We start from the raw sequence: 127,720 nt of genomic DNA on the forward strand, positions 1-127,720 counted from the left end.
TTTTTTTTTTTTTTTTTTTTTTTTTTTTTTTTTTTTTTTTTTTTTTTGCTGTTATATTGAAACTTCTTTGGTGAACAACTTTCATCATGAGGAAAACTCAGCCCTTTTCAGCACCTCCTCAGCTGGTCAGAGTCCAATTCATCAGCCTAAGACAGAAGATGTTGCAAAAAGCTTAAAAGAGTTGCAAATGACGACTTTGGCGATACAGGCGGCTTTAACAACTTTGCAAGCATCTCAAGAGGTGATGTCAACACGGCTGGAAAGCTTAGCAAATGAGCAAAAAGAGCGACTTGACAAATTGGATAACTCTATTAAAGAGATGACAACTCAGTTATCTGATGTTCAACTTAAAGCGGAACAGAATACAAAAAAAATGCAACAAGTATGTGAAAAATTGGAGACAGTAGATAAAGAAATATATTTAATTAAGCAAACAAATAAGTCAACATGGGACTCAATGGCTGCATTAGAGATGGAGAAGGCATCTTACTATCTAAGATTTCAGAATATACCTGAAGAGAAAAATGAGGATCTGCGAGATCTTATAACTGACATGTTGGCGGAGCTTTTAGAAATCGAGAATGAGGTCATGGGTATGGGAATTGACCTTGTTTTTAGGATCAATTCCTCTTATACCAGAAAAAATAAACTTCCAAGAGAAGTTCATGTCAAATTTGCTCTAAGGTCTATAAGAGACAATGTTTTGAAGGCCACATGGGAGAAACCTTTAAAGAGAGATGATCGTCAGGAGGTGACGGTTCTGAAACAGATACCATGGAGGATTCGAGAGGCATGAAAGAAATATCTATTCCTTACTACAAAACTGATCAAGAAAGAGATTATCTTTAAGTGGCTAACACCAGAAGGAATATTTTTCACATGGAACTCTGTAAGATATAAACTGGATTCAATTCTTAAAGCACAAGAGTTTTATGAAAAATTTAGAGTCATGTTGGAAGAGGAGGACCCTGTCATCTCTAAAGAAGGAGAAAAAGGTGCCAAAGCAATGGAAATAACAGCGTACCATTCTGAAGAAGGAGAAATACTGAAGGTTAATTCACAACAAGAAGTACAGACTTTGGACTCAAAGGAGAAAAAAAAAAGGTAGAACTGTAAAGGCAAAGAATAAGTAGATAATTTTATTAAATATGGCTCTTAAAAAGGAAGGGAAAATTGAATTGTTCTCCTTAAATGTTAATGGACTAAATGGACCATCTAAGAGAAGAAGGATTTTTGCTCAACTTCAAAAATGAAAGTTAGATATAATTTGTCTTCAAGAAACACATATTAAGAAACAATGCGTTAAACTTCTGGAATGTTTAAAACTGGGAAAATTGTTCGTATCTTCTGCATCGCAAAAGAAAAGAGGTTTAGCACGATATGTTAAAGAAAAATTGGACCCTAAATATATTCTTGCTGATGAGGATGGTAGGATCTTGATGGTAGAAATTACAATTAAACTTAAAAAGGTGCTCTTAGTGGCAATATATGCACCAAATGACCATCAGGAAACAATTTACCAAAAACTACATACGTTACTCTTACAAGTCGACTATCAGACTGTGTGTGTAATGGGTGATTTTAATGCAATTGTGAATAAGGGAATCGATCACAAGAGTGAAAGTAAGGGAAAAACGGGTAGGAGGATGCTTCCAAAGTCTTGTTCCAACATGATTGAAGAACTCAGATTGATAGATGCCTGGAGGCATAAAAACCCAACTTCTGCCAATTATTCTTTTTATTCAAACAGACATAGGTCATGGTCTAGAATTGATATGGATAACTCCAGATTTAGTTCCAGATCTGATAGAAGCTGAAATGGAGACAAATGTCTGGGCAGATCATAATCCTGTATTTATATCACTGAAAGGACCTGCAAGGACGCCCAGATGGAGTCTAGATAAAGCGTCACTAAAAGATAAAAAATTTACAGAAGAGATAAGCAAAGAAATGCAAATATTCTTTCAAATAAACAAAGCGGAAGAAACTTCTTTACAGAATGTCTGGGATACAGCTAAAGCCTATGTCAGGGGACTCATAATAACCTACTCAGCAAAAATAAATAAAAAGAAAAAGCAAGAGCAAGCAACATTAGTAGAAGAACTGAAGAAACGGGAACAAGAACTGCAGGAGGATCCAACAAAAAGAAATCTTAGGGTCCAAATGAATACTTTAAAGCACAAATTGAATCTCTTGGATACAAATGAACTTACTAAAGCAAATGAAACTGGCTAAACAGATTTTTTTTGAAATGCTAATAAACTGGGGAGATGGCTAGCATATAAAAAGAAAGAGAGAAGAGACTGATTTCGAAACTGAAAGACGGAGAAAGACGACTACAGGTACAAAATACACAAATTAAGAAAATAGCTGAAGATTTTTTTGCAAGGTTATACTGGAAGGAGGAGATTTTGATTGAGAAGGTAAAAGAATACATTCAAAAGGGAGACTTACCAAAACTACCAGAAAAGTATCAAAAATTATTGAATCAAGAAGTAACAACTATGGAAATAACAGAGGCAATCATGCGACAAAAGAACGCTGAAACCCCTGGTCCGGATGGGCTACCAGCTGAATTTTACAAATCTTTTGAGGGAGTTTTTGCTACATCTCTTAAAGATATATGTAATGAAGCATTGTTAAATGCTAAAATACCAGATACCTGGACAGAGGCAAATATCACATTAATACCGAAAGAAGATATGGACTTAACACAGATTCAAACTTACAGACCTATATCATTACTAAATGTGGACTATAAAATTTTTGCCTCTATATTGGCAGAAAGGTTGAAGAAGTTTTTAATAGACTTTAGTCATCCAGACCAAAATGGTTTCCTGCCTAAAAGACAAATGAAGAACAATCTGAGGACTATCTTGGATATCCTAGAATACTATGAGACACACACGGAAAAATCAATGGCTCTACTGTTTTTGGATGCCCAGAAAGCCTTTGATAATGTTAATTGGCAATTCATGAAGCAACAGATGGCTCAGATGGAGTTTGGGGGAAAATTCATGAATGCAATACGAAGCATCTATCAAAGACAATCGGCCAGGATTTTAATTAATGGAGAACTTACAAGGGCTATAGAGATACAAAAGGGTACAAGGCAAGGATGCCCTTTGTCACCCCTATTGTTCATTCTGACTTTAGAGGTCTTGAAAAGAAATGTCAGGGATGACAAAAACATTAAAGGTACTAAAATTAGGGATGAAAATTATAAATTGCAAGCATTCGCAGATGATTTGGTCTTTATAATGGAAGAACCTTTTGTAACAATCCCTAAACTTTTACAACAGATTGAAGAATATGGTGAGGTTACGGGGATGAAAATAAATAAAACCAAAACTTTTAGTTAAAAATCTTACACAAGATCAGAAAAAAAGACTCCAAGAACAAGTGGACTTGCAGATTGTTAAAAAGGTTAAATACTTGGGAATCTATCTTACAGCTAAATGCACAACTTTGAAAGAACACAATTATGATAAATTATTGAAGGATATTAAAGGTGATCTGGAAAAATGGGCCAATTTACAATTGTCTTTGATGGGAAGAATAGCACTTGTTAAAATGAATATACTTCCAAAACTTTTGTTTTTGTTCCAAATGATTCTCGTAAAAATTGATTAATTTTTTTTTGAGGATTTAAATTTTCAAATCTCGAGATTTATTTGGAGAAAAAAGAAAGCAAGGATTTAACTAAAAATGCTTCAGGAAACCAAAAAGAACAGGGGTTTTGGTCTTCCTGATTGGATGTTGTACTATCAAGCGTCTATTTTAACTTGGCTAAAAAGAATGGATAACCTTGTGAAATAAGAGAATTTTGTATCTTGAAGGTCATGATTTGCAAATGCTATGGCATGCTTATATGTGGTATGAGAAGGTTAAGTCTCATGGGACTTTTTAAAGTCACTTTATTAGAAGATCATTAATGTCAGTATGGGAAAAGTTAAAGTCAAAATTGTATAATAAATTACCAAGATGGCTTTCACCTATGGAAGCTTTTGTGTATCCAAATGTATTGAATTTTGAAGGGATCATAAGATATGATGATATTTTGGATAAGGATGGAGGCCTGAAACTGGATCAAGAAATACAAGAAAAGGGACTCAGTATCTCTTGGTGGTATAAGGTGCAGTTGCAATCAAGATATGCTAAAGATTGTAAAATATGGGGGTTTTATAAAGACCTAACAGCCTTTGATCTTGTGATGCTAAAAACAGATGAGAAAATGAATAAAAGAATTTATGAGTTCTTACTTGACAGGAAAATGGAAGGGGAACAGTTTAAGGAAAGTATGACATGGGCACAAAATTTTGGATATAATACTGAATTAGAAAAGTGGCAAAAGCTATGGGAGAGAAATATTAAGGTAACTTTAGCAACTTCGTATAAAGAAAATTTATATAAAATGTTTTATAGATGGTATTTGTCGCCAAGTCGATTAGCTAAGATGTTTCCAAATATGTCAAACGGATGTTGGAAATGTAAACATGATGTGGGTACTTTTTACCATTTGTGGTGGACCTGTGAATATGTGAAAAAGTTTTGGATTAAAATACATAAATGGCTTGAGGAAATGCTACAAAAACCCTTAGCTTTTAAACCTGAAATTTTCTTGTTAGGCATTATACTGGAAAATATTAGCAAACAAGAAATGTATTTGATGCTACATTTAATCACAGCGGCAAGGATTGCACTTGCTCAATACTGGAAGAGTGAGGAACTACCCACGGAGGAACTGATTTTAAAAAAGATTCTGGACTGTGCAGAAATGGACAGATTGACTCTATTACTGAAGGAGAAAGAAGATACTGACTTCTATCAAACTTGGGACCTTTTTTATGATTGGCTGGAGAAACGGGACTTGGCTTAGATTTAAAGATGTCTTTAAATTTTTATAAATTGAGTTGAATATGATTATAGAATGTTAAAAAGATATGTTATAGGGGCTGACCCAGTATGTCTGATGTATTTGATGATTGATGTTTTTTAGTTTTTAGTTTAAAATCTTAATAAAAATCTTTATTAAAAAAAAAGGAAGTCCCCAACCAGTCTAGAAGTAAGTGGTCTTGGTCCCGTCCTTACTGGTATCAACTGTAGATGCAATTCTCTGGCCAGCAGCAGTTTCAGCCTCATCAGCAGCGCCGAAAGCAACCACCGCAGCACTATCAACAGAGCCTTTGCTTCCCAGATTCAGATAAGTGCCAGCGATGACAGGCTGAGTGAACCTTTCCTCCTCTCCTGAACCCACCCTCCCCTCTTCCTTTTGGGGATCGACTGCAAAGTTGACTTCCCATTTGGGAGTCCATCAGATCTGATCAGTGGGTTCTATCCATCATGGAGCACGGTTATAGAATCAAGTTCGATACCATACCCCCATCGGGACCAATCCGATATACGTCTCCATCACCGGTTCTCAAAGTTCAGCAGCTTCTTCATAAAGGAGCGATCCGACAACTCTCGCACTCTGAGGGGTTACAGAGTTTCTACTTGAGATATTTCATGATTCCTAAACATGACGGTGGTCTTCGTCCAATATTGGATTTACATGACGTCAACAAATTCATCAAAACTAAGAAATTTCAGATGACCACCCTTCAACACATCCTTCTGTTGCTCAGGAGAGAGGATTGGTTTGCTTCTTTGGACTTAAAGGATGCTTATTTCCATATTAGCATCCACCCGTCTCACAGGTGTCTTCTTCGGTTTACGGTCGGTTCCGACCTGTTTGAATACAACATTTTACCATTTGAACTGGCTACTGCTCCATGGGTCTTTACTAAATGCATGACCCCGGTGTGTGCACACCTCCGGCTCCAGGGAATTCAAGTTTACCCTTACCTGGACGACTGGTTGATCATCTCCTCGTCTAGAGAAGGCCTTCGATCGTCAATTTGGACTACATGCACCCTCTTAGACGATTTGGGACTGTGTATTACAAAAAATCATGCCTTGTTCCTTCACATATCATCGATTTCATCGGAGCCGATCTCGATTCTATGATCGTGAGAGCCTTCCTTCCTCAAGGACGACGAGAGTCTTCGTGCATCCATTAGACAAATCCACATGGACAGAACTGGTACAGAAGCTCCTTGGACACATGGCTTCCATGGTCTCTGTGGTCCCACATGCCAGATTACAGATGAGGCCCCTCCAACTCTGGTTCAACAGCCTCTTCCAGCCTGAATGAGATTCACCTCACCAGCTTCTTCGTCCTCCGGCCTCCGTTCTCCAGACTCTGCCATGGTGGACTATACAAAGCAATCTGTCCATCGGCATTCCATTCTGCCCACCTCATCCAGCACTGACTTTGTTCACCGATGCCTCCCTCACCAGCTGGGGAGCTCTGTGTGCCGGCCTTCACACTCAAGGCACCTGGGACTATCACGAGGCTGCCAAACACATCAATTATCTAGAACTACTGGCAGTCTTCAAAGCCCTTCGGTCATTTGAGAATACTCTTCAGGGGCAAGTTATTCAAGTAGCCTCCAACAACATTGCGACTGTTCTATATCAACAAACAGGGCGGAACAAAGTCTGCCTCCCTAGCTCATCTAGCTATGAAACTGTGGGACTGGTGCATTCCAAGGGAAATCACTCTCCTTGCCGTTCACCTAGCCGGTACCGACAACGAGGAGACAGATGCCCTCAGCAGACAGATGTCGATGACCCACGAATGGGAGTTGGATTGTCAGGTCTGTCATCACCTTTTTCAGACCTGGGGCCCTCTGGACATAGACCTGTTTGCCACTCATGCGAATATGGTATGCAAGATCTACTGCTCCTGAGCGGGCATCGGTCTGGGTTTGAGAGGGGACACTGTAATATTCCCATGGACGAACACATTGTTTTATGCATTCCCTCCGATAGCACTCATCATGAGAACTCTTGCCAAGATCACCTTCGACGAGGCTCAGGGAATTCTTGTCACTCCCTGGTGGCCTCGCCAACCATGGTTTCCTACTGTTCTCCATCTGTCCAGCAACACCTTTCAGCGACTGCCTCTCATACCTCATCTCATAACTCAACAGAACGGGGCAGTACGCCACCTGGTCCTTCATTCGCTCAATCTAACAGCCTGGCTCATTCGATAAATCACACTGTTCCCTCGGTACCGATGGCTTCCTCAATCCTGACACTGACCTGGTGGTATCCGGACACTACTGCATGCCCTTCCTCAATACCGACAAATGCTCCATCAGATTCGAGTGCTCTGCATCCTGATATTCAGTTCATTCTCCGGTCTGAGCTAAGACCTATGGCTTGCCGCTCTTATGCAGCTAAATGGAAACACTTCACATCTTTTGCTGAAACCAACCACTTCATTGCTTATTCAGCCTCTATTGAAAATATTCTCCAATTTCTTTTATCATTACTGAAACCTTCATCCATCAAAGTTTACATTGCAGCAATCTCTCACTACTGTGACCATGTGGCAGGCTCATCGGTATTCTCTAACATCCTTATTTGTCGATTCCTTAGAGGATTGCAGAATCTCCAGCCACTGATTAGGTCAATTGTTTTGACATGGAGCCTTTCTGTTGTTCTGCAAGCGCTCACCAAACCTCCTTTCGAGCCCTTGGAGACTACTGACTTACGTCTCTTGTCATGGAAGACTGCCTTTCTCGTTGCTATCACATCAGCTAGAAGGGCCAGTGAACTATGTGCGCTCTGTATAGACCCTCCTTATCTCAATTTCCAGAAGAAGACAGTCGTTCTGTGTACTGACTTGGCATTCCTTCTGAAAGTCGTGTCACCCTTTCATGTCAATCAGGACATTCTCTTACCAGCCTTTTTTCCTACTCCGTCTATGCCTATAGAGTGCTCACTACACTTCCTTGATCAGGGGTTGGCAACCCATGGCTCCGGAGTCGCACGTGGCTCTTGAATTCTTCTGCTGTGGCTCCTTCACTCAAAACACACCCGCCGATCTGCGACCGAGGTTCCGAGTTACAAAATACCAATAGGTGATGAGGCATCCACTCGGGACCGCCGTGCTAGCGGATTAAGTAAATTGCGACATTTCTCTGCTAGTGTGCAGGGAAAGAGTGGAACAAGCTTCCTGCAGCCTCTCATGTTACACGAAATGCTGCTGAAAAGATTCTCTTTGTCCAAATGTAATCTCCTTCCTCTGAATGTTAAAAGCTGCGCTTGGGACCTGTCACAATTTACATCACTTGACTGTTTAAATGCTGATCAGTCACTAAACAAACCTATATCTGCAACCCACACTGATTTACTGAGCTCCCCGCCCTCCCTGTAGGCCAACCATGGATAAATCGAAGAAAAGTTTCTGAAGAAAACAAAATGTTTAATGGTACGTGGGTAGATTCATTTGCTTTTACTGCTGACGAACTTATGGGGTTTGCTGTTTAATGCATGCAGCCCTTTAGCACTGACTTTGACTCTGCAGGAAGCTGTTCTCCTATTCAAAATATATGAAAAGAGTCCTACTAGTTTCTAATGTAAGATTAAAAATAACAGTTTTTAGTGACTGAACAAGAGCTGCAGCTGAAGATATAGATCTACTTCCTTGTTTTAAGAAGATTCTTATAAAAATTCCAGCAACATTATTACATTGGGAGAGGGATGTTTATTCAATATTTCACCAGACTATTATTTATATTTGTTGCATTGCAGAAACTCTACTTACTGTATAAAAGTATCAATTAGCCCTTTTTTAATTCAGGTTGACAGCTGACTGCACCCTCCAGTACACGTGATAAAAGGATGAGGGCATACAGAAGCAGGTGGCATTTTTGGTTTGCTGCAGGTGGATAATTTAAGTTTGGCTTTTTATTTCATAAATACGAGGACTCAAATAGACATTGAATATTTTATTTGAAAGTAACCTTCAACCCAGCATCTTGTTTTTTGGAGTTCAAAATGTTTTTGTTGCATGCAGAAATGAAAATTTGTTTTCCCTGTAGCAGTTCAGAACTGCTATCAATAAATCAGAAATTTATTGATTTCATAAATGCAACAAACTATAGTTTTTTTATACATAGCATAAAGGTAAAAAATGATACATGCAGTGTTATCTTCATTTTAGATGTCAAAAGGGTTTTGCGGCTCCTGGTGTTTTCTTTTTTGTGGGAAACGGGTCCAAATGGCTCTATGAGTATTAAAGGTTGCCGACCCCTGCCCTTGATGTTCATCGCTGCCTCGCCTTCTGCAGGTCTCGCACAGAACCTTTTCGCAATACCAGACGTCTTTTCATCAAGTATTCTGAACATGACAAAGGGTCTCCAATCGGATCCCAAAGACTCTCGAAATGGATTGTCCAGGCCATTCAGCTGGCCTATCAACTTTCTAAGCTGGACTTACCTGACATGCCCAGAGGCCATTCCACGAGGGCTGTTGCGGCTTCTTCTGCTTTTTCCACTGGCATTCCACTCCATGACATTTGCAAGGCGGCCACTTGGACTACCCCTTGCACATTTGCCAGACATTATCGCCTTGATGTGTGTTCCAGACAGGATTGCTCCTTTGGTCGTGCAGTTCTTTCTTCTGTTCTTCAGTGATAACACCGCCCTGCCTCTGGTAAGCTTGCTAATCACCTATATGTGTGGTGCACAGACGCCACGAGGAAGAAAGGCAGGTTGCTCACCTGTAACTGTCGTTCTTCAAGTGGCCATCTGGGCATTCACACAACCCACCCACTGGCCCCACTCAGTGTCGGTGAGTGGGTTTCTACGGTACTGTGTTTCACTTGGTTACGGATCTGTAGAAGGGTGTATTTGTACGTATGCATGTACGTATATGCTAGCCTTAGTGTTTTCAACATGTGCTCTGTAATATTTTGCACTCCTGCTTGGGGGCGAACGGTTGGTCTTCAGTAGACTGAGGAAATGGTGGGCACTCCGCCTTCTTATACTGTAGCAGGGGAGGGGTGTGGAGTTCCTGCCAAAACTGTTAAGCTTTTAAATCTTTCCAGCTACAGGCACTGTGCAGGCGCAGCACCCATATGTGTGAATGCACAGATGGCCACTTGAAGAATGACAGTTACAGGTGAGCAACCTGCCTTTATCAAACAAGCAAAAATTGTTGCTACTCTGAGAATGGCAAACTTAGAAGGAACAAAATGGCTGTTATACTGCAGCAAGATGTAGCACAGAAAGTCAGAGGCTGTCATGGTCCACAATGGCAGCAGGAAACTAGACAGATGCACTAAGACCCAAGCAACACAGCAGTCCCTAGTACAATAGCAAATCCAAATCATGGTCACAGAGCAGCCCAAAGTCAGATACCAGGAGTGCAAGCATAGTCACAACAAGCAAGAGGTCAAGAACGAACAAGGCATTAGAACAAGGAGTAGGCACCTTGGGACAGGATACCAGGCAGAGTTCAGAAACAACAAAGCATAGCAAGCAAGGGATCCAGCACTGAAAAAAACTTAAGTTACTGAGGCAGTTTCTGGAAGTAAGAGCCAGCTCTTATATAGTCGTTCCCCAGGGCTCCCAGGTGATGCTCATCATGGTCCTGGCAGGTGCAACGGAGTTTTGTGACTTAATCCTGCAACTATTCTGGTGCTTGCCTAGCAGATAGTGCCCTTGGCACTGCCAGATCCTTACAGAGGCTGTAATGCAGTCCCACTGAATCATAGCAATCTGAATTTTTGAAAAACCTATCAACATAATTCAAGTCTTCTCTCCAACAACAGATGCTGAATATGAAGAAATTTCTATATGAAGAAGAAAAACTTATATGCAAACATCCCAGAAGAAATTGATAACACACCTAAACAAGACATACTAATAATCATAGATAACAAACTCAAATATAGAAAACAAAGCAGCATCAAATATTGTGGAAGAATTTGGCATAGTGGTCAGAAACAATCTCAGAATTTTGTGAAGCCAGCCATCTGTTTATTACAAATGCATACTTCAGGCAACTGTTCACATAAGTGTATGTGTAGCCATCACCAAATGGCCAATATAGGAATCAAATAGACTATGGAATTAGAAGCAGGAGATGTTGAAGCTGCATTCTTGCTACAAAACAAGACCAAGAGCAGTTTGTGGTAGTTGCTGTGAATTTCAAATATCAACAATCATAATCAAGATGAAAAGGATCACAAACAGAACTGGCGATCACACCATTACTAGACAGCAGACAAAAAAATCTGAAATTCTGCTGTCTTCACCAAGGCAAGGAGAGAGGGACTTAAGGAGATATACTGTACTGGAAAAGGAAGTGGAGAGTCTTTCTTTTTCCAGTGCTAAGAGTAAGAGAGCTCAGTGCAGGCACCAGAGGAGATTACACAGGAGTGCCAAGTGTGCCTGTTTCCAAGATGCTGGAGATGGTGCTGTGCAATGCCCTGCTGCACTGCTATTCCAGAGCTGTGCCTAGGCATTGGGAAGGCAGGATGCAGACAGAGGGAAAAAGCAGAGCAAGGCAGCCAATCAGAGTGTGGCTACAACTGCCTTAGCTGTTGCTATGCTGAATAAGGTAGTGAAGAGAGAGAGACTGCGACTGGAGTGTCTGCTGCTGTAGCAGCCACTCATGTCACTTTTAGTGCCAACCTGGATGGCATAAATGGGAACCATGGAAAAACATTGTAACTGAATTCACACATAACAACAAGTGATGCTGACATGTGGAAAGCTTAGAATGGACCATTGATTCTCCATGGGGATTCAGAGTAACTAAACATGCCACACTTCATCAGGGTTACTAAATTTATTACATGTTGACAAGCCATTCATACCATGGCTTGTCCTTATGAGAGAACGCAGCCTGAGGGTCTTTCTCTCTTGGCATGGGGGCTAAGAGCATCTCTCTCAGGAAGTGGAACAGCTTGATGGAAGCGCCAGAAGAGGTTGCACCAAGGCTTTTCTCTGGTACAGGTGTCCAGTTGCAGGTTTTCCCCAAAGCCTAACCCCAAAGACCTGACACAGGCAGCAGCAGAGCTTCACTACAGAAATTGTGGGTTTTCAAAAGACCAAGTAGGCAGCTTGCACAGGGCTGTGCTAGCCAGACTGTTATTTATATTTTACTTATCATTTGCTGCTGAATTTACACTTTTAAAATGCATGTTGCTTTTTATGGGATAAATCTTTTACCCTGTTTTTATGAAATCCCAGATGTGTGCTTTGGTGGTGAAAGGAATGAGGCTGACAAAGGGGTGCACCATGTTATTAGTCCCACACATACTAATTTAACAACTAGGTTGCATGCAACATGCTGAGCAAAACCCGTAACCCAGCTGTGCTCTGCTGAGGACACAAGGGGGCTGCAAAGAAGCACAACACTGGAGACCCCAATGGGATCCTTGGCTAGTTGTTCCCAAGGAATCAAGAGTTCTTGGGGGACTGAGAAGACTAGGTTTATTTTACTCTGAGTGGTAGCTGCCAGTACCAGTTTTGGCACTGCTGCACCAGGGTTTGAATCTGTAGTCAAGGTGCTTGCAGCTGCTAGGGTAAGAGGGATTTATGCATGCATGCATGCATGCTTGTATATAGAGTTCAGCAGGCTCCCAGAATGGTTTGCAGAAAAGCAGTTCTAAAAAGTATAGGTGTTCATAATTACAATACAAAACATCCTACAGCAATTACAACATTAAAAACAATAAAATAAACATTGCAAAAGGCCATTTTAAGTAAATCTATAAATCTTATCAGCCACCAACCTACCCCCTCTTCTCCTTACTTCACCTGCATATTAACAGTGGCCACATAATCATAACTCAACTTTCCACAACAATAAATATAAATAGTTCCATCATATACATAGGCCCTAACCCATTTAAGGGCTTTATAGACCATCATAAACACCTTAAAGCAGGCCCAGAACGCAACCAGAAGCCAATGGAGCTTATAAAGTATGGGCATGGACCCAACCTTCCTCCCAAAGCAGCGACAGCATTCCATCTCAACCAAGATATTGTGCTACCAGCATACTTCTCAGCACCATTGGCACTGATCGAATGGCCACTCCACAACCTCGATGTCCGCAGGTCACTCGCCTTTTACCCATCCCGAACCAAACCATTCTGGAAAACCAAGTAATTGTTATAAAGTAATAAAGAAATGCTTATAGGACCCCAACACTTGTTGAAATGGATCGTCAAAACCATACAGCTTTCATACCAACTCACTAAATTGGACTTGCCAATCCTTCCAAGAGGTCATTTGACTAGAGTAGATCATGTGGCCACTTCGTCAGTCTTACGTGCAGGCATACCTGTACAAGACTTATGCAAAGCTGCCACATGGTCCACTCCATGCACCTTTATCAGGCATTACCATCTTGACGTAAAGGCTAGAATGGACTGCTCCTTTGGCCATGTCATCTTTTCAGCTGTCCTTCAGTAAAGACACCATCCCGCCTCCAAGTTCAGTAAGATTGCTAGTCACACATATGGGTGCTGTGCCTGCACAGTGCCTATATTTGGGAAGATTCTCTCAGCTAGTAACATTTTTGGCGGAAACTCTGCTCCCCCATCCCCTCATATAAATGGACAGAGTCCCTGCCCCTTTGCCAGTCCAGCTGGAGACTGCCCATTCTCCCCCAGCTGGTACTGCCATGATAGGTAGAGCTTGATGGAAATTACATTATACCATATGAACCCAGTCACCGACACCAATGTGAGGCCAATGAGTGGGTTGTGTGAATGCACAGATGACCACTTGAAGAATGACAGTTACAGGTAAGCAACCTGCCTTTCTTTGTTGTGCTCACTGTACAGCACACATAAGGATGCTGCATGTGTGTTGGCCCTTTTATTCTGTAATAAAACGGCCTCTTCCTGAAGATGCTGTCTAGTTCCTTTGTTTTTTGTCAGGCGCAGCAGGAAAACACCCCCATTACGAGGCATCCCAGATTTGGGCAACAATACAAAGTGGGCATGAAGAAGCTATTTCAGCTTATGCTCCCCGGTCACCATCTTCAGCAGTTGCAGCAGGCTGTATGGTGTGGGGAATGAGAGGGTGGGTAGCAGGACAATCCTCCCAGCCCTGCCCAGGGAATTAATTTCTTCTCTTCCCTCCCCATTCCTTTTCCTTGTGTGTTGTGTCTTTTTCTGTTGTAAGCCTGCAGGTAGAGACTGACTTGTTTTACTGCCATAAGCAGCTTCGGGAGCCTTTTTCTCTGAGGAGCACGACAACCATATTCCAAGGTCGTAATTCTGTACCCACTTAGGCTGAAAAAAGCTCTGCTGGTTTGGGGAACGCTGGGAGCTGTGGGACTTTTTCCGGTCTAAACTGGCATGGGATCGCGCCTAATTAAAAAATGCAAGCCTGCAAGGTACCAACCCCCACCTGTCTTGCCTTTTGCTTTAACCTCCATGAATTTTAGCATTCTTGACAGGGCGAGACCTCGCTCAACAGCAGTTTTTCCTAATTAGCTCTTAAAGGCTGGGAAGGAAAGGACTGTGGAAAAGCTGAACGGTAGCGGAGGCAACCAGAAAGGCAGCCGGCGCTGGCGGTGGGGACCGTTACGTTTTCTCTCAGCGGCTGCGTCGCCAACCTCGCGCGCCTCCCAGTGGCAGTTGGCGGTTTTCCCTCTTTCGAAAACTGACCTATTACGGAGCGCAGCCCCCCCCCACACACACACACACACCGGCGGGAGGGGAGGATTCCCCCCACACACGTCCGCACGGGGAAGTGAGAGCGAGCGAGCGAGCGCGCGCATTCTGGTGCAGCTTGTGCGGTGCACGCATTCAAGGCGCAGTCCCTCTCGCGCGCCCGTTTCTCGCTTCCCCCTCCCCGCGTTCTGTGACGACGGTTGCCCCAGCAACGGCAGCAGAATTCCCCCGCTCCGCCAACCGACGCCGCGAGTTTCTCGCCTCCTCGGCCTCGCGCTTCCGCGCATGCTCGGCGGGCCGCTGGCTCGTGCCTCGCCCCCTCTGCCTCTGGCCGGAGCGGAGCGCGCCGCCGCCGCTTCAGAGGCAGCGAAGAAAGGGAGGGGAGATGAGATGGCGGCCGAGGGGGAGGCGGAGGCGGAGGTGGAGTGGGTGGTAGACAGCATTGCCGGCTTCCTGCGTAGCCCCGTCTGGTCCACCCCCATCCTGGAGTTCGTGGAGCAGAAGTGCGAGGGTGAGAGAGGGGAACTGGGCGGGGGGCGGGCGAAGACCCTCTCCCCGCCGCCTAGCGCCAACGTAGCTCCCCTCATTGTCCTTACCCCGCTCGTCGTCCCCCTCCCCCTTCTCTGCTTCCTCTTTAAATGGTATTTGTCGGTACATGCAAGTCAGAGGCCCGAGGGGCAGGTGAGGGAAAGGGGCGAGCTGCGCAAATGAAATTCATTAACCGGCGTGGCTCCGCCAGGGGGGAGCGCTCAGACGTGCCCCCGATTAGAGGAGGGAGGGACCGATGTGCAGCGGGATGCTGCGCGCGCGACCCTCCGCGTCCGTATGCGGAGGGCTGGGGCCGCCAAACGAGCGCTTCCCGTGGAAATTAATGGAACATCAAAGTGGGCTCTGGGCTGAAGCACACCGAGCGATACCTTTTGATTATTTAATGTGCAGCGATCGTGTTTCCTTATTGTTCACTGCTCTGAAATCTCTGTAGTGGAATAGGGGGTGGTAGATAAATCCTACAAAAAAATAGAGTTCTGTCGCTCTTCGGTGGATGGAGATCCAGAGCTCTGTTTTGGTTATGGAAAATGTAGTACTGTCTCCAACGTTTATTCTCTTTGACATAGCGGGTTCAGCAAAAATGTGAAGTGCTAACTTTTACAGTGATTATTGCTATGATTAAAATCGTCCCCATCAGTCCACCATCTTGTATTATTTAAAAATCTTGCAGACATGTAACCCTTCTGTGCAACTGCTTAGTTGTTGCAGAATATTCAGAGGTGTATTCACAGAATAGCAATAGCTTGTAGCTGGGAAGTGTGATTCTCCACTTTTCTCTTGCAGTTGTTAATGCTATGTGGGATGTGGCTGTACCAGTATCACAGTTACCTATTCAGTAGTGTTCATGACAGCAGTAAGAAGTGATGTCTGACCATAATTAGATTGCGCGCGTGTGTGTTCTTTTAAACTTGATGTTCAGAACACCACCTGAAATTTAGAAATGCTAATTTAAATCTTCAGAAGTTGTTTCTTCCTGTTCATCCCAATTCATGGATCTTTTCTTTTTTCTTTTGTAATTTATATTGTCCTGATGTTTTTGTACTATAATGCAAGAATGTCAGCATGGAGAATTGAGAAAGCCCCTGCTTTGTAAGTGGGAACTCTCAGGTTCAGTCTTTTGCTTCTCTGTTCACAAAGCTCTGAGGCAGGAGAGCTAAGAAAGGCCTCACCCTGCCTCAGACCTTAGAGAATTGCTGGCTGCGGCAGGCAGAACGTTGTCCAAATTGGCATCTTCTGTATATTTGCACTGCAGCTCTCACCATCTTGACCTCTGGTCCATGCTGGATGTGGCTGATGACAGTTACAGTCTAGTGCCTCTGGAGGGCATAGGGCTAGTTGGAGCAGTGGTCTGTGTAAAAAATATATTTGACCACTCCACTGTCACTTGGTAACATTGACCTATGTAGCATGGGATTTGCTCTGGGGACTCTAGCGAATTTGGCAGATGAATTTGGTAAATGACTACAATAATGATTGGGATCTGCTTTGCATGATTTTGTAGCTTAAGACCTACCACATAAGCTGTATTGATTCAGAAATAAACTATTATTTCTTGCTACATAAATCAGCTGTGGTGAACCTTGGCTTTACACATTCTATCCTCTTTTGTGTACAGAGGGAGATCAGGAACATCTGCTTACAGCAATAAACAATTCCCTGTGATATTTCACCTGTAATTTGTTTAATTTCTACTTATTGAACAAACCAAAATCTGAAATCATGGTCAGACCCTAGTTTGACCTCATTAAGTTTCATGTAAATGAGCCCCATTTCCTTGAATGTGAACATCAGAGGGCTTACAGGATTCAGGACTGGACATGGACCGACAACCAATGCAGACAGTAAAACATTGGCTTAATATGATCACATTGGCCAATTCCTATTACAGTCTCTCTGCCCTGTCATCATTATACCAACATGTAAATGAAGATAAATACAAGAAGGATAAATCATTCAGGCAGCCTATATATTTTGCTCCGTTTTCCTGATTTTTACATAATATTTTGTAGATTAGGGTTTCAAAACAGAAAGACCTCTTCTTTAGCTCAGTACTTTGAAATGATTTTCCCTGCTGCATGTGTTTATATACCTCTCTTTATACTGGTAAGTAGACTGTTAGGCAGAATTGAGAAAAATGTCTGACACATGAATAGCAAGGAATAGTTTTTATTGCTGCTTGAGACTCAGTTTCTTTCTGACAATCCAAGAAATACCCACTGTACCTACCCATCAGACTACTTAAAATAGTTTCATAGAACTGAGGGAAGTTGCTTGGAAGCTTTTTAAGTGACATCGGAATTATGGAGTATCTTGGTTCATATAATCTCTCAAATCTACAGCATTTTCTTTTGAACTTTTCTATCCATATATCTTACAGAGTTTCATAGCTTTTTAACTGATTTACTCTTGCATCTTGCTCAGTGGGATAATTTGTATGCCATATATGTCTGGTTAAAAATAAAGCTATCTGTTGTTTCCAATCTTAATTTATTAAGATTAAAATCCAATTTTAATTTTATTTATATATTACATTTGTGTATCACCCAATAGGCAAAGCTCTCTAATTAGATCAATTATAGAAAGGTGGGGTTATAGAAAATAGTGCTTTATCAACACACACTTGTGCGCATGAACACACTCTGGTTGAAGGGGTGTTTGACTGGGTTTGGATGACACTGGTTTCTTGTGGGTTATTTGAACTGATGAGCTAAAGTACTTGTGGGCACTAGGTTGTAAATACAACTCCCCCTTGAGCATTGTTGTGTAAACCAGGCAAACATGGTTACATGAAGGTTAAGCCCAGAGATGTGAGGTGGAAAAATTTCCACATCATGTATGTCTACTTAACCCATAGTTGTTTGGGCTGTTGTACTGCAGTCAGTCAAGACAGATGGGCTAAATTAAGGATGTGAAATATTTTACTCTTCTAAGGCAAGCACTAATAAATCTTAGAGCTCAGTTGTTTCTGAGGGAACTACAAAAACAAGAGCCCCTCCCCGTGCACAGTGGATTAGGTCTCTAGGAGAATGTGGACCAGACTTATTCATAGTGCATTTGCCCTCTATTGGTAACCTTCCTTTATTATTTATTTATTAAATTTCCATTCCATCCATTAGCCAGAATGGCTGTCTGGGTAGGTTACAAAATTTAATAATAACAAAATATATAATAAAAACAGCAATAATAAAATCATTAATTTATTGTTATTAATGACAAACTATATTCTTTATCACGGAGCTGCTGAATGTTAAGAGACCTTGCCGTCCTCCACCTTCCATTTAAGGATGCCCCACAGATGCGCAATAGGGTTTAGGTCTGGAGACATGCTTGGCCAGTCCATCACCTTTACCCTCAGCTTCTTTAGCAAGGCAGTCGTCGTCTTGGAGTTGTGTTTGGAGTCGTGAATCATGTTGGAATACTGCCCTGTGGCCCAGTCTCCGAAGGGAGGGGATCATGCTCGGCTTCATATGTGATAGTACATGATAGCATTCATGGTTCCCTCAATGAACTGTAGCTGCCCAGTGCCGGCAGCACTCATGCAGCCCCAGACCATGACACTCCCACCACCATGCTTGACTGTAGGCAAGACACACTTGCCTTTGTACTCCTCACCTGGTTGTCGCCACACACGCTTGACACCATCTGAACCAAATAAGTTTATCTTGGTCTCATCAGACCACAGGACATGGTTCCACTAATCCATGTCCTTAATCTGCTTGTCTTCAGCAAACTGTTTGCGGGCTTTCGTGTGCATCATCTTTAGAAGAGGCTTCCTTTTGGCATGACAGCCCTGCAGACCAATTTGATGCAGTGTGCGGCGCATGGTCTGAGCACTGACAGGCTGACCCTCCACCCCTGCAACCTCTGCAGCAGTGCTGGCAGCACTCATACGTCTATTTCCCAAAGCCAGCCTCTGGATATGACGCTGAGCACGTGCACTCAACTTCTTTGGTTGACCATGGCGAGGCCTGTTCTGAGTGGAACCTGTTCTGTTAAACCGCTGTATGGCCTTGGCCACGGTGTTGCAGCTCAGTTTCAGGGTCTTGGCAATCTTCTTATAGCCTAGGCCATCTTTATATAGAGCAACAATTCTTTTTTTCAGATCCTCAGAGAGTTCTTTGCCTTGAGGTGCCATGTTGAACTTCCAGTGACCAGTATGAGATAGTGAGAGTGATAACACCAAATTTAACACACCTGCTCCCCATTCACACCTGAGACCTTGTAACACTAATGAGTCACATGACACTGGGGAGGGAAAATGGCTAATGATGCCCAATTTGGACAGTTTCACTTAGGGGTGTACTCATTTTTGTTGCCAGCAGTTTAGACATTAATGGCTGTGTGTTGAGTTATTTTGAGGGGACAGCAAATTTACACTGTTAAACAAGCTGTATACTCATTACTTTACATTGTAGCAAAGTGTCATTTCTTCAGGATTGTCACATGAAAAGATATAAAATATTTACAAAATGTGAGGGGTGTATTCACTTCTGTGATATCCTGTAAATGCTAAACAGCATGGGGACAGAACAGACCCCATACTGAAGAATCCATGAGGTGGAACAATTTTCCTCAAGCACCACCTCTGGGAAAAGGCCCTCCAAGTAGGATTTGAACCACTTTAATGCAATACCTGTCTTTTTTCACTCAAAGAGTTGCCCTGAGAGATACCATGGTTGATGGTATCAAAATCTGAAGGAAAACCAAAGCGAAGATTGTGCTTCCTACTTGCTTCACTGTAGAACTTAAGAAGAGCCATACTGGATCAGGCCAAGGATCCATTTAGTCTAATATTCTGTTCACACAGTGGCCAACCGGTGGGCCAACAAGTAGCCCATGGAATCTCACAAGTGGGACATGAGTACAATAGCACCTACCTGCCTATATTACCTGGCCTGTGCCCACAGACTCATATCTATTCTTTACTGAAACAGAAGGCTCAACTAGTTGTTCTGAATCAGATTTTTCTCAACTTGAAATAGATCCAATAAGCATTGCAGAGAACGAGTGAAGCTAAAGGAGTTACAGTTAATTTACCAAAAGAAAATTAAGTTGTTGATAAAAGGCATTTCAGCTCCCTTTAGATATACGTGCTAAAAGTAGTGTTTTCTTTCAGATTTAGTCTTTTTGTTAAATATTAACAAATTGTAAGGACATATCTGCTATTATCATTTTAAATATATTTCAGTAAAATAATTTCTACATCTTTGGTTTTGATTGTAATCATTATATGGTTTGCTTATTTACCTCCTAACAAATATTTAAGTTCAAATATTTTGTAGTTATTTGGGAAAAATGATATATTTATACTGCATATAAAATTGATGTGGATTGCAGTTTTAGTTCTGTCTACTAAATGTGGGATAGTATGTGTGCTTACTGGGGGAGTATGTATGTTGGGGAGTAAACATGAATCGAACAAACGTACTAAATTATTTAGAGGACTGGAAAATTTTCCACTTCTACTTTTTCTGGAAAGCCCACCTCACTGGTTAAATAACCCTTACATAACTCTAAAACAGAGCATGGGTTATGCAAGGATTGTTTAACCCTTTACACAATCCATGCTTGATGAGTTTGCACAATGTGACAATGATAGCCATGTGCACCATACTTTTACCAGGCTGTCCTTTTGTATGGTTATTCCCTTTATCTAAACAGTTTAAATATGCTTGCACCAATCCAGCACAGGATATCTGTAAGCAAGCTTCCAGGTCTGTATGACTTCCTGGATCTATAGTCATGTGTATGTGCTTTGGAATGTACACCTAGCTTTGGTTATTGGGTAGTATAGAAATAAAATTAGTAATAATAATAATAATGAGAAGGCACTTGAATGTTTTGCATCTGCACTGCATTGCTTTCCGGGTTCTGAAGCTATTAATATTTATTTTAAGCAGGGCAAGAAGTGGATTAGGGTAAAATTTTTAAATTGCAAATTGAAAAGTGTAAAATGATCTCAAAGATGTATAATCAGCTGTTTTAAGAAAAATATGGGTTGCTAGCTCCAGCTCCAGAAAAAGATCCTCAGATATTAAAATCTGAAACTACATTCATATAAGTTTTATATCAGGACTTAGTTGACAGCTGTGAACCATTGATCCACAAACAATAAGATGCATTTTGATTGTTATGTCTGGCATAGTAATATGCTATATCATTGTCACACCCTTTAGAAATTAATGGATTCAATCCCAGCAAAGTGATTTGATCATTAATAAGTCTTAAAGTTTAAATCTTTAAAGTTTTGATGGCGATTGCTGGTAGCAGAGCCTTCTCTGGAAAAATGGGAGCTCTGTAACCTAACAACTGTTTAGCAGATGGCTCACTGAAGTTCGGTAGGAAACAGGAGGAATCACTTATATTTGTTAGCTGGAAACATTTTGAACTGTTTAAAAACATTTCTCAGTTGTTCCATTTGAAGAATGTCCTTCCCACAGGCAAGAAGAAACTAAATCTGTATTAGTCCTTTGTCTTGTGAATGTTTATCTTATTCAGAGTGACTGAGCTGTTTAACAAAATTTTCATCATTGCGCTTCTAGGGTTGGTATGGATTTACATTGTTTGCAGTGACAGCTATCTTACATCAGATTTTTTAAGCTTCACTATGATGCTTGCCCAGGGCTCTTCCTAGAACATGTTCTGGTTCTTTTGAAGTGTGCAAAACTAGCAGCAGTTTGTGACAATCTGCAATGCTGTTGTGTATGTGTGAGTCCCTGTGCAGAATCTTTTGTATGATCCATTAGCTTTTTAAACATTCAGGTTCTGGGATTTCTCAAATTGTGCATCATGATTGTATTGGGATGAAAGAAAAATATAACTGGGTATGCAGGACACAGCAACCCAGCAAGGGTGACTAGCCACAGCTGTGTTGTGTAAACCCTGACTGTTTCTAGCAAAGTGGCATGTTTTGGGGCAATAAGCTACCCTACCAAGCTATAGTGTGTTCTAGAGGTTGATGGACCTATGATAGGTTGGTGAGTTGTCCAAACTGAGCACATCAGATCAAAGGAGGCAGCAACCCAGCTGCTTTCCTGAGCACCCAGGCCGCTACCAGTGGGCACTGCTCCATGTATTTGATGGTACATTGGACTGACCTTTATTGGTTTACTCTCCCTGCTATAATTATTCCCTCCCATTTTACGTAATCTCTGAAGTGACAGTTCCTCCATACTGCCCAAGAAGAACATTGGAGGGGCTATCAGAGGACCACAACCCCATATTTAATGAGCCAGAAATGTGTGCAAATGTGTGGGCTTTTATTAAAGTTTTGGTTTGGAGTTCAGAGTTATGCAAGTGCAGAACTCTCACTGTCCAGAATTAATTTTTGTGCCTGATGAATGCCCTGGTGAATACTTCCTTTCAAAGCAGTCACCATCCATGCACATTGACAAAGTCAGGCTGTCAGATGCTTAGCTGTCAAGTGAAAGTAAAGCTATGAGAAGTTACTTGTTTGTAAAAGGAGCTGGTGAGAAGATCATCCCTTTGCAGCAACATTTTCTAAGGTTTAAGTAAGGACGTTAACAGTTGTCAGTGTCTTTCACCTTTTCCACTCTTTCCTTAGACTCTAGGTGTTCCAGCTCATTAACGAAAGTATTTATTAGTGACAGCTGTCAAAAGTAATAGCTTTCTTGTAAAACAGGATTTTTGGCAGGATGAAACAGGGTGTTTTGACAGATTTCAGACTTGTGCAACTACAACTACTGACTCATAAATAAAATTGCTGGAAAAACTTGTATACTTTTCCAAAATGGTGCAAACATAATATAAAAATAGGTGGTGATAAAAAAATGATGGTGTTTGGGCTGCTTGGGCTGCCATTTCTGAGATTGTGAAAAGTGGTGGGGGCGGACAAGTGAGGGCAAGCAATAGAAACCACAAAAAGGGTCACAACAGTAGTAAGGAGCGTAGACAAGATGGGTTCTGCCATGTTGCTCCCTGGGATACTTGTCAGAGGATCAAAGGGAAAGATGAAAGGGGACAAACTACAATTGTAACTCATTCTGCACGGCTTATTCGTGAAGTAGGTTGCCCTGTAATGTGATATTCCCCAGAAACTGGATTCTCCTGACATGACAGTCCACCATAGGCAGCCAGCCATGGAAACTTACTGTGTTATCCAACTCCCATGGAATAGTATATCTTTCAGGAACAAGCTGCACATGGTCCACAATGTATAAATTAAAACCAATGTGTATAGTAAAAAATACCATGAGAAAGCAACAGTGTTGGACAGAGTGAATGTGTGTGTGTATCGGTGTTGCTGATATGAGCATCCCATTTGTTTGTTTTTTTCCTGTTCTGTTTTTATTCCTCCTCCTTTTAAACCTGTTGGAAATGTTTACATAGATTTTAGGCCTGGGTACTAAATGGCAGGGCATGCATATTTTCTTCTGGCTCAGAAGTAAAGGTGGGTTGCGCACCTGCAGTAATAGAGCAGTTAAAGCAGGTGCACACATCTCCTTTTCTGACATTACATTTGCTTACACTTCTGTGGATTTTAGGAAACTAACAGGGAATCATAGTAACTTCTACAGCAAATGCTGTTCAGAGGAGCTGCAAAATGGAAGAACTAGTAATTCAGGTGTAGCAGGAGAGTCAGGGAAGAATAAAAATGTGGAGGACATGGAGAAGTGTCAGTTCAAGAGTTAAAACTGAGAGCATCACATCACCAAGGGGGAAATACTGTTGGCCTTTTTGATGCACTTTACTCTTTTTTGTTCCCCGCCTACCCCCACCACTAACATGCTACTGGTTATCCCCATTTCCCTTACTATTATTTCTCTCCTGGCACTTTGCAACTTTGCAAATTAGCTGATAGGCAAGCTTGTCTTGTTAGTACTCATATCAGAAAGTTGAATGTGTGCACTTGCATATTTACAAAAGAGAGGGAAGTGGGGGCAAGAAAAGGAACTGATAAAAAAAATAGAACCCCAACTGTACATTTTTGAGGCACTGAAAAGGGTAGCAGTCAGGGTGAGGAGAGGGTTAGGGATAAGATACAAAGCAAATTTTGTCACAGCATAACCTGGGATATGTGCTGGAGCCATCTGGAAGACTGAAGAGGAGAACAAGCATGGTACACACAGTTGGCTGTCAGGTGTACTGTGGTTTGCTTTGCAAACAACCAGCTCACTGTAAGTTATTCTCAGGGTGGATTAGTATGACACAGAAACAGTTCCAGGGTTGTGAGTCTCAGTGCTGAGGGGCTGGAGAGAGTAGGTAGTAGCTAGGGGAAGAAGTGACCTAAAGAGCTAAAGGTGTTAGGCAGCAAGAGAAGAAAAAACCAATATATCCAGTTAAAACTTCTGTGCTTTAGGAGCATGGAGGATGAAATAAGTATAGAAGACACAATTATTTGCAGTTGAGTTTACTTTAGTGGGCCATCTGATTTTACATTTGATAGCATTAACTGGTTTGCATAGATTTTAATATGCTAGAAAATAATTTAAAGCTCTTTCTAGATATATTTTGCAAATTGTCTTATTCTGTGTTACATGAATCCTGCTGTCTTTTCAGTTTTTGATGATGAGGAAGAAAGCAAGCTGTCTTACACTGAGATTCATCAGGAATATAAAGCTTTGGTGAGAAATGTTCATTTTCTTTTCCTTTAAGAAAGGTGTACTACTGAAGCTGAAATGCTTTTTTATCTGTTGTGGCATTTTACAAATTCCTGTGACAAATTTAAGTTGAGTGACTAGTATTCATCGAGCAAGAACTGTTACTGCCTCTAGAATTGAATTTTGCTTTGTTTTGTATTATAAAAGCAATACTTGCATTGTGCTTTAGTATTGATCCCTGTAGCTTGCTGCCCATGCTATAAGAAATAAGAAAATGTATCATATTATTTTGTGCTGAAGCTTTGTAGCCACAACTTGACATTGTTGCACTTACGTGATTTCAATCCAAAGTAGGAGTCCCATATCCTTTTTCTGCTTCCTTCCTGGTCATTCATTAATTCTATAGTAATTCTTTTGCTTTCACTTATTAAAATTATTATTCATCTATCCTCCTTGGAAGCATTCTATTATTTACTTCTTAAATTAGGCTATAAGTTTTCATCATGATTTCTGTACATCATACATATGGTTTTGTGCCTGTGTGGAACCCCATTGGGGAACTTCTCTAGCTGAGGTATTTAAGCAGGAACCCTTCCCTCACCATTCTAGTATGCATGTCTCCAATGGGTTCCTTCCCATTCCCTCAGCTCCTCTTTTATGGCTGTCCTGGTAACCTCAAAGGTGACCCATAAACAGTGAGATGAGTAGGACTGATGCTTGACAGACAGGTTCATTGCATATCTCTGTTGTCAGAACAGGACTGGCACTCAGTCTGGTCTCTTCCACAGGCCAGTTACAGTGACTGACTGTATAGGTGTTTTGCGCCCTGTTCCTCTGTGTTGCCCCAGTGCAGAAAGAAGGAGCATATGACCCAGTATTACTGTCTGAGGACGTAACCCACTTTGCAGACCAGATTCAACAGATGGCACAGTCATTAGCTCTGGAGATGGAGCAGCCATCTGAGAGGGTACAAGATCCTGTCTTCAGTGCCATGTTTATAGAAGCCTTGACTCCAGCTGCTATTTTCTTTCTCCTAGCTCTGCTCCAGTCAGTGCCACAGTCATGGAAGGCTCCTTCCTTGATGGCTGTGATATTGAAGGGGCTGGAGAATGTGTATGGAGTCCAGGAGAAAGATACTTCCTTCCTTTTGTAAATTATCCAGAGAGATTTGGCTATTGGCTGGTACAGAAATGAAATAAATAAATAAATCCCCCCATATCCCCTCTGCCTAATTCAGTTGGGTTGAGTCTACCCAAGAATGGGCTGGGCCTCATGGGATGTTTATTATTTTCTTCAGTGGCAATGAACCATCTTATCTCAAATTCAGACCATAATCCGATGATCAGAGGGAATGCTCCTGCCTCTTTTCTTTCCTTGCCTGCTCCTTAATTGTTTAGACTATAAATTTAACCTATGATTTGTCAGGACTAGAACTTTTGGGTCAGTCAAGGGTCTTTTTCATACAAGGAATGGCCACCTCTGCTGTGGCTGGGAGAAGCAGCATCTTACCAGTTTTATATCATGCTGACAACTGGTCAGCATCACAGCAGAGAAGATAACAACAGCTAGTGAGCAGATTCAAAAACTGTTAAGGTAGTTAGAAAATGATTCTATGGGTCTTAGTGTTTTGAAGGTCATAAAATTGTTTGAATTTCTAGACTGAAGGCTAGAAAACATCTGTAACCTCGAAGCTGGGTATCTGCCCCCAGATCCTCTCCCTACCATTCCTTGTAGGCTGTGTGGAAAGAACCATATTGAGATATTTCAGGGGACAGAGAGGGGAAGAGACTAGGTTCACCAGGATAACATGTATTCTGGTGGTGCTCCAGCCTCATTGCCTTTTTGTCCCAAGAGTTTCAACTAGACTGTGCCCTTCCCCATCTAAAGCACCCCATTTGATTGTGCTGGTACTCTGTTCATCTATATTTGCCACTATTCTCTTTGTGGGCAGTAGCTTCTTTTCTTTTGTGATAGTGTTTGAAGTTGCTTGTTTGCCATTTAAAAATTCAGTTGAAAAAGAGATCAATACAATTGTTTGCAGATTATAGAATCCCAGATTATATTTCCTAGAAACAACATTACCTTCAGATTCACTTAGAGATGGCAAGCATGGGCTAAAATCACTGAATATCATAGAATTTGGCGGCTAACTGCTATTTTTTACTTGCCTGTTGGTCAGTCCCAACAATAGTGCTATAATGATAATTTCTGGAGTAGTCCAATTTTATACAACTGTATTGATAAAGCTATTGTTAAAAAGAAAGCTATTGTAAAACTTAATTTTACTGTTTTTCTTGGTAACAAGAGTTTCAACTCCTTTAGTGGAACTTACTTCTGCATACATATGCAAATAGAAGCTTCTGCTATGTATCCAGATTTTAACAATGGCCTCATTCATTTATTTATAAGATTAAGCAAATTTCAGAATGGTTCCACATTAAGATACATGCTGTACTGACAGTTTTTGCTTCCCAAAGATGTACCCATAATGGGCTACACTTATGAAGAGATAGGCAGGGATAGATGTGTACTACAACATAATCCAGTTTTCAAGCGATCCTTCTGTTTTCTGCTATGGTGGTAAGCACTTCAGTTTCTGGTATTTACCGTGTGTTTTGGGGTTCCCTCCATCCCAGCTAATTCATACCTCTTTATCAGTTCAAATATGCAAGCACACAACTTTCCCAAGCTGCCTAGGTTGTTCCTAGTTGGTTTCCCCAGTCCCTGATGGCTTCCTCCCACTCTCCTCATCCATTTTATTTGCTGGCTTCTCTGGAGCCCCAGCTGCCATGCTGCTGTTGCTTTATCCTCCCTGGCCCTCAGTTTGTCACACAGTTGTCACAGGAGCCACTTTTTCTTCCCCTTGCATCTTTTTTTGTCTGGATGCACTGCAAAGAAAAGTGTCAGCCTGCAGTCTCCTGAATACTTCATTTCTCAAGTATGCCTGAGCCCCACCCTATAGCCTAGAGGTTTTGTAAGAAATGAAGATGGCAGGAGCTAGAGACCCTCAATTTGCTCTGAACTAGTTCCAGGTGCCAGTAAGAAAAGCTTAATTAAAAGAAAAGTGTAGGGAACTTTGCTGGCTGCTAGAAATGGTGTCTAAGGCCTATTGGTACCAAATTGCCAAGTCCTACTATAGAAGAGGCTACTATAGAGGATTGTGGAGCACATTTTGATTGTTGTTGTTATTTTAAAAAACTATTATTTGTAGGTTGAAAAGTTGTTAGATGGTTACCTTAAAGAAGTTGGAATTAATGAAGACAAATTCCAGGAAGCTTGCATGTCTCCACTTGCCAAGACTCGTACCTCACAGGTAAAATAGTCTTTTAATAAAGTTCAAATATATCTCTATGTTACTAACTTCTCCTTGATTTTTTAATTTCGTACCCAAATTTTCTTGTTTCAAACATATTAATCTGATTCTATTTAAACATAGACTTTGCATAAAGATATACCCATGTACAAATGCACAAGCTCTTAGAGTCATAGAGTTAAAGGAAAAGTTTTGATTCTGTGCCTTACAACAAAGCACAAATGCTTTAAATTTATTTCCTCTCTCTACTTAATTCCATGCAGAAGTTAAGAAAGTACATTGCAGTGGAAAATCAGCAGTGCTAATGACCTATCCAGGTACCTATAGCTGGGTCCTATGCCGCTGGCAAAGAAGGGTATAGGATGAAATGCTAAACAAATTTGCTAAACAAATGATAAAACAAATCCAGAATTTGAAGATGAAATATTTATCAAGCGAAGAGAATTAATATTAAATCACAATTTTTGGTTTACACATAATGGTAAAACAGGAGTCTGCTGAAGCAAAATAACATCCTGGTTTATTTCTCCTCCTCCCAGTTGCATGAGAAGAGAAGGGAGTGAGGAACATGCAACTGTGTGGGCTCATTCATGCTCATGCAGTTAACCATTAATTCTGGTTTACCGTTATGTGCAAACACAGCTATTGGTATTATGTTCACAATGGCCTCTCTGTGGATTGCATTTCATTTCTTGTGTAGAACAATTTGGATTGGTTCCTAATATATTAGATATGATAAAGCAACCATATCCTTATGGTTGAAAGGATTCAGAGAGTGCCAGTGTAACTGTGTTGGCACCAGCCTTTCACAGTATCAGTTGAAGCTAAGCACATCTGTTGGAATGGCACTCTTAAGTTTCTGCTTCAGTTTAAACACTGAATCTACTCACATGCTTAAAACACTGATGCTGCCTCCTTAAAGATTTGATTCTTCTTGTTCAGTCGCAAAGTCATGCCTGACTTTTCACAACCCAATGGACAACATTTCTCCAGGTTTCCTCCTCCTCCTCCTCCATCCTCCAGCCAAGGCTACACCCACCTCCCTAGTGACCCCATCCAGCCACCTCAACCTCTGTTGTCCCCTTCTTTTGCCTTCAATCGTTCCCAGCATCAGGTTCTTTTCTAATGGGTCCTTCCTTCTCATTAGAGTATTTGAGCTTCAACTTTAGTACCTGACCTAAAGATTTCATGCTAGGTATGAGCTAAAATGACCTCCTGATTTCAGAGTTTATTCTCAAGCCAGAACCCTTCCCTTCAGTAACTTTTGGAAGTGAGACTGTAAACAGGGGCAAGGTTTTCTTCTGTCTTAACAGTAGTAGCCTTACCTGACCAGACAGAGTTTGGCCACAGTTATACATACTCTGTTAACCTCTTGGCTGGTCTATTGTAATGTCTGGAAAGTTCAGCTGGTTCAGGATAGGGCAGTGCATTTATTAACAAGGACTGGGTCACGCACCACATTACACCAATTCTTTACTAATTACGTTGGTCACTAGTTGAGGTCTAGGCCCAGTTTAAAGTGCCTGTTTTGACATATAAAGCCCTAATGGCTTGGGACCAGGCTACCTGAGGAACACCTTCTCCCGTATATTTCTACCCAACCACTAAGATCAGCAACAGAGTTCCTTTTCAGGGAACTGCTCCTTCAAGAGGTGAGGGGGTTGGCAAAGAAGAGAAGGGCCTTTTTGGTGGTTGTACCCCATCTGTGGAATATGCTCTGCAGAGAAGTCTGCCTGGCCCCCTCATTTTTATCTTTTTGAGGCCAGCAAAGACATTTTTATTATACAGACATTTTAAGATTTGCTGATTTAATATTTTATATGTTGAGAAAATTTTAATGATTGTTTCTATCATTGTTGTGCCTGAGGTAATTTTACCAACTGCTGTAGTTAACTGTTGGAGTGTACTCTTATTGTATTTCACTGTATGTTTTTTATAGTATGAATTTTATGCTTGGTTCTTTTTATTGCTATATATTTGTTCTGGACTGTGCATCACTCAGAGAGCCCTGGAGGGCTATAGGTGCAAGTTATAAATGTAATAAGTAATAGTAGGTGACAAGAGGTAGAGAATGCAGTGCTAATGTTGTCTGGGTGGTAGGGAGTTGCTTATGTGGTTGTATTTTCACTCCCCTTCCTCCCCTGAAATGCACCAAAATGTAGTCCCATTCTCCACATTAGTGTGCAGGGAGTTAATGACTTAACTCTCCCACCACCCAGGAAAAGCAGTGAACATGTGACAGACCTTCAAGTACTGTACTCTTGGTCCTTTTTAAGCTTGTCTCAGCCTTTTGCTCAGGAAAGAGCTATTTCTCATTTCTTTTTAAAAAAGCTACTTTAATTATTGCCATCATTCTTCTGGCTACAAAAATTATTATTTTTTCCCTTGTACCCTCTTCTCTGCCTTTAAACAAAGAAACACTACTTTTAGTTTCTGTTTCTTTTACTGCCCTGTTTTCATCCATCATGGCTCCACCAGGGAACAAATCGAGCTCCAAGGCTATAACACAATGTGGTTACTTATGTAGGGGGAGAAAGAAAACAAATATCACACACATCTTTGCCCCCTTCAAGGAATGTGTTTCCACTGACGGTGCCCAGGGTGAATAGCCCTGAAATGATCAGCTCACCTGCTCATGCCACCTTGCTGAGTCTCACAAGATTGAAACAGACTGAGGGAGGACAGGTGAGGTCAGGGGTGTTGGGTAACTTACGTCATCCGACTACATTGCTTTTCCTAGGACAGCATGCAGCCCGTAATTAGGTATAATTTGGTCTTGGAAGAAGACAAGAGGTTTAAACAGGTGACATTGCTTAATGATGCAGTCCCCTTCTAAGGATTCCCACCAAATTGGGTAAGGAGTTGGAAAGCAGTTTTAATTTCTCCCAGCAGGAATAAATAAACTGCTATTTCCAATTTATAAAAACAGAGTAAGGCTCCCTTACCCCCATAAAAAACATTTCTCAAATGAGTATATCTGTACTTTTTCAACTCACCATGGTAGTACTAGACACCTTCACTGATTATTTGTCATATAAGCAACCTGCTAAATAAAAAAGCATGCCAGTGTGGTAAAGTGGTTAAGAATGCAGGACTAGGACTCAGGAGATCTGGATTCTACTCACCTCTCAGCCTGGTATTCACTGGGTGACTTTGAGCATATCACAGACTCTTAGCCCAACCTACTTCACAGGGTGGTTGTTGTCAGGAAAAGATTGAGAATTATCTAAGCCACCTTCAGTTTCTTGGAAGGCAAAAAAGCAGGCTATAAATATAAGAAATTGAATGTTCACAGAAAGGTACTCATGAAGCACGTTCATCTCATTCTTTTTCACCTCCTCCAGATTCTAAACATAGGAAAAAGACTTCTATCTCAAAAGGACCCAGCTCCATTCTTTGTCAGCATTTCTCTCCAGATTTTGTCTGCAAACTTCATTCTTCTGCTCTGTAATCAAGGGTCAGGCCACTAGGTCATATTCTAGTATAACTGAGGCACACCCAGATGGTGTTCTTTCCTTGCTTACTCAACAGAATGTCGGTTCTGAAGGGGAATAGTCAGACATAGAAGCAATAGAGGAAACTGCATCTGACAGCTTTTTTTTAAAGTAGAGATGGCTGTATTTCTTTGTGGTACAAAGCAATTGCCTCCTTTGCCTTTCAGCCAACAACTATTCAAAGGGCCTGCAATGTTCCCAGAGTCTCAGCAAACCACCAGAGAAGTACCCTTTCTTAAGTCTTTAAAAAGCTCCTAAAAGAGGAGTGGAAATGACCATTAGCTTAGCAGAAGATGAAAGCTAATACAGCACAGAAAAGTTCTACAAGACATTATAGAAGAACTTTAAATGTCTCTGGTATTTATTTATTTAGGAGGCTTCTATGCCGCCCCATTCGCCGAAGCCTCGGGGTGGCTCACATGTAGATGGTAGATGCTTCAGTGGCAGTACAAGATGGTCATTCTTCATGAAAGGATGGATATGCTCCTTTTTTAAAGGCTAGGGAGAAAGTCTGAGATATGCAAGGCATCAATTTGTAAAAGTCCAAACTATTTGATTAGATATTCTAAAATTAACACATGCACCTCTGCAGATGCTTTCTTTGATAGAAGGGTGCTCCAGAAGGGGGGGGGGTAGCATCGCAGTAGAGTCAGCAAATCCATAAATCTTCTTTCTGCTCAAACTGGTAGTTAGATTTAATATATCCCAGTGTGGGATGCCTTCCTTACAGCTATCTGGAAAACAGAACATTGATACTTACCAGAAAGGTTCCTTCTGGGTTAGTATGCAGAAGGCATTCCAACTGCAACAGTATTTTTCACTGAGTTTGTAAATGTACAATTTCAGAGCAATTGCTCTCTGTGCATTCAGGTTGGTGCTTTTTCTGCAGTGCTCTGGTTGGTTGTTTTTTCACATATGATGGGTATATGCATATTACTATATGGGCCTTTGTGATTCTTCTTAGGACTTCACCCTGGGAGGGTTTCTATTTTTTTGTTTGAGCTATAGCCATGGACAGAACTACCAAGGAGGAGTCTAGGAACAGTAGAGTACTTGAAAATCTGTTGCATAGTCCCTGCTTTTCCCAGGGTAGTAAGGAAACTGGTTGTGTTCCCTGAGGCAACTGGTAAAGACAGCTTTTTACAACCCGAAGTCTGTTAGTGATTTTATTTCAGATTTTACTTTGGCTTTTTACTGGTTAGCTTTGTACTTCTGTTGATTTTTGTAGCCTGCTTTTGTTATGAACTTCTGTATTTGGTTGTATAAATATCCTTTGTTAAGAGACCTGTATTGGTAGGTTACAGGCAAAGAGATAACTAAGATAATAAATATGAAGTACTTTGAATGATTGAAGTGCTATATGAATGCCTGTTATTGTTGTTGCATGCTGGAAAAGGGTGTGCGTGTATGTGAGTGTGAGCGAGCGAGTGATCGAGTGAGATTTGATTGTTTTCCACATTAAAATGTTTGAGATCGGTAAGAGTATCAGGAACGCTTGGGAAACCGATAGTGCAATTCTATGCATGCTCTGGAGTAAGTCCTATTGAATTAAGCAGGGCTTATCCCAGTTAAGTGGGTGTAGATTATTACAACTACATGGGTCTTGTTTTTCTGACTATATTATTTCAGAAACTTTAAAAACTTTAAAAACTTTTCCTACTAAATTTAAATTATTGCTAGAATGGAGATGATTATTGAATTAAAGTGTGGGTTTTGTTTTTGTTTTTGTTTTGTTTTTTGCATTATAAAATTAAAACTTTTTCCACACAGGCTATATTGCAGCCAGTGCTGGCAGCAGAAGATTTCAGATTGTTTAAAGAGATGATGGTCCAGAAAAATATCGAAATGCAGTTGCAAGCCATTAGAATAATTCAGGAAAGAAATGGTAAGTGATGTCATCTCATTTCTTTTGTTATGGGATGTGGAATGTGTGGGCTCAGTGATCAAGAGAGGCCAAGAATGTCAATAGTGAGACAAAATACAGAGGATCAAAAGGGTAGAAAAACACTTATTAAAAGAATAAATAGAGATATGAAAGGCAAAAGATGGGAGAAAGAAATAGGCTGAAAAGTTCTGTCATTTTGCTGCTTGATGGAGGGGCTCAGTTGATCTCCTTTTGCTCCTATTCTTCTCTGTCCTGCTGCTGCTGCTGCTAATGCTTACATGGACAGCTTGAAGGACGTAGAGGGGGAGGCTGTACTATCTCCAAGCTGATCTAACTTTGGTTATTCAGCAGAAGTGCATGTGATGACCAGCAGATATTGTACATGGTACTTTCCCCCCATCTTTGAAAGAGTTGGGCTTGTAGCCATTTTGAAGAGATGATCAGGCATGGAGCTAAAGAGAGAGTGGACCATTTAAATGGCAGGTTTTGAAAGAAAGAGTGGGCTATTTCATAAAACTAAATAAGCCAGAGTGCTTTGTTTTGATTATGTGAGTCAATACGTATTTCTGTAAAAGAAAACCCATTATGGCATGAGCTATTTTACATTTCTTTTGAGTTAATCATAACTGTCTGTTTTCCATGTGGTTTAACAGTTCAAGGATGTTACTACAGATTTGTGAGCTTCCAAGCTCTCTGACTTTGTATTCATCTACCAGAATTTCTAGTTGCAAATACTCCCTTTATTTTACATAAATTCAGTGAAGACCTAAGGCATTAGTTTTTTTTAAAAGTTGTCTTCCAGAGTCTCCATACTTTTTGGTCCATATTTGATTTTAAAAAATGCTTCCAGAAAAATCTCCTCCTTCATTTAATAGAAAACCACCCATCATCTTTCTTTACCCTTTTCTTTTATTTTTTCTTAAATAGGTGTATTACCTGACTGTTTGACAGATGGATCTGATGCATATACTGAAATTGAAGAAGAAGAAATGAAAATACTAAGGGAGGTTCTTAGGTAAAATTATGTTTCTTTTTATGGATTTTACTTCTCTGGTAAATCTGCATTGTTCCATGATGAGGGGACTTGGCAGAATCCTCAGCTGGTGGTAGCAGATTTACTGATCTCCTACTCACTTGTCTCGCTCATGACATTATGATGCTACAGGCATTGCTAATGATGTGTGAGGAATCCGTTTTAGCGGTGGGAATTTATTGGATTCTTTAGCTCAGCTCCCCAGACTCTGACCCATTTTCTTGTGGCCATGATTGTGACTTGGCACCAAATCTGCTGAGTGCTTACATGGGTGCCTGCCAGGAAGTAAGCCTGTGTAAATGCTGTGCAGGTGGCATCTCTTTTCCACATGCATGGCTTGCAGCCTTTGTTTATGCTGCACATGCTGCAGAAGATGGTTGCCAGTTGCACAACTGAGTTCGCTGTGTGTTTGCAGACTTTCTCTTGGCCTGCCTCGCTTCCTAAGCCAGGGCTAAGCAGGAGAAGGAATCAGATGTACAGAAGAGAACTGGATTCTGGGGTAGATCACTGCTACCCTATCCTTCAGTTTGGAGCTGAATGGAATCTTAAATGGGTGACCTTGCAAAAATATTTTCCAAACAAAGCTTTACAACTCCAGTGATTAAGGGAAAGATGCGCTCTCCTGACTCTCCCTCTTGGATATAGTGGCCCATGGTGCAAAGGTAAAATGGGGGATTACTCCAAAATGGGACAGATACATCTTCCATGAGTTGGAGTTCCCACATATGGAAGGTGCCCCAAAACAGTTTTTAGCAATTCTTATTTAACTGTCCATTGCACAGCCAATCCCACTGAGGAGGATTCCCTGACCCTTAGAAGAGACTTTTTAGGAGACTATGTTTAATTTTTGCATGTTTGTTGCTAGTGCATTTTTGTTTGTTCCAGAGGGTTTAAGGTGAGGTGGTCCAACAGTGGGATGGTTGCTAATCCTCCTTCTGAGGCCTTCTTACTCCTTGGGGGCCCCCCTGTTTCCCCCCAGTCCGGATCCCAGTGATGACAGGGAAATGATTGCAGCAAGCTCTCCTGAGGCTGCTATCCCCTCACAAGAGATCACTTCAGCATGCCCCACACTAGTCCAGCATGCCAATTCCAAGGAAGGAAGGAGGGGTTGGGGGGTCATAGGGGAGGGTTTCTGGGCAGCCGCAACAGAGAAAAAAGGGGTGGGTCACCCCAGAGGATACAGTATGGAAATGTAATTCATTGTGTGGCCTCCGGATTCTATGTTGAAGTCCTCATGTGGCTCTCAAGCTATGAAAAGTTGGACTGCTCTGGTTTAAGGAGTGCTTTACTGTTTGCTGCTGCTTAAACCAAGACACGGGGCTGCTACAAACCCCTGCCCACCAAGATGTCTTAAGACAGAGGCTGTAGAGGTAGTGAAGATGAAACCATTGCTGTGCTGAAAAACCTATTTTTGGAGATACCTTAGCAGTCAAAGGAGCTTATATCAGCACTCCAAATATAGCACTCTAAGACTATTTTATTGTAAGACATCATTTTATTGTAAGCCGTCCCAAGATGCTAGTGGTGGATGTAGTAGAAAAGCTTTAAATAAATTAACAAGACTAAATTAAAACACTATAGGGTTATGTTGGCTATGCTTTAACATGATATAAACAAGAATAGGAATTCAGATATTGAACAGGACTTTGCAAAATCTACTTCCCACAATACAATATCCACTAGTGTTTTACTTTTGTAAACCCTAAACTTCCTCATGAAGAAATAACTTGAGAGTGCTTGGTCTGTGTGAGCAAATTTTGAAATTAAAGCATTAAATTTTGAAATTCTACCTCAATTTTTATCTTGAGGTAGAATATGCTTATTGCTTTTCATTGCAACATGGGAGTCGCTGGTACCAAATTTCTGTGAGCTTTGACTGAAGAATACATCTTCTGTGCATCCTGGGCAGTGCTACAGGAGCCCAGATAGCAATAAAATTGTATATTTATTAACATTTAGTACATTTCTATATCTCCACAGTAGCCCATAGGGCTCTCTAGGCAGTTTACAAATATCCAGTATTATCCATTATCCAAAATAAATACGTGAAAAAGGTGAATGTTCAGGAAAGCGTTCAGTGAGCAGGTTCTATTCACATAAAGTTGCCAGCTGTTTTCAGTGTTTTGTTTGTTTTTTATTTTTTTATTAATTGGCACAATAAAAATGCAGATGCAATAAAATACAACAGTGGTCTCCAACCTTCTGGAATGGGGGGGCATTAAAGTGCCCAGTACCTAAAGAGGGCCACATCTTAAATCAAAATGTAATCGAATTGTTAATGTACTGATTTGGATAAAAAACAAACATTCAGAGGTCAATGAAAAAATCCTAACTTGAATGCAGTTCATTTTGGAACAATATTAATGTGGAATCCTTTTATCTAGCTACCCCATCAGTGTGATTTTTGTGGCTGTTTTCTGTTAGTCAAGTCATTAATGCCCAAGTCAAGGTTTGTGATAGACACCCAGCTTTTTTAATGGTAGGGTCAGTGTACAGATTGAACAGATAGGGAGATAAAGTACCTTTAGCACTTTTACCTATGAGAAACTATTTTGTACAGGTTGTATATCAGGTCAGCCAGGTGTTGAGGCATCCCCATTTCTTTCAGTACCAACCATAGCTTCTGAAATCATTTTCTATGCTCCAGTTGCCAATATATATTTACAATTTGCTGTCTAGTGTCTCTTCCTTTTTAGAATCCATCTTGAATATCAGGCATTTATTGCACCATACATGGGGAGAAATTCTTTGTTTTAATACTTTGTGCATCAGTTTGCTTGCATGGGAGATTAGCACAATGGTCCTGTAGTTGTTGTACTCTTGTGCATCTCCTTTCTTGGGGATTGGCATGTATACTGAATGTTCCCTGTCTCTGGGCCGTGGTTTTGTTTTCTGTATTTGTTGGCATATTCTTAGGATTTGGGCCAATGCATTGTCTGCAGCTTAGAAGATTCTTGGTATCCTGTTTACTCCAGGCACTTGATTATTCCCAAGTGCTTTCAGAGCGGCTTTCACTTCACTTTCTAATATTGCAGGCCCTTCCTAATAGGATTCTTCTTTGAAGGAATCTGCCATCTTTTTCTCTCTTGTTCTTCTGTATGTTGTTTCCACCTTCTCTTTATTTCCTCCTGGTCATGTCCTTCTGCTTGTCTTTTAGCATTTCAAAGTTCCTAATCCAGGATTGAATTTCTGCCAGATTTCTTGGATCTTCTAGAAGAGGTCTCTTGTTTGGCCTCTTTCATTGTTCTCTTCTATTTCTTTGCACTGCCATTTGAAATGTTATTTTTGTGGCTGGAGTGTTGCATTCAGGATTTTTCTCCTACTTTTGTTGACTTTTGCTTCTTGTCCATCCATAGTAATTTTGTTTTTTCTGTCATCCATCCAGTTTTTTTCTTTCTTTTTGCTACAGGAATGGTCTGTTGGTATTCTTCCCTAATAAAGTATCTTTAGTTCATGGTCAGTTGAGTTCAGTAATGAAAATCTATTTTTATGTGAACTTTGAATTCCTCAGCAATATTATTTAAGTTGTGGTTTTGGGCTTCCCCTCTTAGATGCACATCTAGATGTGGTGAAACAATTTCAGAGTGTCAGAGAAGTTGAGAGCAATGCCCCAGGAGGCCACTCTCTCTCATGAGTCTGGTCTCTTGGTAGGGTCACCCAAGGTGGAATGGTCAAAGCTGAGACACCAGACTAAGATCAACCATCTTCTTCTGGAGTAACGGTTGCATCAGGAGATGAAAATGTATATCTCTAGTGGTGATGGGGCAAGACACTTTTGAAGGGCAACTACTGGGCAGCAGTTGTGGTTGAAGGTAACAGTGGTGAAAGATCTTTCACAGACGGGACAGTGATACACAAGCTAACTCTGGTTTGTACTGCACAGAAGAAAGCAACAGCAAGCCGCTTCTGAATCATCTAACCTTGAAAACCCTATGATGATACAGTCTGAAAGGAAACATTTGATAGTGCCAGAAAATGAGGTTCCCAGGTTGGAAGACTTTCAGCTATCTGCTGAGGAAGAGCAAAGGACAAGTATGAATAGTGCTGTTGCTAATGACGCCACTAGATCTAGTGGCTGAATTTGCAACCTGGGGGTCCCTGAGGAACATAATTGTGAGAACTGGGAAGTTGGGAGGTCTGTCCTTCTTAATTACTGTTGTATTTGGAGTTAGCCGGTTATTAAAGAACTCTGAATCAATGAATGCAGTTAAGCATTACGCATGGTATTGTTGTCTGTTTTTCAGGAAGTCTAAGGAAGAATATGATTTAGAGCAAGAAAGGAAAAGAACTAAAGAGGTATGTTGGGGTTCATTTATGTTGGGGTTCATTTATAATCATCTGCCATGCAGTTGTGGGGACACACCTTTCCCTTTAATAATATGTGTCTAACTTCAGGATTTAATCAGACAAATTCACTTTTTATCAGCTTTTAGTAACTTAATATAATGTCCAGCATGGCCCTGTTACAAACTGCAACTTTTTTGCAACTTGTGATTTCTTTATTGGGTGTTTGAGTCATGATGGCTATAATTGGTGTGCTGGCTAATTATTGGCATCAGAAAAATAGTAAGTAGAAAAAAAAGTCCATGTTTTGATTGGATTGTAAACTAAGTGGGAGACATGTGGAGTGGTCATAGACAAATAGCTAGCTGAAGTAGTTCTCTGCCAAATGGCAGGACAAAGGATCAGGCGGTTCATCTACTTGCACTAGTAGCCACAGTAGCTTATATTTGGGGTGATTAAATCCTTAGGTGGTAGGGATGCACTGGTTGAGATTGAGCCATATATTCCTTAGTGTTGCATGCTCTGAAGAGAGTATCTTTGTCCACCTGTGTAGCATGCATGTTGGGCACCTGCTCTGAAAAATTTGGAGTTTGTTTGTTTAAAGTATCTGTAGCCCTTTCTTTAGTTGAAGGTTTTCGAGAGCAACTTACAGTTTAATAAACACAAGACAGTAGCTACTGGCTTACAGTATGAAATATAAGACAATAAAAGAACAAGCTATAAGAGGTGTTTAAAATAATGCATGGTGTGGAGAAAGTGAAGGAAGAAACATTTTTCTCTCCCTCCCATAACACTTGAACCCAGAGTCATCCCATGAAACTGATTAGTAGGAGGTTTGGGATAGATGGGGAAGTACTTCTTCACGCAACATATAATTAAACTATGGAATTCACTGCTGTCAGTGCTACTAGCCGTGCTGGCTGTGTGCTTCTTCACCAGAGGAGACACGCCTGCATACTCCTGCTGCTGAGAAGCCTGGGCTGGAGGAGGTCTTGCAGCCATCCTGCTTGACCAGTCTTGTGGGCAGCTGGTCTGCCATTGTGTGTACAGTGCCCTGGGCTAGTGGACCACTGGTTTGATCCAGCATGGGTTTTTTCACATTCTTAAGAAAACTCAGGCATCAGTACTTGATGTTTATATGATTCTTACTGACCAGCTGGGATGGAAATGGCTGTTCACAGTTCAATAACTGGCCCTGATGATTCTCCAGGAAATAGCTTAGTGAACAGACCTCCTCAGAGTGGCTGTAAAGCAGAGAGATATTGGTGGTATCTACAAAGTGGGGCCTAATTTGAAACAACCTGCTTCCTGTCACTGCCACCACTGCAGGTAAGGCTCAGAATTCCCAGAGATCACCTCAGTCTTGAGAGCAGACAGTTCTGTTGCTGTTCCTTGGTGAACAGGAGTGACCCAGTCCAGCTGATAAAGACAGCAGTGGGTGTGGATGGCGGTAATGCCTGCGTGCTAACTGTCTGAAACAGAATGTGTTCTAGCACATAAGGAATTTAGTGTATACATTGGTTTTAATGGCTAGGATGAATGGCCCATTTTCTATTTTATTTTTTAATGTATAGTCACATGATAAGTTGAGATCCGATGGTGCCCACAAATCTCCAGGACATCTGCCTGCAAGAGCAGAAACTAAGGAGTCTGTTGACCACACCACAAAACTATCATCAGGTATGATATGTGCAATTCCCCAACATGGTCTCTGTGCATCACACATATGGTTGCTGCGCCTGTGCAGTGCCTTTATTTGGGAAGATTCTCTCAGCTAGTAACATTTATGGCAGGAACTCCACTCCCCCACCCTCTCATATAAATGGGTGGAGTCCCCACCCTCTTGCTAGTCACAGATTTAAAATGTCCAGCATTATTGTGCTTAGTTATGCTGAGGGAAAATCCTACTGATGTTTCAATTGAACTGATACTAAATATTGCATGTTTACAATATGAAGAGCAGAAGCTTTTTAGACATCTACTGCTAGAGTTTAAACATGAACAAAACCCTTCCATCCATTCTTCAAAGATAAATTGAACAGGGTATATTTTTATGCTACCAAACTTGCTGCCCCTTGCAGGAAATTTAACTGCAATGTAAGTTATGTAGAGAAACAGAGGAAGAGAAAAATGAGAAAAATATAGCTGTGGTTACTGAAATAGGTGTTCTGTTTGAGTCACTGCACTGCCTCAGCTTAATGAAAGTTTGAGAAATATGTGCAGGTGATAGATTGCATTCAGTTGGATGAATGAGCAGGTTCAACTACCTTACATTTGTGACACAGTCTTTCTTTTGAGAAAATTAAGAGTTCACAGTAAGCTGGAAGTTAAGTATCTTAAGTACTGCTGCTCTTTGTTTTAGGCAAGGTTTGTATTGATTAAAGGTATCTTTCAGTTTTACTGCTTCTGTTCCCAGGAGATTATTCCAGAATTTTACATTTCACTAATTAACAGCTTTTTGTAAACCTACATTTATTAATTTTAGGTATGTAGTTGATGTCACTTGCACTTAAATTTATAGTCCTACCTGCTGCAATGCAAGAAAAAGTGCTATAAGGAATATTAGTATTTGTTAGTACAAGTACCTTTGATTTGTACTTGTTTGATGAATACGTGATACATTTGTTTCTTTCATTGTAAATCTAGGTCCAGAGGCAAAACACAAAGATTTAACTACCCAGGAATTGCCCTCTGCCAAACTGAAGGAAGATAGTTGCAAGAAAGGCATTCGGAATGGCTCAGAATGTGTAACAAAACAAGTGGGGATTGAAGGATGTGTAAGTGCTATGCTCATTCCATTTGAAAGATACAAATATTGTATTTGAAAGATACAAATAATTACTTTTTAACATAGAAGTGTATATAGTTTCATCCACTGAGATATTATTCCCAGAGCATCTACAAGAATTAAATGGTTTGCATAAAAATGAGAATAAGGCACAGGTCTCATCCTTGAGCTTACAATCTAGATAAGACACAAAGAAAGGAGAATTGAGGGAAAAGGGTGGACGTGTAAAATCAGTTAAATGGCAGAATGAAAATGTGCATTCTTATCAGGTTTTTAAATGTGCCAGTGAAAGAATCCAGTCAGATACCAAGAAGCGATGAGTTCCAGTGATAGAGAGTGGGATGGGAGAAAGTGTGCAATTGGAGAATGGAGGACGTACTTATGAGGACAAGTATACCAAAGGAATGAGGAGAGTGAAATAGATGAAAGAGGAGCAGAGAGATGGGAGAAAGAGAATGAAGATATGTGAAAGTATGTGGACTATGAGAAGCATGAGAAAGTCAGTACAAAAAGTAAAGATAAGTAGCATGAGCATAGCAAGGAGCAAGATAAATTTCAGAGAAAAAGTAGGAAGGACCAGAAAAAGGTGCTGGATAAATAAAAGAATAGATTCAAGGGACAGATAAAAGGGTACCTTTTAAAATATTACATAAACAAAAGTGACAAGTTTAAGGAATGAAATGTGGAGAGAGGAAAAGGTAACACTGGAGTCTATAAATCTGAGAGAACCAACAGTAGAGTGAGAATGGCAAAAGAGAAGCTTGGTTTTATTAGAATTCGTAAAAAAATAAGAAGCTATCCTTAAGAAACAGCAGAGGAAGCATCCAAAATCTTTGCTTAGAAGGAGAATTAGCTCAGGCAAAGAAATCTTGAGCTGAAAGTCATCAGCACAGAACATGTTACTGGCAACTGAAAAAATCAAGGCTGTATAAAGGTAGGAGTTAAACTTGCCACAAAACCTTGGGGCACACCAACAGAGTGGAACAGGGAAGTGGGAGACCCCTTAACAGATACAGACAAGCTAGTAGATCTAAACCAGGTCTCCTCACTGCTAGCTCAATAAATGAGTTACTCTGAATATATAAGACAGATAATTCAAAAGTGGGACTAGGAATGACCTTGTTGCTTTGTTTAACTAGGGTTCTTCATCGTGGCCTCTGTGCATCACATATATGGGGGTGCTGCGCCTGTGCAGTGTCTATGGCCGGGAGATTGATAGCTAATGGTTTTGGTGGGAAAGCTCCCCTCCCCCCCAGTAGTATATATGGAGTGGAGTGTCCGCCATTTTCCAGTCCTTACGACCGCCGTTCGTTGTGCCTCGTGCCGCTTTTGCTCTCGCTCTGACCGTTCCTCGTCCTTTTATCACGTTTGCGATTCTTTCCTTGCTCTCTTTTTCCAAGTTTATATATCCCCTTCTGATAGTTCTCTGTTGTTCTCTCATTCGTTCACTCTTTCTTCTAGTTTCCTAAAACAGAACAAAACAAAAATATTATCTTCTCCCTCTGTACTGTCTCCTCTTTTTCCTTTCTATGATGGCGCAACGAGCGCAACATCAAAAATGTCCCCGGCAGACTCGCACGACCTATGCCGCCTCTGTTTGGGGGAAGGTCATAGGACAGAGTGCAGCATTGTCTGGCCTTTACAAAGCAGGCCAGAAAGAACCGCAAGAATCGCCTACATAACTCTTGTGGGACCAGGCACTTCTGCAGTCTGATCCACTGCTTGCTCACCCTGCTTCAACTTCTGCTGCAACTACCCATCCAGCTTCGTCTGCACCGCCACAACGTCCAGCCTCTTCCTCCGCTGTTCCGCCCTCACACCCTTCGGATGAAGGCGCGTCCACCATGGGTGACCGGCCTGCTTCCCCTACCAAGAAGCAGCGAGAAAAGAGGAAGCACAGTGGCTCCGAGAAGCCGTCTGTCCATAAAAAGGCCAGAAAAGACAAGGCCGAGAAGCTGGTTTGCAAGCCGAAAAAGCCCGAGCACTCCAAACACCGAGACTCGGGTTCGTTGGCGCCCTCAGTTCCAACTGCTGTCGCGGTACTGACCCCATTGGACCCGATGCTTCAAGCGGCTATGAGGGTCACCCCTCCGGGGTCCCCTTGGCACATGGCCGGACCAACAGGTGAGCCTTCACAAGCTCCGAATCGGGAATCGATCTCCGATGGAGAGATTCGAGACTCCCTGCCCAGGGCTAGGTCTCCCACACCTATGCCCCCAGCAAGACTGGACACAGAGATGGAGCTGTCTCCTCCGAGGAGCCATAGAAGCAGCTCTTCTGACAGAAGATCTGACGACTGGTACCATCCCTGATTTTCATTCTATCAGGGATGGGGGGACTACCACTCTGTTGGACACTATCCGGCTCCTTGAGACTATCCCTCTCCACCAGTTCCTCAGGGCCATCCAGCATCTCCGGTTCTGAGGGATGCACCAACGGTACTGACTAGGGAGAGCAGTCGGTCTATGTCACCCAGAGAGTCTTCCTCCAGTGCTCCCCCATGTTATGGGATGGACTTGGATGAGTCCGATGTCCACTCCCCCAGATGTTGTGGTGACATCTCAGGGCCGTGGATCCCCCGACAAATCATATATCTCCTTCATGGAGCTGATGTCTCGTCTGGTTCAGTCGCTGGAGATCAAGGCTCAACAACGGCCTAGTCCCAGCACTGACAGATTCTATGATGTGGTTCAGGGGAGCAGTCAACTTCTGTAGCATTGCCGCTTATTACCACTCTACGGCAAGCTATGACCCTGCCATGGGACCTGTCCACCCATCCTCAGCCGACATTGAGGAGGTACGAAGCCATGTACCGGGTTCGGGAGGAGGACATTCCGTTCCTCCTACGTCATCCTAAACCGAACTTGGTCGTGGTGGAGTCTTCGCAGGGCAGGGAGTCAAGAGGTCATACTGCGCCCTGTGTCAAGGAGGGGAGGAAGATTGACTCCCTAGCATGCTGAGTCTATGCGGCCTCTGGACTCGGCTTGCGAATATCAAATTACGAGGCGACACTGGCGCACTACCAGTATTTTATCATGCAGCGCCTAAATAATGTTATCTCTGCTCTCCCGGACAACCAAGGTGACCTTGCAAAAGTATTCATAAAGGAGGCTATGCAGGTCACAATTCAACAGCTCTCCACGGCGAGACATCACATCGACACCGACTCCAGGGCTCTGGTCGGTGCCATCTCCCTCCGGCGACACGCTTGGTTGCGTAATTGCAATTTCCCAGAGGAGATGAAGATGCATATCGAGGAGATGCCTTTTGACGGGTCTGGACTCTTCCACTCTAAGACTGACCACAAACTGAAGAAAATCCATGAGTCCAGGATGACGGCTCGGCACATGGAGATGCAGCCTCAACCTCGTTGTAAGTGGTCTTGGACCCGTCCGTCCTATCGGCAACCGTATCAATCCAGACAGCAGCCTCAACGCTGCCGACAACAGCCGCCGCAACGTTTCCAACAGGGCCGTCGCCGTTTCGATGGCGTTCTAACCAAGGTTCTAACCAAGGACCAAACTGCACTGCCAGCATTTTAGCACTCACTGGAAGTGTCCAGGACCAAGAAGTTGGCAAAAAGGGCCAGAGTGATAAAACAGGCAGAAACTGCTAAATCGAAGGGCCATGCACACCTTTTGAAGATCCACCACTCCAGGCTGACTCAGTAAACCCCATCAGTGCTGACTGCACTCAAATCCAGCTGTATCATTCCAAAACAGCACGGACAACCTCCAGATTAGAAAGAGAGATCCAGGATACATCACCACAGCTGTAGATCCATCCATGACTTCAGGGTCCTGCTGGTTGGACACCATCCCACCCCTCAAACTCAGCCTGTGCCGAGATTTTGCAAAGACAGATCTTGCAGGGATAGGCACTCTGAATGGTCTACCACACCATTGTACTGAGGACACTCTGATACATGGGACATACCCTTGGGATTGGGATTCCCTTCATGATCCTTGGTACTGATAAGTGCCCCATCCTGAACTCTACTTTGGATGGTAGGAGCACTTCTACACAGAGGCCTGATGCTTTGGATGTCTCGACTGTCCTGCAGAGCCCCTACACCATGTTCTTGGCCTGTAACCTTTCAGGAACCACTATTGGATTGTGCTACTCCAACATACCACCTTATCCATTTTCAGTTCTTACCCTGTAATCTGCAAACGGTGGCCATAGACTCCACCTTTAGAGATGCAGGACTAACCATCAGATATAGCATCATCATCATCATCATCATCGGTGGCCCTTTCTGTCTTGAAGCAGCTGTGGGAACCCAGGGTTCAGACTCTTAACTGAAGACCTGAGTCATATTTTGGCTTATATCGGAATGGCCCGGTCTCTGGGTCTGGACCCATAGTAACCAATGGAAAGAATGAAGGACCTGGTATTCAGTGTGATCTTTACAGAGGCATTGGCCCCACTAGTGATAACAGTTTCTGCTAACACTCTTGCAGATGGTATAACAATTGTGGAAGATGTCTTCTTCCATGATCATCCAGAAGGTTCAACAGTATGTACAGGATGCAGAAAAAGACACGACCTTACTCTTTCAGCACCTGCAACCTAGCTTGATCATCACTGAGGCTGCCCAGGGAAGGACATGTTGAAAACATTCTGCACTGATCGACAGGGAAAGCTGCTTCCTGGAGATGATGGGCAGGTACATCTGCTCATCTTTCACCTTGAGACTGGGGGTAGTGAACTACTAGGCTGCCATAGCTCAATACTAGTTCTTTCTTTGGGACAAGACCAGCTCCCTCTGCAATCACTTGCCAGAGGACCAAAGAGAGCTGACAAGCATCCCACTTCTTTTGCTATCAGATTCGCATGGCCAGGTACTAAGCTGATTGCAGAGCCGAGATAATGATTGAAATGATGGGGTCGAGGAGGCATGCTTGGTTATGCTCTGCCAGTCTTTTGCAAGAGGACTGCTCCCACACTGAGGACCCTGCTTTCAATGTGGAGGGGCTCTTTAACATGAGAATAGAAGATGCAAGAACTCTTGGTCTTTCTGAGGGACTGTGCTTGATACAGGATGTGTCAATGATGCTTTCTACTAAGGAAATGTATGAGGTGAAATGGAAGGCTTTTCCTTTGCATTGCAAGGATACTTGATCTGATAAGTGCAGAATAGAGCAAGTCCTCCTTTTCCTTAGCTCTTTGTTTCAACATGGCCTAAAGAAATTGTTGATCTGCGTCTACCTGGTGGCAATTTCAGCCTTCCATGTACTGATTCAGGGTTTGTTAGTTTTCTCTCATTAATTTCTCTCACTCTTTATTTTCTCTGGGGCTCAAGAGCATTGCTGTGCGAACTCATTCTTTAGCACCTAACTGGAGTCTCTCCATCATTTCTGCGATCTGTTAGAAAGAAACCATTGGAACCCATGTGGACAATTGATTTATAGCTGATGTTGTGCATTCTTGCTTTCCTGGTGGCACTTACTTCATTCCACTCTCCCAATGAGAGATGTGCTCTCGGGGTGGATCCCCCATATGAGTCTTCCGTAGGGACAAGGTAGTGCTGTGTCTGGACTCATCTTTCCTTCCATAGGTTGTTTTGAATTTTCATATCACCGGGGCCTTTGTTTTGCCAGCATGTTGTGTTGTGTTGTTTTTGCCTCCACATCAAATTCAGTAGAATCAACTTCATCAAGTGCTGGCGTTCTACCAATCCAGGACTGAGTCATTTTACATTTGCTTGACATTTCTTCTCTGCTATAAGTGCAAGAAATTAAAAGATGCTTGCTCCTTGGAGGAAAGCTATGGCAAATCTAGACAGCATACTAAAAAGCAGAGACATCACCCTGCCGACAATCCTAAAGGAAACCAGTCAATCCTAAAGGAAATCAACACTGGCTGTTCTTTAGAAGGACACGTACTGAAGTTGACCCTCAAATACTTTGGCCATATAATGAGAAGGAGGGGCTTGTTGGAGAAGACCCTGATGCTGGTAATTATTGAAGGCAAATGGAGAACGGGATGGTAGAGGTTGAAGTGGCTGGATGTGGTCACTGGGGCTGTGGGTGTGGGGATGGGTGGGCACTGGGGGATGGTGGAGGACAGGAGAGCCTGGAGGAATGTTGTCCATGGCGACATGAAGAGTTGGACACAACTTTGTGTCTAAACAACAAATGAATGCAAGAGCAAAGGGCTCCCTTTCTCTTTCTAAAGGCAAGCAGCCATGGGTAGTGCAGACTATCTCCTTAACTTAGGAGCTTGCTGGTATATAGATCCTGGGACTGCTGAGGGTTCACCCTACTTGGGTGATGGCAACTTCCACTTTTCTCCATGCTGGAATTCCTCTACTAGACTTCGGCCGAGCTGACACCTGGTCTGCCCTTTCAGTTTGCATGAAGCATTGCAGGCTTGATGTCTGTGCCAGAGCAGATGTACTTTCAGAAGAGCAGCCCTTACTTCAATTCTCCAGTAATGACAGTAACCCACTGCCTGAAAGGTAAGCGTGCTCATTGCCCACATGCTGAGTGCACAGAGACCATGAAGAAGGAAGGCAGGTTGCTTACCTGTCACTGTGTTTCTTCGAGTGGTCATCTGTGCATTCACACAACCCGCCCGCCACCCTCTCTTTGGTATCCTATATTAACATGTTTATTACATAGAGTTTGGTTTGGACTAAAATTAAATTTGACTAAAGTCTATCAGATTTTCTCTCTGCCCTGAGGCCGCAATGTCAGTCTTCAATGAGCTGAGGGAGTGGATGGGAACTCCTCTTAATACACTGAATGCCAAAGGTCGTTAGCTTTCCCACCAAAACTCTTTCAGTTCTGAAAACTTCTCTACAACAGGCTCAATGCAGGCACGGAGCCCATATGTGTGAGTGTGCAGATGACCACTCAAAGAAACACAGCGACAGGTAAGCAACCTGCCTTTCTCCTCTTGATAATACGGGAACACTGTAGATGATGAGATCTGGTGTTAGATGTGGGTAAGATGGCGCAGGCCTGGTTACACAATCGATCGCTTTCATGCATGTCAGTTGCATAGTGTGAGAATGTCAGTTCTGGACATCTGATTTGAGCAGTCACGCATTCCTGTATTTTCTGAGCATTGTACAGTTACTGAAAAATAAGAAAAGAGGAAAGGAAGTGCTGGAGCTGCTGCTCCTTCACCTGCCAGTGGGGCGGCCAGGTTGGTTTGCCCCTCCTATGAAGTTCTCCCTGGGAGTCAGTGAGTACAGCTTCCCAGTGGACCTTGGGGGCCTGGCTGAAGGTGTGTCTCCCTTCAGCTCTGCAATCCCAGGATGTAATCCCTTTTAGATTCTCCTTTATGACCAAAGGCCACTTCATACTCTTTTCTGTGTGCATACATAAGATGTAAGCATACAAAGTTCAGAGAAGTAACTGTTTCATGAGTTACAGCAAAAACAACAGAGTCTGTAGCACCTTAAAGATTCTTTGTTATTGCTTTACCAAAAAAAATGGTAAAAGGCAGGTGTGACAATGTTTGTCTAATGCTGTGCATCAAATATTTTAACACTTGTTAGAGAGCCAGGATCAACTGTGGCCTCCTGCGGATTCTTCATCTGCACAAACCTGGGTTTGTTCTTGTATCATGGCTGGAACCAGAATATACATATCCTGCTGCTTGAAAAGAGATATGTGGTTGGCATGTGATGCTGCCATAATTCTTTAAAATGCCATAAATCATTTGACCTACCAATAATGGGGGCATTGTGCAGTAAACTGCTTCTGCTCCCTCAATCCATCTCTGGTTCAGATTGAATGCAAGCAAGAGTGCCTGTACTTTTCCCCCTGTACCTCCTCTCCAAAACCCTTGACACTCATCTGACTCGCTTATACAGAAGCAGTTCAATATCAGAACTTTGGTGATGTGTAGCAGAAGGCATCCAATAACTATATGTAGCCTGTCAGCTTTAACAGATGTCACTTTCTCATTTTTCTCTTGTGTCTTGCCATTTTGATACCAGGACTTATTTAAAGATAGGCTAATAATAATGTTGCATTATACCATAGATGAATCTCTAATTGATTAAAATGAGTTTCAGAAATTACATAGTAAAACTTTATTTCAAATTTTACCAGAAATTAACAGAACTTGGAGCACAAGAACTCAGGGAGCGTGAGGACTATCTAAAGCAAAAGCGAGATGCATTGATGGCCTTGAAGAAGGAGTCAAAAGCCAATCTGCCACCACCGACTACAGAGCAAAAGGAAGAGCTGTTACCTTCTAAAGAGGTGAAGGATGAGATCATGTCCATTTAATTAGTGTGGCCAGTCATATTTAGAAGATGTCTGCACTGGAAAAACATGAGCCCTGGATGAGAACCATGCCTATGTAGTCCCAGTTAGCTGCTGTCACCTCTTGATAAGGTTGCCCAAGCTACTGGAGTTGACTGGATTGAAATTTGTATCACAGGACAGAGGCTGTTCTAGACTCCTTGCTGCCTTGGCACTGCCTTCTCGCCCATGCAGCCGAGGTCCATGCTGTCATGTCATTGCACCAACTATATAAGACCTGCTTTATTACAAGTAAATTTAGGGTTACCTGAGTGGCTGTAGAAGATGAATCCTGACTCAGTGATTAGGTAAACATAACTTACTATATATTCTGTAGTTCACCATGAGAAAAACTTGCAGGAGAAAATAATGAGCTGCTTTGTATTAATAAAAAAGTGCCTTTTATTAACTCCAGTTGCTCCCATAAGCATTTCTAGATTATTTGTGGAGCGTCTGGAGTAGTGGGTACATGACTGTGTGCGCTCTTGAGAGCTGCAGAAGCCAATGCATTCCATTCCCAAAGAACCCAAGAGTTGTTTTCTCCCACTGTTGGGTCCTGAACCTGTTTTCTGAGGAGGGCTGCTGTCCTGCTACAGGAGTGATGTGGGTACTGCTGCACTGGGCCTCCTCCCCTTGGGAAGGACTCTCCGACTATCCTGTCCATTTCCCATCTGTTAGATGTAAATAGCTGAGATATTATTTTGGTACCTGATCAGTAACCTGGACTCTGGGTTGAAAGAAAGACCCACTCAGTAACCTGACATCCGTGAAGATACTAAATTTTCTAGGGAACTTCACAAAGTTTCCTTTGCAGCCCTGCTGTGAAAGAGGAACCACACCTGGCAGATCCCCATGAGTTAAAGACCCTAACCCTCTTGAGTGCCATAATTACCCAAACTGACGGTGGAGAAAAGTTCTTCAGCTAGTTAACATTTATGAACTTTCCTCCCTAATGACAGGATATTGTTATCTAGTTAGTAAAATGTGAAGATTCTACTTCCTTGCACTTAAACTGTTGTTTGGGGGACATAAAGAATTAATAAAGGATTTAGAATTTTGCTTCCCCTCTAATAGAGGAACAAATCCTTTGGTTCTATTAAAGCACCTTCAAAGAGTCTTCAAAAGGAGTACCTGCCAAAGAAAGGAGTAAAAAGAAGTTAAGCACAGATCTCACGTATATGCTCTCTGTATTACAAGCTGTGTAGTTAGTTTGGCCATATCTGGTGCCAGGGTGTGGACAGAACTATTTAAGCATTGCAGACCTCAGCTAACCTGGAGAGAACAGTGTTCAACTGATGTGCATGTTCTTCTTTGTGGTCTCTGTGCATCACCTATATTGGCTCTACACCTGTGTGGGGCCTCAGTTCAGGAAATTTAAGGACCTAAGCAAAGCCCTGCTGGATCCGACCAAAGGTCCACCAGTTCAGCACTCCATACACACAGTAGCAAACCAGCAGCTCACAGGATCTTTCAAATACAATGGGTGCAAGCCCTCCTCCTGCTCAAGCTCCTCAGCAACTGGTATATGCAGGCACGCCACTTTTGGTAAAGGAGGTAGCCCAGAGCCAGCATGGCAAGTCGCCACTGATAGCCACCTCCCTCGTGCATCTGCCCAGTCCCTTTTTGAAGCCACCCAGATTGGCAGCCATCACCACTTTCCATGGCAATGAATTCCATAGTTTGCAGTGTGGAAAGAAGTACTTTCTTTTATTTGTCCTAAACCTCTCACCCATCAGCTTCATGGGATGACCCTGGGTTTGAGTGTTACGGAAGAGGGAGAACAATCTCTTTCTCTTTACTTTCTCCACCCTTCCAGTATATTAAACTTTTCTATTGTGTCTTCCCTTGCCTTTTTCTAATCTGTACAGTCCCAGTTGCTCCAGCTCTCTGATCATTTTTGTTGCTCTTCTCTGTAGTTTTCCCAACTCAATTATGTTCTTTTTCCAGTAAGGCAACCAGAACTGAGCACAATATTCCAAGGACAGTCACACTAAAGATTTGTATAATGGAAGTAAGATTTTGGCAGTTCTTTTCTGTGCCTTTCCCAAATATGCCTTAGCAAGCAGTTTGCCTTCTTCACAGCAGCTGAGCACTGGGCTGACATTTGCAGCTAACTGTCCACCACTGCTTCAATAGCTCTGGATCCCTTTTTAAAAAATGGTGGTACATTGGCCATCCTCCTGTCCTCTGGTACAAAGGCTGTTTTAGGGACATGTTAACTTTTGGTAGGAAGGTCAGCAATGTCATTTCTTAGTTCTTCGATAACCCATGATGGATACCATCTGGATGACTGGGTGACTTGCTAACTTTCAGTTTGTCATTAAGGCTGAGAATTTCATCTTTTGTCACTACCATCTGCTCTAATTGCGCAGACTCCCTTCCAAAATACAAGGCTCAGCTCACACTCTCAGCTGTGAAGACTGATGAAAAGAATTCATTCAGCTTCTCTCCAATCCTCTTGTCCTAACTTAGTGTTCCTTTAATTCGTGTCATCCAATGGCCCAACTGCTTCCTTAGCCACTTCCTTCTTTTACATTTATTCAAAAAATTATTTGTTAGCCTTGATATTGAAGAATAGCTAAGGAATGTTGATGGGTATGCTTCCTCCACTGTTCCACTCTGCATGTTCTTAGTAGGTTCCTACCTTTGCCCTTAGTTCCTCTTTGGCTGCCGTTGTGGTTGACAATGTCTCTTGTCCATTGGACTGTGGTTCTCGGTAAAGATTTTGCTCCATTTTTTTTCTGGGATTTATCATCTCAGTAGATGTGTGTATAGAAGCAAGCTAGTGAGATGTTGCAGATTAATATTTTAATTATTCCTTTCTAGGGCATGACAGAAGAAGAAGAGCAAAGGTTGTTAAAGAAGAGAATGCTGGCAGCAAAACTAAAAGAGGAAGTTATCAATAAGAGATAGTTTAGAGGAGCTGCTTCTAAGAACAGCTGGGGACAAAAATTATCTTTAGAATATATTTAACCATGAACTGAATTATTTGTTTACAAGCATATATTCATTAACTTGATTTTATATAAATTTATATAGTAATTTTATGTAGGTTTGATTGCTCCAAAGCATTAATCACTCAGTAGTTCAGTTTCTTATGATTTTAATATATACTACCAAATGTGAACACTGTGGTACCTTTGTTGGGATGAACATGATTTTTTTTTAGTGCTTATGTCAGGACTATTCCTTTATTACAGCTGAACATTAAACCAGTTAAACTTGTTTTAATTTCAAGCCCATGTAGAGTGTCAGGCTTAAACTCTAACAGGAGAAATTCCTGGCACTTAAATGAACTATATGCCTTTCAGATGTAAATACAGTTCACACAAACACAACTGTGTTGTATGGAGTTGCCAGTGGCCCTGTCCTGCCAGAGACAGTGAGGGAAAGTATGACTTCCTTGCACATTCACACAAGACACAAGCCATGCTAAATATGTATGTGTACATGCTGGATTGAATTCATACCAATTAGAGCACGCTGGGATAAGTTAAATACGACTTTTAAGTTCAGCTAGCTTCTTTTGGTCCAGCCAACCATAGTGTGTGTAGAAACATAGAAACAGGGGAAGTCAGAAGGGGACTCCTGGGCCATCTAGTCTGACCCCCAGCTCCTGCTGGCTCTGCTCATGTCATGCGTTCCATGTGCATGTCCAGCCTGTCCTCAAACACCCTCACCGATGGGGCCTCAACTGCCTCCCATGGAAACAAGCGATGTTCACACAAATGACAAGATTAAACAAGTTGGTTGGCTGCATTCAGTTTTTGTTACACTCCAGTGAAAGTAATGGGACTGCAGCATATACTCAGGACCATTGACTTTAGCTAGATTCTAGGACCTGGTATATTTTCCTAGACTTGAAGTGAGTCTATGCCATTAAGTGTGCTCTAAAAAATTGGGGTGGGGGTGTGTGGGGCATTTGCCATTACAGAAATAGCTTTTAACTTCAGCTAAATTCTAACTATATCAGAATCTCCCAGTTATGGTGTGTAGATACATTCAGAATCATTCAACACTTGATCAGTAGATCAACAGAATACTATCTGCATGCTTCCAACACAGTAAAAACACAGGCCATCCACATTTCATGTAACTTTTTATTAAAATAGTATTTAACTGAGACATGTTGGCAGATGAAATCTTTTTCTTTAAAAAAATCATTTGAAGGGCCCCAGGCATTTGAAATGCAGGCTGTCCTGTGGCAAAAAAGCAACCAGCATACAAACCGGAAAGGAGGTGGCAGTGGGGAAGATGCACCTGAGGCAAATTATGGAACTTGAAGGAGAGGCGCTCAATGCAACTTTCACAGCATTGCAAGGGTTTCAGTATTGGCTGACACATCACCTCCTACTGTTTATATTAAACTATAAAAAGCACTGTTTTCTATTACAGAAGTGACTCCTGAGCAGGTCTACATGTGTCTTAAAGCTCCTAACAGTCTTTGAAAAAGGATGGAAGATCACGAGCCCACTTGTTTGGGGTCTCTTTCAGTGACTTATTAAAAAGCTCAGAAACAGGCTACATGTATCTCACTTTAAGGGGAACTGCTACACAGAGTTTCCCTGCAGATTAACCAGAAAGCTTTGGAAAAATTGTCATCTCTGTGGATGAGGAGGGAAGACTAGCCAAGGGAAGAAAAAAATGGAACACAAAAGAGCAAGTCAGCACAATGATTTGAACTAGCCAAATCATTTCCCCACTATTAAGAAAATCTCCCCTGAATAAGTGAGAAGGAAGCCCCATTCTTAGTTGCCTGGAGCCCCCAGAGGGCAGAGATGTCCTTCAGATGGCATTAGTTGTCAGCCATCACAACACACTGAACCAAATCTAGGAGCACTCCTTGCATCCTCTGCCAGATTTGGTTCAGTGGCCGATGATTAAATTGTACAATAACTATTTCATTAAAATCTTCTAAAATGGCCACATTTCAAAATCTGAATTAACTTACCATTTACAACAAAGCAAACAAAACCAATAATTATGGAATTACAGGGTCACATTTTAATTCCTGAATTTTACAGTTCAGCATTAATATCACCACATGTATACAAATGGTGTAAAACAAGTACAGTGGTTTTTTTTTCTCAATACAAAATAAACTTTTGTTTCATGGAAAAACTATACTTCATATCTACACAGACAGCCCATCTTTTTCAAACAATAGCTAAAATTAAAGTTAACTACAAAATCTCCAAAACAGGGAAACTCTGTCAGTAATTGTTCCAGGAGAAATGGACCCATCACACATTGCCAGAGTGATTTATAATAGTGGATTTTTGCTGGTTTCATAGTTCATATCACTCTTAACAAAATTTGTAGTCTGGGGAATTTCTTCTTCTGCATGATCTCAGATCATATATGGTGAAACTAACATTAAAATATTTACAGTTTACTTGCTCTGAAAATAAAAAGGTTTCAAATAGTTGCCTCCATCAATTTACCGAATGTACTTTCTGAAATTTGCTTAATACATGGAATGTGTTAAGAAGCAGCATTTGTACTAAGCCTCAAAGGCTCAAGATGCTGCATGCTGACTGCCCCCAAATCACTCTTGGTCAAAAGTTACTATGCTCCCAATTCAGTAGGGTTCAAAATTTTCAGGCAGCAGTTCATGGTGTTGTCTTTTACTTTTGCAAATGTGAAATGCACATGGCTCTCAAGGAAAACATTTTTCGATGCTAGCAGAGAGTGATTTCATTCAACTTCACTTCCATAAAATGCTATTAGTAGCTCAAACGTCATTTCAAGTACTAGGGTTGATTGATGGTTTATAGAGTTTCTCCCCTGAAAGTTGATGATCCTTGCTATTGGTTTTCCTAATCATCTTCTATTCTGAACCCAGCTTCTTTTTCCTTCCAAAATACATGGGGGGGGTACGGGGGGGGGGGGGGGGAACAATTTGCCACTCAACATGCACTACTTAGCAGGGTGCTTATTCTCTGTCATTTGTCAGTGGCCCTCACTTCTGATTTTTTTTTAATGGAAAAAGTTTATTTAAAGGAGGCAATTGCTTAAAAAACCAACAATGGTCAGCACCATTACGTGTTACTAGGTTTGCAACTGAAGCCTTACAATTTTTTTCTAGCTTGGATACAACCTGGGAAAACCCTGCAGTATCAAAAGGTTACTTGTCCCATCCCCTTACCCTCTCAGAACCCGAGATGATCTTTTTTTGCTGGCCAGCTGTCATCCAGGTGCTGATTACTAACCCACCATTTCAGTTTAATATTTAACAGCCTCAATGGCAGACTCATTGACTAGAAAAAGATTGGGTTCTTTGGAAGCCTGGTGTTCTCAGAACTAAACCCTTCTAGTCAAGTTTCTTTTGCTACTCCTTGTATTCTCGTGTATTTTCCAGGGAGAAAGCTTTCTGAGTCAGACTATTTAGTTCAGTCACAGCATTTAAGCATCCCTCAATCAGAGTTTGTTTCAACATTTTTAAGAACCAAGACGAGGTCTTTTTCTTGGAGAGGCTTCCTCCTCTTCATCTTCTTCCTCATCATCTGGATAATCCACAAGGCCAACCAAACTTCCCTGTTGGATATCAAAGGAAAACTCACATTTGAAAAAAAATCCATGGAAAAATGCATTCCTGCAAACAGTTCCTACACCACCACTGGCCAGCTTATGCAGCAAATATCGGTTCTCACCACGCTGGAGTACCTGGAGAGCTTTCTTCCACCGGAAGAAAAAGGGTAGGAATTTATTGAAGAACACTTCATATAAAAGCACTGCTATACCCCATACTTCCATAAATACGCTCAAGGCTGTCAACTATAATGATGCATACACAGGTATAGTCACAAATTACAGTTTTGGTAAAACAGCTATGAGAAGGTAAAGGTTTCCCCATGACATTAAAGTCCAGTCATGTCTGACCAGGGACGGTGCTCATCTCCATTTCCTAGCTGAGGGAGCCAGCGTTTGTCCCCAGACAGTCTCCGTGGTCATGTGGCCAGCATGACCAAACACCGAGGTGCACGGAACACTGTTACCTTCCCATCGAAGTGGTACCTTTTTATCTACTTACGTTTATATGCTTTCAAACTGCAATGTTGGCAGGAGCTGGGACGAAGCACAGGAGCTCACCCCATATGCAGATTCGAACTGTCGCCCTTTCAATCAACCAGCCCAGCAGCTCAGCAGTTTAAACCACTGCGCCGCCACATCCCCATGAGAAGTTACTTAGGTTTTATTTCAAGAGTTCAAAGCATTTGAGGCTGGTGTTTCCAGTGTGATGCAATGATGCCCATGAGCCTCTGTGTTTCCCAAATCACTGTCACCCTTTGGCCTTGGGAAAGGTTAGAGCTCAGATCCACGGGAAACCCACACAGAAAAACTCAGCATGGAGGAGAAATACATGCATATACAATATGGTCTGAGGCTAAGCAGGTTTGGGACTGCCCTGAGTTCAGAGGGGAGACCACCTAGGAACTGCAGGCGGTCACCTTGAGTTCCACAATGGGAGAAAGTTGGGGTCTAAATCTAATAATAAACCAATAAAATGATATTATAACTATCTAATCTTTCATTGGTTTTCTGTCTTTGTGTGTGTGGGGGGGTGCAGGGTTCTTCCTTCTGGATGTTTTCCTGTTGGTTACAACATTCTAAATGTGCCCATTCCCTCAAAAGGATTGGGGACCCCGACTTAAAGCGTCCATTAGGCGTCAAACTCTGCTTTTCATAAATGCTGTGATGGAAGACATGCAGAACAGATACCTGTGTCATACTTCAGACACCGGGGGCTACCCGGCATGTGCAGGGGGGCAGAAAGCTCTCAAAGTCAGCAATGGGATGTTCTCATTTTGTGGCATTTGCTGCCACAGGTTAAGCAATAGCTACTCATCTAAATGGTTTTAAAAAGGAATTATACTGATCAATGGAAAACAGGCTTATCAAAGGCTGTTAGGATAGTTACTGTACCTCCTTTTATTGTACTTTAAGAAATTGTAAACTGCCCAGAGAATAGTACTGAGCTGTACAAATACCATGTAAGTAAATAAAAAAAAAAAAGTTAAATGGCACCTCTGTGCTGATACCAGGGACTAGTGACGTATCTGGCTGGCCAGTGTGAGAAAGACGATATTGGACTGGTTAATCCTTTAAAGATTAGTAAGTGACTTTTATAGGTCAGACCTGTGTTCAAATTATGTCTGAAGCAGGGGCAGTTTGACAAAGCATTAAGCATAAAAGCCTTTCCTCGATCAGGGTTGGGCTAAACATGTGCTGATTTATAATTTCCATCATTTCCACCACTGGATAAGCTGTCTAAGGCGGATAGAAGCTGCAGGGCAAACCACTTGAGGGCCATGAGTTGTCCCACGCTGACCAAAATCAAATGGTTGCTCAGCTGCTCTGTAGCGCCTGCAATTTAAAGCACCCCATGAAGTTCCCAGCTGGGCCCAGTTGCAAGCTCAATGGCCAACCTATGCCATTAGTTCTTGGTAATGTGACCCAGATGATACTGACACTTGCTCAGTGTTCCATTTTGAAAGTTTTATCCTGCCTGATCTTAGCAGACACCCCACGTGACAAACAACAAGAACAACAGAAAAGGAATAAAACCCTAATAACTGAGATAAATTTCAGGGCCAGAGCCCAGAAACATGGGCACATTCGTCAGTTTTACCACATTTGTAAAAAGCTTGCACTGCAAAGCCGAGCTGCAGAGAATCACAGACTTGTAAAGCAATGCCATGGGGTAAGAGAAAGCCCCATGACGGCCCCCACCAGCACTCACCTCGCGCAGGATATTGGAAAAAAGCTTATGTGGATGTCTGAAAAGGCTCTCCCACCTTATCATCCACAAAGCTTGGCACTTGCTTTCACAAACACCAGGTAAAGGCAGCTTGCTTACCTGTAATGGCTCTTTGAGCAGACACCTGTGCATTCACACTTAGGGGCTTTGTGCCTGCACGCAGCTTCTTGTCAGGAAGATTCTGTGGCTGACAGTGTTTTGGCGGGAGCCCCACCCTCAGTGACCATGCCTAGGAGAGCTTCCCACGCATGACTTCAGTTCACAGGAGACCAGCATTGTGGCCTCGGAAGTGAGAGGAAATCACCAGGACTGGCCTTGACATTGGTTGAAACAGATCTCAGAGTTAAGGTGGATGTGTTAGCAAGTGCTACTGAAGGGACGGTGGGTGGTTCGTGTGAATGCAAAGATGACCACATGAAGAATGACAGTTACAGGTGAGCAACCAGCCTTTCTTCTTTGTGGTCTCTGTGCATCACACACTTGGGTGATCAGCAAGCCTACCTTTGTGGAGGGGGGCCATGTTGCTACCAAAGGACTGAGAAAGGACTGCTCTCCCAAAGGCGTTCATCTGCTTTGATGCAGACCATGAGGCTGTAGTATTTACAAAGGGCAACTGAATGGCCCTGAAGGCTGCTCTGCCGTGGTCAGGCAGAAAGATTCCAGCATGGAGAGCAGTGGAGGTTGCTGCCGCCCGAGTGATTCTGAAATCTACAGGCCAGTCAGCTCTTGGGCTGGGGATGTAGCTTGCACCACCCAGGCTGCTAGTCCTTCGGGTGACATGGGAAGTCTTTTGTTCTTGCCACCATAAGCAAACAAAAAGTTTGTGAGAGTGGCAAAAGGGCTCAGTGCCGGATCAGCAGAATAACAGCACTCTACGCACATCCAGTGCATGCAAAACCAGCTCTCTTGGATTTGATGCCGAAGCGAAGAAGGCAGGCAAAGCAACGTCCGTGTTGAGGTGAAAGCTTGGCAGCACTTTAGGGAAGAAAGAAGGATCCAGATGCAGCACCACTTTGCCTCTATGGAAAACCAAGAATAGAGGAAGAAAGCATAACTCACCGGACTGCATGGCTAAAGCGACTGCTACTAGGAACACAAGCTTCCACAACAGCAAATACAGACTGATTGTCACCACGGGTTCAAATGAATCAAAACCTTCTTGAGATGTGACGCATCTGTAGGATTTTCTTGTAAAAGGCTTCAGGGCTGTGCCCAATATTGAGCCCAGTTCCCCAGGGAGGCAAGAAAATCCCACTTTCAGGGCAGTATCTTCCATGCTCTAAGTTGTTCATCCAGGTGTAAAACTCTCGCCCAATCCTGAGAGATTAGATCTGGTTTTGAGGAAGGCTGGTGGAAGGTTTGGGCATCCATAGGAGCTGGGAAAGCCATGGCTGCCACCACGGTACTATCACAGTGCAGTTGGTTCTGCCTTGACGAACCTTTGCAAGCATCAGTGGAAGAGGCGGGAATGTAAAATAACATTTCTGAGCAGTTTAGGAGGAAGGTTGCTCCCGAAAGAATTCCAGTGAATGCTGGCTTGGGAGGAGTGAAGGGAATCCCTTTGGAGAGGTTGTAATGAGGTGCCCACTACTTGAGGCTCTACGGGGCTGATCTTGCGGTCTTAGGTCAGGTTCTTCAAGGGTTTTCTGTGGGGTGATGAAGCACAGCTGCACGGGGTGCATGCGAAGTCAGGCTAGCAGTGCGGCTGCGACTGTTGCTGCCACGAGCCGGGCAACCTGCTGGGTTTGGGAGGCGGCTGCAACGAGGTCTCTGTGCAGTCCATTGGTTGCCTTGACCACGAGCGACACTCTGGTGTTCGGGTGGTACACGGGAGCGCCACTGCACTGGAGCCAAAGTGGGTCACAAGGAAAAGAACGGATTGAGAAGAGGAGAGGGAAGATTGTTCTAAGTTTATACTAAGTTCCAACTTGGACAATACCGTGCGTGTGGCTTTGATGGAGGACAGTGAGTTTCATCTGAACAGCGTCACAATCAACCAGTCATCCAGCATTCAGGGAAGGGAAGACCTTGTTGTGTCGCAGGTGGATGTAGTCACTGACTGCCACTGCACACTTTGTGAGCACTCTTGGGGTGGAGAGAATACAAGGGCAGAACTGAAAACTGAAAAGACTCTCTCTTAATCTGGAGGTGCAAGAAGTGCTTGTGTGAGTCCTCCATGGAAATATTAAAATGTCCTGTAGGTCTACTGCAGTAACGGTAGAACATCCCACAGCATCACCACATGGAATGTCTTTGGTGGGATGAGGGAGCTGATGTCTCCAAGGTCCAGGAATGGGCAAAGGCCCTCATCCCACTTCAGAACCATAAAGTATCTGGAACAGAACCCTTTCTGAAATAGCAAGGGGAACCTGTCCTTTGGAGAGCACTGATCTAGATCCACAACAAAGGCTGTAGGTGGAGCTGTGCTCCTTATAACACTGGGAAGCAGCAGAATCTTGAACTTGATCTCGTGAGTCCGTCCCACAATACACAGGACCCAGAAATCCAACATTCTTGCTTCCCATGAAGGATGAAAGAAGGAGAGGCATCAGTCAAAAACTGGGCTATGGTGGGAGGAGGCAGCTCAAGGAGTTAGTCACAAGTGGCACCTGCCCGTCAGAGCATCTGCGTCCTTGTCGGCATCTTGGGTTTGGGCCCCTGGGCCTGGGATGATGACTGGTGTCAAACTGGGTGGTCTGTAGTGCTTGCGGTAGGCAGGGGAGCCGACCGGAATGGTGCTACCTGTGGTCTCAAAGGTGGTAGCAGTCCTTGCCTTCCGGACCGAGTCCACTGGCTCCCCCCTCTTCACACTGAAGAGCCCATCCCCATCGAAAGGCAGGTCCTCGCTCAGTCTGGGAGCCGGCCTCCTGTGACAGGCCGGAAGGGTGCAGTCACATCTGCTCTTCAGCACCACTGGCCTGCTCGCCGCCTTAACGCCACAGTCAGCTTGATGCCTGGCTGCATGGAACTCATGTCAGGAGAGGAGTGATGCCTCTGCTTGGAAGACTCCAGCCCGCTCCCTTTGGTTCTTTCGCAGACAGTCCCAGAGACACGGCATCTCCTGAAGCAGGGCTCAGAATGGAGCATGTGATGGTACTGAGGAGCACAGCTGACCACTTGATCACAGTGGCCCCATCGACTAAAGGACCCTCGGCATTATGGTGGGACAGACCCTTCCAAGTGCCTGTCCCAGCCAGAGAAGCAGAGCGGGAAGAGCTGGCTTCAGCACGGAGTGGCTCTGCCGGAATCAGCGAGAAGTGCCCAACCAGTGTGGCCCTGAGGCTACAGGAGGAGGGCGGGTGTGTCGCAGAGCTGCTGCATCATAACCTCTCCTCCTGTATCAGTGCTGCCAGGGCTGGCTTGGATTCGAGCCCTGTCGGTACCAACAGGGGTTGCTAGGCTGGGTCTCTCAATGCTGCTCATGGCCCTTCCTGCCAGTATTGCCACTTTGGCCCTCTCTGCTGATTTCCTGGCCTCTGACACCTTCGCTACCGGCCCTGGGTTGGCTCCGTGGGCTGGACCATGACTGTGGTCGCTGCTGGGGCAGGAGAGGCCAGAGAGGATGCCGAGCCTCTGAGGCAGATGGGCGCTCACTACGCGCAGCGTCTTCCTCTGTATTCCACCCTCCGGTGGCCAGCCCTGTGCTTTTGAGCTTGCTTGCTGGAGGCCTGGCAATGAGAGCCACGATCCACAGCACGGCCTTCTCTCAAGCGGAAGACGCACAGGGACTGCCCATCAGTGGTGGGAATCTGCTCCTGCATCACAGTTTCTGAGCAGAGCCTTTGAGAGCCGTTGGGCAAGAAGGAAAGAGATTTTAGGGAGACAGAGGGGGAGATACTGTGGTGAAGAGGCAGGGAGGAAACTCTGAGAGGGAAGGGACAGGATTTAAAAAATAATAATAGTGAGTTAAAGGAAAATTGCAAGGGAAGGTGTAGAATAGCATAGAGGTCGTCCGAACTAGAACAGAAATGGGTAAGGAAAAGGGCTATGGATCATGAAGGGAGATCGAACTTCCTGATGCACAACAATGGTGGTCAAAGAAGAACTCGGGGAGTGCACAGGAACCTCTCCGGCTGAGGGTGGGTAGGGGCTCCCACCAGAACTCTTTCAGCGGTAGAGTCTTCCCAAGTACAGGCTCCGGGACGGTGTGGAGCTCATGCATGTGATGCGCAGAGGCATCCTCACGAGGGACCCACCTTTGTGGCTGTGACTGCTGCAGTCAAGTTGGCATTCTTGGAAGAGGAGCCGTTGGAACTTGCTGGCGATGTCTGAGCGGCTACAGATTTGCTGTTCGTACTGTTTGCTCCATTAGTGGCACTGGCAGAGTGGGAAAAAGTGAATTTGAAGCCCCCTGCTGAAGTCCTTTTGGGGAGATTCTCTTTGTCTTCACTCTCTTTTGCTAGGGAGGGGAAAGGGAATTAGATGTCAAGTGCAGTCGCAAAAATAATCTCTAAAACCAGTAGCCTATAAGATGTATTAAATGAGTCTACTTTTCTTCTTAATAGTGGCGCTTCCCTGGGAGAAGCAGTGCTGAGCTAAGCTGTGTGACCGGAATGCTTCCAGCAATTCAGGCACGGCAAACCCCAGCAGTGCATATTATAGCTAACATCCTGAGATCAGGCCCTTGCGCCAGCTTGTGCCCCTGGAACTCAGGGCGGCACGGCAGGTTCTGGCAGACGCATCACTGGATGAGCCCTTACACTGATTGTGCTGCATGACTTTACTTATATTTAACCTGGTCCTCTTCAACACTGAACCACCCTTGCTTGCAAAGTAAGACATACAGGTTTTTATGAGAACTGGCTGCAGAGAGACAGTGTGTGCGTGCTGGTGAGGCCCACGTTCTTTTTCTCTCCCTCAGTATGGAGGACTGTGTATACATGCAAGTCTGCCATGGAATGGAGAAATGAAGGTTGCAATTAGGTAGACACAATATACATGCTTGGGAAAAGATGTACGGATTAAGACGTTTCTCTGGTTTGGTGTGCGGCTGTATGCAGGATGGGCTTTATTTCTTACCTACTCAAAAGGCCCGAAATCTAACATTTTAAAATCTAGCATAGTGACTAGCATTTAAAAAATACTTAGTTTTGCTTCTCTGGAGCAAACACCAGCCCACTATCAAGCAGAGGACAAGCTTAGGGTAACAGACGTGAAGAACAGAGCTATGCAAAGAAAATGATAAGGAAAAAGAATGTGGGGTGACAACTTGGAAGTTTTTGTTGTTTTATGGAGTACGCGTGACCGTTTCATGGAAAGAGGTTTTTATTGTGCCAGCTCCTGAAGGCCAGGATACTTCCACAGACAACAATAAGAAACTTCCACAGTGAGTCCCAGTGTTCCTTTCTCCACTGGGGTAGAATGTTCTAGGCGGGGACATGAAAAACCCAAAGTGAAAGCCTGGGTTGGGCAACTGTCTGTTTCACAACAAAGGCAGAGTTTTGAGGAGAGAGAAACTGGGTCCTCTAGAAAGGTTTTATTTGCACCTGCTTCCTGAGGAAATCACGGAAACAACTTACTGCAGGAAAGGGAAAAGCGCGACTGCTTCCCAGCACACGCCATGCTGCCCTTGAACAAGCAATTCCAGCCTCAACGCACCCCACACTAACGGGGAAGGAGACAGAGGCCTTCCCCTTCCCTGCACTGGAAATTCCCCGCTTGCTGCGTTCAGTCGTTAGTTTGGCTAAAATGGCCCCAACGCTTTCGGATTTCATTCTGCTAGTGCGCCTGCAGGAAGCTTCCTCATACCTTGCAATGAAATAGCTTCTTAAAATTGTGCCATAAAGTGGGCCATACACAATCTCAATAGGGACACTACCTTTTTTCGTTTCCATGAACTTCTCATAACTTTCTGGAAAATCATCCTCAGCCTTGGATTTCTCTACTGGGGGCACAATGGCTTCACCCTCCTCCTCTTCATCTTCATTGAACCACATTTCCTCATCATCCTCCAAGGTTCTGGCATCTCTACGAAACCTATTGCTTCGCAGTATAGACGGGACACTGTAAAACACACCAGGAAAGGTTAAACATTTGACACTGCGGGCTGCAGCAGCAGATGTCAAGCCATACGATGACAAAATAATCCTGAGTCCACTTATTTACTTGGGGCACATAGTCTAGTCGTCCTGTATCCTGGCAGGCAAACTGCAGCCCCCAGCCAGCCCCACCTTCTTTCCTCTATAGCCCAGCTGATCAGTCCTCAGTTGGGAAGGAAGGAAGGCCATTGCTCTGGCGCAGCTGTTTGCAGAACTGGGACAACACTGGTCCCCCTGATCCTTCAGGAGCGTGAACACAGCGATTTCTGCTCTTGATCCTAGCAGGCAGGCAGGAAAAGTTTCAAACCTCTACTCCTGCTCGCTGATGGGTGTGTGTGCATGGCCATGGCCCCGACCCAGCACCCTTCATTGAATTTCGGTCCCCAGGGCCCAAAAGGTGTCTTGCTGCTGCTTTAACGAGTCTGGAGCAGCACATGTTCACAAAAAACATTTTTCCCTGAACTGAGGGACCAAAATGAAGATAAAACAACTCATTTCTGTAATATACCAAAGGCCGTCTGACTTCCTCACATCAGTCTTACAGTCTGTAGGTTCCTGGTTGTAACTGAATTTATAGTTTGATAGCTAGGCTGAATTTACAGCCCAGTTATCAAAATGATCTTCTTTGGTCACCTTTTCCACTCAATCCCCTTTGTTTGCCTCTGAGCTGTAACCCAAAGGCCAGAGTCTGCACCTTTGTTTTGATGTATATAAAGCACCTGGCTGCTGTTACAGGTGCTAAAGAAAATACAGCATCTCAGGAAGTGTGCTCCAAATACCAATGGTACTCAGCGGGACTCTACAGATCTAAGTTCAAATATTCTGCCAAACAAAAAGAATGACAGCCTAAGAGAAAATTAGACACACGCAAAATTCTATATGCGAGTGAAAAATCACAAGTAAGGATAGCGCAGGAGCCCGTTGCAGGAGGTTGCCCCTACCCCCCAGCAGCCTTCGCAAGAAAATAGTCTTGAAGGCTCTTCTTGGGCAGGAGTGCGCGAGTGGCCAGACTGCCCCACACCAGGCCCTTCCTTCGGCTAACAGCAGTGGCCCAGGCAGTAGCCATCACCATCCGCCACCTGTTTTAGCCTCTCTCTGGGCTGGGAGGGCCATGCAGGTCTGCAGCTCTCCAGCAAAGAGAAAGGCATCCGGCTAGAACTGTGAGCAGCAGCAGCTGAGACAAGGCGTCACACGGGGCCTGGAGTCCCTGCAGGAGTTCTGCACACCAAGTAAAGCAACTTGTGGGAAGAGGGAAGCTGGGAAGCAGACCCACTCTTCTGACACCAGCTAAACCCCCTCCCATCACTGTCCCAACTGTTATTTATTTCCAACTGAGATCAGGTAGAATGGAGTCCCTCCAGGGGATTCCTCTAGAGGATGCTTCTTGGAGGCCAAACCCTCCCCACTGGAAAAGCTCCAGGAGGCTCCACAGGTGACGAGGGCTCCCATTCCAGGTCGGTGTGCCTGGCGGCCCAGGTGATCCCTCATCTCTCCTATTGTGACCAAAATATCCTTGTGACAACTTGGAGGAGAACATGGAGCTCCACCTCATCCCATGGAAAACTGTCTTAATTTGATTTATACGCTGCCTTTCAGCCAGTCAGTTCTCAGGTGACCTTACAAAAACCAGAGAACAAGAGAGAATAATTAAGAAAAAAATATTCTTCCCAAGTTTCCTCCTTTTCATTTAGAAAACAAGAAATGTGCGTTCCCAAACTGAAAAACTAAAGCCCATGCCTCAGAAAATGTATCCACATGCAGCTTGGAAAGACAAATGGATTAAAAACAGAAATGTCTGAGCTAATAAAAATCTGCTGCTGAGCACCACGTCTTCTACTCAAGAGAGGATACACGGGGCATGTTGCAATTTCATTCGTGACAGGAGCAGCAGGACAGTACTTTGTTCAGGAAAGCCACTGGGAAAGTCATCTGGGGCGCTTTCAGAGTTACATTTAGTTTCAAGATCTGTACCTGTTCAGTTTCTGGCTCTGTCTGTCTTTTTCTTGCTCATATTTTGTTTTCAGTCCTTTGAATGTCTGAACATACTCAATAGATTCAAGTGCCTTATAAAAGTTTTCAACTATATGTGCAGTAAGTGACTTGATATCTTCCTGCATTCAATGCAAAACAAAGTTTAATGATAGCTGGAGAAGATCAGAAACATCAATATGAGCCTCCCATTACAGTTAAATCACCTGATTAACTGTTCCAATACAAAGGACGGAGATCCTGTAGGGCGCAATCTTCAGCAAGCCCAGACAGAGGAAAAGTCTACAACGCCCAGCACAGCTGGCTGGGACATTCTGGGAAGTGCAGGCCTTTTTTCCTGTCTGAGCTTGCATGGGATTATACCCTTGGAACGTGTCTACATGATAGAAGAACTGGTCTACTCAGGAATATTTCTAGATGCACCAACCCATCTGTGCAAACAAGGAATTCCCAGTGATGCAGCCACACACACTTGTGAGCTACCGGAGGTCACCCGGAATACAGGGAGCCCGGCAGGCAAGAACCCCAAGGCCCAATCTCGTCTCCTGAGATGAACCACTTAATTTTATAAATGCTTCTGCTGAAAGGAAAGGAGGAAGTCAAGAACCTCACCCTTCCCCAAGATGACTTCCCTCTCCCAACTCACATAAGCTGCCAACAGAGCACTTTGAAAGGCTGGAAGCAAACCAAGGGGCCTGCTGCCCAAGAATGAGCAGGAGTGGGAGGAGTGGGGGGGGCGGCGGCCTGGCATTGCCCCGGGGGCCTTGGAGAAGCTGCCATCCCCAGATGTCGTCCTGCTCGCTCCTCAGCCAGCAGGGAAAAGGTTGCAGTTGACTCTCAGTATAAGAGGTGGCTATTACACCTCTTTTATCAGTATAGGCCTGGGAGACTTTTTATGAAGGGACATTTATGAAGGGGTATTATCCCTTCTGGGACGATGGAAAGAAGTTCAGCTTGCCTTTCTACAAGCCTGACACCTCCCCACTTTCCTGGGATTTAGAAAGAAGCATTAGATTTCCCAAAAGACACCCATAAGGCAGAATGGGATTTAAATCCAAATAAAGAATATTAGTCTCAACCAACACAGACTTTTAGGATTGGTTCTAGTGGCTTTGATTTAAAAGTGAATGTGTACAAATAATAATATTCAGGAATCAGCCATACTGCCACTAGTTGCCCCCTTCCTTGTTTTATGGTGATTGTATAAGGGGCTGAGAAAAATTATGCTGATATACAAGACCATGCAGGAGGAACAAAACCCCGACCAACAGCATCTGCGCCTGGTTCATAATACACTCTGAAATTTCATGATTTTGAAGGCAGTGAATGAAACCAACTTTATGAAATCAGTGGAAAAAAGGTGACGAGGGAAGGCTTTTCCTGCAAAATGCTCTGAGTCTGAACCACTGGAAAATCCTTGTGGGGACAGGCATGCAGCAGGGAAGGAATGGCGGGAATAATTTATTCACGCTCTGCAAAACTGCATTAAAAGCCTGGCTTCAACCATATGAATCTCTGGGAAACTACCCTGTTCAGCTGTAAGAGAGGTTCCTTGCAGTTGCCAACAGCAGTGCTAGCATTAAAACAGTCTGAAATTTGGGAAAGCGTCCATAGTGAAGACAGGCAGATTCCCCAGCAGAAGAGTAGCTGATACCCAGAGCTCAACTAGCTGTATTCCAGGACATCAGTACAGAGTGTCTGCAAGATCCTGAAGAGTCTGGTCCCAAAGCAAGTCTCTGGCTCCCATGTCCTCAAAACCTGCACGCACTCCCAGGCCTTCCCTCTGACAGGAAGCCAAGTCTGACGGGAAGTGGTCCTGTCTGGAGGCCCCTTCGCATCCTACTGCCTGAAGAGTTCACCTGGGTGGTGACTAGTGCGAGGGGTGTCTCCAGAACTGACAAAGCTCACCTGATGTGAAACCCAATGCCTTTCCACACCAAGGCCTTTTAAATTTTTCAGGTGTTTGAGCACACCATCAAGTGAGTTCTGATAAATGGCTTTACATATGTTGGTGCTTCTAAAGTAGGTCTGTTTTATAGTTCTTCTGATTTATTAAGCTGTTAATTTTATTTTGTAATGGTTCAATTTTTATTTGTTAACTCTGCTGGGAGCTTTGAAAGCAGAAGGAAGGTATCTATGGTAAAATAACTAAATTCCATGTTCATCTGGAGTCAGGACCAGGACAATTCTTAGAGGGAGCAGGAGATGAACTGGAGACCCAAGTGATTGCTGGCACTGAGTGAACACGGCATTCACTTCCTGCAAAAGATGGAGGGACCAGGAGCCTGGCCAAGAGGAGAGGGAATGGTCCACTGCTCAGTCAGAACTGGCCACCATAGCTTATTTAAGCCACAGCAGTTTGCTTATGTTGCCAGGGAGCTCCAGGCACCATCAGACTAATTACCCGCCTGGATGCCACTTGTCAAACTGTCTGAAATGGGATGGAATGGCTTGTTTGAGGGGAAACCAATTCTCACACAAGCTATGGCATTTTGTTGCATTATTCCAGGGTTGTTTCCCCTACAAATGAGTCATGCCACCCAGGTTTGGAGGGTGTTGCCTGGATGGGAAATTCAGCAAAAGGTGTCCCAGCAGGCACCACATTTAAAACAAGCTACGGTGATGCACCTGACTGTGTGACCGGGACCTCTGACCCACTTTGCTCAAGCACCACAGCCCACGATGGATGAACCAGGACGCCCACAGGCACCAAACCAATCTGCCTACTCCAGCCCGGGCTGCGGCTTGCCACGCCATCTGACTCCAGGCAATGCTTCAGGGTCAAGCAACTCCACAGTGACGCATGATCTCTTGCGAAGTTACTTGAGGGCTGCTCAACCCTTGAACAACACCTGTTGCCCAGATTCACACAGCACAATCAATCATGTTCCAATGTTCCGAATGGCCACCTGCCTGCATGACAACCACAGCTTAAATAAGGAATGGCGAGCCCCAGCGATTCTGCAGAATGGCCCACTGCATTCCAGCAGCAATTGCTGATCCAGACCCACACCTCTGCCCCTATATTATATCTTTCACTGTTGCTTTTTACACACTTAACGTATAAGGCCTTTATGCTTTCAGAATGAATATATAAAATCCATGTATGCTTATATTTTATTTTAGAAGATGAGACTGAAAAATATGACCACAGAAAACTTACCACCCGGATGAATTCAAAAAGTTCAATGACTGCTGAATTCAAGAGGTTGTATCTAGTTCCATTATCCAAAAGAGCATTTATGACTGGCTCAAATAAGTTCCCTTTGGTGATATAACGATTATAAAATTCATCTTTTAGTCCAATTATCCTCCTCATGAAACGAAGGGCACCTGCAATGCCAATACACATTTTAGGAATGTCCTTACTTGTCCTCAAAAAAATCTTCACAGACCCTTTTCACATTATTTGCACTTGATCACTTATAGTGAGAGAAATGAGTGGTTCAGTTTAATGCTCGGTAGCAAAAAAAGTTGGACAAAGGTACATTTAACCAGGAATCTACAAATATGGTCACCATGGTGCCTAGGAATTTAGTTCTTCTATTAAGAATTGGCTGCATTCTCCAACCAGAAGAAGTCACAGAATTTTGTCTTTCCTTTTTGTATGTGTTAGTTTTTTCTTTATTAGCAAACTACATCACCAGACCAGTTTTTCCCCCTGTGCCCTTAATCCTGCTATTTCCCACAATCCTCTAATTGAGTGAGAGCTGGCGGGCAGCAGCCGTTGGATTTAATGCTTTCTTCTGCTACCCACAAGCCTGCATCTTAAGCAAGTTCTGCTCCTGCAGCTCTTTACTTCCCATTGCCTTCTACCATGAAGCTTGCTTTAAGCAGCCATTCTTTCACACTTTGAAAAGGTACTAGAAAATCAGAGCTTCTCGGTCTTTTGGCTGAGATCAAGTGTCGTATCTGTTCTTATCAGTTTAATCAGAGTTTATAAAACAGTAAACGGAAAAGCCTGGCTCTATTCAGAGTCAGTCAGCTCTTTCTCTGTCAATGTGTGTGGATTTTTAATTGCTGCTGGATCTGAGCTGGGAAAACCAGGGCTGTTTTGCAGGCAGGGAGTTCGCGTTCTTCAATTACATAGGGAGCTAACTGGGGTGGGGGGAACGGCAGTGTTTAACATCTAGAAAGATATACAGGGTTTCAGACTTGTTAAAGAGCAATGCCATTATATTTAATTCTGTGTCGGGGGAAGCAGGGTCCACTCTCCTGCTCACTGGACAGGAAGGCTGCACATTAGAGGTGCCACCCAGCCCAGATACATTTGACTTGCATCATCTCTGCAGAAACCACAAATAGAAAGCACAGGGAAATTATTCTGTATGAATCACAGTAAGAAAAACAGCCACTGACCAAGAGCACCCACTTCTCTTGCGTCCGTTTCAAATGGGATTTGCACAGAAAAGGCTTCCAAAGCATTTTACAAGGCACTGAGGCACTGCAGTGCTGATGCGGACAAGTCTAAGCACCTGCAAAGCCGGCTATGGAATGGTCCTGTGCGTGTGTGTGGAAAGGGAGTTGTGTTGTGGGGCTGCTGCAAGGCTCAACTGCACTGTGAGAATTCTGCAGGAGGAGCCGGCCACAAGCACCACAATCTGAGTCAGAGGTTCTGAGGAGCCAAAACATACACTGGGAAGTCCTTGGTCCTCCTCTCAGATGTGTGCTCTTAGCAGTTTTGTTCAAGTTTGGTCAGCTACTTATCCCAGGAAGACAAAATTAACACAATACAGGTCTGGAGCTACCACAGTGAGCATACTGAAAAGAAATTATGCCTATTTGCACAGTTCCTCTCATTTTACATAACCTATTCTCCCTTTGCCAATCATGGTAAGGGACAAGGACTGAAAAGGAGATAGCTCCACCTTTGACCACCGAAAATTTTATTCAGGATCTTTGATTTCTGAGTTTTTGCCAGACACTTCATACACATTTGTATTGCTCTCTCAAAACCTTAAGTCTAGAAACTAACTTTAAAAAAAAAAGCAGCTACAATTCTCAGGAAGTACTTTGGCAGTTTTTCTGTGTTCCCTTCCCAATTGCATCACATGCAAAAGTCCAGGATGCATTTTTTTCTACTGATGCACATCCACCACAAGATAGATGTAAATCAATAAACCACAGACCAACTGTACACGTCTAGAGGAGAACATCTGACTTGGTACTTACAGAGTGCTAAAAAGGTGTGTTTTGAATTCATCAGGACTAAAACTCTCCTCAGCAGATCCTTGTTCATAATGTAATTCTTGATGTGGTATGTGTGGTGTTCCACACAAAAAGTGAGTAGCTCCAAAATTAAGGCAAGCAACTGTGCTGTTTGATAGTTGTCTGAAAAATAAACAAAACTCATTGAGATGGAAAGAACCCCGTGGGCTGTTCTGCAAATGTCAAGGGCTACCAGAAATGTACTGGCCTTGGAGCAAAGCATTTGCTAAGCCAGATGTGCTGCGTTTTGTGGAGTAAACTGGAGAGAGACAACCCTGAATGAATCTTTGCTGGGATCCCAGACCGAGGAACACTGTATTTAAACCATTTTTACCCTACTTCTCTGACTATTTAAGGTGGCTCACTAATATCGATCTGCAGCTGCTGACAAAGGAGCCAGACATTTCTCCTGAAAGGCACAAGCATGTTTCTTCAAGGTCTTCTTCCAGAAGGTCTGGTGGCCACATCATGTCAAATGCTTAGAGTTTTGTTCAAAAGCCTATGTTGACACTGACTCTGTCCACAAGGTAACTAAATTTGCATGACTATTTATGTCTATATTCAGACAAGACATTCACCAATCCTCAATACTAGGAAGGATCAGGAATGAGCTGTGTGCATTTGCAATCCTGATTTGCTCAGATTATGTTGTCACACCTATAGTTTGTCAAACCAGGAAGTTCCTGTTCGAGCCAAGTGTGCAAAGACGCAACATAGGATCATGACTTGTCCCACTGGAGATTATGAGAATGCAGCTGCCTTCTCATGAACTCAAAATGCAATTCTCCCCTTTTCTGTTGTGTTGCGAATGCTTCATAATGTGACACATGTGCATGCAAGCTGTTCACAGAAGATAACCAAACCACAGACTGCCCAGGATAGTCAGCTCCTGCAATTTCCCCAAGTAAGAAAGCGTCCTGGAAACCATTGAGACCAGTGCTTCTTTTTCTGCTTTGAAATGTTTAATTCACACACCGCACTACAAGTATTTGGTGGTGAAGAACACAGCGGTGGCCGGCACTGAAGAGCCCTGTTCCCTGTCATGGCCTCATCTCCAACGCTTCCCTCCCCACGGCAGCCCGGCATCACCGCACAGGGCTGCCGGGCTGCCACAATGCGACAGGCTCACCCCTGCCACGTCAGGCAGGCTTCTAGGGCCCTTTACTCCAGAGCCTCTCCAAAGTACCTTTCCCTGCAGTGAGTGATTTTGACTGGCAATCCCACTGCGATGTTGGGTGTTCCTGCAGCTCAGCAGCAGAGTCTGTGTTTGTCATGTGGAAGGTTCAAGGCCCATTCCATGGCATTTTCAGGCAGGGCTGGAGAAGAACCCTGCCTGAAACCCCAGAGAGTGGCTACAGGCTAGATGAACCAGTGGTCCAACTTGGGAGAAGGCAGCTTCCATGCTCCTCTCATGAATAACAGGATGCTGCTGTAATGGCACATGCCGCTGTTAGCACCAGCGAAGCTAGGACAAATAATCAAGCTGCGCACCCTTAACAGCTAAACCACACATTCACACTGGTTCATTAGTTTTACTGCCTCTCCCAAAGGACTCCTGGGAACTGAAGTTCTGAGTGGGAAAATAAGGATATCCAACAATGTACCAAGCTAAAATTCTCACAAGTATTCAGAGAAATCATAACAGTGAAAACAATATGAAAATTATACCCTGTGTTAGTGTAAATATTGCCAATGTAGCAGGAGGGTACCTTAAGGGCAGCCCTCACTCCCCACCTACCAACAAACCAACTCTAATATCAATTCAAAGGTTAACATAACATTAGGAGAGTTACCGCCATATTCAAACCATAGTTTTTTTTAAATTATAAAATCTAAACTCTAATGTAAATGTACTATATATGTATAGAATATAAAAGCTGGATTCATTATACCACTTCAGCTAGTGACTTTTTGCATAACTGTGTGGCCAATTGTGTCCTCCTGGCTAGAAGAAAGCAGCAGCTATCGAGGAAGAGTTCCTAGGAACAGATAATTTCATCTGCATGCTGCATTTCGATTAAGCTTTTGAAGAAACATTACACAGAAAAACTTCCACCTACCTGGGCAAATTGTGTTACTCTTGTTGTTTCCAACTACAGCATCTTACAAAAAGTAAAAAGATTTAACACCATCAGTTGCTTATCTGCTTACGGTGGCACATGGCATACATTTCAAGACAAGAAGTATCCATTTTATTTCAGGGCTGGGCAATTTTGGACATGTATATTTACCAGTGAAAACCAGTGTGATCTAGCAATTAGTACTTAAACTTAGACTCTGGAGTCCTCACTCAGCTATGAAGTCACTGGGTGACTCTGGGTCAGTCACCGATTCTCGTCCTACCTCATACGGTTATTGTTGCAGAAAATAATAAGTAAGGCACCTACGAGTTTGCTTCCCTGCAGGAAAAAGGTGGGATACTGCAACTGGACGTTGTGTGATGGCTGGCTCCAAGGTCAGGGACAGGTGAGTAAAATGCTACAGTCCCAAAAGAAGTTGCCAAGCTACATTATGTTTCGCTTCCATCACTAAACATCACAACACTTTCAAACACTGGAGAGACGCTTAAGTCGTATTTAGTAACATGGATTCATTCTTGCGAGGAGCCCTTGGGGCTAAACAAGCTTTGGTCTTGGCATTACCCCACATGTCACTCCTCTTCATTCAAGCCCACGAGGAAGGGAAGCTGTCACTTTTAGACTAAGCAGAGTTCCTTTTGATGCCTGAATTCAGGGAACAATGATTTGTTTACACTATAATTAATAAGAACTCGACAGGATAAAACTGTGGTTTGAGATCCTCCTTTGTTCTCAAAGCACAGTTCCTGAAGTTTGAATGTTAAATAGAGATGTAGTTGATTTAAAATTGGAAACTGCTCTCTCTCAAGAGCTTGAAGATGAGGACAGCAGAGAACCTACAAACCAAAGGCTTCGTTTTTGTGCGAACTGATGCAATGTGTAAGATGAAGAGAACAGACTCAGATTGTAAAGAGAGACATTTAAGTGGTTCGCTTGGTTTCTGGGATTTTTATAAAGCGGCTGGCTGGCTTATTTTGGAGCGAAAACCCCAAGCTTGTTCCAGGGGTTGTTTAACTAACAATGGGTTGCTGTGCTGCTCAAACCCAGCAGACTGATTCCATTGTGGATCACAGAGACGCTCAATGAGAGAGGCAAAACCCTTTGCAGTTTGTGAGATTTCACTCCTGTCTCCATCAGTGACTGCCCTTCCACTGATGCCCAAGTGGCACTTTGGAGCGACTGTCAGTTATTTGCCACCTTCAAACAAAATGTCCCCAGATAATTGCACACGTGTCTTTCACTGGTGCACAAATGTGCAGTCACAGCCCTCTGACATGTATAGTCCATGGTCTTGTCAGTTGCAGCAGTCAAAAGGAGCAAACTCTGGTACTTAACACACAAGGAAACTGACTAGGCGAGACTGCAGGCAGGCAAATTTGCAACCACTTGCCAAGGGACTGGGGAGAGTGATACTATGGAGAGGAACAAAGGAGGGAAAGCAAAAGAAGTGGGTGCCCCAAAAAGTAGGAGGGGGGATAATATCTACTAAGTACTTACTTGCTACTTAGTATTTATTACTAAATAAGGTGCTCCTCTCACTTTTAAGTGTTGTACTAACACTCATCACTGTCCTGCTTCTGTTCAACACTTGCCCGAGTCTCCATGAAGTCTCAAAAGAGGAGTGATTGTACTGCATCTTTTCATAGCTCTCTTTTGCAGCAGTAATGGTGTGAGGTTTTGGGGTTCTTGTCGTTTTTTTTACAAAATATCTGTCCAAATGTACCTTTACTGCAAATTTTGCAGTGTTTTAATTGTAGGGGCTTTGTCCAGCCAAGGCACCTCACTTGAGATTTGAGGATACTTAGGAAGAAATGAAACTACCTGTGTCAGAGGTGCTATACAGTTTACAGGCTGATAAAATGTGGATGCAGAATATAAAGACGTGGGGGGAAAACCTTACACTCCCCTTTATTTATGGCTATGCTAATTCCCTGAACAGGCCAGGGGGCGCTTCATGGGCCTCCAAAGCTGCTTGGGCAAGCAACACATCAATCTTCTCCCCAGATTGAGAAAAAAGACTGTGCAACTTGCCATGTAGTTTGTAAAGTTCTCTCCCACTGCTCCAGAGGCTGTCAGCACACCCAGGTGTTAACCCCGCTTCCAGGGAGATGAGGGGTGACGCTGTTTCAGTACAGGAAACAATTTTGTCCTTACAGTGAAAGCCTTATGCAGAGAATCCGTGGGCAAAGCTGCTTCAAGGTACTTCTTTGGTGCTCTGCCTAACAAGCTGAAATCCTCGGCATACCTCGAAAAGATTATTCTGGCTTTTGGACACCAAGAATGTTTGCCACGGCACCTGCTGAACCTTAAAAATCTCCTTGCAGTTTTTTCCAGTTAAGGAATAACATTTTTGTGCAAGTTAAGTAAAAAGGAGCCATGAAAGGCAGGGAGGAAGGGGAAGCTACCAAACCCATTGAAGAGCACAATTTTCAGTACTTGGCAGTGACTGAAAAAGAGAACCTGTAACATTTCTACTTCTACAACAGTATTTTCCTGACTGTCTTCATATGGCACAGCAGCCCATTGTGAGTTACTAGCCATGGCAGGTTGTTATGCCACACTTCCCTGGACTTCTCTCTACAGGGAGGCTTGTTTTAGGGCTACAAACTATTCTAACAACCCAAGGCTTGTTGTAGTGGTTGTCTTCTCACAATGGATTGGAAATTAGATTGGACTGTCATCCAGTCCTAGCACAGTGATCCCACTGTGGGTCCAGGGGAGCACTGATCAAGATACTTGACAAAACTCCTGTGCTGCTCTTCCTGAACTCGGTCCTTGCCACTGCCAGTGACAGCTGCCCAACGAAGTCCAAGAGGCACTTTGGAGGGACTGTCACTGGCTTGCTCCTCCTGACCCCTTTCCATCTGCCACTGCTGCTTCTCCCTACCCCTCTAGAGACTTTTTGTGAAATCCCCCAGTGACAGTCCTCCCAAAGCACCCAGGTGGCACATTAGAAAAGTTCTCATCGTTTTCCACCTTTAAAAACATAACAACCAGAAATATGCACAAACATTTTAATATTTTTTGCCAGTGGGCCCCTACAAGGAGATGCAGAAATATGCATCTTTGACTATTCAAAATGCAAAGTCTTGCCTGGCCAATGTCCTAGTAAGTCTTTTTTGTCAAAGTGCAGGAGGCAACATCCATAGGTATTGACAGAAATCACGCTGCAAACAGGTTATTTTGTTTTTAATTGACAACTATCAAATGGAGATTTGTGAAGAGAAAAAGCAAAGCCAGAATGGAAACTCTGCTCACAAAAGGAACTGACAATTACATGTCCTCCTTTTGGGTGTGATCTTTTAGTTTTGTAGTATTGCCCGCACAGGTTTCCATCCCCTTCACCTCCTCCATACTTTCCTAGCCTCTAGGTACTCTGGAAAGTTAAATAAGGTGGGTGCAAACCTGAACTTTGCCAGGAGACAGTCACCAGGACAATGACTAGGCAAGCCTTCACGCATTTTAGACAGAAATACAGACCACAACATTTACAAAAATATTTGTACATATTTCTCATGCCCACCCTTTTTTAGGTGGCAAACTAGTAAGAACTGCTATAATGCCCTGCCTAGGCACTCTGGCAGTTATCAGCTAGCATCACACACTGGCTCCAAAAGAAAAGGGGGTGGCGAATGTGACAGTGCGGCCCAAAAGAAGGTGATGATTGACCAAGCAGAGATGACAAGACAGGTTCAACTACTAAGTCTCCTGGAATACTGGTGGGATACTAAGGGGGAAGGAGTGAGGGACAAACCATGACAAACTTGATAAAATGTCAGACACATTTGTGGGTTGTTCCACAAACAACCCACTGTGTGGTTTATTCACAGGACAGGTTGTTGTGTCATACAAACTCACCCTCTGACAATTAACTAGCCATTAGCTGTATTCCAGTGGAACATTAAACCATTATTTAACACTACAGGATTGAGTGTATACGCATCCCATCTGGCAAGCTCATAAAGAGACTAGAACCATCTGCTCGGTCTTCAACTAACCAAAGTTATTTATTCTGAACCAAGAACTGTGCGGGACGGGCGGGGCGGGGGGGAGCCAGCCACAGTGTGAAGTATGCTTGCTTCTCTAAACTATAGTTAAGCACAGTTTTGTATAGGTTTGGACATAAGCGAATGCTGTTCGTTGAAAATAAAAGATAAACTTCTTCTCATAGCTGGTCTTACCTTTATCATTTTTGTCCTCTGATGTGTTTGCTAGAAGAGGAGCAGTGAGGACATGCATACAATGGTTGTAGAAAAAATTGAGAAATTCACTTTTTTCAGTTTTCTGGAACACAGAATATTCAGTAAATTAGCAAGTATTAAAAGAGCCTGTGAACTCATGCAGCTCACAAGTATGAACACACCAACAGACAGAAATAAATCATGTTGCATCCAATGCTTAAATAATGCACACTCAGAAGAACTGAAAGACACCTCTGTAAGATCTGGATGTTCTCATCTCTTGAAGAGAGGTGGCTGACAAGCAAAGCTTGAGCCTTAGTAACAGTAGCTATGGAACTCCCTCCACTTATTTTCTGTACTGAATGCAAACCGTTGATCTTCATGCACCATGTAATGCTATTTTTTTTTGTTTTCCTGGGTTTTGGGTTTTAGAGGCTGAATGATTTTAAATGGTTCTTGAGTAAGTGGTTCCTCTTAATTTTCCTCTTTACATTATTCTACTGAGAGCAGCTTTAAATGTGCTGTGAGCTGTCTTACAAACTGCATAAGGAATGGTAGGATCAAAATATTTAATATTAGTGGGTGAAATATTAGAATCCATTGACCAATGGACTGGAAGCTGGTGGCAAGATGAATCCCTTTCCCATATGCATGTCCTCAAAATTTGTCCCAGCAGATTGGTGGGTTTTTCAGGACAGGCTTGAAGGGTTATCCAGAACTGAAGGGGAGGAAGGGAAAATCCTGTTTCATAAGCCGAAGTCCACTCATGTGACATTCCATGTTACTCAATCTTCAGATGAAACAATGCAAGCATTCTGATTTAAAAGTGTCTGCTAAAAATGTCACACACATATATGTGACATCTTTTCCTGCCCAGTCACAATGGTAGAAGGAAGTTGCATCATGCTTTCTTCTTACTCCTCAATAAGCTTCTGTGCTTGTAGGTTAAGAAATGGCAACTTGTCTAGCTAGTAAGCTTCACATTTTGCTTCAGAACATGAACTTGTACCTTTAAGCTGAACTCTGAACACTTTCTATGGCTCCAAAGTGGAATGCAAAACTTTGTACTGATGTCTACACATATTCGGATATTTTGTCTATAATGGTGTCACTCATGCCCACTTAAATGGTGCTATTGTTGTTGTTTACATTTCTATACAGCTCATAGCTGAAGCTCTCTGGGCAGTTTGTAACAATGATCATAGAATCATTCATTTAAGTCGCCCATCCAGATTCTAACCACACCTGACCCTGCTTGGCTTCCAAGATTAAGCAGGATGGGCAGCAGTCATCATAGCAAAACTCATAATTTGATCGAAAGATGGGAAGCGCTCCCCCACCCCGACCAAACACAACTCTTTTAACAGGCATCGCCTGAACTCAACACAAAATGGTGTGTGAAAAACTGAAGCCATTTGAAAAGCCATGCACATAGACTAACAAAATCCACTTATGTCATGCTGTAGGAACTGTCTTTCAGACATAAAACTACAAATATAAATTCATGTACAACAAGCAGATACATAAAAAACATGCTTCAAAGTGCACTGCCAAGAAATGCAAAGTCACTATGCATAAATAGCACAGGAGTTACAAAGTGTGCCAAAAGACAAGTAGACTGTATTCAACATGTTTCTTAGACAGTAAAGTTTCTTTACCCCTTTCCATTTTCTTACATTAGCTGTGGCCAACATGTTCTCAGGATCGATTAGTGTACGTAAGAGCCCCATTAACTGAACAGCTCCCCCAAGCTCGGGGTCAGTGTCACAGATCATTTGCTCAATGACTACATTTATGAGGAGGATGTCCTGAAATAAATAAGACAAGTTTGACATTCTACTTTCAGGTATTTAACAAAAGTAGCTCTCCCCTCCAAGAAAAATCCCCTAACACTTCTTAGTTTTACTTCTCTTTAAGGGTACTGCTTTAGCCACCCTTCTTAGTGAGGTTTTCCTCTTGGTAAAAGGGAGCTGATTAAGTTTTCATCATTGTAATAATTCTCAAATGTGTTCACACCCACAAATCTGTTTACTGCTTTGTGTCCTGCTTCAAATTTTAATAATCTATGATTTTGTGTACTGTGACCTGGCTCACACAAAATAGTAATACATGGGTTGTTTTGTCCATGTATTGTTGGGGTTGTGCGACTGTGTACGCGTCCATGAATTGTTGGGGCTGTATGAGACTGTGTACAGATGCACACTTTATACCCAGTTTCATCAACAAACCATGGGTTTAATAACCAAGAGTTCTGGCTTCAGAAGTCACATTCCAAGGCACACACCTAGGTAGGTGGTGAAAGCGGATGCAAAGCAAATGTAATGAGATTTCAGGAAGCAACATGGTCATTTGCTCTCTCACACACAGTCTTAAATAACTATGGCCTGTTTAGAGAGTGACCCATTACTCATGATCTGGATGCATATGCTTAAGAAACACACGTGGCCTAAAGTGAATGCTATTCACATTTAACCAGCCAATGGGAAACTTAGCAGGCTTGCCATTAACTATTTAAATGTGAATGCACCATAAAACTTCAAATTGCTCCAAATTTCTACAAATTATGTGCAAATTGCACAAAAGAAAAGTGGAAGTCTTATAAAGGGTGAATGCTAAATTACTGGGACCGTTTAGCTTTAGTGCCTCCTTTTGTTTTGAGATTAACAGGCGTATTACTATTATTGTCAGTTATAATTCAGAGAAGAAAAAACGCATACACTGAAAGTGTTCAAGCTAAAAAGACAAACATGCTCAAGGCAGGCAAACACCAGGTCGTAACATATGGACCATCATCTGCACCCTTTGCACCCTTAAAAGTGATGGTTTGAAATAGGTCTGCTTATCAGCTGACTAGAATTTCAACTCAGCATCCCTGGTTCAAATATAAAGCTAACTGGGAGATTTTTAAATATGAAATGAAACTCTACAAGGTCACCTTCACATCTATATGGGCAAAGCAACAGGAAAGCCTGTGAGCCTAATACTTTGCTCAGGCTTTTGCAGGTTTGCTCACATAGTGCTACACCATGGCTGTACATTATGTATGAACTGACAAAATACAATTTCATCTTTGATATCTCCAATTTCTTTTTCTCCTATCTGGTCATTACTGTAACTGTAACAACTGAGGCATCCTTTCATCTCAGTTCCAAATACCATTAAGAATAGAGGCTTAAATTCTCAAACTTACACTGCTGGGTGGGGAGTGCCACGTTTTGAGGGAGATTAATATTTTGCATTGCTAGAGTAAGGGCTCTGGTTCTAGGAATAGCTATTAGTTTTGTAAGTTTAACCATGTCAAGTAAAACTGCTGCATTTTTCTTACGTCATCGCTCTGCTGGGCTTCTTGCATCACAAATTCCCGGACCATGGATGGACTGAATTCTACCAGATAAGAAAATATATCTGTAGCAGCAGACCTAACTTGCAAATCATCCATGCCCTGAAATAAAAATCAAATCAACTTAATGAAAATGCAGCATTTCAGTTGGAGTAATGTCACAGAAATTGAAAAATGGTGAAGTTCCTATTTCAAATATGCAAAATGCCAGTAAGTATTTCTGTATGATACAAAAGCATTTCACATAATCTTTGAGAGTATTAAACTAATAGCCATGCTTTGGACAGCTGTTCCCTCCCCCGCACCCTGCCCAAACTTCCTATTTTAAAAAAGCCTTAACATTTTAAGTTCAAGCTGCTAAAGCTACATATATATTTTGTGATTTTTACAATATAATTTGTGATTTTTACAAGACGATATAACAAGGACAAGGAGCAGAAAGTGTTATTCTACGTGACAGATACTTCAAGGTTAACATTAAACAATCCCCTCCTAGTGCATACACACAAATGTGTAGCAACTTGCTTATTTACTATTAAGCTTATACTCCATGTTATTAGCCCCACAGGGCTCTCGAAGTGGATTACAACAGAAATAGGAAAAGGCAAATGTTCAGTGTTTATGACACGAGGGTTGGAATGTCTGAGAAAAAGGGTTGTCCAGATGCAACAAAATAATTAAATGAGCCAGGAAATTTGTGGATAACTATGCATGCTATAAGGGACTGCAGGTGGCGCAGTGATTTCAACCGCTGTGCTGCTGTGCTGGTAGATTGAAAGGTCGTCGGTTCGACTCTGTACAACAGGGTGAGCTCCCGTTGCTCTGTCCCAGCTCCTGCCAACCTTGCAGTTTGAAAGCATGCAAATGCAAGTAGATAAAAAGGTACCACTTTGGTGGGCAGGTAACAGCGTTCCGTGCACTTCGGTGTTTAGTCATGCCGGCCACATGACCACAGAGACTGTCTGTGGACAAACGCTGGCTCCCTCGGCTAGGAAACGGACATGAGCACTGCCCCCAGGAGTCAGGCATGACTGGACTTAACGTCAAGGGGAAACCTTTACCTTTATGCATGCTATTTTTTTCAAATGCTCTGCATGCCTTATAGAATGCCTTTAGTATCTGAAAATCTACAGATGATCTGAAACCCTGAAATAACTGAAAATATCAAATCAAACTTCTGAAACAACTCACAATCCTCCCTGGGGTTAAGCTTACCATTACTATTTCAAGAGCCGGAAGAATTCCTAACTTTGCCAAAGTTTTGAAAAATGTATCTCTGTTCTGAGGTTGTAATGTCTGAGAAAAAGCACAGAACTCCTTGAAGAAATTAACCTGCAAAAGGCAACATAATAATGAAGTGTTAGTACACTAAACTTAACATAATGCAGCTACTGTTTTCAAAACAATCTGTTATGAAGTACAAAGAACACATTTCTTTTTCAGGCAATAAAGGCAAGCAAAGTAGCAAACTAGTATCATGGAAATAATGTTTCATGCTCTCCCCTTGTTTAACTTCCTCTTCCCCCGTGCCTGTTGAAGATACTTAGGACCCAACTTGCATCTGGAGCTCCTGAATAATCAATTGTCCTATGAGATCTATTCAACAATGCCCATCTGCTAGTGAAATGGACTCCACCACTGGAACCAATTCCTTTTCCCTTACGCAGCCTCTCAAATCTGTTCTGTGAGGTTAGAGGACCCTCCAGCGAGGACTAAAGGAAATTCCCACTGTGTGAGTGGTTGTCTGTCCATGTAGCCCTGTACAATTAAGAACTTTTCAAAATGTTGCAATAGGACAATGAGGTGAACAATGAGGTGGAATCTACTTCTTTCAACATTTTGAAAAACATTAGGGTTAAATGGATTAAGCTGGAGAACTACTTACTGGTGCAATGAAACATGTCTGAATCGCTGTTGTATTTTATATTTCCAAAAGGAAGGAGCCAACACTCTCTTTTTTCTAGTTCCAGGGTAGCTCCAGGTCCACCCTGTAACCACCATGTGCCCATAGAGTCTAATTTGAACTCCTGTAGGCCCCTTCCTCAGATTTTGAAAAGAAAGATATTGTAACTTCGCCAGTGTGTTGGGTTCCCCTGTATCTTCCCTCTGCTTTTAAAAATGCTTTGTCTGATGAAGAGCTCTTGTGATCAAAAAAACTTGCATATTTTTTGCAATCTCTGGGTTAGCTTAATATATGTATTACATAGATTTACATTAATATGGACTTTGGAAAAAGAAAATGCACTTCAGCAGTGATGTAAAACTATGCATGTGACAGTTCTGACTCATTAACTTTTACTGTGCAGTTTAAAAACTTTTAAATACCTCTAAAGAACAGTGTGAAGGTACAGCTGAGTGCTTTTTTTTTGGTTCTTTTCACTCTCTTGCTGTATATTACTTTGTAGTATAGACCTGCATATATATTCAAGTATTTAATTAAATTGGATATCTTGCCCTGTTCCACAGAACCCTTGAAATTGTCACATTTTAAAAACAAACAGAAATTAGGGTGGCAGTGCACTTGGAGGGCTGAAGAATATACAGCTTTCCTGAGTTAAAAAGCACTTAAACAGTCTTACCAGTTCACGCCTTTTATCATCATCAGTAGCTTCGTCAGTTAGTTGTGCAAAAACTTCAGACAAAAACTTTTCGTCTTCCTGTAGGATACAGTAACATCATTACAAAGTATCAACACAAATGTTTTATTTTTATAGATGTCATACAAAATCAGGACTTCTACTGTTGCAATTGTAGGTATGTCATGAATGGAGCCGGCTGGAGCCAGGGGTCAGACTAGATGGTCCAGGAGACCCCTTCTGACTCACTCTGTTCTATGTTTCTAATTGATTCAATGACCTGGTTCTCATGACAACCCAGAGAATGGTTCGAGCACAGGCTGTTTTTTTCAGGAGAACCCTACACTATGGTTTAACTATGGAATACTAACCACGAACAACCCAATGTTCAAAACTAAACAATAAACTATAAATTCTTTTCCTAGGTTGGTTGTGGTTAATAACCAATAGTTGAACCATAGCGTGGGATTTGTATAGAGTAAGAACTCACAGTTCAACAACAACCCATGGTTCAGTGACAATCTATACTCTTGGCGGACATTATGCATAAACCAGGCTGTTTGTGTGCTACTAAAGTGATCTTTGTACTATTCTACCTAAACTTTCAAACTGCCGAAGATTTACAACTACTTTTTAAAAAACAGACCTCACCAGTGTAGAATATTTGGTGTGAACAGTACCATTTCAATTTACCGAAAGAGTTATATCATATGCAACTGTCAATTTACGCTCAACTGGTATAAGAAGCTAAGATGCTTACATGCAATGAATATAAAATCTAAGCAGTAAGTAGTTAGAGATTAGTTCCTTTTCAGCATTTACTCTTCACACAACTAGGGGAGGAGCAGGGCCCTCACCGTGCCATCTTCGAAATTGTATGAAGAACCTCTACACACACAGCAGGTCAGGCTCTCCACCTTGGACTTTCTCCAATACATGGAAGGTGCTTAAGTTGGGTGAAAGGACCCTGATGGAGGGTATCAACCCAAATAGCTGGTGTGGCACAAACTGAGGAAAAATGGAAGACAGGACTCGTACTCTCATCTTCCTCCTTCATTTGACTAATACAAGGAGAAGGAGATCCTTTTCTCTTAGGTTTTCATTTTTCTTTTACTCCAAACTGTTTCAGTAAGCATGGGACAAAACAAGGTGAAAGCCAGGAAGGTTGAATTCAACCCCTTTAATAAAGTGTGTGTTCTAACGTATGAGGGTCAAAGCAGATCTACATCATCTCCAATGCAAACACCTTAACAGCAAAAGCACTTTAAGATGCAAAAAAGATGTACCAGAGGCTCTACAGCATTGTGTGTACAGAGCAGATAGCACTGCCTAACTTAGCAAATCAACACTATTTCACACATTTATATTTTTGCTATGGACTGTCTTATGTATCAGTCTGAAATAAGTTTACTTGCTGTTCCATCTTCACTTTAAAGGGATTTAAGAGTCATACGCAGGGCACTTTTACATGTCATTCTTTTCTGAAATCTCTATTTAATAACAAAATCAACAGGATAATTCAGGACAAACTTTGTTCAGAGAAGAAATCCAGGTGTTTCCTAATATTTGGTAGTTTAAAAGACAGTTGCAAGTTCAAAAGCCAATGTCCTAATCCTAGATTCTTCCTCAACTGGCACATCTTATCTTAAAAGTGTAGAAAACAGTAAGTTACATCATCTTGTAATGTAATGTAGTAATAATCCTAAACCTCTTCATAGCTCTCTGGCGTTAACTGCCACATTTGTTAAGAGCTAGGCTATGGAAGGATTATACCAAGGATTTAGTGAACTAACAGGAGGTAGCAACATGCACTCTGCAAGACAGCCTCAGCCTCTCTATAGCCTTCGCCCTTAAAAACAGAGTCATAAACATGCCATCAAAATAGTAGAGACTAACCCATCTGGTTCCCTCATAATAGATCAATCTTTTTCAACTCTGAAAATAAGTAGTAATTGAGCAACGATGTTACTGTTTACAGCTCCGATTCCTCTGAAACTGTTCTACTGCACGTACATGTAACACTTCAGAACTGAGGGTGAACAACACACAAATGGGTCACAAAGTCACTTCCTGCTTCCCACTATCCTATTTCCAGAAAGGCTCGCAATCACATCACGACTACCCCACCAGTGGAGTTTGTGAGCTATTTTTAGTCCAACACTTAGGAATGCGTCATTACAAAAACTGTCATGATGCACAGAGTGAGAAGCTAGTGAGTGGGCTGTCTTCTCAAGTCACCCCACTCAACAATTAACAATTGTGTCACAAACAGTCATTCAAATAGCTGTGCAGCCGGGAGCTCCCAGATGGCGGCCATATGGCTCAAGGGATACATACCATGATTCCCCCACATTTCAGAGTGACATGAAATTTATGATGATCTTTTCAGTCAAGTGATTTTCAAGGTATACACCATTTTTTTTGACTATGTGGTGAGGAATATAATTACCATTCTTTTGTAAGTCAAATGATTAACTGTATTCCATAGCTTATACAAATGTTTCTAATACTGGAATAGGGAACAAGAAGCTAGACTTTGATAATTGCACCATCATATCAACTGGAAGCAACAGCCATTTCTGCTTTAGTTACTGGTTAAGCCCTCCACTAGAATATAAAACTGTTTCAAAGCCTTATTAGATCCCAAACATTATTAGCCTGAAAACCATTTTACTTGGCTGCATTTTACTCATAAGAGGGTCCCCCTAAAGAACAGGTTGAAAGTACCCCAAGCCGGTAAAAGAGAAACAAGAGTTCTATGCTTCTTTTCCATGTTGGCTGCATGGAAACCAAGTGAAGAATGAACTGCTCATTCATGTATCACTTTGCTAGCCCCACTCACTTGCCTGAACTAAACTCCCCATACTTGTCTGGGCAGAGCTGGTGACCAGTAAAGGGGATAAACACAAGAACTGAATGATATGGGAACTATGTTCACTTTATAGGATCATAGTTAATCTTTATCCAATGATTTGTAGTTTATCATTTCTTTAAAGTATCTGGCAATGACAGAGGAAAACAAGGAAAGACGTAGTTTAAAAAAAACAGAATCTTCTCATCAGGTGTTCAGTACTGAATATCACCTTACTACAATGCAAGGTAAGGTCTTCTCTTATGCCGAAAATAATAAAAAGAAACTGTTATTTCTACATTTGGGAAATTCATTGCCACAGGAATTTCTTACTGTAAAAATTTCCAAGAGTCTCCTATAGCAACCACTCCATAAATTGCAACTTGATGCTTCCATTTGTTATATTTTTATTTAAAAATCTTGAAATATTATCATAATACTGCAAGATCCAATAATTGCAATAATTTTACTTACTACTATTGGATGTTGCTATATTACAATATGCATTTCAAGATGTAACAATGTGGGGCATTTTACACAGTATTTTAATGGATTGCTATAAACCACCAGAGAGCTTTGGCTATTGGGCAGGAGAGAAGTTAAATAATAACACTATTACATATAGCATAGGAAACCCAAGACAACAGTTCCAGAACATCTGTTTCTCAACTAACAATTCACCATGGCACAAGGGAAGCTGTTCTGAAAACTGAAGCAAGCTTCAAGGCCAGTTTATAACATGCTATGGATATCTGGGAGCAGGGAGGGAGAGAGAAGGGAGAGTCATTCAAACATAAAAGTTAAAAATAATACCATGGGCACGCAAAATGCCTTGGTCTCAGTTTTGAAACTGTTCTTTGGATTTCAGCCAACAAGCAAAAGAAAGAAAGATTATACTCAAGCATATATAACTCCTTTCCACCTAATGCTATTCACAATATTGCAAATTAGAAGAGCGTCACCCAGCATCTACCTAATTTGTAATGTTTCGCTTAAGAGCCCTGCAGGCAGCAGGAATCCTCAAAAAGAACACCAATTTTGTGTTGCCACAGTAGCGAGGACCAAAATAAAGGAGGAAATTGTTTCCAAAACACAGCTGCTGGCAAGTATTGAAAATATGTCCTCCATGTGTTATGCTCTTGCAAGATGAGAGGGCAGTGGAAGGGGAGACCACCACCAAGAAGAAGTCTTGTATAATTTAGGATTCACTTAGTATGCATTTCCACTCACCAAATATCAGTTTTGCAAATTATTTAAAATCAAATTGTAGATTATAAAATTGAGCTAACATCCCACCTAGGATCAATCTAGTTTCCACCAGTAAAAAGCCAGCTCCAACAGATGGGTGCCACAGTGTTTCTAGAGAATAATTAAGAATGGGCAATGGAAGAACTTCTAGTTACAAAGCAGCCATCAAGGGTCAAACTACACACCCTTGCAGTATGGGATACAAGTGATACGTAAGTCAAGAAGCCTGAATACTCTGAGATCACAGCATAATACATCTCTATGGTCACAGGAGGTAGTCTTAAAATCTGCAGGGCCAAGGTATTAGAGATTTCGTATTTTAAAAGTGTACTACACCATGCCTAGAAGACAGATCGAAACCGGTACAAAAGCTGCTATGTAACGCTGCAGCTTCCTCTTTCTTCTGAGATAGCAGAGAGCATGATGCTAGTAGGCAGCTTTTTAAAAAATCTAATAAATAAAGCAAGCAGCCATCTACAGTAGTACCATTTAATTGCTGAACACTGGGCAGCATCCCATTACAGCAACCTAATTGCACAACAGTTGTGAGAAGCACTCCTGGCCACTTCTGTTACCTGAAACTACATCCAGGGAACAAAAAGGAACCAAAACTTTTTCAGTGGGGAAGAGCTACAGTTTCGACTTAGAGCAGACATACTACACAAAAAGTTCCAAGGATCCTTTCCTGGTCTCTCTGGGCAGGAGTCAAAAAATTCATCTCTGAAACCCTGGAGAGCAACTACCAGTAAGGACAGGCAATTCTCAACAAGATGGACCAACTGTCCAGCTTGGTATAAAGCAGATTTCTAGTTTAATATCTGCATGTTTAAGCTTCAAATGAGTTATCTGTTGCTGTATCAAGACAACAAAACACCAATGCAGAGGTATCTGGTGAAAACGAAATAGAAGCACAATGTTATCAGCAGGTTACAAATCTTACACCACAGGATGTCACAGGCAGCACTCCATGTTGGGAAGATGCTGACTAAATAGCCACTGCCAACAGCTGCGAACGTCTTGTCTGCCAGATGATGTAGAGTTACTCCATCAGTTCTGTTGAAAGGCCATCTCCATCAGACTTCTTTCCTGGCACTGCTTTCCAGCTAGCTATTATAAGAACTGGAAACCATTTTTCCTTCTGTGTCCTGACTTTTAGACTGTATGCCTGTAATTCAATACCTTGTGTAGCTCTCTGGGTGGGGACTGCTGATAGTTCATGCCCAGGATAGACATGAATCCAAGTTCCTGGTCTATAACCCTTCCTCCACATGATACAACAGACAACAATGGTCCAAAGATTCATTCCAAGACGGTCAACCCCTGTCTTTTCACTGAACCTGGTGAATGTCAAGCTGAGTTGGACACAAGACATCATATAAGAAAAGAGAGAGCAAATTCTCCATAACTACCTTAGATCAAGACAGAGACATATTGTAGATGCTTTGGCAGCACATAAAACTTTGCCACTGGCACAACTACAACACAATGTTTTTAAATTATCATAAATGCATTTCCATTACAGCTGAAATTCTCCAGAATCTTTCAGAAACCTATACACTATGTAGCCACTTAAGCACTTCAAAACACTATCAAAATGGTAACATTTACAGCCTTCAAATGCCAGAAATCTAGTCAGTTTCATCAGGCTCCTAAACAGTGATGTGGACAAAAAATTTTTTTGGCAGAAAATGTTTCAAAATTGACATTTTTCTGATGTTACGTTGTTCCATGGAAGGATTTCTGCACCATATATGTCTGCTTTTATTCATAATTCATATCACACTCTAACATGTGAGATGGACTAAATACAGAATATGAACTTCTATAAGTTATTCTTCTAATGTAAGCACTGACAAACCCTACTGCTCTGATGTCTGTGGGGGAAATGAAAAAAAAATGTATAGCAACCTCTTCCTGTGCACTGTGCAGCTGGCTCCAGGCTGTGTCTGGACCAGACTTACACACTGGGTGTATTTGCCTTGTTCTTCAATAACAAACTAAAAGAAAAATGAAACTAAGCAAGATTACTGTTAGCTTTACTCAGAAAAATGCCTCATTTCTTTTCTTGAGCTTGGGAAGATAGAAGTGTTTGCATAAGATTTGTTAGTACTACTGCCTGCGGTTACTTTGAGCTAAGTCATAATGTCAAAACTCAAGAAAAATAGTGTGTGGCCTCACTACAGTGAAAAATGTGAACAAAGAAAGACAGCTGGCACTATAAATATTGTGAGCAGGAGTAAGTTAACAATGCAAAAAGAATGAAGACACATTTAACAACATGTAGAAACTGTCCTGAAAGAATGCCAGACAAATTCAGGAAGCTAGTACAAAGAAGTGAGAGAACCCATTACTTAATGCCAAGGAAAATGTTCCAGTTCTACTTTTTCTGGAAAACTCATGTCACTGCTTCCTATAGTCTGATCTACAACAATTGTAACCCAAGAACATGTTGGAACAAAGAGATTTATCACCCTGTGTGCTGATGTTGGATGTGAAAGGTGTGTTTTCTTTAATACACACACTGTCAGTACTACAACCTCAAGAGCTGCAATACAAAAATTGAGCTTAGACCGCACTAATAATTCCAGCATCTCTACTATCCAAACAGTTATGAAGTCAAACAAATGTGCATTCCCTTGCACATTTTCCAATATTTTCATACATTCAGCTCTCTTGTTTTATTTCATCTTAATGAATTAAGAATTTCATCTTAACTCAATGGTAAAATTTATAGAAGTTCCTGTAATAAGCAAGGTTAGACTTAAAAAGATTTAAGTTTTGTTTGTGCTTTATTTTCAAACATTTTCAGTTAGAGTTTTTAGGGATATAATATGTATTCAAAACAGATTTGCCAAAAGAAATTACTCAGAATTTACTGTTTCTGTTTTAGACTCAGAACCTTGTACAGGACTGAAGCAGTAACAAAATTAACAATTAGTGTCCTTTCTATCCAGCCTGTATAGAATCTTAATCAAATATGTAACATTTGATTTACATCAAATGTTTACCGTTTACAGGTGTAGTGAGACTAATGACACTATAGTTACAATTTATACTCCCTTTTGCTTTTAGTACACCACACAACTCCAAAGCAGGCACAACTGCTAACCATCCACCATGGGCAAGGACACTGCCAAAATTCACAATAAACAGAAAAAGTTGCATGGAAAATGTCTAGTTTAAGAGAAATGAGCTGTGCTTATAAAAAGCCAGTGAAATATGTAATTGGAAGTATACAGCTAAGAATAAAATTAACCCACACAAGGAGTAGGAAAGGTGAACTATCAGAACTACTAAACAAAAAGGTTTAAAAGCATAAACAAACAGGGATACACTGTAGATACACTATTCTTAAAAACATGCTTACATTCTTCAAAATGCAGTCCTTGCAAACTTGTTAGCTCACTTACCTGCAGCATACTGACAATTTCAACTTTGTTAAAGAAAATGAAAGAAGTGAGCGTAGAAAGAAAATTCTCTTCAAAAACGGATGGTGTTGGCAAGATGATGTCCTGAATGTACTGTACCCTGTAAGTCTGATGAATTTTTTGCCTAAGTTCAGAGTCTGTTATGGGTATGACCTCTTTAAATTTTGCTGTTTTGGTTAAGAATTCCCTGTGCCTTTTTGGCTGAGCTAATGCAGGATCATACTCAAGGCATCCCACAACATCCATAATGCACTCGTCTGAAAACATCACCTCAAACAGAGTTGCTTTATTGAGGAACAAAATTCCTCGAATAATTTCATATAAATGATGTAAGCCTTCAGTATTTTCTAGGTTCTCACAAAGTTGGAAAAGCTGCAACAATTTTTTAATATAGCCTTCATTTTCCAAAGCCAAGGCTAATTTTTCTCTGCGAATGGGTGATGAGAGAACTGAGGTAACTAGATCTGCAATCTCTTCAAGTTTGTTGAGTTCGCAGGCAGGGAGATCGATCAAATGACTCGTTTCAGGCATTTCCTCAAAACGCTCTTCTTCAGATTCATCAATGAGGTCCTGCGTGACTTCCACTGAGGGGTCTTTACCTTGAACCTAAAAATGGAAACGTGAACAATTGCTAACTCATTCTGTAACATACTGGTGACTGTGGGTGGCACAGAAGAGGAAGATATATCAGAATCAATCATTTTATCCCAATGCATATAAACCAATTAAAATTCATAGGCTCCTGGATTTCTGCAAACTGAAGTGAAATTGGACTGACAGACTGCATCGAACTCAGGTTGTGCCTCACGGCAGATGCTGATTCTGTGGGGGGAGGAGAGTGAACTTTTCTGTGGCTGATCAGACCTAAGCGTGTGCTGAACTGCTCTGAACATGACTCACTGGCAAAGGGTCAATGGTGCTATTCACATCCCAGCCAGTCACTGTCACACAGGGGAATCACATGCAGGCTGGGGTGGCTGTAATGCCAGACACAGGAGGACATTATTATGAGGCAAAGCAATGCATGTAACTGGATTAAAGGTCAGACATAGAAACTGGACAAAACTGATGAAATATTTCTAAACAGTAAACATTATGGCCACTATCAAACAGGGCACTTATGCCCATAACGATTCCCCTGTACCCTGCTGAGTGCATTGGGCAAACTGATCCCACCCATGATGCAAGGGGGAGTTACTTCTTGCTAGAGCAATGAAAACATTCATTTCTGGGAGGAACAGGTCAGCAGAACTAGAACTCTGCTGACCTGCCTCCCTCCAGAAACAAGTATTTCTGCTCATTTCAGGGCTTCCTCTAGGAAGTGCACAAGCAGTGGGTCCGGGTTGCACAAGACAATCAGCAGGTTTCACCACTTGCAAAAAGGAATTAGTGGTGTGTAAAGGAATAGGTAGGGTCATATATGACCCACTGAAAACTGCCCCAAATGTCCAAGAATGCTTTGCACATATTTCTAAGGTACATTCAAAGCATTTTATGTGTAGAGAATTCATACAAATACCACATTTGTACATAAAAGCATATTTTGAATTGTATATTATTTCACAGATATATCTACCATGGAATCTGGAGTGAACTTGTCTCTACAGAGCTACCTCTGGTATTTAGAAATACATAGAACTGGAAAAAAAGGAAAACATTTTTGTTTTCTTCTTCAAAGAATAAAGGATACAAAAATAAAGATCCAGCTAAATGGGCCAGAAGTACATTACTCCAAAAGAAGGATTTATTTAGAGTTTTATCTATATTAAAATGTGATAAGAGTTTTAAAATATTAACTGTACCTGGCAAATTTTTTCCCAGATCTCATCACAGCCAGCTTTTTCTTGAAAACTCAGGGCTAAATCATAATTCTCAGCCTCTGACCAAACAATCAGTGTATCCTATTTCAAAATAAAAGATTAAACTTATTATATGATTCCACTATACAGTGAAATATAGCTAGGTGTTTATATCCAAAGCAACTTGACCAAAATGACAGTACAGTTAACTTTTTAGATGAACAGCTTTTCACATGCCCTTTGTTCCACAACTACCCATCCAAACTTTTAATTAGCATTGTTAAATTCCAATTTACTAAATCTTGACAAAGACATTACCTGTAGAGCAATCCTGAGAAATATTTTATCAAGAGCCAGACTCTGTATTTAAAATTATATCCAAGACATGTATATAAACTTCTACTATGCAAAATCTTTTATCTTCATTTTCATAACTGCAAAAAGAAATCAATATTCTTTGTTTGTAGAAAAAGAACTGCCAAAAAAATTAAAAGTTAGGGAAATGCAAAGTTCTCAGCAGAAAGAACTACTTATTATGACAGTATGAAGATCTGTCATGATCTAGAAGTAAAGAATTCTATTTACAGCATACTGCCTGTAATAGATGTCATACGCAATAACCATAAGGAATAAATTCCATGCTGTTCAGGAAGATATATCTGTCAGAGGGGAAAAAAGGAAAGTCACCTCACCTGTTTTAGTCCTGCTCTTTCATGGAAACAAGATATCAAACATGCAGAGTTTCCCATGCTCATTGGCATGTAATAGGTGTTGGAAGGCTTGCATGATACCACTTAACTCATTTCTTACACACACATTTTTCTATGTATACAACTTATGGATTGTACCCAATGGTGGTGTTCCTCCAGTGAAAGAGAAATGGCTGTTGGAATGGATTTCCCCTCCCCCTGGAGCTATCCATGAGATTTCAGGGGTGTGTGGCATATTGAAGTGAGGGAGAAAGAATGAAGAATTCAGGTTGCATGAATGGAGCTCCATTCATGTGATGGCTCTAACTGGATGCCTTTTATACCAGAATGCATTACTGTTATGAGACAGAATGGTAACTCCCCTCTTTATGCAATCAACATTAAATGGTCATAGTAGATGCACCTTCATGGATGGACTACAGTACACAAAAGTCCATTTTTAATCGAGATATTTGCAAGTTCTTTACTTTCTTGCCATCCATTGGTTTACAAAACAGTGATAAGTCAGAAGAGCTAAAGCACACTTCCAAGGGGATAATATTTCTCTAAGAACATGGTGCAGTGACTCCAATCAATATTAGCAATTCCAGTAATTTTGGAATAACATACAACAACAAGATTTTAAGAACTGTACCATAAAATATAATTTTAAAGTGATGGCATTTTTTATCATTTATATTAGTTATGGTATGAACAAAAGCCTGGATAGAAAATTTCAAAGACAATAGTTATTACATTTCTATAATGTACAATGGAAGAAGCTTTTCATGTTAATAAGAACAGAAGAGAAGGATGGCATATATATCCTACATCAAGGGTGGGCATGCTGCAGCCCTCAGCGTAACTTCAGAAGTCCTCTGGAAGCAAGCAGTTCAGACTTCTGGCAAGAGCAACTTTTCCCCTCCCTGGCAGCTCATTGGGCAGAAAGAAATGGGAAGGGAAAGACAAGAAATGGGAGAGAGATGTGAGTGGAGAGGTTGGAATAGGAAAAGAAGGGAGAGAAGGTGGCCTCCCCATGTTTGGGCCTTGCACACTACCAACATGTAATCCCTGGTAGAGAACCCATAAAGAATTATACCAATCAACCCCCCCCCCAAAAAAAGACTGACTACTCTTGCCCTAACAATTAGGAAGATCCCCCGACAGCAAATCAAACGCCTCTGCATGTACTTAAACAGAATACATTTCTCCCTATATTTCATCAAAATAAAGGCAAAACAAAAATATCAGTGACACTCAGTTAAAAGTAAAAAAGTAGCACTCTGAGCTAATTATTCTTGATCACTGTTAAAATATCAACACCAGAGTTTTGAATCCATACCCCATCACTGAACAATTTAACAAGAAAATGAGTTTGGGGTCAAGGCACACTAAACCTATTTATAACAAAATTTACTTATTTCAGTCCTGTTCCTCCATTCTACTTAATGCAAGACAGTTCCTTGTGCCAGGGGTGTCTCAGGGTCCAAGGAATTCCCCTAAGGGACCACAGCCTTTCTTTAGATCCAGCTACACAGTGGGACCCTATCTCTTGTCCTCTGTAACATAACTTGAATCTTGCTAACTGATACAGCTTGTGAGTCCTTAAGATATGTAGTTTCTTTTTCATCTGGTAATATTCCATTCTTTATATCCTAACACTCACAACTAAACCCCTTCCTTTGAGCATCTTGAAGCCCAAAAGAGTCCACTTAAATTCCTGAAATACCTAAACTATCCCATTTGAAAGACATCTTCTCCTACCATCACCCACTATAGGACAGATCTAGCAAGGCTAAGAGTGCTCATATTTGTTCTCACCAAAAAAAAAAAAAAAAAAAAAGATTTATTACCCTTCATATGTTTTAGGTATGTCATCACAGGGAGGAATCAACAGGAAAGTGGTACATTTTTATACTGCTTTTACATATAGCCATTTAAATAGCACAGCATACTTTTATCCCTAAACTGTTTGCTCTTGAGTATATTATTCATCAACTCAGACTTACCTGATACACCTGAGGTGCCTTCATCCACCAAAGGGAAGATTACTATTTTCTCCTCAAGGAATGAATTCTATGCATGGTTTGTATTTTTTTCCCTAGGTTTTATAAACCACAGTTTGTGAAGCTGGAAATGAACACCAAAGCTGAACACTCCTCTCTTGTCCCCACCCCATTGGCTTTGCTGGTTGATTCTTGGCTTGTATTAAGCTAGAGTTCCTTGTTTGAGCCAGGAAATTTTAATCTTAGTTAACTACAAAATATAGCAAGCCAAGATCTGATAATATTTTATGAAGCTGGGAAAAGGGGTCTAAACCCTGTCTGCAACTGTAGCTTCCACGATGCAAGAAAGCAACAAGGGTCCACAAGGAATTATACAAATTCAAAGGAGAGGATACATATGGAGACTCCCCCAACCCCAACATTAAATTCAACTTGCCATGGCAGGGGTGGGGTGCATTTATGGCAGATAACTGATTCCATCAGCGATTTCAACACTGCAGAGCTCACTCAGAAGAATCTGTAACTTAGTCCCCTTACTCTCTGTCATAAGAAAGTAAATTAAGACTTCACTCAGAGCAAGTGTTTTAAGTTAATAGTCAAGCAAATGAAAGAGAATAAGGCATTTGATCGACATAATTTTTTTTACACAAAAATAAGGCTGGTTCTATAAAGTAAAAGACCATAATAAATACTTCTTCTAAACAGCTCTATGGTAACAGACACAAGAGTACACAGAAAGTACTGGGATGAAAAATGAAATGAACAGAAAAAAGGATAAAGCAGAAATATTATGTCAGGCCTGCATGAGTTGTGACCCACTATATTGGATGCAGATCAACAGTTACGCGCTGTAGCATGTTAGGTACTTGTCAGCCCCTATTTTTGCAGTTCCAGTCAAGCAGCAAAATCTGAAGTGGTATCAAGCTGCAGGTGGGCTGCAAGAAATAGTGCTGCATCCAGCTTGGAGGGCAACAAGCAGTGCAGGCCTGCATTGAGTAAACAACAGGCACATTACAAAACGTAACACAGAACATCAGTGTTAAATTATTGATAACAAGCAAAATGTACACTAACCTGTTCAGACCTGGCCAGAGAGCTAATGAAAAACTATGCCATCCCTTTATTTCAGAACTTTTTATGTTGAGAAGTATGAGGACACAGGCCATATTAACACACTCAGATTGGTTTACTGTTCTTGTTTCTTGCACAGGGGTGGGCAATTTATGTTTTGGCATACAACTCCTATGAACCATCACCTATGCTGGTTAGGGTGTGATGGGAGTCATAGGGCAGAAGATGGCCACAAGTTGTCCATCTCTGGTCTAGTGATATGCAAAATTTAGACACCACAGAATGGTTACCTCCATCTAAAACTGAAGCTGATGTCATACCACATCTAGCAGAGGTTCATTCCCCCAATATTCAAAAACAACATTAAAAGAAAAAACATTGACATATATTTTTCTCCACACTAAATATACCCATAGAGCTCTTTTTATACCAAAGTCTATTAACTTAAGAAAAACTTAATATATGGCTGATCCATTGACAGTTATGAACATTGCCAAAAGAAAAGTTGAGGCTGGTTAATTTATTTTGCCACACTTTTGTGAAAAACAGGATTTTTTTAAATGCTTACAATAGTAGAAACAAAAGCAAAAAGCTAGTACATGCCTGCTGTTTTTGATATGCAGTGTTTGGATTTATCTTCGATTCCAACAACAGTGAACCTGAAAAGATAAGGATTATAGTTAGGAACCTAAGACACATAAAATCTCTTAATCACCTTTATAAAAATAAAATGTGGCAAAAGGGATATCTATCTTAAAACACTACATTTTGTTTTACAAGCAATGATCAATGCAGAAACAATCATAACAACATTCACTGAAGCCTATTCCCAGACCTGACATTTGTGGGACTTCTAAAGAAAGAAAATACCTATGTGCCACATAAATAAGGTTACCCATGCTGAGTAATGAAAACTGAGTGAATTTACTCACACAAGAACTTTGTAATCTTACCTCCTTTTTGGTAGCTAACATACACTAATGTTGTGGTATACGCAGAAAACTAAACTCTATAACTCTAAAACTCTGTATTATGTGCCTAGGCAGCAAGGTATCATGGCAACCACTCTCCAGTAATCTTTTCCAGCCTTGACAAGGTTTATTTAGAACATTAACACCTGTTCATTAGCAACACTGCCGATATATTTTCTTCTTCTAAAAACGGCTTTCCTGATCTATAATGATACAGTCACAGTAAGAGTTTAAAATTTAGTTAAGAAAAAATTGCAAGAGAAAAACAAATAAAAATGTTTAAGGGAGTCCTTTCCATCAAAAACACAAGTTATTTTTTCTGTCCTCTTTTTACAATAAAGAGAATACTAATGTTAAATAGTTACAGATATTTCAAAGACAGTATTTAGTTGACAAAACCCATAGATCTCAAATCACCAAATAAATGTAATAAATATGATCAGATCAGAGGTACTTAGAAAAAGAAAATAACTTAGATCAAAGTCCAAGACATCAAGAATTACCACACAAAACTTTAAAGAACCCATTCCTTTTAAGAGTCAGTTCTATGTTCCTTACACATGAATCAGAATAAGGGAGTCAGTAGCCTGAAAAAGGAATGAACGTTAGTCCCCTCTTATATACAATAGTTTTACACGAGAAAAAGTAATGACGTGTCTCCTAGCATTTTAATGACTAATTATAATAAAAGTGTTAGCATTTAAAGTGCTACAGGAATCACAGTTTGTTACAGTAAAAATAAGGAACACACGTACTCCTCTGGAAATAAGTAGTAATTAGTTTTATTCAAGCAAACTAGTAAGTAGTGGAGAAATATATAAATCCTTAACGTTCACTGAACTGAAAGAATAATGTATCAAGTTGGGAGTGCTTCTGGATGGGTTATCAGCACGGGATAAGCTTCAGAGCAAAGCATTCTAGAAGAGCAGGGATGAAGGGGAAATCCTCAAAAAATTCATGTCTGAACATGATAGAAGTGAACATGCATGCAGTATTTGAAAATGATCTCCTTAGGGGGAAAGGATTACTGCAGTGTTATAGCAGACCTGTAAATAGTCACTAGCCTGAGCATCTATGGTGAACTGGAACCACTTGCAAGTGACCCAACACACCAGATTTTAAAAAGTTGGTGACTTCTCCCCTCCCCTTTCAGTCTCTTTCCCCTTAAGCCACAAAAACAACTACCGAGCAATCTGCATGCTGACAGGCGAGTTCGTAATAACTTTTGTAATCTTATGGGGGAAGTCAGTCACTGCACCGTGCGTGCGTGTTTGTGTGTAGAATTTGGCGTAAGGAAACTGAGAAACATGAACTGGGGAAAGGGGTGCTCATCAACACAGGAGCTTGGCTGGCGGGGGAAAGAATTCAGGATGAAGCAGCAGCGCCCACGAGCCTTGAAAAAAGGAAGGAACGGAGAAACGCGGGTTAACTTTGCCCTGAGACCTTATTTTTGCCAGGGAGAAGAGGGAGAAAGATCGCAGACGCGTGAGCGTGAGAAGTGCTGCGAGCCCCCGTTTTGGAAGCCTGCCTCCAAGCCATCAGCATTGGGTGGGACTGCCGCCGGGGGCCGGGTTCCCACCGCGGATGGAGAGGGCAGGGGGGCACCCGCGGACCTTTCCCTTTCCGCCGCTGCTCTCTATTGTCCCAGACAGCCTCGCCGCCGCGCCCCATTATTCCTCCCCGTGCTCTCCTCCTCACCGTCCGACTCGGCCCGGACGAGCAGCGACATCCCCTTGAGCCGCTCCACGTAGGTGGACGAGACGTGCCCCGTGCCCCTGTCGTCCCATTGCCGCTCCTCGTTTAGCGTGTAGACCTTCACCCGTCGCCGGGTGTCCGACATGGTGGGAGCCCGGCCGGGTCGGGAGGCGGGCGGGAAGGGACCAGGGGCGCCCGTTCAGGAGGCCTTCAACTCGCCGCTGTTCATGGCGCCCTCGCCCGCTCGCCGCCTCGCCCTCCACCTCAGCGGCACCGACCAACAGCGGCAGCAACTAACACCGCGGCGCGGCCGCCATCTTGTAATCCGACTCCCGTCCCGTCCCTGCCTTTCTCTTCCTCTCGGAGCCGGGAGGGGGGGCGGAAGGCCTGCACGGGCTGCACTCGCAGGGGCTACGGCGGCCGAGAAGCGGAGCGGCAGGAAGGGAACCCCGTCGGAGCGCGCCGGAGAGGCGGCGGACGCGCAGGCGCGGCGCGCACCATCCTGCCGGACGCGGGAAGGCGGCGTTCCGCGGGCTCGCCGGGCGGCTCTGGCGGGCACCGCGGCCGCACGCGCCGGATGGCCGCCGCCGCAGGAGGCCCGGCCCGCTCGCGCTCCGGCCGGGGGACCTCCCGCGCTGCGAAGAAAGAAACCCATTTGTCAGATGCCTTTCCTTAAGGCACCTTAAGGGGGGACAAAAGACCAAACCCAAATTTGCATACGCTCCGATGTGTGCGTGTTTAAAGGGCCTTGTCTCCTAAGGACAATTCTATTTGCCAAAAGGGGTGTATGGGGAAGGGGAAGGGGAAGGGGAAGGAAAGCATTTGATCTCCAGGGGTGGGGGGAGATTCAAGGGGTGGTAGCAGGAGGTGCGCATGCGGGTGGGCTTTACAAATTCTCAAAATAGACGAAATGCCCCAAACCGTCGTGTTGCATAGCACGTGCATATGCTGAATGATAATTGAACTGAATATCATGTACATCTCATGACAGTGCAGAGGATCTTGAGCACGTACCTTGAGTGGGCCTTGCTCTCCCTTCTCGGGGTTCTCTTACCTTGGAACAAGAATAGGACACGACAGTCCCCGCCTTCCCCAGGACTTTCTCCAGACTAACATGCACACTGGCACAAACTTTTGTGGAGCCACAGCCCACATGCATCTGATGAAAGTGAGTTCTGACCCACAGAAACTTCTGCCAATGTATATAGGTCTGAAAGTGGCTCAGACATGGCCATTTTTGCTGCAGGATGTTAACAAAGCTGTACCTGGCAGGCTTAAGCTATAGGAAGGATAGACAACAGGAATAAACATCTAAAGGGCATCAAATTGCTCAAGAATTCTACTAGTTTAGATTGGAGATGTGTATAATATCATTTGCTTTCATTTAGATGACACCGATTGATTGATTATATTTATATGCTGTCCTATAACCCAAAAGGCTCTTTGGACTGCTTAAAATAAAAGCATGAACAGACAACAATAAAAGGAAAGAATAAAATCAAGATTACAAGAATAAAATCCATTAAAAATCTGATATCCACAGCACAAGAGCATAAAGAACAAGCAAAAATAAGTTTGCAGGATAAAAACCAAATTGGCTACAGATCGCTGATACGGGTTGGTGTTGGAATGGTGTGGTCGTGTTGGTCTTTGTCCAAACTGTGGTTGGCCAGCAAAGTAGCCTTGATGTGTGGGTGCACATGGGTGAGTTTGATACTGTGTCCCGCAAGGCCACTCACAGGTCCGTTGTTTTCAGGAGACTCCTGTTTTTACATGCCTGCTTCATAAAAGCCTGGCAATGCATACATTTGTCTACTCGGTGGCCTTCGCCAAGGCAGAGTAGACAAAGCGAGTGGCTATCCATCAAAGGCATTTTAGTCCCACATTGAGCACACTTTCTGAAACCAGATCGCTGCGCCATCAAGGAGAAAAAACAGAAGAATCAAGAGAAATTTAAATTAGAAGGTAGGTTGAGATGATAGAAGGGTTTATTTTTAATATTTTTTGTGTGGAATAGTAGAGAGGAAGGGGGAAAGGGGGGAATAAGGGAAAAAATGAAATTGGTTGGGAATGGGGGTAAAGAGGATAATAGAATCTAAGTGAAGAAGTGTGACAAAAATTTTTTAAAGTAATGGGGGAAAATATTTGTGAGGAGAAACAGCAGCAAGAGAAGCCCAAGGCATAGCAATCGGTGGTCAAAAATAGACTGGCAAAGGGGCGGGAACTCCGCCTATTTATACTGGGGGAGCAGGAGGGTGGTTTCCCATCGAAATGATTAATGTTGAGAGACTGTTCCCGAACACGGGTGCTTTGCAGGTACAGCCCCCATATGTATGATGCACAAAGAGCACGACTACGAACACGTGTTAAATAAAAGAAGTGAGTGGCAATGACACCAGGCAGACTTTCCTAGGGAAGGCATTCTGTCAACGGGTTGCAGTCAGGGAGAAGGCTCTTCTAGGGGGTGGCTCTTGGAGAAGAACATCTAATGAAGAAGGCCTTAGTGGTCTGCTAGGGATATATGGAGACAGGTGTCCTCTCAGAAATCCTGGTCCTAAAACATTTAGGACTTCATATATTACTGTCAACAGTTTGAATTGTGCCCAGACTGGCCCAATGAATTGGACCCAATTAATACACATTTATTCATTTAAAACTTTTGTATGCCATCCCCCATGCAAAGCATCTTGGGATGGCTCACAATCATGTTCCAATTAATCTTTTAAAAGATGTGTTTTCAGTATCTTTAAGGAGGTTTGTGTTTTACTACACAGCCTGTATAGGCATGCAGAAGGCAAACACTGGCATCCATCATTCTTCAGCAGCTACCAGCGCCTCAGTGGTGGGTCCCGTGGGGGTTTTAATGCCTGCCCTGGGCCCCCTAATTGTTTCCAGCCTGCTCCAAGCAACATCTGGCAACTGGGCCTGCTGTTTGAGGTTCCCATAATGCCCTGATGTAATGTCACATTGGTGCATTGTGGGAAATTAAAATGGAGGTTCAGTCATGTGATATTACTCGATTTCTGCCTGCCACTCCAAGCAAGTACAATTAGGATTTAACAACAGAAGAGTAGGCTAGCAGAGGGAAATTTGCCAGCCTTGTATACATGACAAACTTAACACTATGTGCTGCCTTTAAATATTCTAACTCCTTTCCCCCTCCCAGTAACCCTGGAATGGTACACTGGTGAAGGCTTAAGATCCTTTCACTACTTCTACCACTACAAAAACCATGTAAGACTAGTTTAAGTCTAATGTAGATAGACCTTCCCCTCTCACAGTGACAATATTTATCCTATTGACTTCAAATACCCTTTACACATTCTCGATGTGTCTACTCTGTCACTGAAAGTCAACATGCACAACACTTTCCTGTCAGCCTCTTTGGACACATTGTCATCTCACTGGGTACTAGTTCAAGAGAAATGCCTGCATCCTTGTAAGCAACAGAAGGGAATGAGCAGCTCCTTCAAATTGGCTATAATCCACAACAGTTTATGCCAGAATAAATTTTAGCCTTTAAGGTACCACAAGCTTGTTTTTGTTGCAAGAGAACACCAAGGCTTCCCTTTAGAACTTCTACTATGTGATAAAAGAGCCATTATAGTGTAGTGGTTAAGACCGTGGGCCTGGGATTCAGGTGACCTGGGTTCTAGTTCCCACCCAGCCATGGAGTCCACTGGGTGAGGTTTGGCCAGTCACAGACTCCACCCAACCTACCTCACAGAATTGTTTTTCTGAGGATAAGACTGAGAGCAGCAGGAGACTGATATAAGCTGCTTTGAGTTCTTTGGAAAGAAGTAGGATACACATTTAGTAAGTTATCCACTACCACATTTTGAAGTGCCTTGGATCAAAATTTCTAAAAGGCCAGAATCTGTCTCAAAAATCTAATTGCTGGCCTCACTTGAGAATTAAATCTCAAGTCCGCTGGGCAACAAGTACCCTTCACAAGCAACTCCCACTGCTGTTATTCCTGGTATGTAAGAATTCCCAATCATATGGAGAGCCTTTAAAGCTACTGGAGACTCTGATTCGGAAAGTCTCCTTCCATGAGTATCAGTGATGAAAATGCATGAGGGAGCATATGCAGCCTGCTCCCCTTTCTCAAAAATTTACTGAGATTTGCTTCAGAAGAACTAGTAGCAGAGTGATGCAGCATCCACCCTCTTGAACACCCTTATGATTCCCACAGTTCCTGCATTCAGACACCCTTTTAAACCCCTTTTCTTTACAAAGGCTTTTTCTGTGTTGATCTAGCCAGCCACAGAAGACTATGCACTTTGATTGCTGACTAATTGTATTCTGGTTTTATTGATATTTTGTTTGCTGTGTTCATACTTCTATAGAAAGTAGCATATAAATCTTTCAAAGAATATTCATATTCATGATGTCTGAACAGTTGAAATTCTGGGCTGCTAATAGTGGTAAGGATTCCCAGTTAAATCCCTGGAATGCAGAAGATACCAACCAGCTGAAGAGCTACTAAACCTCTGCCTTCTCAAAAATGTGCAAACAGCAGCTGTCTATGAGGAATTTGGCATCCTAAGGAGTTGCTTAGTTTGCCTCTATGCATGGGTTAGTCCTGACTGCAAACATGTAAGATATATTCTGCAATCTTTTTGCACACCATTGGAAGTCCGGTAGCACAGCAGGATTCCAAAGTAACCGTGCATTTTCCTTGCCAAGTGCAGCATGGCACACCTTGCAGCTCACCTTGCAGTAGGAGAGCAATGCCCTACCTGTATGCAACAGGGATGGCAAGTTAGCTTTAAATGCCACTGGACCGCTTTGCTACAATGGAATTACTGTAGTTGTATTTGCTGCTTTTTATTTTTTAAAGTAAGGTGGGGAGCACACGGCACTCCAAAAGCAGCTGAATTGTTACTCCCATCTACCTTAGCGAGCCTAACCAATGAACAGTGATAGGAGCTGTAGTTCTTACAGCTCTTCCAAGGTACGCATCTTGCTCATCCCTGTTTTAAAGCAAAGCAGTTTAAAAGGGGGGAAAGGGAGTGCACAGCCTTCAAAGGAAGAGTGTCTTAAAAATATAGAAAGCAATACATTCATAAATGGCAAGATATCCTCCTGCACTTGAGTTAGCAGTAGAGCCTTCAGTCAAAAACATGTGGGCATATCAGGGAGGGGTTTTGTTACTTGTTGTTATTAACAAACACACAACACTATTCTGTACAGAACTCAAACCTGCAGTAGATGTGGAAACGGGAGCAAAGAATAATGCATAATTGGTACTTTGAAGGAAGACACCTGGATCCCACTCAATAATTGTGGAGTTATTTATCAAAAAGTAGTCTATCAAATCCCTCAGGAAGTACAGTGAGGTGCATGAGAGGAGGGGTCTTAAAAGAGGTAGGGTTATGGTCCTATGGGGCTGTACGAATCAGAGCCTTGAATTTTATTCAGAAAGTGAAGCTAATTGTGATTGAGTTGTGATTGAGAATGAGGGAAGGAAAAGAAGTCATGGTGGGTTTCCCCCTCTGTCCTGCAGTGGTGGGACTCCTACGAAGAGGGTGCTGGTATCAGGGAAGATGGGAGGAAGGAGGAGGCTGGGAGACCCAAAGAAAGGGATTTGTGGGAAGATGCTGAGATGCATGTATACCAATGCCAGGAGCATGGGTAATAAGCAGAAAGAGCTACAGGCAGGCTTTCCTGGGAATAGGAGGGTGTGACCTGGTGGGGATCATGGAAACTTGATGGGATGAAATGTAAACATTGAAGGGTACGACCTGTTTAGAAAGGACAGGAAGGGAAAGAGGGGAGGAGGTATATCATATGTCAGAGAAGGGATAGGTTGCAATGAGATAGAATGCAGTGCAGTTGGGGATCTGGTAGAGGCAGGTTTGGGTGAAACTAAAGGGTTTTGACGGGGAGTGACATGATAGTGGGGGTATGTTATTGCCCTCCAAGTCAACCTGAGACCCTGGATGATGCCCTGACAGACTAGATTTGAGGATAACTTGGAGGAGGGACACAGTAATTATGGGAGATTTCAATCTTCGAGATATTAGTTAGGAGTCTCACTTGGCGATGATGGTCAGGTCCTGTCACTTCCTAGATGCTAGAGGGAAGGTGTTTCCTACAGAGGGTCGAGATGAGCAGGGGTGGGGTGGGGGGGATATCCTTGGTCTTGACCAACAGGGAGAAGCTGATAGATGGGGTGCAGATTAGGGGAGTGATCACTCCATCCTTTGCTTTGAGATCAGGGCAATGGGGATGAGTGACAGGTCAAGTATTAGAATCTGGGACTTCACCAGGGCCAGCTTTGGTTAATTGAAGGCCAAGCTGGGGAAAGTCTCCTCGTTCAGGGCACTGGAAGGCAAGGGAATTGAAGAGGGGTGGATGGCGCTAAAAAGGGAGGTTTTGGGAGGTGCAAGCCTTGACGATGCTGCTAGTTAGCAAAGTGGGGAGGCGAAGGAGAGCATCCTGCGGATGAGAAGTGGTAAGAGGCATTAGGCATAAGAGGGAACTCTGTAGAAAATGGATACTGGGGCAAGCAGAGAAAAGGGTATACCAGGAGGAGGAGGCCTGTTGCAAAGCATTCTTCACAAGGCTAAGGCTGATTATGAGCTGAGACTTGCAAAGAATATCAGGAGCAACAAAAAGGGCTTCTACCAACATATAAATAGCAAGAGGAAGGGGAGACAGGTGGTGGGCCCACTTAATGAGGAGGAAGGGGATTTGATGACTGATGTGAGGGAACAGGCACAGATGCTAAATGACTATTTTGCCTCTGTGTTCTCTCCAAAGTAGGATGGGGGAAATCCACATGGGGATCGGATGAAGCCGGGGATTTAGGGGCACAAATTAAGAGTCACCCCCCTAGAAGTTGAGGAGCTCCTCAGGGTGCCAGGTCCTGATGGGTTACACCTGAGGGTACTTAGGGAGTTGGTGGGGGTACTTTCACATCTGCTGACCTCCATTTTTGAGGCCTTGTGAATGAGTGAGGTTCCAGAGGATTGGAGGGTGGTGTCAGTAGTCGCAATTTTCAAAAAGGGTAGCAGAGGGGACATGTAGAATTACATAGCCTTATGACCATTCTAGGAAAGACAATGGAAAGGCTCATAATAGGAAATACTCTGGAGTCCCTCGATAGGAAAATGAGGCTGGTGGCCATGCAACATGGATTCCATAAAAACAGCTCTTGCCACATGAAACTTGTGGAATTCTATCACAAGGTTTCGAGGTGGCTAGATGGAGGGGATGGGACATAGTGGATGTGGTTTACCTGGATTTCAGCAAGGCCTTTGACAGTGCCGAATGATATTCTGGTTGAGAAATTGAGGAGTTTTGGGACAGACTGATGCACTGTCCGATGGATTAGGGCAGTGGTGGCGAACCTATGGCATGCGTGCCACAGTGGGCACACAGAGCCCTCTCTGTCAGCACACGAGTCAAGTCACCTCAGAATTGCCCCAGCAGCCCAGCACTGGATAACAGCACACGTAGGGGCCATGCGCATGCTCAGAAAGGAACAGTGGCGCCAGCCAATGACATCACGAGCTGCAACTCATTAGCCGCGACTCATCTGAGCTTCCCATGACTGGTCAGTGCACTGCCAAGAATATATATATATTTTCTTGGACTGGCTGTGAGTTGTTTTTTCTAAACTAAAACCTCAGTATTCAGGTTTTATTGCAGTGTTGGTACTTTGTGATAAATAAGTGGGTTTTGGGTTGCAGTTTGGGCACTCGGTCTCTGAAAGGTTTGCCATCACTGGATTAGGGTATAGCTGATGGACCAAAAGCAGAGGGTTGCTATTAGTGGGGAATCGGTGGATGTTGACAAACAGGGCCCCCAGGGCTCAGTCCTGGAACTGATCCTGTTCAATCATTTTCACAGCACTTGTGAAAATGATCTCGAGGTGCTGGTCGACCACAGGCTAAACATGGGACAGCACTGTGACGCGGCAGTCAAGAAGGTGAATGCCACCTTTGGATGCATAGCCAGAAGCATGGCTTCCAGATCAAGAGGTACTACCGCCAGTCTACGACTGTGGTGCACCTGCAGCTGGAGTATCGTGTTCAATTCTGGGCCTCTCATTACAAGAGGGATATAGCAAGGTTGGAATCAGTGCAGTGAAGGGCCACTAGGATGGTGGCTGGTTTACAGGGTAAGCCATGAGGAAAGATTGAGGGAGCTGAGTCTTTTCAGCCTTGTGGAGACTTAGAGGGGACCTGTTAACAAAATACAGGTATGTGAGGGGGTACCATGCAGAAGTGGGTCATGACCCTTTTTCCTCTGCAGTGAAGGGCAGGACTCGTTCCAATGGAGCAAAGCTCAGGGAACCAAGACTCAGGGTGGATGCCAGGAAATGCTTCCTGACAGTTAGGACTGCTAGGGTATGGAATGGGCTTCCATGGGAGGTGGCTGAGGCCCCATTGGTGAGAGTGTTTAAGGATAGGCTAGGCATGCACATGGTAGGCATGTCAGGAATGGAGTTGGCTGGAGCTGCGAGTCAGACTAGATGGCCTAGGAGGCCTCTTCTGACTCACTGTTTCTATGTCACTTCATGTCTATAATTACCCACACTGGGTATAGGTTGCCATGTCATCTGAATCCAGCAGGGCTGGCTTCAAAACTACCCTGAAACTCTAGAATAAGCCATGGGTTGTAGGCTGGTTTAGAAGCGACCCCTGCCACCCATCTCACTGGGCTTGGACAACAAGGCAAACTGCACATGGCACAGGCAATTATGGAAATGAGGCAGCAGGCAGGGGAAGAAACCAGTACGTTTTCTTTGCCTTCTCAATCATGCAAACCCAGCCACAGACTTCACTGACTAAATCCCACTTCCAGTCATAAATAAAACAGTAACAATTATTTGGAATAAATGATAAATCGTAATTTCCCACTATAGCAAATGGCCAAACATATCCTCTTGGATGGCAGCAAAAGTGATCATCTCAAATGATCGCTCTTTCTGTACTTGCGAACATATTTTCTCAAAATAATTGCCATTGTTCTAGAAAGGCTGCTGCTACAAAAACCCTACATACTCGTAGATTTCAGTGCCTATATTTTAAGAATATACATTAGCAAAAAAATAAATGAAAAACAGCAACAAGTGTAGACACAGTATTTTAATAGCTTAAAGTAGCAAAAATATTTTCAAACATGGAAGTGTTCACATTTATATTCTCCCCATCTCCAATGGATTATCTCCATGACCAACTGGGTCCTCCCTGAGAGACATCAGGGATCCAACACCACTGAATTCATTTGTGTTTAGGTTTGTGTTCAATTGGGAACTTTCCTTCTAGTACCTATTAGGTACATTTCAGACGTGAAGACAGCATGAAAACAGGTTCCACTATGATAGAAATTTGGAAGTTTCCATATCCACTGCAGAATAAGCCTGCTTTTCATTTTAAATGCTATTAGAGTCTATTTACTGTAATTAAAACTAATGAACTTAAAAAATTGGTTTCTCAAGATTTAAGGACACAACAGCCATGCTGAATCAGACCAAAGGGCAATCTTGTCCAGCATTCTGTTTACACAGTGACCGACAAGCTGTCTGCAGGGAGCCTGCAAGTAGAATACAATCACAACAGCACCCTCCTTCCCATGTTCCCCAGCAACTGGCATACATGGGCATATTGCCTCTGAAACTGGAGGCAGCATATAGCTCACAGGTCTAGTAACAATTGATAGCCTTATCCTACAACTTATTTCACAGGTCTTCATATTTTAAAGAGACCTTTAAACCTTTATTCTCAATTCAACTGCACTGTATTTTAAGATGTAAAATTTTAGTGCCCAAATCTACTCATATTTCTTAGCTGCACTAAGGTTATTACTTCTACTGAGAAGTGCAGCTCTAAATCCAAAGGTTACATACACATTTCAAAGTGCACTTTTTGTTTCAGAAAGTGGAAGCACAGTGCGTGCAGCATGACTACAAAACATATGAGCCACACCTGCCTTTCACTATGGAATGCAAAGCCCCCAAAATCACCTTTTTAGATCACAAAATGTTCAAGACACCCTAAAGCTCCTTCAGTCTGCAGAGTTATCAAATTACTTCAAACTGGTCAAAAGAAATAAAAGTTACTAAGTTTAAGAACACTGGAAAAATATGTAGTGGTGACCAGGAAAAGGATTCCTCTTTGAGACTGTTTCAGAGGCACTTCTAGAAATACTGATTCCTGAAAAAGAATCCCTACACATTATGCCCCATATATTATTCTGGGGCATAATGTGGCTAGATGAGAATGAGGTGGGTAGATGGAGTCACTGAAGCAGTTGGCATCAGCTTAAGTGGACTCCAGGGGATGGTGGAGGACAGGAAGGCCTGGAGGAATGTTGTCCATGGGGTCCCGACGGGTCGGACACGACTTTGCGACTAACAACAACAACAACGTGTAGGGATAAACCTTGGAATAAAACTATGTTTTTGTCAACATCCTGAGACCTGGTCTCTTTATTCCATTGCGTATTTTGAATGTTCTCCAGTTCTGATTCATCTCCCTCCTACTCCAAATCAGTTCAGAGATACATATTTGCTCAAACGTTTATTTGCAAGTTGAATAGCACAGTTCTCTCCATCTTGTAAGTGCCAGATACCTCTCTCTGCATTAGCTTCCAGCAGAAACACTGCATGTAACATTCCACTAGAAGGGCTTCAAACTCAATCTACTGTACAGAGACTTACATTATGGAGGCTATTTCCTGTCACCAAACATCATGAAGAGAATGAGCTGTTTAAAAAAAACCCAAAACAGCATTCTTGCAAGCAGATCAGCATCCTGAAGAAAACTGCAAGTATGTGCATATCTTCAACAAACCTCTTTAGCGAAAAGGGAAGGCATTGCTGTTTTTTCGTACTGTCAGGGGACAAGCACTTAATTTGCTTAGAAATGTCACGTACATGATTTACAGAAGTGTTGCTGTAGGCCTATGCTTTTCAAAGGGAAAACCCCATAGGGGCAAAAACGTAATGGAAAGTTAACTAGTATACATTAATACCTATATAAAATTTAAAGCATGTTTGTGTGGTGTACAAACCTGCCTGATAAGAACCTGCCATTTCACAACAATTATTCAGTCTCTTTTGAAGAGTCACAGTTCTGGTAAGTCCAGGAAGATTCTGACGGCACTGACAGTTGCTTAAGGTGTGGAACTAGCAGACTCTGGAGCTGCACCTCCCATGACTATACTGCTTTTGTCAGTCAGTGTTTTAACAACAGACGTAGCTGGAGACAGAAGCACTTTCCGTGAAAGTCTCATTCTACCATCAATGGGATCGCGCCCAAAGTATTTCACCTGTTAATAGAAAGAAATGAGAGTGTAATTGCATTTACTGCTGTTGATGTGTTGTGAGCCACTTTAAGCACAATTTTGTGGAAAATCAACATACAAATAAATAGATATTATAAAATTAGAAGAGGAAACAAGATGTTGAGGAAGGTATTTTTAAGTACACATACATCAACATTAACTTTAACACTTAGTTATTTACTTTAACAGAGAGACCGAAACAGGACATCTTGGGAATGACTGAAAGCCCCAAAGGTGCAAGGGCTCCCCTCTCTTTTCCATGAAGAGATGCATTATGCATATGCATGAGGATTCCCCAGTGACAGACGGAGCAGCCATGCAAAACACACAAAGCCTTTGTGAACGCATCAAAGCAGCTGGATCAGGGCCTTGGTGCTTGATCCCACAGTGTCAATTTCACTGCCAAAATGTGTTGACTCCATGATGCTTGTTTAAAGACCAGTGGGGCTGTATGACAGAAGAATATGTGCCCATTGAACAATTTTATTTCACCCCTTTTTGGGTCTTGTCTTGCTGAAATGTTAAACCTGTGTGTGGGCTGCACCCACCTCAGAGTGGGAGTTCACATGAATTCCCCCGTATAAAATAAACATCCTGCACATAGACAATTAAATGTCACAAAGATCATTCTGGCATAAGAAGCTACTTTTTGGTGTGCAGGAGTTTTATTTTGCATAGAGTGGCATTTAGTCATGTGAGGTCTCATGGTCTGTAGTGTGAAGTAGTACAGCCCAGAACCTGGCTTACCATCTTAGGGAAAACATGTCTAAAGGTGAACGTTTAGGCCTATGGGTCAAAAAAGGTAAGAATCAGAAGTGGAAAAGAAAATTGCCGGAAGGCATACAGTTCCACAAACATTGAACTAGTTTAACAGTCCACTGGCATGGATTGCCAGTTGCCCACTACCCTCCTCTTGAGCCCTGTGACAGGCATGCATAAAAGGCTGAAAGAGGGGCATAACCCATGCCTTGGATGCCTCTCCCCAACACCCAGTGAAGGGCAGGGCTTTCTCTCATTTGCATGTAGATGAGGAGAAACAAGAATTTAACCTGCAGCTTTTATGCGCTTTCAGGTGTTTCTTACCTTCTCCAAAGCTGTATATGCATGTTGCTCGACATTTGTTTGCCAGGATACATGGGGGACTTGCTCCTGGCAAGCTAGTGAAAGCAATGTGAGGTCTATATTCTTGTCTCATACAATCCCATCTCATGCTCGCACGCGCACCACAAGAACAGCATATGCACACCAGGAGTCAATGTCACCGTACTGTTCCAATACAAGCCTAACAAAGATGCAGTTTCTGGTGCATGTGGACTGAGCCACATTTTACACAATAAATGCTAACCCCTTTGCAAAACCACTTGGAGGATTTTCATATGTTATAAAAGTTTAAAGGGTTACCTGGATTTCTTGGCCAACTTCAAATCCAAGAGCACTAGGGTGCCTAATCTAGAACAGAATATTCATTCTCAGCATTACGTTTATTTTTGCCATGTATGAATGTTTTTGCCATAATTGAAAAAAACATGTAAGCGTTTGACACAGAATTCATTCCTCTTTGGAATTAATTCCCAAACTTTCCTCCTCCCCTTTCTTTGGTATTAACTACCAATGGCAATGTTCACTAGGGATACAATCCTGTGTGTGTTTAAACAGAAAAAAGGTTTCCATCTTCCAAAATGCCCCAGCCAGCATGCTAGCACCCTAAAATTGCTATCAAGGTCATGTAAAGTCCTTTAGCACAAATCAGTGGATATAAATCTTAGCACAGGTCAGTTCTAAACTTAAGCTGACTCTTCTAATAAGTGCTTCCAATGGTACAAGTACCACTGCTTAGGGCCATATCTGGAAAAGCAGCAATGAGAAGTAACTCATCCCACAAAGTCATTCCAGACCACTTTCCCATGCAGTCCCCCATGTGAGGTACTCTCCAGGGCAAGTTTCCAGGGATGCAGGGAGCTCAGAGGTGAAAGGAGGTGAAATTCCTGTCACATGAGCAGCAACAATGCATTCTGTCCTTAACTACTATTATTTCAATGCAAGGAAAAATAAATACCTTTCTCTGATCCAGCTGAGAGTTGTGTAGTAGAACAGGAGTCATGTTTGGATACAATTTTACCATCACTCCACTATCTCTGCATAAAAAAGATAAAACCTGCATTATTTCAATAGTACTGGCGGGCTCGCATCACATAATAGACTCTTCATTAGGCAAAGGGAAGCCGATCTCCCTCCTTCCTCTATTCGCAATAAGATTAAAGGAGCTCATCTTACCTGACTGAGCAGGCATTTTATTCGTTTTACTTGTTTCCTAACCTCTTCTAACAAACTTTACAGTACTTATCTCACTTAAACCTTCCTGATACAGCTAACATTTTCCACTTCCATAAGTGAGCAGAGAAGGCCCCACACTACTGTTCTGGCTGTATTGTTATGCAGCTCCCTCTTTGTTTGCTTTAAAGGATATAGATGGGTAGGCTTCAGGATCAGGTCAACCCTGAGGTAAGGAATTTATTAGACTAGGGTTGGGACAAGCCCTTTCAGAATCTGTCCCTCTAGCATCCACGGTCTTGCTGTTGCATACAGCCTGGTCCTGCAAAGCAAACTGAGCCAGAAGGAAGTCCATGGACACTGGCAGACCCCCAGTGGAACAACGGGCAAACCTTCCCCGTCAGGCACTGCCACTCAGAAAGCAGCTGTAGGATGGGGCGCTGCGAGCAGCCATACCAGGCAGCATTTCCAGCAACCCACCTTCTTCCCTGCTTGGTACAACCCACAGTAACAGCACCAGATGTGTTAGGGGGCACCGCTCGTGCAGCGCAAGGGGCTCGATTCCTGAGGAGTACCTTAGGAACACTGGGAATGCTCATCAAAACCTTGGACTACGGGCTGCCGCGAAGCAGCATAGAACCTGGAGAGCTGAGCTCCAGGAATCCAATGGACTCCTAGCCGCAAATAGATTCCTTGCACATCCCACCAGAGGAAGAACTCTATTCACAAAAGCTCCCTCTGCCTGATTTTTGGGGATTCCAGCTGCCCTACAGCTCTTTCCAATCGACAGGCTCTCCTATCTCTTGGTGTGGTTGGGGGAGGGGGCTGCAAGGGTTGCCAAGGGAAGGTGGCACTGTGGAAGTGCATTTCCACCTGCACATTCCATCCAGAGTAAATCTGGATCCAATCCAAACTCTATGAAGATCTTCACATAGCTTTCTTCACTGCATTGCTAATTCCACTTCAGATCACAGTCTGTAAGCGGCCACCCTCTTATAAAATAATCCCCTCACAAGTAGACGATCCTAACACATTATGAACACACAAGCTTCAAACCGATCTTTTTAGTTTTTGTAGTCATTATAGCATACACTTAGCTAAGAAATGAACTACTCGCTTACGTACAATCATGCTGAGGAGGTTATTTCTAGGGAATGCACATATGTGACTATTTATGTACAAATAAATAGAACATACAAACAAAAACACAGTCTGCCAAATCTTGATCAGTTTCAGAAGAGTTTTATTTACCTCAGTTCAGTTATTGTTGCTGTATAAATAGCTCCAAATTCCAACTGATAGTCCTGCTATAGGAAAAAAAGAAAGATTAACAGGAAAAAAGGCAAGTATACTGGTAAAGATGCAAAGGAAAATTAGTTTGAAAAGGGGTCTTTGGAGCTCTGTTTTTGCAACACGGACACATTTTAAAGAAGCCTGTAATATGGCATGAGATGAGGCCTCCCATTCAAAGAAAAATGTGAAGTTTTGCACAGAGTCCTTCCATTCACTTACAGTAGGCCTTGCATCCTGGCCAGTGGGATCTGTGATCACAAGCAATGTTTTGCTAGCAGAAACCAAGTTCTGAACTATGAACAAGGAATCCAACTACACTTCTGCTTGAGTAACAGGGCTTAAACCAAAGGGCTTACAGGTACACACAATTATTATGCACCGTATATAAAACCTGATCTGAATGTCACTAGTACCCATTGGTTGTTTAAACAATATGCAGTCATGAATGAGTGAGAATGGGCAAACTTGTTGGCTCTTGGCTGAAATAACAACCCAGAAACACACTACCATGGAGTTGTTGGTTGTGACACCTGAAATCAGAATTTTGGGTTGTTCTGGGAGAGACAACCCAGAATTGTACTCCAGAGTTATTCTGGGGTTACAACTCTAAGCCCCTGGTTGTTTTGCTCCACCTGCCAGCAGGGAAGCAACTGGAAAATGAAAAGAAGATTGTTCTCGCTTCACTTGAAACAACCAAGGGTTTGAATAAGCTCTGTGGTGTTATGATGTGTGAACAAGAACGAAGTCTTGAAGTTGTTAAACCATATCCTTACATCATCTTTGCAGATTTCTGTAATAAATTCTTGTGCTTCATGCAGAGCGGCTGGCGTTGGAGCAAATATGGAAAATGTTTCTTCATCTATTTGGCTAACAGTTACTCCTTTGGAATAAAAATGTGCATATAATTATCATTTCTTTAAAACAACCAAATATGCTGCTTTAACATACTAACTTTTAAGTGTCTTACACTAGTGAAAGAGTTATGCTAGAAAGAAGTATTGCAAACCCAATGCCCCTATTCTCTTCCATACCATCAGGAATCTGGTAAGAAGCTAAGCAGGGTGCGTCTCCTGTCTACAGCAGGAAATCCTCTCTCCATTGCTCACCAAGGTTATGCATGCTGGAAAAGTTTTCCAAGCCCCACATCTTAATCAGACTTTGAACCCGACTATCATGAAGAAACCCAATTTATTCCAAACTAATGCTTCTTTCAGTTATGTTTCCATAGGTTAACACAGCAGAAGAAAATTAGGGAAATGTCAAACAAGGAGGGAAGAATCTGTGGAGGGGGAGCAAATCATCTACTGCGTAATCTATCTGCGAGTAGCCCAGAGCCTCCTTCGCACCAAGACACACCCAAACAGAAACTACTTTTAGAGTGCATTATGAGCAGTATAATACCATACAGGCTTTCATCCGGAAAGTGCCTTGGGATAAGTTTGCTAGATAATGGTGCCTTTATAGTTGCAAAGACTAGGCAGACTCTTCAGGGCTCTAGTACACTCCATTTCCACCACGTGTACTGATCCAAGGATGGCCATAAAAAGCAGGTCAGATGTTAATTCTTCTGTAGTAACCATAAAGGGATGGTGCAGGGGAAGCAATTCACAAATATCTGAACTGGCTCACACTCTGTGGAAATCAGTATAAAGGGGCAAACATATGCATCAAAGCAAAGCACCTTACCAGTTTCGGCTTGAAGTTTCTTTAAGTTATAACCTCCAGGGCCAACAAATCTTCCTCTTCTTGCTAATGGCACCTGAACAGTTTCTGAAATGCAGAGTCACAAGTCACAAGTTTATTGTGGTAATAAGACTGTAGAAGATTTTTTTCCCTTCCCAATGCAATGCGCAAAGCATATTCATCCAGTCTCCTGCCAATGGCTTTCTTCAGGCAAGCAAACCCCTTATTTTTCTGAACAGCTATTTCAAAACTGACCTGGTTTGTTTTCTCTCCATTGTTCTATGTTTTAATCTATATGTTTGATTATGCTTTGAACTGGCAGCCATTGACCCTCTATGCTGATTTATTGCAATATTCCTTCCTCAGAATAAGTTGCATGGAAACACACAAGTTCTAATACATAGATTTTTTTTTGAAAAAAATCACAAACCAATGCAGATATCGGATAGAACAGACTTAGGCCTCAATGGAGGTGAAACCCCCAGACTAAAAATAGACCTATTTGTCTATTCTTTTCTCTAACCCAACCACTCCCTGATTTTATATGTATGTTATTACCTACAAGTGGTCCATTCTCTTTTCTGCTTGCTCTGGGTTTTGCAATGGTTTTGTTCATGATTTGCAAGATCTCTCTCTTTGCCACTATAGAAGGAAAATTTTTCAGTTTGAATATAGAACACACATGTTAACTTTTCCATTTTTAAAAATCCTCTCCGTTTAGTGAGGAAAGCTGCCTCTCTCTTTTGTAAGCTCGTAACATGACTAATCAAGCAAACCTTTTGCACTGCTGCACCACAGCAAGGGTTTCGGGCATTTTTGGGTAGCTGTATTGTTAAATAAAAAGCAGACTTGTTTCCACTCTTATGCTTCATTAGGACATTCAGAACACCAGATCTTGTGTCTGCTTCCCTGTACTATTTCCACTGCTTCTAAAAGCCTTCCATCTCCCCGCAGGTGGAGAATGTTACATTCAAAAGAGCTTAAACCGCTGTGCAACAACAAACTCGTCCATTCGCTTTTGTGCTTTCAGCTTTTGTTGCGATCAACATTTTTGGGATGGTTCTTGGAAAATAAAAACCACAATTATTCAAATGTGTCTCAAGGTAATCGCAGTTTTCCCATACTACCTAAATAATGGCTCTGTACAGAAGAGACAGACCCCCCCTCAAAAGTTACTTCAATGGATTCTTTGCTTAGAATTAGTCACATCTGACTGCACAGAACTATTTACTTAAGACACTGACTGCATTTTCTACAAACAGGCTAGCTAGCAAAAATGATTTCCTAAAAGAAAGGAGAGAGAACCTGCTTTCTTCTTTAGAAATAGAAAGCATGCTGGGTGGCACAGTTCATTGGTTATAAAGAACAGTCTGACTACGAGAAGAAACACAGCTAAGGTTTAGGTTGAAGATCAAAGCAAATCGATTGAAATCTGAATCCATAAAGCTTTCCCCCCCATATGGAGTAAGTTTATAATACTTAATCACCTCTAGTTTTAAGATGATTAATTAGAAGGGATGCAAGTTAAAGGCACATTCAGTTTTTAAGTGTGCTACTGGAATAAGAAAAGAAAAAAGCATTAAAGATGGGATTTCCTATTAATGACAGTAAACTTTATTTTGTACTTCACTGAGACACAAAATTACAGGTTCTCTAAAGTGTATAGTTCAAGACCAATCAATATTGCATATATTTTAGATGGAAGCTCTTTGAATTATGTTACTAATGCGGGGATGCAGCAAACAAGTGAAAAATGGTTCTTGGTCTGATGAGCATACAATTTTTGAATAAAAATTTGAATGTTGTAGTCTTCCTGCAAAACCCTTTGCGTGGCACAAGACCAACAGCGCTCATTGCCCTGAGAACACCATCCTCACAAGGAAGCATGGTAGCGTCTACATGGTGGTGAGACCTTTATGCTTGACCAGAACTGGGAAACTAGATTGAGGGAAAGATGGACTGTGTGAAATACAGGGCAATTCTAGAAGAAAGCCTGTTTCAGACTGTGAGGGACCTAGAACTGGGGTAGAAGTTCTAGCAGGACAATGACCCTAAACACACAGCTAATGTAAATCTGGAGTAGTTTAAGAACAAGAGCTTGAGCATCTTAGAATGGCCCAGTCAAAGTTCAGACCTCAACCTGACTTAAAATCTGTAGGAAGCCTTCAAAGTTGCTATTTACCAACAGTCCCCATCCAACTTGACAAAGCTGGAACAGTTTGTCAGGAAGGACGGGCTCACACTGCAGGATCCTGGTAAGCAAAGCTAATGGAGGTTTACCCAGGAATTGCTGCCAAAGGTGCTTCTCCCAAATACTGGCTTGGTGGGGGTGGGACTTATGCAAATAACAAGTACCAGTTTGTTTTCTTTTTCTTAACTTCTGGGCCATGTTAAAATAATTCACACCTTCACAGTGTTGCATAACGTGTGTGCATCAAAAGGGAACCATATCAATTAAATCCATTTCAATTCTAGGTTGTAGCACAATATTTAGAAAAGTCACAAGGGGCAAATACTTCTGCTAAGCACTGTAGAATAGAAAGATAAGCCTAGAGGAAGACAATAAATTGGACATTGATATAGTAAGGTGGACCCAGTCCCATCTTCTTCATGGAACAATTTTAAAAACACACAGAAATAAGCCAAAAACTGAATCCTGTGGGGGCAGCGCAGTTACCTGTGGCTTGCTGAATAGCTTCCATTACAATTTTAAGAGGTATTCCTGGGAGCTTGATATCAGCCTAATAGTGTAGAAATAGAAAACTTAATATCATTTAACTATACCAACAATATAATTTGGGAACAGAGATTTTGGGTAATTAAGAGTTTGAATAAGATACCTGTAACGCAGTTATTCCTTTACTTGTTCCAGCCATTTTGAAGTCCATATCACCGTAATAATCTTCTATTCCCTTGCAGAAGAATAAGTACATTATAAGTATCTTCCAGGTGTGCAATCCAAAATGCCTTACATACAGGTACTGAACATATTATGATGATAAATTGCTCTATTGCAATCAGTGGATTCATTTTGTTATAATTGCTGCAACAACATTACACTGCAGGGACCTCTTTCAGCAGCCCCAAACTAGTTTCACAGTCTCTTTGGAAACAAAGTTATTTTTTAGTATAGCTAGTTTTGAATAAATTGACAATAAAAGTCTAAGGACACCATCCTATGAAAGTTTCAGTCTAAATATCTAAGAATGCAGCCCAAGTGGATTTTAAACCAACCAAACTGCCGCAAATCCTGTTAGAGACCACTTAGCCTAAACAAATACAGCTCCCCAAATTTCATAGTACACCACGATAGTCATATAAACATGCAGTCCAATGTTGTGGTTAATTCAAGCTTTGACGGTGTGCAAAATTTGCAGATTTTGACCAGTCAATATGCACAGACAAAGACACTTCAAACAGGGACATCCGATTCAAAGCCTGTTGTAGCCCCATGTTGCTGCTGTGAATTTGCGCACAACAAAGTGGAGTTCATACAATAAAATGTGAGCCCTTCTTAGTGTTCAAATTTATTGGTGATGGGAATGTTTAAGCATGTCAGATTTTAGTGTACATTTTAACAGTCTGACAATAGACTCAACTGGGAACTTACCAGAATGTCTGTTAGCAAGCGATAATCCTCAATTTCACTATTTTTTTCAGAATTAGTCCTGGTAACTAAACCTACAGCAACACCTGCTACAGCAGATGATATTGGGACTCCTAATATGAAAAAGAAATACATATTGCTGAGTTATGTTACTACTGCCAGTGAAGGGCAGTGCTAGACATCCATTTCTTTCATTTGGAGCCCCAAATTTCTGGAAGGCCGTCTGCCGCACTACACGGTTGCCCAGAAGACTTGCTGAAATAAATGTATTGGCACCCTGATTATTTCTGTTGCATTTGATTCCCTTTGAATTAGCTGGTGTTTTTCCCACATGTGCTTCTCTCTCTGGTGCCCCCTGCCTTGAATCTTTTCACTAGAGGGTTTTCCCCCTGAAATCAAATACCCACTCATTCCTTGTATGCAACATACTATTTTGCAAATAGGAGTGTCCTTAGGCGACAGGGTTCTTTAAAGCCCACACATGCATGCATGGATCTGCACTCACACTTTAGAGCAAAAGCAAATTACCGTTTTCTAACAAGTGCTTTTTTTGTCTTTGTGCCTGAGTCCCACACCTTTGCAATATCTTCCAGCACCCCTGCTTCTGATGACATTGTTCTAGACTCCTTTATGTATAAGCACATCCAAAATACATTTTGTCACTGTGAACTGCATACCTGCATCCATCAATGCTAAACTCCCACCACAAGCAGAAGCCATTGAGGATGATCCTAGAGACAGAAATGGTAAGTAACAGTAATATTTTTAAAAAACATTCAGCATCTTTTAAAAACTAATCAACACACAAATATGTTTTCCATCGATACACAGAAATTTACAACTATTTCTTATCTTTCAGTTTGTAACACTCCAGAATACAGGTTCGCCCCTTCCTAGATCCAAGTGATACCCCATTGCCCCCTAAATTTGACACACTGCAAATACATCAATAACGTTTCTGCAACATTAAAGGAACTGGAGACTTTTTCTCTAATGGCAAAGAAAAGATCAGGTGGCCCTTAAGGAAAGCTACAAACCCCATTCTGACTCTCCCTAACTTTAGCCATATTATACCCTCCTTTAGCCTCCTTCTGATACCCTACTCCAATAATTATACTACGACAGATTTCCAAGGGTTACAAGCCAAATTTCATTCAAATTCCAGATCTCAGCAAGAATTAAAAGTCAATTACCATTGGATTCTAATACTTCTGAAGTAACTCTTATTGTGAACGGGAATTCACTGGGAATAACTGGCTTCAAAGCTTTCTCTGCAAGTGCACCTACAAGACGTAAGAAATATGTCATGAATATGAAGAGTATACCAGTTTTAGTATAAAAAATCAACTTCTTCAACTTTTACTCACCATGACCAAGTTCTCTTCTATTCATCCCTGAAATTTTGCCAATCTCATTAGTTGCATAAGGAGGGAACTGCAGAGTTACGTCCATATATGAAAAGGTGGTAGGGAAAAAAATGTAACATGTTCTTTTAGGATTCAATTTTAAGGCAAAGCCCCATGAAATTCACCCCAAAATATAAATATATATGTAGACTCTGAAACACAACGTTGCTTGCAGATAGATGTGCAACCTTTTGGAATTTTAAAAAAAGCATTTAAAATGGCTCATTTCCATGTGAATCATGAAAAATCTGGCATTTTGAAAGAAACACATAGTCCAAACCTATGCATAGTGATGCACATCTAAATCTACCCAAATCGATGAACTCAGGCTTCTCTGACTTCATATGGGATCAGGCTGAAAATTAACCGTGTAATTAAGTAACAACAGACATCTTTCAATTAAAATATTTTCCATAAATAAATGCTATGAACATGTACTGTGCCACATTGTACAAGTGGGGAGCTTGCATTAATGACTAATTTTAAAGTTTAGGGTGCAAATCTAGTGAGGCTGCCCATAACCCCCTGAACTTGATTATGGGCATCCTATGCAGGATAGGAAAAGTCCGGATTCAAAGGATGCCTGTGTGCCTCCTTTCTTGCAAAACCGATTTTGGCTAAGTGTGGTACCCTGGAGCACAAGGAAGGCTGAGACACCTCAGGATACTTCGCATCATGCTGGTACTTGTCTGCTCCTGTCCCTGCCCACTCCCTCAGGAAAGCCCATTCAACCAACCCCAGAGATGAGGCTGGTGTGGTTCTTCTCACACCAGCTTGCAAGGGGAAACTTGAGTTTCAGCTCTCATCTTGGAGCAAATTTCCAAGCTTGGAGCTACAACAGGAGGTCCTTCTATGAGAGCCACCCCTCAGGGAGGCAAGAGAGGTGGCAACTCGGTGAAGGGCTTTTCCACGGCTGCTCCCTATCTTTGGAATTCCCTCTCTAGGGAAATTCGCCTGGCGCTATCTTTATTTTCCTTTCAGCACCAGGTGAAGATGTATCTTTTTAGAAAATTTTTAATGCTTAGCCCCCGAATGTTGCGGCCCTTTTTATACTGCTATTATGGATGTTTTAATGTGTTAATGTTTTAATAGGCTTTTAATGTGTTTTATTATATTTTAATATGTTTAATGTATTGTAAGCTGCCTAGGAAGGCCTTGGCAGTTATAGGCGGCCTATAAATGTTTGTATAAACAAACAAAAAACAAACACTGATCAATTATTTGGCCTTCAAGATGCTGTTGACCAGCCACAAGCCTACATTGTGAGAAGACATTTCATGATTGCCAGTTTCTATTTCAAGGCATGCTAGATGAATTTCTTTTGAAATCATAACTGAGAACTCCCACATTTTAACACGTGTGCTGGAACTGTGCAGACACCTTGACGAAGAAATTTAATAATCTTTCATGATCATTACTGTAACTTCTTTTCTGAGAAGACTAATAAATATCAAAGGCACTATAATTTTCTTAAAATTTTGTTGGGAACAATTAAGGCTGATTCACAAATAAGCCTCTTTATGAGAAGACCTGTGAATCCAGGCATTCCTGCACAAGATTTCAAATGGGACAGGTTACCTCACCAATCTAACACCTTGTACTGGAAAATATAAGTTGTGCCTGAAGAGCACTTATGCCTGACCTGGATTCATCTCGTGCATTTATCCCTGAAATTTTGCTAATTGCATCTAGAAGGCATTCACACCACTCACAATTTTCTTCCCTGGAAGTCTCCCTGTCCATCTAGCAGTAACTAACTTTCCCTGAGCAAAAGAGGAATTCTCTCTTCGACTCAACCCAACCCATCAGGTGGAGGCGGAGACCCTCCACTGGTTCAGGAACTTCAGCTTGTACAAAATATTTAATTTCTATCCTGCCTTTTTTCTTTTTTCAAAAAGAATACAAAACAGCTTACATTGTTCACTTCCTGCTGCTCTCAATCTTATCCCTACAATGGCACCCCTGTGAGGTGGGTTGGGCCAAGAGTAACTGCCTGACCCAAGGTCACCCAGTTGGCTCCATGGCTGAGCAGGGACTAGAACCCAGATCACCCAGGTTTCAGACACAACAGCCTTAACCATTACAGCCACTTGGCTGATCTGATTTTCTTTTAGGGGTTTCAAACCACAGCTTTTTTTATTTCTGCCTATAACTGAGCCTGGATTTTATTGGATGCCATCATGTACATGGTGGAATTCCAGCTCGCTGGAATGGTTAACTCTCATGCTGTTACTGATCTCAAGCTAGCTTTTGCTGGCTTTAAATTTTTTGTACTACTTAGGTTGAGTTTTCCCCTAGAAGGGCCTTATACATAAATAAGCAAATAATACATTTTCTGTGTAGGAAAGCAGGTGCCACAGAAGAAGGAAACCCAGCTGGTTTAGGGTCCATCAGCAGTAGTATCAACCTCCTCTTGCCAAAGATGTCTGTGAAGCCAAGGGGTGAAGAGCAGGCTTTATTTATAGCTCTTTTATTAGCTGCTTTTCTTTCTTTTGTTTAAATACCAAAGCAGCATACGGTTTCAAAATCACAAATCAATTAAAAGCAATCTCAATAGAATCAACTCATTCAATACAACCTGTTGCAACACAGATGAAATTTGGCATTTCATCATTCAAACAGCCTAAGGCCTCAAAGAACCCTGCTTGCTTCCTTTAGGTCTCAGGAAAAGATGTCTGATATGAAAAAGTCTCATCCCCCGCCCCCCCACCAATAAAAAGGGCAATGTGTGAGTCAGTCCTAAATTTATAGCGATGATCTCTAATGATTAAACACATTAAACTACTAAATCTAGAGAAACAAGGAAAACAGTCATACCTCATAATGGAGCATGAAGTTTTTCTCTTTTATTCCACTAAAAATAGACGTAAATGTTATACAGAGAGCTGCACATGATTTAATGCATCCATGAACTGCTTAAATACAGTTCTGTCTCCTGTCTTGAGGAACATGCAGAGCATGCACTTGAAGCTCTGGGAGGCTGGACTTGGGCGCATTGCTCCCAGGCTGTACACCCCTATCAGTTTCTTGAAAACATCAGAGGACCCCCCACTTAAAGTGCCTCTGGTCATATTGCTAATCAGCTCAGAAACCAAGCAAGGACATTTCCATACTAACCAAATATTAAGGGACTCTTGAATCAAGCAGGCCTGCCTTCCCTGACAGGGCTGAAATAGGAATCTGAGGATACAACCTGCCTTTACATTGTTAACACTAAGTAGGTCCAAACCTTGTTTGGGTTCCTGTGTAACTTTTTGTATGGAAGAATAGATTTTATATAAACATCCATATTGCACACATAAATACACTCTCAATGTTTACAAAATACCCTAGTTGGTATTTGTTTTTTATCCAATTATGTATGAATATCAGCAAAAACATATTACATATGCCTTTTGTATTGAAGAACATTTGAAATAGTTGTTAGATGGCAAGTTACCAGTCACAGGTCCAGTTTGCACATAATACAAAATGATTCAGAAGTACACACATGAGCTGGAATGAGTCCACTCCCCTCTCCTCCTCCCGGTGAGGCTGAGAGCACTATGCTAGTGTTTAGTTTAGTTTTCGCATCATCTTGCTAAAGTGCTGTATTTGAACCTGAAATCATGGTTCATAACAAACTGTGGCTAGCTGAACAAGCCACTTTCATAACCTACATTTGAATTTTAACAATTCACCAAAAATACTGGCTATAACAAACTACAATGTGAGCTCGTTCCTTCACACATGTGGGTAAACGAGGTAGGAAGCAGCATCTTTATGTGACATCCATATGAAGGGTTATGATTAACAAGACAGGGTTGTTAGTCAACAACTAACACTAATTTCAAGCTAGTTTAAAATGGTGGTTTGTTAGGGCACACTGGTTCATGCTTCGCATGAAGCTACCCTGTCCTAGTTGCATGACACAAGAAGTAAAGCAGGCACAGGCTGTGTTTAATGGCAGGCAGCTTATTCACACTGCCATTTATTAAGCCACAACTCTGATTTATTATTATTAGCTGTCAATGAGGCCATGATTTGAAGCTGGCTTGGTCTGAAAAAGTTATTAACCACAATTGTGATTCATCTACAATGCTAACTCCAGATGAATGTGAAACTAAACAATGCTGATTCCTCCAGCCATGAGGGAGGCGGAGAAGTGGGCAATGCAGAAGCTTCGCTCAGGCTTCTTCCATCTTTTACACATTTCACTTGCTTAACCCTGTGTATTATATACAAACAGGTCTCTTCTTTAAGGAAAATTCGTTTTAATGTTTTGTTCTCACTCTTTTCTATAGAAATATACACAAAATCAAAACAGTGACCTGAGCTTTCAGCCCCTTCAATTAAAGTTTGCCCTCATCTGTTAAAACCAGTGCTGTAGATTTATTAACTAACAAATTAGTTGTACTAAGTTACAGTTCTACAAAAGAAAGCTGCGCTTTCATCCTTTTGAAAACTTTAACTATACATTAGTTTAGCTCCAGAACACTGCAATACTATTATTATTTTGTAAATAACATGATCAGTCTATCTGAAGACAGTGTGTGCATTTTACATAACAGTTGAGGAAGTATGGCTCCAAAGCACCAGTGGTTTCAATGGAATATAGAAAGCTGCTTTATATTATTATGTATTCTTTTAGCTGACAGGTTGTGAGTCATGTGATGCCATGTTCCACATGCCAAATATGTGCTCTAACCACAGAACTAAATGGCCTGTCCCTCATTTCCATGAGGAGGATGAATAGAAGAACCTAAGAAGACACATGGCACGACTGGGGCTGAAACCACGATATGGACTGTGGGGTTGAAAGGAGAAGGGATGCAAGCATATACCTGATAGCTGTTGTGATCAGATCAGATTTTACACTCGATTCCAAAGAATCAAAGGTAACTGTACAGAGGACCTAGAGCGACAACAAAAGAAAAGGTATACAAAAATATTTTTGAAGGCAGATAAAGTTCTTTATAAATAAAGATGACGTTAATTGAAAGGACAAACTTCAAAACCCAATCAAGTTGCATTGCCCTGTGCATAAAGATACTGATTTTAAGGAGGACTTGGGAACAATCGGTGCGTACATTGTTTATCTTGGGTTTCAGAAGAACAACTTCAAGCTTTATCCTGAGTTCCCTTATTTTGCTTAAACTGCTCCACCTCTTTTTCACTGATAATGCACTGATGCAGATGCCGTATTTGCTATGAGGCCAGAATCTCTCTGGGAGAAAAGTAACCCGGAGGGATCTGGCCAGCAAATCAGCTCTGACAGATAAAAGTCAGTCCTCCCTGCCCCCTGATCCACTGGACAGGCCACTGAGGCTGTTCCAAGTATTATGTCAACATTTTATATATTAAAAGAAACTGCAGTCAAGTTTGTACACAGTTCTTCTAACAGATTTTCAGAAAGGGTACAAAAAGGATGTTTACCACCCTCCAATTTAAACAGAGCAGCAGGTCTGAGTCACAGAAGCTGCTATTTTAAGCAATTCGCCCACACGGACCTTTTCATTCACTGACATGCACATCCTGCACACACAGTGCCGCTTTTAATAGTGATGCAGAACATATGTACACTCTAATTTTATAAGCACACTCAGAGCAAGTTGGGAATGAGTTTGCTTCTCTGCAGAGAAGTAGCCAAGTTTACTTCAACCCTTTGGCAATAGTTTAGCACAGAAAACAGGATGCATACTAGCGTATTTAGGGCTATTTCAGAAGTGTCATCTTAATTTGTGACCAATAACATATCCTCAACCTAAAGCATTTGCTTACATTAGAAGACCATTGTTTTTTGCCACTTAGTATACCAAACATCTCAGTAGGACAGCACTTCATCTCTATGGAGCTTTCACAAACCCAGGTTTAGTTTTCAGTCTCCCAGTAGGAAGAATCTCTACTCCTCAAAGTCTTTATTTATTTAAACATCTTTCTAGGTTGCTTTCAGGATAGGAGCTCTGCTGGGGCAGCTTATCACCATAAAATTCATTACAATAAGAAACTGATAAACCAGCCACTAATATACCAGAGATTAGTCCTGCCTAAGGAAAAGTTGTGCTCTTCCTCAGCCAACTCCCTCCTTATTCCCTCCTACAACACCAGAACCGGCAGCAGAGCAGTGGGACTTCTTCACCAGATGCCTGAGTATCTTCCCAACAAAGTTCTCCACTACTCCAGATCAGCTCCCACAGCCTCAAGAAAACACACTTGGGGAACAATCATATGCAAATTTGGACAGGAAAAACGCCTACGACTCCTGCCATGGGAGTTGTAGGCCATTTTAGCTTTCTAAGCTTGCACAGGATTGTGCCTTAAGGAAAACAGCAGTGTGGCAGGACAACTCCAAGCACTCTTGGATGAAACTGATTATCTGGATCCTTTTCAGTCCAGCTTCAGACCTGGGTACAGTACTGAATCTGCCTTGGTCGCCCTGTACGATGACCTGCGCAGGGAGAAGGACAGGGGGAGTGCGTCCCTGTTGGTTCTTCTGGACCTCTCGGCGGCTTTCGATACCATCGACCATGGTATCCTTCTGGATC

General features: G+C 42.3%; 3 protein-coding genes and 1 pseudogene across 4 annotated transcripts in view; 2 read left to right on the plus strand and 2 right to left on the minus strand.

Annotated features, from left to right (window-relative positions):
• The first annotated feature begins 14,895 nt into the window (after positions 1-14,895).
• CFAP36 (cilia and flagella associated protein 36) lies at positions 14,896-52,921 on the plus strand. The gene is made up of 10 exons (XM_044429673.1): positions 14,896-15,047; positions 24,605-24,669; positions 27,857-27,958; positions 33,223-33,337; positions 34,265-34,352; positions 38,615-38,666; positions 40,229-40,334; positions 41,301-41,431; positions 49,512-49,664; positions 52,533-52,921. The coding sequence occupies exons 1-10, from the start codon at positions 14,927-14,929 to the stop codon at positions 52,617-52,619; spliced, it is 1,020 nt and encodes a 339-aa protein (XP_044285608.1). The 5' UTR covers positions 14,896-14,926; the 3' UTR covers positions 52,620-52,921.
• Positions 52,922-53,788: 867 nt separating this feature from the next.
• On the minus strand, positions 53,789-100,041 carry PPP4R3B (protein phosphatase 4 regulatory subunit 3B). Of its 2 annotated transcripts, none has more exons than XM_044429671.1 (16): positions 99,639-100,041; positions 97,573-97,628; positions 93,207-93,305; positions 91,387-92,010; positions 83,881-83,958; positions 82,517-82,633; positions 81,287-81,403; positions 79,620-79,769; positions 77,962-78,064; positions 73,763-73,804; positions 71,667-71,825; positions 69,658-69,827; positions 66,477-66,616; positions 64,286-64,470; positions 62,664-62,866; positions 53,789-56,243 (listed from the first exon to the last, which is right to left on the minus strand). In XM_044429671.1, the coding sequence occupies exons 1-16, from the start codon at positions 99,778-99,780 to the stop codon at positions 56,148-56,150; spliced, it is 2,481 nt and encodes an 826-aa protein (XP_044285606.1). In that variant the 5' UTR covers positions 99,781-100,041; the 3' UTR covers positions 53,789-56,147. The 2 variants fall into 2 exon arrangements, with proteins under 2 accessions (XP_044285606.1, XP_044285607.1); XM_044429672.1 differs by having other exon boundaries at positions 79,638-79,769; positions 99,639-100,040.
• Positions 70,368-70,484, plus strand: LOC123023237 (annotated as a pseudogene).
• Positions 100,042-108,721: 8,680 nt separating the features above from the next.
• Positions 108,722-127,720, minus strand: part of PNPT1 (polyribonucleotide nucleotidyltransferase 1) — a 40,926-nt gene continuing 21,927 nt past the window's right edge. Inside the window, exons 14-28 of the mRNA XM_044428772.1 lie at positions 126,020-126,090; positions 124,014-124,050; positions 121,158-121,224; positions 120,984-121,073; positions 120,468-120,521; positions 119,794-119,903; positions 119,024-119,095; positions 118,861-118,924; positions 116,742-116,825; positions 116,187-116,270; positions 115,274-115,380; positions 114,459-114,514; positions 112,993-113,071; positions 112,338-112,385; positions 108,722-110,921 (exon numbers count right to left, since the gene is read on the minus strand). Coding sequence (XP_044284707.1) covers positions 110,766-110,921; positions 112,338-112,385; positions 112,993-113,071; positions 114,459-114,514; positions 115,274-115,380; positions 116,187-116,270; positions 116,742-116,825; positions 118,861-118,924; positions 119,024-119,095; positions 119,794-119,903; positions 120,468-120,521; positions 120,984-121,073; positions 121,158-121,224; positions 124,014-124,050; positions 126,020-126,090 — 1,179 coding nt within the window. The 3' untranslated portion in view covers positions 108,722-110,765. The remainder of the gene's footprint in view (positions 110,922-112,337; positions 112,386-112,992; positions 113,072-114,458; positions 114,515-115,273; positions 115,381-116,186; positions 116,271-116,741; positions 116,826-118,860; positions 118,925-119,023; positions 119,096-119,793; positions 119,904-120,467; positions 120,522-120,983; positions 121,074-121,157; positions 121,225-124,013; positions 124,051-126,019; positions 126,091-127,720) is intronic.

The sequence above is a fragment of the Varanus komodoensis genome, unplaced genomic scaffold (assembly GCF_004798865.1).
Source record: "Varanus komodoensis strain SLA01 unplaced genomic scaffold, ASM479886v1 scaffold2, whole genome shotgun sequence".
In the NCBI taxonomy this organism is placed as follows: domain Eukaryota; kingdom Metazoa; phylum Chordata; class Lepidosauria; order Squamata; family Varanidae; genus Varanus; species Varanus komodoensis.

Bases quoted from the DNA above. Each gene is read 5' to 3' on its own strand.
- CFAP36 (XM_044429673.1), top strand. From the start codon at position 14,927: ATGGCGGCCGAGGGGGAGGCGGAGGCGGAGGTGGAGTGGGTGGTAGAC. The intron at 38,667-40,228 runs GTATGTTGGGGT...TTTAATGTATAG, and splicing joins AAAGGAAAAGAACTAAAGAG to TCACATGATAAGTTGAGATC. The intron at 40,335-41,300 runs GTATGATATGTG...TTGTAAATCTAG, and splicing joins CACCACAAAACTATCATCAG to GTCCAGAGGCAAAACACAAA.
- PPP4R3B (XM_044429671.1), bottom strand. From the start codon at position 99,780: ATGTCGGACACCCGGCGACGGGTGAAGGTCTACACGCTAAACGAGGAG. The intron at 97,629-99,638 runs GTGAGGAGGAGA...TTATCTTTTCAG, and splicing joins CGTCCGGGCCGAGTCGGACG to GTTCACTGTTGTTGGAATCG. The intron at 66,617-69,657 runs GTAAGTTTTCTG...CATTGAATGCAG, and splicing joins TTTTTGAATTCATCCGGGTG to GAAGATATCAAGTCACTTAC.